At 47.5% G+C, this 142587-nt stretch overlaps 2 protein-coding genes, 1 long non-coding RNA gene and 1 pseudogene across 3 annotated transcripts; 1 reads left to right on the top strand and 3 right to left on the bottom strand.

The window, feature by feature from the left end:
* Positions 1-77303: 77303 nt before the first annotated feature.
* Positions 77304-136261, bottom strand: LOC133271923 (G-protein coupled receptor 35-like). The gene is made up of 3 exons (XM_061458443.1): positions 136047-136261; positions 123315-123337; positions 77304-78025 (listed from the first exon to the last, which is right to left on the bottom strand). Exons 1-3 carry the CDS (start codon positions 136259-136261, stop codon positions 77343-77345), a joined length of 921 nt encoding a protein of 306 aa, XP_061314427.1. The 3' UTR covers positions 77304-77342.
* LOC133271925 (uncharacterized) lies at positions 117399-119098 on the bottom strand. Its single transcript, XR_009744293.1, has 3 exons — positions 119062-119098; positions 118176-118485; positions 117399-117478 (listed from the first exon to the last, which is right to left on the bottom strand). It is a non-coding gene; the product is annotated as an uncharacterized LOC133271925 (long non-coding RNA).
* On the top strand, positions 121709-122999 carry LOC133271924 (G-protein coupled receptor 35-like; annotated as a pseudogene).
* Positions 136262-140905: 4644 nt separating the features above from the next.
* LOC133271933 (glutathione peroxidase 1-like) lies at positions 140906-141789 on the bottom strand. Its single transcript, XM_061458447.1, is given in 4 exon segments — positions 140906-141243; positions 141245-141449; positions 141532-141684; positions 141687-141789. Coding segments are annotated over 4 exon segments (570 nt in total). The 5' UTR covers positions 141751-141789; the 3' UTR covers positions 140906-141095.
* Positions 141790-142587: the final 798 nt, after the last annotated feature.

Here is a 142587-nt window from a genome sequence, read left to right as displayed (position 1 = left end):
TCTATATCAGTTTGATCCAGCCAAGCCCACGTTAACCCAGTCCAGCTCAGTTTGATCCAGCCCAGCCCCATTTAGTTCACTCTAGCACAGTTTAACCCTGTCCAGCCCAGTTTAATCCAGTCCATCTCTCTTCAATCCAGCCCAGCCCAGTTTAACCCAGTCAAGCCCACTTTAAACACAGTCCAGCTCAGTTTGATCCAGGCCAGCCCTGTTTAAACTAGTCCAGCCCACTTCAATGCCTTCCAGCCCGGTTTAATCCATTCCAGCTCAGTTACATCCAGTCCAGCGCATTTTAAACCAGTCCAGCTCAGTTTAATGCAGTCCAGCCCAATATAATCCAGTCCAGCTAAATTTAATCAAGTGCAGCCCAGTTTAATCCAGAGCAGATAAATTTAATCCAGCCCAAGACAGTTTAACCCAGTCCAGCACAGTTTAACAGAGTCTAGCCTAATTTAACAGAGTCCAACCCAGTTTAATCCAGTCCATCTCAGTTTAATTCAGCCCAGTTTAGTTCACTCAAGACCACTCTAATCCAGTCTGTCTCAGTTTAACCCAGTCTAGCCCAGTTTAACCCAGTCCAGCTCAGTTTAATCCAGACAAGGCCAGTTTAACCCTGTCCAGTCCGTTTTAATCCAGTCTAGCTCAGTTAGATCTAGCCCAGCGTAGTTCAGTTCACTGTAGCACAGATTAACACTATCCAGCCCAGTTCAATCCAGTCCAGCCCAGTTTAGTTCACTCCAGCACAGTTTAATCCAGTCCAGCCCAGTTTAATCTAGCCCAGCCAAATTTAACCCAGTCTGGCTGTTGCAGATTAGTGTATTTTAGGGATAAGGATTAGGGAGACTTCTTTGGTGAGGGTAGTGTTAGGGAGTTAGGTTTAGGATTAGGTTTATGGTTAGGATTAGGGTAAAATTTAGGGTCAGATTTTTCTAAACCGGATTAAGCCGGGCCGGATTAAGCCGGGCCGGATTAAGCCGGGCCGGATTAAGCCGGGCCGGATTAAGCCGGGCCAGATTAAGCCGGGCCAGATTATCCCGGGCCAGATTAAGCCGGGCCAGATAATCCCGGGCCAGATAATCCCGGGCCAGATAATCCCGGGTCAGATTATCCCGGGTCAGATTATCCCGGGTCAGATTATCCCGGGTCAGATTATCCCGGGTCAGATTATCCCGGGTCAGATTATCCCGGGTCAGATTATCCCGGGTCAGATTAGCTTAGCCGGCCTTAGATTATCCTGGGTTAGACGCCATTGAAACGCTAAATTCTCCATTAAGACACTACATTCTCCATTGAAACGCCAAGTTCTCCAGTGAAACGCTAAGTTCTTCAGTGAAACGTTAAATTCAGAAATGAAACAAGAAATTATCTATTGAAACACTCAGTATTTGTATTGAAATGGTAATTTATCCATCGAAACGCTGAGTTCTGCACCGAAATACTAAGTTCTGCATTCAAATGCGAAGTTCCGCATTCAAACGCCAAGATCTGCATTGAAATGCTATGTTCTGCTTTGAAACGCTATGTTCTCCATTGAAACTATAACTTGTCCATTGAAATGCTACCTTCTCCAAGCACACACAAAGTTCTCCAGTTAGACACAAGGTTCTGCAATTAGACACAAGGATCACCAAATAGACACAAGGATCTCCACTTAGACACCAGGATCACCAATTAGACACTACAGTCACCATTTAGACACTAAGTTCTCCTTTGAGACAGTACGTTCTCCAATTAGACACTAATTTCTAAAAACTTTTAAGTTGTAAAAGCATCCAAGTTCTAAAAACATTTTAAATTGACAACCCACGTTCGATGCAAAGACAAAAGCCCAAAGCCTAGAACTGCCCACACACGCTTGCACGCATCTATATACGCTCACACACATACCAAACGCATTCCCCTGCCGCCGGCCTCACTGCTCCAAAACCCACCTCTGCTCTTCCCTTCCGATGCCTACCCCTGCCTCGCTGAGAATAAATACACGGGCACCGCGCTCCTGGGAACATCCTGAAAACCCTGCCTGCCAAAACACCGTCCCTGCACCCAACATTGCTCAAACAGAAGCGTTGACAAATGTCGCCTCGCAGACCAGCCGGGACTGGGGAAAAAATCCCCTGCCGGTAGAGGGAGAAAAACAACACCCCCCATCTGCGACTTTTTGTTTCTAAATATCTCAAAATCTAAAAAGGGAAAACATTGTAAATCGACAACCCACATCCCACCCATACACACAAGCCCTAAACAGACAACAACCCACAAACTAACACTGACATGCGTTCTAAAACTACCACCACCATTCAGAGACTAAGACCGGCATTCTAACCCTAAGTCATGCATTGTAAGACTGATACGCACCCTAAGACTAACACCAGCACTCTAAGACGAACACTAGAATTCTGTGACTAAGACATCCATTTTAAGACTAACACCAACATTCTAGCACTAAGACATCCATTTTAAGACTAGCACCAGCATTTTAAGGTGAGCACCAGCTTTCCAAGCCTAACACCGGCATTCGAAGTCTAACACCAGCATTCCAAGGCCAATACCAGTAACATTTACTAATTAACCAATTTCATGGAAGGTCACATCATACATTTCATTTAAAGGCATTTACATACATAAATGACATCATTCACATTTTACAATGCATCCTCAGAAATCCAACAACGCTTTACTACTTACACAAGATGCTCGACAGGTAGCATGCTTTGTCACATAACCATCATCAGACGTCCTTTACACACGGCAATGCAGCCTTCCATTTGACACCGACAGCTTTCCTGCCTCTGGAATCTTCTACATGCTGCCAATCGCCATCCAGAAACAGAAGGAGCTCCTCTGCAATCTACAGGTCCTCTACACACTAACCTGCAGACAAAAATACATTTCTCTCAGTATCATTACAATATGACCTCTAAACATCCTCCCCTCGCTTTATTTTTCTCTCTGTCTGCAAAGCTAACTACGTGCACCCAACAGACAACACTCACTGCACCGAAACATACTTAACCACCACCTCCACCCCTATATGAGACAGCGACTTAAGGGCTGCCGCACCAACTCTCACATTTTCTTTCCTAATACAAAACACCCCCCAGCCTGGCATCAGGAATTCTCAGCAACTAAATCACCTGAAGCCTCAAAATTACCCTGCCTGAAAACCTCGTACCTGCACCGACCGCCGCTCAACCGTAAGCAGTGACGAACGTCACGTCGCAGACTGGCTGGAAGCACCAAAAAAACCCAACTTGGGGAGGAAAACAAAAAAAAAAAAAAATCCCATGGCTGCCATTTGAGTTTCTAAACATATAAAGACCTGGAAAAGAAAAATATTTCAAGTCTACATCCCACGTCCCACGCACACACACAAGCCCTAAACCTAGAAATGCCCACACACGCTTCCACTGATCTACATGTGCTCAGACACATGCCAAATGTAACACCCTGATGCCCTTCACATAGGCCCAAACTCGGCCTCCACTCGTCCCTGCCAAGCCTACCTCTGCCTCCCTGGAATAAATCACCGGGAACTGTCTTCCCAGGAGAATCCTAAACACCCGTGGCTGCCAAATGTACGGCCCTGCACGGACTGTTGCTCAAACATAAGCAATGAGAAATGTTATCAGTCACACACATGATCCAAGGTAGAAAACTACACTATGATTACAAAAAACCACCACAGATGTTCAAAAGTTCAAAAATTCCAGGTGACAGAAAAGCAGAGACAAACATAGAACTCTCCACAAGCTTAATAATATCAGAAACGATGGAACTAGTAAAGGATACAGTAAAGGACATTTCTCATGTTCTCTTATCTTACCAAGCCCAAGGACCCTGGGAAGACCATCAGCAAACGGGCTCCAACAATCCTCATGGCAGGGCGAGGAGGCAGGCTCAACCTTAGCGGGCGTCCACCAGTTGCTGCTTCACTCTGCCAAGCAGAACTCACCGAGTCCAGGACAGCTCTGGGGCACCCAGCTCGCTTCGCACCTCCAAATTCAAAACACACAGCAACTCATAATCCCACCAGGAGAATAAACTGGAATTTGCTTCTGACACCACAGATTGACTCACCTGGTTCCATCACTCGGCTCAACCCTCCTCCATCAGCCTTTCACACGTGGCTAACCAGCTCACCATCTGCAAGAGCAACCAGGCCTTATTCACAGCAATGCCAAGCAAAAGCTTATTCTGCCTCCAAGTCTCAGCCCAAGCTCACACTGACCCTTAGGTTGACAGGCATACACAGGCTCTGATTCAGACAGTCTCAACCCAGACCCTCACACCCTCTGGCTCAGACACTAACTCTACGTAGACTATCCCACCCACTCCCAAGCAGGCTCTCTGGGCCTGCGTCATTAATTACAAGCTTATTCTCAGACCTCTCCTCTCCATTCACACAGCTCATCAAGAGGAGAGAGCTGCACTGTGATTATAAAACCCCACCACATACGTTCCACAGTTCAAGAAATCTACGTGACAGAAAACCAGAGACAAGCAGAAAACTCACAGCTAGCTTATTAAGACAAAAAAAAAACTATAGAGATAGCAAAGCATGCTTCTCATGGTTCCTTATCTTACCAACCCCAAGGACCCTGGGAAGACCATCAGCAAACCAGCTCCGACAATCGTCATGGCAGTGCGAGGTGGCAGGCCCAACCTTAGCGGGCGTCCCCGCGCAGGCAACCTTCACCTGGCTGGCATGAGCTTCTGCCTCCCTCACACAGCATGAGGCTCGGGCTTTCATACTCACAAAAACGCACGCTCGTTGCTACGCAGGGGGCCAGCCCACGGCGCAAGAAGCGGCCAACCGTATCTAGGAAGGTCTCCCAGGGTCAGGACTTCTCCAGGCACTTCTAAAGCACAACTCTCGGGCTAGGAACCAAAGCTGGACCTCGCCTGAAGCAGCCACAGCACAACTCTCGGCGAGGAGCCAAAGGCAACAAACACTACTTTCCCACCCTTGCCTGCTTCACCAAGGACCCTTACCTACTGTCCCAGACACGACACCCCAGACTTAAGCCCCACAAATGGCACCTTTTCATCCTGGTATTTAACTCCCAGGCACTACCTTCACTAAAACTGACCATTCCCCTCCCAGCCACCTCCAAGCGTCTTCTCAGACATTCTGGATCAAACACTACATTGGAATGATACATCTCAAACGCCTTCCTGCCATTCTGACGCTGTCTCCCACCCCCTTGCCTCCTAAAGCGATCCCTCTACTTAGCTTGCATAGTTCCATGCGTCTCGAAGCAACCTCACTGCTCAGAACTCCCACGGCAGACGCCAGCCATGCTGCAGACGCTGACAAGTTCCTCTTCATCATCTGCAGAAACAAACCAAAAACAGGGAACAGCCTGTGGTGGCCCTCATCTCCACCACCCCAGCCATCCCGCCCGGCCTGTTCCTTACCAAACCTCGGCCTCCTCCAAAGCTCCTCAACGCTGCGCTTGCCTGTCCCAAAGCCGTTCCACAGAGTGACCTGGGGTCTCTCCTGCCCTCCGTGCTCTAGGAGTGCAACAGAAGACAATGACCACGGTTCTTGCAAAAGTGACCGACCCCACAATCCTTCTTCTTACCTCCCTCACTCAACTCGAGCACTCATCCTACTCCAAAGATCCAGGGCAAGACCTGCAATACCAAACACAAATACTAAAAGCACTGAACATGTTCTTCTCGATTCTAAGCTACCGCACACACACGCAAACCCCTTACCTCCTCACAGCCCTCCAACATTGGCACCTTTACCTCGCCTGAGTTGTCTGCAGCACCTGAAACACCAAGGCAAACAGATAAACCCTGAGAGAAGGTTCAAAGTAACACCCTCCCCTCACCAAGTCCCCACTGCCTCTCCCATCACTCTGCTACTCCTCCGCTGGACTTTGCACGCCTTCCCTTCTCTTCTTTGAGCCCGGGCACCGCCTGCAGAACACAACAGGAAGAGCTGGTTTTCATTTCACTAAAACCATAAGACGCTCCACCAATTGCTGCTTCACTCTGCCAAGCGGAACTCACTGAGTCCAGGACAGCTCTGGGGCACCCAGCTCGCTTCGCACCTCCAAATTCAAAACACACAGCAACTCATAATCCCACCAGGAGAATAAACTGGAATTTGCTTCTGACACCACAGATTGACTCACCTGGTTCCATCACTCGGCTCAACCCTCCTCCATCAGCCTTTCACACGTGGCTAACCAGCTCACCATCTGCAAGAGCAACCAGGCCTTATTCACAGCAATGCCAAGCAAAAGCTTATTCTGCCTCCAAGTCTCAGCCCAAGCTCACACTGACCCTTAGGTTGACAGGCATACACAGGCTCTGATTCAGACAGTCTCAACCCAGACCCTCACACCCTCTGGCTCAGACACTAACTCTACGTAGACTATCCCACCCACTCCCAAGCAGGCTCTCTGGGCCTGCGTCATTAATTACAAGCTTATTCTCAGACCTCTCCTCTCCATTCACACAGCTCATCAAGAGGAGAGAGCTGCACTGTGATTATAAAACCCCACCACATACGTTCCACAGTTCAAGAAATCTACGTGACAGAAAACCAGAGACAAGCAGAAAACTCACAGCTAGCTTATTAAGACAAAAAAAAACTATAGAGATAGCAAAGCATGCTTCTCATGGTTCCTTATCTTACCAACCCCAAGGACCCTGGGAAGACCATCAGCAAACCAGCTCCGACAATCGTCATGGCAGTGCGAGGTGGCAGGCCCAACCTTAGCGGGCGTCCCCGCGCAGGCAACCTTCACCTGGCTGGCATGAGCTTCTGCCTCCCTCACACAGCATGAGGCTCGGGCTTTCATACTCACAAAAACGCACGCTCGTTGCTACGCAGGGGGCCAGCCCACGGCGCAAGAAGCGGCCAACCGTATCTAGGAAGGTCTCCCAGGGTCAGGACTTCTCCAGGCACTTCTAAAGCACAACTCTCGGGCTAGGAACCAAAGCTGGACCTCGCCTGAAGCAGCCACAGCACAACTCTCGGCGAGGAGCCAAAGGCAACAAACACTACTTTCCCACCCTTGCCTGCTTCACCAAGGACCCTTACCTACTGTCCCAGACACGACACCCCAGACTTAAGCCCCACAAATGGCACCTTTTCATCCTGGTATTTAACTCCCAGGCACTACCTTCACTAAAACTGACCATTCCCCTCCCAGCCACCTCCAAGCGTCTTCTCAGACATTCTGGATCAAACACTACATTGGAATGATACATCTCAAACGCCTTCCTGCCATTCTGACGCTGTCTCCCACCCCCTTGCCTCCTAAAGCGATCCCTCTACTTAGCTTGCATAGTTCCATGCGTCTCGAAGCAACCTCACTGCTCAGAACTCCCACGGCAGACGCCAGCCATGCTGCAGACGCTGACAAGTTCCTCTTCATCATCTGCAGAAACAAACCAAAAACAGGGAACAGCCTGTGGTGGCCCTCATCTCCACCACCCCAGCCATCCCGCCCGGCCTGTTCCTTACCAAACCTCGGCCTCCTCCAAAGCTCCTCAACGCTGCGCTTGCCTGTCCCAAAGCCGTTCCACAGAGTGACCTGGGGTCTCTCCTGCCCTCCGTGCTCTAGGAGTGCAACAGAAGACAATGACCACGGTTCTTGCAAAAGTGACCGACCCCACAATCCTTCTTCTTACCTCCCTCACTCAACTCGAGCACTCATCCTACTCCAAAGATCCAGGGCAAGACCTGCAATACCAAACACAAATACTAAAAGCACTGAACATGTTCTTCTCGATTCTAAGCTACCGCACACACACGCAAACCCCTTACCTCCTCACAGCCCTCCAACATTGGCACCTTTACCTCGCCTGAGTTGTCTGCAGCACCTGAAACACCAAGGCAAACAGATAAACCCTGAGAGAAGGTTCAAAGTAACACCCTCCCCTCACCAAGTCCCCACTGCCTCTCCCATCACTCTGCTACTCCTCCGCTGGACTTTGCACGCCTTCCCTTCTCTTCTTTGAGCCCGGGCACCGCCTGCAGAACACAACAGGAAGAGCTGGTTTTCATTTCACTAAAACCATAAGACGCTCCACCAATTGCTGCTTCACTCTGCCAAGCGGAACTCACCGAGTCCAGGACAGCTCTGGGGCACCCAGCTCGCTTCGCACCTCCAAATTCAAAACACACAGCAAGTCATAATCCCACCAGGAGAATAAACTGGAATTTGCTTCTGACACCACAGATTGACTCACCTGGTTCCATCACTCGGCTCAACCCTCCTCCATCAGCCTCTCACACGTGGCTAACCAGCTCACCATCTGCAAGAGCAACCAGGCCTTATTCACAGCAATGCCAAGCAAAAGCTTATTCTGCCTCTAAGTCTCAGCCCAAGCTCACACTGACCCTTAGGTTGACAGGCATACACAGGCTCTGATTCAGACAGTCTCAACCCAGACCCTCACACCCTCTGGCTCAGACACTAACTCTACGTAGACTATCCCACCCACTCCCAAGCAGGCTCTCTGGGCCTGCGTCATTAATTACAAGCTTATTCTCAGACCTCTCCTCTCCATTCACACAGCTCATCAAGAGGAGAGAGCTGCACTGTGATTATAAAACCCCACCACATACGTTCCACAGTTCAAGAAATCTACGTGACAGAAAACCAGAGACAAGCAGAAAACTCACAGCTAGCTTATTAAGACAAAAAAAAAACTATAGAGATAGCAAAGCATGCTTCTCATGGTTCCTTATCTTACCAACCCCAAGGACCCTGGGAAGACCATCAGCAAACCAGCTCCGACAATCGTCATGGCAGTGCGAGGTGGCAGGCCCAACCTTAGCGGGCGTCCCCGCGCAGGCAACCTTCACCTGGCTGGCATGAGCTTCTGCCTCCCTCACACAGCATGAGGCTCGGGCTTTCATACTCACAAAAACGCACGCTCGTTGCTACGCAGGGGGCCAGCCCACGGCGCAAGAAGCGGCCAACCGTATCTAGGAAGGTCTCCCAGGGTCAGGACTTCTCCAGGCACTTCTAAAGCACAACTCTCGGGCTAGGAACCAAAGCTGGACCTCGCCTGAAGCAGCCACAGCACAACTCTCGGCGAGGAGCCAAAGGCAACAAACACTACTTTCCCACCCTTGCCTGCTTCACCAAGGACCCTTACCTACTGTCCCAGACACGACACCCCAGACTTAAGCCCCACAAATGGCACCTTTTCATCCTGGTATTTAACTCCCAGGCACTACCTTCACTAAAACTGACCATTCCCCTCCCAGCCACCTCCAAGCGTCTTCTCAGACATTCTGGATCAAACACTACATTGGAATGATACATCTCAAACGCCTTCCTGCCATTCTGACGCTGTCTCCCACCCCCTTGCCTCCTAAAGCGATCCCTCTACTTAGCTTGCATAGTTCCATGCGTCTCGAAGCAACCTCACTGCTCAGAACTCCCACGGCAGACGCCAGCCATGCTGCAGACGCTGACAAGTTCCTCTTCATCATCTGCAGAAACAAACCAAAAACAGGGAACAGCCTGTGGTGGCCCTCATCTCCACCACCCCAGCCATCCCGCCCGGCCTGTTCCTTACCAAACCTCGGCCTCCTCCAAAGCTCCTCAACGCTGCGCTTGCCTGTCCCAAAGCCGTTCCACAGAGTGACCTGGGGTCTCTCCTGCCCTCCGTGCTCTAGGAGTGCAACAGAAGACAATGACCACGGTTCTTGCAAAAGTGACCGACCCCACAATCCTTCTTCTTACCTCCCTCACTCAACTCGAGCACTCATCCTACTCCAAAGATCCAGGGCAAGACCTGCAATACCAAACACAAATACTAAAAGCACTGAACATGTTCTTCTCGATTCTAAGCTACCGCACACACACGCAAACCCCTTACCTCCTCACAGCCCTCCAACATTGGCACCTTTACCTCGCCTGAGTTGTCTGCAGCACCTGAAACACCAAGGCAAACAGATAAACCCTGAGAGAAGGTTCAAAGTAACACCCTCCCCTCACCAAGTCCCCACTGCCTCTCCCATCACTCTGCTACTCCTCCGCTGGACTTTGCACGCCTTCCCTTCTCTTCTTTGAGCCCGGGCACCGCCTGCAGAACACAACAGGAAGAGCTGGTTTTCATTTCACTAAAACCATAAGACGCTCCACCAATTGCTGCTTCACTCTGCCAAGCGGAACTCACCGAGTCCAGGACAGCTCTGGGGCACCCAGCTCGCTTCGCACCTCCAAATTCAAAACACACAGCAACTCATAATCCCACCAGGAGAATAAACTGGAATTTGCTTCTGACACCACAGATTGACTCACCTGGTTCCATCACTCGGCTCAACCCTCCTCCATCAGCCTCTCACACGTGGCTAACCAGCTCACCATCTGCAAGAGCAACCAGGCCTTATTCACAGCAATGCCAAGCAAAAGCTTATTCTGCCTCTAAGTCTCAGCCCAAGCTCACACTGACCCTTAGGTTGACAGGCATACACAGGCTCTGATTCAGACAGTCTCAACCCAGACCCTCACACCCTCTGGCTCAGACACTAACTCTACGTAGACTATCCCACCCACTCCCAAGCAGGCTCTCTGGGCCTGCGTCATTAATTACAAGCTTATTCTCAGACCTCTCCTCTCCATTCACACAGCTCATCAAGAGGAGAGAGCTGCACTGTGATTATAAAACCCCACCACATACGTTCCACAGTTCAAGAAATCTACGTGACAGAAAACCAGAGACAAGCAGAAAACTCACAGCTAGCTTATTAAGACAAAAAAAAAACTATAGAGATAGCAAAGCATGCTTCTCATGGTTCCTTATCTTACCAACCCCAAGGACCCTGGGAAGACCATCAGCAAACCAGCTCCGACAATCGTCATGGCAGTGCGAGGTGGCAGGCCCAACCTTAGCGGGCGTCCCCGCGCAGGCAACCTTCACCTGGCTGGCATGAGCTTCTGCCTCCCTCACACAGCATGAGGCTCGGGCTTTCATACTCACAAAAACGCATGCTCGTTGCTACGCAGGGGGCCAGCCCACGGCGCAAGAAGCGGCCAACCGTATCTAGGAAGGTCTCCCAGGGTCAGGACTTCTCCAGGCACTTCTAAAGCACAACTCTCGGGCTAGGAACCAAAGCTGGACCTCGCCTGAAGCAGCCACAGCACAACTCTCGGCGAGGAGCCAAAGGCAACAAACACTACTTTCCCACCCTTGCCTGCTTCACCAAGGACCCTTACCTACTGTCCCAGACACGACACCCCAGACTTAAGCCCCACAAATGGCACCTTTTCATCCTGGTATTTAACTCCCAGGCACTACCTTCACTAAAACTGACCATTCCCCTCCCAGCCACCTCCAAGCGTCTTCTCAGACATTCTGGATCAAACACTACATTGGAATGATACATCTCAAACGCCTTCCTGCCATTCTGACGCTGTCTCCCACCCCCTTGCCTCCTAAAGCGATCCCTCTACTTAGCTTGCATAGTTCCATGCGTCTCGAAGCAACCTCACTGCTCAGAACTCCCACGGCAGACGCCAGCCATGCTGCAGACGCTGACAAGTTCCTCTTCATCATCTGCAGAAACAAACCAAAAACAGGGAACAGCCTGTGGTGGCCCTCATCTCCACCACCCCAGCCATCCCGCCCGGCCTGTTCCTTACCAAACCTCGGCCTCCTCCAAAGCTCCTCAACGCTGCGCTTGCCTGTCCCAAAGCCGTTCCACAGAGTGACCTGGGGTCTCTCCTGCCCTCCGTGCTCTAGGAGTGCAACAGAAGACAATGACCACGGTTCTTGCAAAAGTGACCGACCCCACAATCCTTCTTCTTACCTCCCTCACTCAACTCGAGCACTCATCCTACTCCAAAGATCCAGGGCAAGACCTGCAATACCAAACACAAATACTAAAAGCACTGAACATGTTCTTCTCGATTCTAAGCTACCGCACACACACGCAAACCCCTTACCTCCTCACAGCCCTCCAACATTGGCACCTTTACCTCGCCTGAGTTGTCTGCAGCACCTGAAACACCAAGGCAAACAGATAAACCCTGAGAGAAGGTTCAAAGTAACACCCTCCCCTCACCAAGTCCCCACTGCCTCTCCCATCACTCTGCTACTCCTCCGCTGGACTTTGCACGCCTTCCCTTCTCTTCTTTGAGCCCGGGCACCGCCTGCAGAACACAACAGGAAGAGCTGGTTTTCATTTCACAAAAACCATAAGACGCTCCACCAATTGCTGCTTCACTCTGCCAAGCGGAACTCACCGAGTCCAGGACAGCTCTGGGGCACCCAGCTCGCTTCGCACCTCCAAATTCAAAACACACAGCAACTCATAATCCCACCAGGAGAATAAACTGGAATTTGCTTCTGACACCACAGATTGACTCACCTGGTTCCATCACTCGGCTCAACCCTCCTCCATCAGCCTCTCACACGTGGCTAACCAGCTCACCATCTGCAAGAGCAACCAGGCCTTATTCACAGCAATGCCAAGCAAAAGCTTATTCTGCCTCTAAGTCTCAGCCCAAGCTCACACTGACCCTTAGGTTGACAGGCATACACAGGCTCTGATTCAGACAGTCTCAACCCAGACCCTCACACCCTCTGGCTCAGACACTAACTCTACGTAGACTATCCCACCCACTCCCAAGCAGGCTCTCTGGGCCTGCGTCATTAATTACAAGCTTATTCTCAGACCTCTCCTCTCCATTCACACAGCTCATCAAGAGGAGAGAGCTGCACTGTGATTATAAAACCCCACCACATACGTTCCACAGTTCAAGAAATCTACGTGACAGAAAACCAGAGACAAGCAGAAAACTCACAGCTAGCTTATTAAGACAAAAAAAAAACTATAGAGATAGCAAAGCATGCTTCTCATGGTTCCTTATCTTACCAACCCCAAGGACCCTGGGAAGACCATCAGCAAACCAGCTCCGACAATCGTCATGGCAGTGCGAGGTGGCAGGCCCAACCTTAGCGGGCGTCCCCGCGCAGGCAACCTTCACCTGGCTGGCATGAGCTTCTGCCTCCCTCACACAGCATGAGGCTCGGGCTTTCATACTCACAAAAACGCACGCTCGTTGCTACGCAGGGGGCCAGCCCACGGCGCAAGAAGCGGCCAACCGTATCTAGGAAGGTCTCCCAGGGTCAGGACTTCTCCAGGCACTTCTAAAGCACAACTCTCGGGCTAGGAACCAAAGCTGGACCTCGCCTGAAGCAGCCACAGCACAACTCTCGGCGAGGAGCCAAAGGCAACAAACACTACTTTCCCACCCTTGCCTGCTTCACCAAGGACCCTTACCTACTGTCCCAGACACGACACCCCAGACTTAAGCCCCACAAATGGCACCTTTTCATCCTGGTATTTAACTCCCAGGCACTACCTTCACTAAAACTGACCATTCCCCTCCCAGCCACCTCCAAGCGTCTTCTCAGACATTCTGGATCAAACACTACATTGGAATGATACATCTCAAACGCCTTCCTGCCATTCTGACGCTGTCTCCCACCCCCTTGCCTCCTAAAGCGATCCCTCTACTTAGCTTGCATAGTTCCATGCGTCTCGAAGCAACCTCACTGCTCAGAACTCCCACGGCAGATGCCAGCCATGCTGCAGACGCTGACAAGTTCCTCTTCATCATCTGCAGAAACAAACCAAAAACAGGGAACAGCCTGTGGTGGCCCTCATCTCCACCACCCCAGCCATCCCGCCCGGCCTGTTCCTTACCAAACCTCGGCCTCCTCCAAAGCTCCTCAACGCTGCGCTTGCCTGTCCCAAAGCCATTCCACAGTCTGATTCCAAGCGTCTCCTGCTCTCCATGCCCTAGAAGAGCAAAAAAATCCAATGACCATGGTTCTTGCAAAACTGACCCAGCCTACAATCCTTCTCCTTACTTCCGTGACTCACCACAAGCTCTCATCTGACTCCAAAGGTCCAGGGCCAGACCTGCAATACCAAACCCAAAACTGAACCCCTTTGCTGTGTTCTTCTAAACACTGAGACAACACGCTCCAAAATAAACCCTCACCTTTTCACAACTGGAAAAGGAAACTGGAGCAGTGCCCCAGAAGACTATTGCTGAGGTGTCTGAAACAAAGTATGTTCTTTCCTGAACTATTACAAGTACTGAAAACAAATACTTAGCCCACTTTTAAATAACCAATGTAATCAGTCAGAATAGAAAGAACGCGTCCAAACAACAGGCTTACCACCTTTAGTTTTAGCAGTGATGTGGAAGCGCCAACACAGATCACAATCAAATGCACTCATTGAAACAGTCAAGCTGTATTACTTTGCCCACTGTGAGATGGTGCTATAAAACAGCCTATTTCGGTTTTGTCATCTTTATGGCACATTTCAGACCTATTCCTGCTCTTCTGATGCTGTTCCCCACCCCTCTTCTGCCAAAAAGTAGTCTTCCTGCTTTGTTTTTATAGTGACTTAAGTCTCAAATAATACTTATTGCTCAGGTGTCTCATACTAGACACCTGGGTGTTAAAAGCATCCACCCAATTCATTTCTCTCATCTGCAATAACAATAGGAAAAAAAACCAAACAAAAAAGTAGGCATATAACATTTTAAAGGCAAACAATTAAAAAGAAATGCTCTGAAATCTTAACTACATGCAGAGTGTAAAGAACCAGCGTCTCCTATACTTTAGACTTTTAACATAATAAATGAGCTAACTAAAAAACATTCTTAGACCTTTCTCTGCCAAATACCACCATTGCTTTAACAGCCTCATCCCAAAACAATAATAATATTTCCTTTTGGTCTTCTGTAAACCTAAGCATCCAACTTAGATTTTGTAATACCACAGACCCAAAAGCACTCTTACAAAAGCTCTTAGCCACATAACCTGTATGTTTGTTCAATAACCACAGCCATGACCACTATACACAAAAAAGAACAGAAACAAAATCCCATTAACAAGAACATAAACCAAAAACAACTTCTGCCATTACTTCTGTGGCTGAAAACAACAAAAGAAAAACACTTAGCTTAGTACCAGCAATAACAATAACACCTCAAAGAAAATCACAGCACAAAAGACTTCAGTGGCACATGGACACATAAACATTCTGGCAACTTAAAACTTAGACCTAAAGAAAAAAAATTTTTAAAAATTACAAAAACAAAACAAAACATTAAAAACACAAAACACCCCAGAGACCTTACCTTGGAAAGAGCCAAACTTTAAAGAAGCTCCTTTGTTTTGAAGCTCTGCCTTATATACCCCAGGCCCTACCCACAACCCCTCCCTCAATTCCCTGGCTCAGGGGTGGGGCAAATCACCAGCTAGGATAAAAACAGCCTGACAAGGTACAGCTGGGTCTTTTTTATCTGGGTTTGGTTTCTTGGTTGCTTTCTGGCTTGAACTTTTTTGCTTTCTTTTTTTGCTTTAGATTTGCATTCAAAATTCACAGACTACACAGCTTCGCTTTTATTCAGTTAGATTTTGAACTATATTTGGTTTCAGAGCACATAGAGTTTTTGTGTCTCAGATTCTGGGGCTCAGACTCACATGGGTTTCTTTCCACACAGGCTGGTTCAGTCTCATGTATTTAAACTGCACAGACACTCCAGCTCAGACTTAGGCTCAACCTGGCATTCACTGACTCACACATCCACACAAATCATACATTGAGGCTAACACAGACTTCCTGGCTCAGACTTGCTTTCCCATTTTAAGTGAAAAAAGACATTCAGGTTATTTAGCCAAGGTGAGCCATGCTTAGAACACCCAAGTAACAACTTATTTCATGGCCTTGTCATTTTCATAAAACTGTATTTTTTCTTTCTTGTTAGTGTTTTCCAAGGGGTGTACATGTTAGAATAAAGGGATGGAAAACCTTTGAAGTTTAGTGGATGAGTAGTGAAATAACAGGAGAGAGAAATGGTAGTTGCTGAGGCAAGGGTGCAGCTTCTATATCTCTTTGTGTGTCCTTGTTTCCATTTCTTTGTTTCCATTTCTTTTGTAGGTGTTGCAGGTAACTCCAGAGAGGTGAAGCTGCAAATTGAGGAGGGCCGTGAGAAGGTAAGGGGGTTGTCTGGGTGTGTTTGGTGGTTTAGATTTGAGAAAAGCATGGCAAAGGGGTTCAATATTTGTATTTGGTGTTGCAGGGGCTGCCTTCTTCCATTCGAGTCAGATGAGTGCTTGAGGTGAGTTGGGGAGGCAAGGAGAAGGGTTGTGAGGTTGGGCACTTTTTCTAAGTACTGTGGTCATTTGTCTCTATTGCACTCCTAGGACCTGGAGAGAAGGAGAGGTTCAGTGTTGGACTCTACTATGGGTTTGGAACAGGAAAACATAATGTTGAGGAGCTTTGAAGGAGGAAGAGGGCTGTTACAGACTAGGTCAGTATTGGTGGGTGGGGTGGTGGTGATGATGATGGCCAGCACATGGTGTTCCTCTTGGTTCCTTTGTTGCAGGTTAGACAGAGTAACTTGGTAGCTGTGGCAAGATCCCAAGACTTTGATGTGGGTGTCCTGAACATCCATGAGACCCATGGCACTATGGAAGTTAAGTAGAAGGATTGCTGGTTGGGACTGGAGGGTGAGAGACAAGGCCAGGAGGGCAGGAAGGGGTTTGAAGTGTAGCATGGGGCTGAGGGGAAGACAGGGGGTTACTTTGCAGCATGAGCTTATGTGGGTAGGGCAGCTACAGCTTGACTGTGTTATAGAGTGAGGGTGTCCCCCACAACCCTTCCCTCAGTGCCCTGGGTTAGGGGTGGGGCAAACCCCCAGCTGGGATAAAAACACCCTAACAATCCACAGCTGGGTCTTATTTTACCTGCCTCTGGTTCATTGGCTGCTCCCCAGCTTTCATTTTCTGGCTTTCTTTCTGTGGTTTAATTCACATTCAAGACTCCCTAGACCATGCAGGTTCCTTCTCACACAGACTGGTTCACGCTCATTCTTGCGTTTAAATTGCACAGACACTCTCTGCCTCAGATTTTGCCTCACACTCACTTAGGCTTAGTCTGACACTGACTGGCTCATACATCCACATAAATCTCTTACTGAGTGTATCACAGAAGTTCTGGTTCAAACTACTTGGATAAGGCTCCCTGGCTCAAACTCACTCTCGCTGTCTAGCTGAAAACTACCATTCAGAGGACTCAGTCAAGGTGAACTATGCTTGAAACACCCAAGTAGTAACTTATTTCAGGGTCGGCTGCAGCTTCTATTTTTCTATCTGTGTGTGCCTGTTTCAATTTTGTTTTTAGGTGCCACAAGTAACTCGAGAGAGGTCAAGCTGCCAACTGCGGAGGGCTGGGAGAAGGTAGAAGGCTTGTCTGCGTGAGTGGTGCCTCAGAGCTGAGAATAACATGGCACAGGGTTCAGTACTTATGTTTGTTATTGCAGGTCCTCCCTTCTATCTCTGAAGTCAGATGACTGTTTGAGGTGAGGCAGAGAGGTAACAATAGTGGTTTTGGGGGTCCGTCACTTTTTGCAGGCACCATGGTCGATTCTCTCTATTGTACTTCTAGGTCCTGGAGGAGAGGAGAAGCCCAGCATCGTATTTTGCAATAGATTAGTACAAGGTGAACGTAATACTAAGAAGGCAGAGTTACAGAAGAGGCTGGCATCGATGGCTGGAGTGGTGGAGATGACGGCCTGCGCAGCATGTTACCCTTTATTTCTTTGTTTCTGGCAGATGATGAAGAGGAACTTGTCAGCGTCTGCAGCATGGCTGGCGTCTGCCGTGGGAGTTCTGAGCAGTGAGGTTGCTTCGAGACGCATGGAACTATGCAAGCTAAGTAGAGGGATCGCTTTAGGAGGCAAGGGGGTGGGAGACAGCGTCAGAATGGCAGGAAGGCGTTTGAGATGTATCATTCCAATGTAGTATTTGAGCCAGAATGTCTGAGAAGACGCTTGGAGGTGCCTGGGAGGAGAATGGTCAGTTTTAGCATAGGTAGTGCCTGAGAGTTACATGCCACGATGAAAAGGTGCCATTTGTGGGGCTCAAGTCTGGGGTGTCGTGTCAGGGACTATAGGTAATGGTCCTTGATGAAACACTCAAAGATAGAAAGTACTGTTTGTCCTCTTTGGCTCCTTCTTGCAGTGTTCTGCTTTGGCTGCTCCCCAAAAATTCCAGCTTTGGTTCCTAGCCCGAGAGTTGTGCTTTAGAAGTGCCTGGAGAAGTCCTGACCCTGGGAGACCTTCCTAGATACGGTTGGCCGCTTCTTGCGCCGTGGGCTGGCCCCCTGCGTAGCAACGAGCGTGCGTTTTTGTGAGTATGAAAGCCCGAGCCTCATGCTGTGTGAGGGAGGCAGAAGCTCATGCCAGCCAGGTGAAGGTTGCCTGCGCGGGGACGCCCGCTAAGGTTGGGCCTGCCACCTGGCATTGCCATGACGATTGTCGGAGCTGGTTTGCTGATGGTCTTCCTAGGGTCCTTGGGGTTGGTAAGATAAGGAACCATGAGAAGCATGCTTTGCTATCTGTACAGTTTTCTGCAATAATGAACTAGTTAAGTGTTCTCCATTTGTCTCTAGTTATCCCTCACCTGGAATTCTTGAACTCTGGAACATGTGTAGTGAGTTTTTATAATCACAGTGTAGCTCTCTATCTTGATAATTCCTGTCAGTGGGCAGAAGAGCTCTGGGAATGAGCTTGTAATTAATGTGTCAGGGCCAGAGAGTCTACTTGGGAGTGGGTATGATAGTATATCTGGAGTTTTAATGTCTGAGCCAGAGGGTGTGAGGGTCTGTGTTGAGATTGTCTGAATGTCAGTCTGTGTATGCATATTAACCTAAGTGTCGGTGTGAATCTGGCCTGAGACATAGAGGCAGAATTATCTTTTGCTTGGCATTGTGGTGACTAATGCCAGGTTGTTCTTGGAAATGGCGAGATGGTTAGCCACGTGTGAGAGGCTGATGGAGGAGGGTTGTGCAGAGTTGAAGGTACCAGGTGGGTAAACTTGTTGTGTCAGAAGGAAGTTATGCCTTATTCTCCTGGGGGGCTATTGACTTGCTGTGTATTTTTAATTTGGAGGTGCAGAACAAGGACCTAAGTGAGACCTGTGACCTAGAGCTGACTTGAGCAAGGTGAGCTATATTTTGCAGACTGAATCAGCAACTGAGTGTCTTATAATTTTTATGAAATTAAAACATCCCTTGCTGTTGTTTTCTGTAGGCAGTGCTCAGGCTTGAAGAAGACCTGCAGACCTGCGAATGTCAGTGCATGAGCAGTAAAGTGACCGGAGAGGGAGATGGGACTTGGGGAGGCATGGCTGCAGTTTGGAACCTTATCTGTGTGCTTCTACATGTTTTTCAGGTGCTGCAGCCAACTCGGGAGAGGTGAAGACCTAAACCAAGGAGGGCTGTGAGAAGATAAAAGGGTTGTGTGTGGGGGTGGCTGCTCAAAGTTGAGAATATCATGGCAGAGGGGTTTAGTATTTGTGTTTGGTATTGCAGGTTCTGCCTTCTAAATCTGGAGTCACGTGAGTGTGTGAGGTGAGGCATGGTGGTAACAATAGGGGTTGTGGGTTAGCATGCAAGCACCATGGTAATTTGTCTCTCTCGTACTCCTAGGTTGTGGAAGGCAAGAGAAAGCCCGGCATCAGACTCTGCAATCAATTTGGAGCATGAGAGCACAATGTTGAGGAGCATAGGAGGAGGAAGAGGGTTGTTATGGAACAGGCTGGTGGTGTTGGCTGGGATGGGGCTACTGACAGCCAGCGTGGTGTGTTCCCATTTGTTTGTTGTTGCAGATGTTGAAGAGAAACTCGGCAACTCTGGCAAGATCTCAGGACTTCGATGTGCGAGTTTGCAACATTGGGCCTGTCTGGAGACCACGGCACTATGGAAACTAAGTAGAGGAACTCTTGTTTGGGATAAGAAGATTGAGGTACACTGTCAAGATAGTAGGAAGGGGTTTGAAATGTGGCATGGGCCCGAGGGAAAGGCAGTGGGCTACTCAGCAGTATAACTGTGGGCAGGGCAGCTCCAGCTTGACTGTTAAATAGTACAAGAGGTCTGTGTTCTGTATCAGCACCTCTTCAGGTCTTGATATACTCATTGCTCATTGAGCACAAGGTGCTCAGGGCATTCCTCTGGCACTGTTGTTTGGATCCTGACCCCTTGCATCAGTCAACTAAGTGACGGCTAGAAAATTCCTTTCCAGTTTTACAAGCATAAAGCACAGTAGGGCTTGTACCTGGTATCATCAATTGGTTAACAGTAGTGAAGGTAGTGCCTGAGAGTTAAATGCCAGGATGAAAAGGTGCCATTTGTGGGGCTCAAGTGTGGGGTTTCATGTCAGGAACAATAGGTAATGGTCCGTGGTGAAACACAGAAAGACAGGCAAGCACTGTTTTTTGTCTTTGGCTCCTTCCTGGAGTGCTCTGCTTCAGATTTTCCAGAAAAGTCTAGCTTTGGTTCCTACCCAGAAATTTCTGCTTTAGAACTGCCTGGAAAAGTTCAGACCCTTCAAGACCTTTCTAAATAGTGCTCACTACTTCTTCTGACATAGGCTGGCCCCCTGTGTCAGAATGAGCGTGCATTTTTGTGAGTATGAAAGCCCGAGTCTCATGCTATGTGAGGGAGGCAGAAGCTCATCCCAACCAGGTGAACGTTGCCTGCGCGGGGACGCCCGCTGAGGTTGGGCCTGCCACCTCGCACTGCCATGATGATTGTCGGAGCTGGTTTGCTGATGGTCTTCCCAGGGTCCTTGGGGTTGGTAAGATAAGCAACCATGAGAAGTATCCTTTAGTGTATGCTTCACTATCTCTGTAGCTTCCTATGTTAATGGACTAGTTAAGAGTTCTCTGTTGGTCTGTGGTTTTCTCTTATCTGGAGTTCTTGAACTCTGTAACATATGTAATGGGTTTTCCTCCTGACAGTGTAGTTCTCTCCTCTTGATGATCTGTGTGAATGGACAGAAGAGCTCTGGGAATAAGCTTGTAATTAATGAGACAGGCCCAGAGAGTCTGCTTGGGAGTGGGTGTGATAGTATATGTAGAGTTAGTGTCTGAGTCAGAGTGTCTGAGTGTCTCCAGACTGCTTTTGTGTCTCTGTTCTCTTGGCATCCCATTTCCCTGGTTAGGACATTGTGTGTGTATTTTCATGTTTGTAGGTCTTGAAGCTGGGCTTTTTGCATGTCCATCCTGTCAGGTTTTGTGGTTGATTTTGGAATTACGTGGACATTTCGGGCCCTGTTCTCGGGCTCCTGAGGATCCCCGTTGAGTTGCTCGTGGGGCTGTGCTGGTGATCTGGGCATATGCTGTGTTCCTTCTGGGAGGCAGTCTGCCTCTCTAGTTTTTTCTCTATTTTCCGTGTCACGGATTCTGTAGCGTTCTTTGTGTGTGTGCGGGGGTGTGTGTGTGTTTGCCTTGGGGTTGCTCTGCTCATGCCCTGTAGCTGGGCCAGCTGGAGTATCTATAATGCAAGTCTATGTGTACTATGATTAGAGGTACAGCTTGTGCGTTTTCTTGGGATGGAGGTTACAAGTTCTGCGCTCATCAATTGTCTTTAGAGATATAAAGTTGCGTGGGTATTAACTGAGTTGGTTTTTAGCAATTCAGTGACAATTTTGCAGTTGTTTTTTCAGATATCCCTTATGAAGCAGTTGTCAACGTGATGGAAGTAGCCTTGCATCAAGGAGCCGTGGCAGAGATGGGCAGCAGTCGGCAGACGCTCATAGAGACCCCCCAGTGATCCCGTAACGATCACACTATGATGGGCTGGGGGGGGCGGTGTGGCGCCGGCGCTCTCGCTGCTGCCATCCTGTGTCCAGAGCTGGGTACTGCAGCCCGGGCTCCGCGCATGAGCCGTGCTGCTCCCTTTGTCCCCGCAGCTGTCCCCGGAAGTGGGCTGTGTCACGTGGTGGCTGCTGGTTTCCGGTGAGCAATGGCCGGCAGGGCCGCAGGTTGGGGTGCTCGTGGCCGCAGCCCGGTGTTCGCGCGCCGGCTCCGGTCCCCCCGGCGCCGTGTCGGTGCCGCATGCGCAGCGCCCGGGAGCAGCATGGCGGCGGGCAGGGTCCGGTCCCGGCAGCGGCGGCAGCGGGTGAGATCCGAGCCCACCGGGGGTCCGGGGCGAGCGGGGAGGCCTTGGGCGGGCGCAGAGGGACGTCTCCTGCCCGCTGGGAGCCCGGCGCGGGAAGCCTCACAGCGCCCGGTGCTCGGTGCCGGGGGGAGTAAAGACATGGGGTGGGGGGCGTGATTCACACTGTGCCTTCATGAGTGGGGAAAGGGGCGAAGAGAGAAATACCCGTTTAGAAAGTAGCCAAGGAATTGCCTGTTTATTTCCTCTGATCTAAAGTTGCCGTTGTTTTGGAAATGAGGCTGTTCAACGTAGCTTTAAGGTGCTGAAACACCTGGAGCCTGCGGTCCTCTCTCCACGAAATGAGTGAGGTGTGCAGCAGGGCAAGGCTCATTGCTCTCCTTTTGTTCTGCTAATAGACCTTGCCGCGTTGTGCTCTAGGGGAGCCCACCCAGCTCATCACAGCCTTCCTGTTGAGTCGGTCAGCGAGGACATCGGTTGCTGCTGCTCCCCTGGTTTCCTCCTGTTTGGATACCGGCCTTGCTCCAGTAAATGCATCAGGTTTCTTCATAACTGCTTGGTGTTCTAGACGCAGAGACAGCATTGTGAGGGAGCTGATCCTGATCCCGATCTGTGTTGCAGGGTGCTTGTAACAGGAGGTGCATCGAGTTACCAGAGTGGGTATCTTAAGGGCTTCTCTGTTTATGCTAAATGATTTCAAGTCTCAACCTGTTGAGAACAGGCAGAATCCTTATGTGCTCTGCTGCTATTTCTGAACAATTGCTGGTCAGTCTTATTTTTGCCCATTTCTTACCAGTTTTAAGACTGTTTTGGCTGTTTCTAACCCATTTTTCCTATTGCTAACCCATTTTAAGTCTTTTTTTGTCTATTTCTAAAAAATTGATGGCCACCTCCATCTTATTTTTCCCCGTTTCTCACTAGCTTTAAGACTCTTGGCTGTTTCGAACCCATTTTTCCCATTGCTAACCTATTTTTATTCTTTTTTTTTGGCTGTTTTTAAACAATTGATTGTCCTTTCTATCTTCTTTTGCCTGTTTCTGATTAGTTGTAAGCCATTTTGCTCTATTTCTGCACAGTTCCTTGCCATTTCTAGCCTATTTTAAGCTTTTCTTAGCTATTTCTAAACTGTAATGGCCTATTTCCAACCCTTTCTTTGCCCAGTTCTAAGTCTTTTTAAGCCACTTTGGCCATTCCCAAAACATTTCCGTCCAGTGCTTGCCACTTCTAACCCATTTTTGCCCTCTCCTGACTACCTTTGAAACATTTGTATCCCTTTCTAACCCATTTTATCTCGGTTGTGCTATTTCTAAACAATTGCTGATCATTCCTATCTTATTTTGGCCTATTTCTTGCCAGGCTTAAGCCATTCTGGGCTATTTCTGAACAGTTCCATGCCATTTCTAGCCTGTTTTCAGCTTCTCTTACCTATTTCTAAACTGGCTTGGCCTATTTCCACCCCCTTTTGCTCAATTCTAAGTCTTTTTCAGCCTTTATGGCCAATTTTATACTATTTTTGTCCTGTTCTTACCAATCTCTTGCCATTTCTAACCCCTTTTTGCCCTTTCCCGACTTGGTTTAAACCATTTTTGGCCCTTTCTACCCATTTGAAGTCTTTTGGCTATTTCTGAACAATTGCTGGTCATTCCTATCTTATTTTCTCCCATTTCTTACCGGTTTTAAGACTCTTTTGGCTGTTTTTAACCCATTTTTTCCCATTGCTAACCCATTTTAAGTCTTTTTTTTTTGGCTATTTCTAAACAATTGATGGCCTGTTCGATCTTCTTTTTGTCCAGTTCTTATTAGTTGTAAGCCACTTTGCTGTATTTCTGAACAGTTCCTTGCCATTTCTAGCCTATTTTAAGTTTTTCTTAGCTATTTCTAAACTGTCTTGAGCTATTTCCAACCCTTTTTTTGCCCAGTTCTATGTCTTTTTAAGCCACTTTGGCCATTCCCAAACCATTTCCGTCCAGTTCTTGCCACTTCTAACCCAGTTTTGCCCTCTCCTGACTACCTTTGAAACATATGTATCCCTTTCTAACCCATTTTATCTCGGTTGTGCTATTTCTAAACAATTGCTGATCATTCCTATCTTATTTTGGCCTATTTCTTGCCAGGCTTAAGCCATTCTGGGCTATTTCTGAACAGTTCCATGCCATTTCTAGCCTGTTTTCAGCTTCTCTTACCTATTTCTAAACTGGCTTGGCCTATTTCCAACCCCTTTTGCTCAACTCTAAGTCTTTTTCAGCCTTTATGGCCAATTTTATACCATTTTTGTCCTGTTCTTACCAATCTCTTGCCATTTCTAACCCCTTTTTGCCCTTTCCCCACTTGGTTTAAACCATTTTTGTCCCTTTCTACCCATTTGAAGTCTTTTGGTTATTTCTGAACAATTGCTGGTCAGTCCTATCTTACTTTTGCCCATTTCTTACCGGTTTTAAGACTCTTTTAGCTGTTTTTAACCCATTTTTTCCCATTGCTAACCCATTTTAAGTTTTTTCTTTTGGCTATTTCTAAACAATTGATGGCCTGTTCGATCTTATTTTTGTCCAGTTCTTATTAGTGTTAAGCCACTTTGCTGTATTTCTGAACAGTTCCTTGCCATTTCTAGCCTGTTTTAAGCTTTTCTTAGCTCTTTCTAAACTGGCTTGGCCTATTTCTAACTCTTTTTTGCCCAATTCTAACTTTTTTTAAGCCGTTTTGGCCTTTTCCAAACCTTTTTTGTCCTGTTCTTACCAATCTCTTGCCATTTCTAACCCGTTTTTGCCCTTGCCTATGTGGACCGGCTCCTGGCCGTGTGCTGTCTGTGCAGGTGTCCAGCAGGCCCCTTCCTCTTCTTGCTTTAATTATGTCTTTTTAGGGTTCGATTTCAGAACTCTCTGGTAGGCACATGGTACCCCAACTTACTGTTTTAACTACAGCAGCAGTTTGCAGCGGCTTAGTTTCATAGGTTCTACAAAGGTAGGGAAGCAGTTGTGCAAGCCTGGTGTTAACAGTCCTCGCAAGGTCTCTATGTATCAGGAGGTGATGGAATGCTTCCATGTGGTTGTGGTATTGTGGCAAGTATCCTTTAGGACTTAAGTACTCCACAGCAGTAGAGGGGAGTGTCTCAAACCAGTTCTTAAGGCTCCTGAGTTACATGCTTAATGAGTTATATGCTGAGTTAGGTACTGCTTAATTTGGGGCACGGAAAGTAAGTGATTACATGAGTTAGATGCTGTAGTTGGGAGAACTAGTGCCTGGGTTTAGACCCAGTTAAGGGAGAAGGACTTAAATGGCAGCGAAATTTAGTAAGAATCCAGCTGTGCTGAAACTTGGCACCACATGTAGCACCCTGAACTATCCAATCACGGTGTGCTTAGTCCGCATGCACTTGTACCGATCTTGCTTCTCTATAGATGTGATGTTGTAGCTGACTAGTCTGGCAGTAATGCGTGTTTGGGTTTTGCTTACCTGACGTGCTGAGGGCAAAACGCTTCACTCGTCAAGGTTTCAAACAACCCCAGCATGGTCTTTGCACTCTTCAGAAGCACTCATTGGAGCTTGACTGTTTCTTAACAGGCGTGTGGCATTGTTACGAGCATCTCGAAGGAATACCTTGGGTCTGACCTCACTGTTTCTGATGCTGGATTCCAGAGAGACTTCAGAGTGTACCTGCAGCCGAGGCAAACGTGGGTCGCAGTGAGTAAGTGCCCTTTCAACTTGGTATCTGTTAATAGATATTCAGGAGGTTCAGTCGCTGTCTTGCTCCAGTTTCTGCCTTGGTAAATCTCCTCCTCTGCATATGCTGCTCACAGAAGGAAGCACAATTCTCTTTATGCTTTTTCTGCAAGGCTGCCAGTGTCTGTGTAAGGGGCCATAATGCGGTCGCAGTAGTGATGAGAGTGAAAAAGGCTGGTGTTACTAGCAATCTGCTTGCTCTGTAGCAATTTCTTGCTATTTCTAACCCATTTTTGCCTTTTCCTAACTTGGTTTAACCCATTTTTGGCAATTTCTAACCCTTTTTTGCCCATTTCTAACCAATTTCAAGGGTTTTTTTTGGCTATTTCTAAACAACTCATGAACATTTCTATTTCATATTTGCCCTTTTCTTACCGGTTTTAAGCCTCTTTTTGCTATTGATAAAAATTGGGAATTTCGAACCCATTTTATGTCTTTTTATTTTGCTATTTCTAAACAGTTGATGGCCACTTATATCTTACTTTTGATCGCTTCTTACCCTTTTTAAGTCTTTTTTTTGGCTATTTCTGAACAGTTCCTTGCCATTTCTAGCCTCTTTTAAGCTTTGCTTAGCTCTTTCTAAACTGCCTTGGCCTATTTCTAACTGTTTTTTTGCCCAATTCTAAGTCTTTTTAAGCCACTTTGGCCATTCCCAAACCATTTCCGTCCAGTTCTTGCCACTTCTAATCCTTTGTTGCCCTATCCTGCTTACCTTTGAAACATTTTTATCCATTTCTAACCCATTTTATCTGCTTTGTGCTCTTTCTAAACAATTGTTGGTCATTCCTATCTTTTTTTTGCCCATTTCTTACCAGGCTTAAGCCATTTTGGGCTATTACTGAACAGTTCCTTGCCATTTCTAGCCGCTTTTAAGCTTTTCTTAGCTCTTTCTAAGCTGGTTTGGCCCATTTCTAACCCGTTTTTGCCCAATTCTAAGTCTTTTTAAGCCCTTTTGGCCGTTTCCAAACCGGTTTTGTCCTGTTCTTACCAATCTCTTTCCGTTTCTAACCCCTTTTTGCCCTTTCCCAACTTGGTTTAAACCATTTTTGTCCTTTTCTCACCCATTTGAAGTCTTTTGGCTATTTCTGAACAATTGCTGGTCAGTCCTATCTTATTTTTGCCCATTTCTTACCAGTTTTAAGACTCTTTTGGCTGTTTTTAACCCATTTTTTCCCATTGCTAACACATTTTAAGTCTTTTTTTTGGCTATTTCTAAACAATTGATGGCCTGTTCGATCTTCTTTTTGTCCAGTTCTTATTAGTTGTAAGCCACTTTGCTGTATTTCTGAACAGTTCCTTGCCATTTCTAGCCTATTTTAAGTTTTTCTTAGCTATTTCTAAACTGGCTTGAGCTATTTCCAACCCTTTTTTTGCCCAGTTCTAAGTCTTTTTAAGCCACTTTGGCCATTCCCAAACCATTTCCGTCCAGTTCTTGCCACTTCTAACCCATTTTTGCCCTCTCCTGACTACCTTTGAAACATATGTATCCCTTTCTAACCCATTTTATCTCGGTTGTGCTATTTCTAAACAATTGCTGATCATTCCTATCTTATTTTGGCCTATTTCTTGCCAGGCTTAAGCCATTCTGGGCTATTTCTGAACAGTTCCATGCCATTTCTAGCCTGTTTTCAGCTTCTCTTACCTATTTCTAAACTGGCTTGGCCTATTTCCAACCCCTTTTGCTCAATTCTAAGTCTTTTTCAGCCTTTATGGCCAATTTTATACCATTTTTGTCCTGTTCTTACCAATCTCTTGCCATTTCTAACCCCTTTTTGCCCTTTCCCGACTTGGTTTAAACCATTTTTGGCCCTTTCTACCCATTTGAAGTCTTTTGGCTATTTCTGAACAATTGCTGGTCATTCCTATCTTATTTTCTCCCATTTCTTACTGGTTTTAAGACTCTTTTGGCTGTTTTTAACCCATTTTTTCCCATTGCTAACCCATTTTAAGTCTTTTTTTTTTTGGCTATTTCTAAACAATTGATGGCCTGTTCGATCTTATTTTTGTCCAGTTCTTATTAGTTGTAAGCCACTTTGCTGTATTTCTGAACAGTTCCTTGCCATTTCCAGCCTGTTTTAAGCTTTTCTTAGCTCTTTCTAAACTGGCGTGGCCTGCTTCTAACCCTTTTTTGCCCAATTCGAAGTCTTTTTAAGCCCTTTTGGCCGTTTCCAAACCGGTTTTGTCCAGTTCTTACCAATCTCTTGCCGTTTCTAACCCCTTTTTGCCCTTTCCCAACTTGGTTTAAACCATTTTTGGCCCTTTCTCACCCATTTGAAGTCTTTTGGCTATTTCTGAACAATTGCTGGTCAGTCCTATCTTATTTTTGCCCATTTCTTACCAGTTTTAAGACTCTTTTGGCTGTTTCAAACCCATTTTTCCCATTGCTAACCCGTTTTAAGTCTTTTTTTTTGGCTGTTTTTAAACAATTGATTGTCCTTTCTATCTTCTTTTGCCTGTTTCTGATTAGTTGTAAGCCATTTTGCTCTATTTCTGAACAGTTCCTTGCCATTTCTAGCCCATTTTAAGATTTTTCTTAGCTATTTCTAAACTGGCTTGAGCTATTTCCAACCCTTTTTTTGCCCAGTTCTAAGTCTTTTTAAGCCACTTTGGCCATTCCCAAACCATTTCCGTCCAGTTCTTGCCACTTCTAACCCATTTTTGCCCTCTCCTGACTACCTTTGAAACATATGTATCCCTTTCTAACCCATTTTATCTCGGTTGTGCTATTTCTAAACAATTGCTGATCATTCCTATCTTATTTTGGCCTATTTCTTGCCAGGCTTAAGCCATTCTGGGCTATTTCTGAACAGTTCCATGCCATTTCTAGCCTGTTTTCAGCTTCTCTTACCTATTTCTAAACTGGCTTGGCCTATTTCCAACCCCTTTTGCTCAATTCTAAGTCTTTTTCAGCCTTTATGGCCAATTTTATACCATTTTTGTCCTGTTCTTACCAATCTCTTGCCATTTCTAACCCCTTTTTGCCCTTTCCCGACTTGGTTTAAACCATTTTTGGCCCTTTCTACCCATTTGAAGTCTTTTGGCTATTTCTGAACAATTGCTGGTCATTCCTATCTTATTTTCTCCCATTTCTTACCGGTTTTAAGACTCTTTTGGCTGTTTTTAACCCATTTTTTCCCATTGCTAACCCATTTTAAGTCTTTTTTTTTTTGGCTATTTCTAAACAATTGATGGCCTGTTCGATCTTCTTTTTGTCCAGTTCTTATTAGTTGTAAGCCACTTTGCTGTATTTCTGAACAGTTCCTTGCCATTTCTAGCCTATTTTAAGTTTTTCTTAGCTATTTCTAAACTGGCTTGAGCTATTTCCAACCCTTTTTTTGCCCAGTTCTAAGTCTTTTTAAGCCACTTTGGCCATTCCCAAACCATTTCCGTCCAGTTCTTGCCACTTCTAACCCATTTTTGCCCTCTCCTGACTACCTTTGAAACATATGTATCCCTTTCTAACCCATTTTATCTCGGTTGTGCTATTTCTAAACAATTGCTGATCATTCCTATCTTATTTTGGCCTATTTCTTGCCAGGCTTAAGCCATTCTGGGCTATTTCTGAACAGTTCCATGCCATTTCTAGCCTGTTTTCAGCTTCTCTTACCTATTTCTAAACTGGCTTGGCCTATTTCCAACCCCTTTTGCTCAATTCTAAGTCTTTTTCAGCCTTTATGGCCAATTTTATACCATTTTTGTCCTGTTCTTACCAATCTCTTGCCATTTCTAACCCCTTTTTGCCCTTTCCCGACTTGGTTTAAACCATTTTTGGCCCTTTCTACCCATTTGAAGTCTTTTGGCTATTTCTGAACAATTGCTGGTCAGTCCTATCTTATTTTCTCCCATTTCTTACCGGTTTTAAGACTCTTTTGGCTGTTTTTAACCCATTTTTTCCCATTGCTAACCCATTTTAAGTCTTTTTTTTTTTGGCTATTTCTAAACAATTGATGGCCTGTTCGATCTTATTTTTGTCCAGTTCTTATTAGTTGTAAGCCACTTTGCTGTATTTCTGAACAGTTCCTTGCCATTTCCAGCCTGTTTTAAGCTTTTCTTAGCTCTTTCTAAACTGGCGTGGCCTGCTTCTAACCCTTTTTTGCCCAATTCGAAGTCTTTTTAAGCCCTTTTGGCCGTTTCCAAACCGGTTTTGTCCAGTTCTTACCAATCTCTTGCCGTTTCTAACCCCTTTTTGCCCTTTCCCAACTTGGTTTAAACCATTTTTGGCCCTTTCTCACCCATTTGAAGTCTTTTGGCTATTTCTGAACAATTGCTGGTCAGTCCTATCTTATTTTTGCCCATTTCTTACCAGTTTTAAGACTCTTTTGGCTGTTTCAAACCCATTTTTCCCATTGCTAACCCGTTTTAAGTCTTTTTTTTTGGCTGTTTTTAAACAATTGATTGTCCTTTCTATCTTCTTTTGCCTGTTTCTGATTAGTTGTAAGCCATTTTGCTCTATTTCTGAACAGTTCCTTGCCATTTCTAGCCCATTTTAAGATTTTTCTTAGCTATTTCTAAACTGGCTTGAGCTATTTCCAACCCTTTTTTTGCCCAGTTCTAAGTCTTTTTAAGCCACTTTGGCCATTCCCAAACCATTTCTGTCCAGTTCTTGCCACTTCTAACCCATTTTTGCCCTCTCCTGACTACCTTTGAAACATATGTATCCCTTTCTAACCCATTTTATCTCGGTTGTGCTATTTCTAAACAATTGCTGATCATTCCTATCTTATTTTGGCCTATTTCTTGCCAGGCTTAAGCCATTCTGGGCTATTTCTGAACAGTTCCATGCCATTTCTAGCCTGTTTTCAGCTTCTCTTACCTATTTCTAAACTGGCTTGGCCTATTTCCAACCCCTTTTGCTCAATTCTAAGTCTTTTTCAGCCTTTATGGCCAATTTTATACCATTTTTGTCCTGTTCTTACCAATCTCTTGCCATTTCTAACCCCTTTTTGCCCTTTCCCGACTTGGTTTAAACCATTTTTGGCCCTTTCTACCCATTTGAAGTCTTTTGGCTATTTCTGAACAATTGCTGGTCATTCCTATCTTATTTTCTCCCATTTCTTACCGGTTTTAAGACTCTTTTGGCTGTTTTTAACCCATTTTTTCCCATTGCTAACCCATTTTAAGTCTTTTTTTTTTTTGCTATTTCTAAACAATAGATGGCCTGTTCGATCTTATTTTTGTCCAGTTCTTATTAGTTGTAAGCCACTTTGCTGTATTTCTGAACAGTTCCTTGCCATTTCCAGCCTGTTTTAAGCTTTTCTTAGCTCTTTCTAAACTGGCGTGGCCTGCTTCTAACCCTTTTTTGCCCAATTCGAAGTCTTTTTAAGCCCTTTTGGCCGTTTCCAAACCGGTTTTGTCCAGTTCTTACCAATCTCTTGCCGTTTCTAACCCCTTTTTGCCCTTTCCCAACTTGGTTTAAACCATTTTTGGCCCTTTCTCACCCATTTGAAGTCTTTTGGCTATTTCTGAACAATTGCTGGTCAGTCCTATCTTATTTTTGCCCATTTCTTACCAGTTTTAAGACTCTTTTGGCTGTTTCAAACCCATTTTTCCCATTGCTAACCCGTTTTAAGTCTTTTTTTTTGGCTGTTTTTAAACAATTGATTGTCCTTTCTATCTTCTTTTGCCTGTTTCTGATTAGTTGTAAGCCATTTTGCTCTATTTCTGAACAGTTCCTTGCCATTTCTAGCCCATTTTAAGATTTTTCTTAGCTATTTCTAAACTGGCTTGAGCTATTTCCAACCCTTTTTTTGCCCAGTTCTAAGTCTTTTTAAGCCACTTTGGCCATTCCCAAACCATTTCCGTCCAGTTCTTGCCACTTCTAACCCATTTTTGCCCTCTCCTGACTACCTTTGAAACATATGTATCCCTTTCTAACCCATTTTATCTCGGTTGTGCTATTTCTAAACAATTGCTGATCATTCCTATCTTATTTTGGCCTATTTCTTGCCAGGCTTAAGCCATTCTGGGCTATTTCTGAACAGTTCCATGCCATTTCTAGCCTGTTTTCAGCTTCTCTTACCTATTTCTAAACTGGCTTGGCCTATTTCCAACCCCTTTTGCTCAATTCTAAGTCTTTTTCAGCCTTTATGGCCAATTTTATACCATTTTTGTCCTGTTCTTACCAATCTCTTGCCATTTCTAACCCCTTTTTGCCCTTTCCCGACTTGGTTTAAACCATTTTTGGCCCTTTCTACCCATTTGAAGTCTTTTGGCTATTTCTGAACAATTGCTGGTCATTCCTATCTTATTTTCTCCCATTTCTTACCGGTTTTAAGACTCTTTTGGCTGTTTTTAACCCATTTTTTCCCATTGCTAACCCATTTTAAGTCTTTTTTTTTTTGGCTATTTCTAAACAATTGATGGCCTGTTCGATCTTATTTTTGTCCAGTTCTTATTAGTTGTAAGCCACTTTGCTGTATTTCTGAACAGTTCCTTGCCATTTCCAGCCTGTTTTAAGCTTTTCTTAGCTCTTTCTAAACTGGCGTGGCCTGCTTCTAACCCTTTTTTGCCCAATTCGAAGTCTTTTTAAGCCCTTTTGGCCGTTTCCAAACCGGTTTTGTCCAGTTCTTACCAATCTCTTGCCGTTTCTAACCCCTTTTTGCCCTTTCCCAACTTGGTTTAAACCATTTTTGGCCCTTTCTCACCCATTTGAAGTCTTTTGGCTATTTCTGAACAATTGCTGGTCAGTCCTATCTTATTTTTGCCCATTTCTTACCAGTTTTAAGACTCTTTTGGCTGTTTCAAACCCATTTTTCCCATTGCTAACCCGTTTTAAGTCTTTTTTTTTGGCTGTTTTTAAACAATTGATTGTCCTTTCTATCTTCTTTTGCCTGTTTCTGATTAGTTGTAAGCCATTTTGCTCTATTTCTGAACAGTTCCTTGCCATTTCTAGCCCATTTTAAGATTTTTCTTAGCTATTTCTAAACTGGCTTGAGCTATTTCCAACCCTTTTTTTTCCCAGTTCTAAGTCTTTTTAAGCCACTTTGGCCATTCCCAAACCATTTCCGTCCAGTTCTTGCCACTTCTAACCCATTTTTGCCCTCTCCTGACTACCTTTGAAACATATGTATCCCTTTCTAACCCATTTTATCTCGGTTGTGCTATTTCTAAACAATTGCTGATCATTCCTATCTTATTTTGGCCTATTTCTTGCCAGGCTTAAGCCATTCTGGGCTATTTCTGAACAGTTCCATGCCATTTCTAGCCTGTTTTCAGCTTCTCTTACCTATTTCTAAACTGGCTTGGCCTATTTCCAACCCCTTTTGCTCAATTCTAAGTCTTTTTCAGCCTTTATGGCCAATTTTATACCATTTTTGTCCTGTTCTTACCAATCTCTTGCCATTTCTAACCCCTTTTTGCCCTTTCCCGACTTGGTTTAAACCATTTTTGGCCCTTTCTACCCATTTGAAGTCTTCTGGCTATTTCTGAACAATTGCTGGTCAGTCCTATCTTATTTTCTCCCATTTCTTACCGGTTTTAAGACTCTTTTGGCTGTTTTTAACCCATTTTTTCCCATTGCTAACCCATTTTAAGTCTTTTTTTTTTTGGCTATTTCTAAACAATTGATGGCCTGTTCGATCTTATTTTTGTCCAGTTCTTATTAGTTGTAAGCCACTTTGCTGTATTTCTGAACAGTTCCTTGCCATTTCCAGCCTGTTTTAAGCTTTTCTTAGCTCTTTCTAAACTGGCGTGGCCTGCTTCTAACCCTTTTTTGCCCAATTCGAAGTCTTTTTAAGCCCTTTTGGCCGTTTCCAAACCGGTTTTGTCCAGTTCTTACCAATCTCTTGCCGTTTCTAACCCCTTTTTGCCCTTTCCCAACTTGGTTTAAACCATTTTTGGCCCTTTCTCACCCATTTGAAGTCTTTTGGCTATTTCTGAACAATTGCTGGTCAGTCCTATCTTATTTTTGCCCATTTCTTACCAGTTTTAAGACTCTTTTGGCTGTTTCAAACCCATTTTTCCCATTGCTAACCCGTTTTAAGTCTTTTTTTTTGGCTGTTTTTAAACAATTGATTGTCCTTTCTATCTTCTTTTGCCTGTTTCTGATTAGTTGTAAGCCATTTTGCTCTATTTCTGAACAGTTCCTTGCCATTTCTACCCCATTTTAAGATTTTTCTTAGCTATTTCTAAACTGGCTTGAGCTATTTCCAACCCTTTTTTTGCCCAGTTCTAAGTCTTTTTAAGCCACTTTGGCCATTCCCAAACCATTTCTGTCCAGTGCTTGCCACTTCTAACCCATTTTTGCCCTCTCCTGACTACCTTTGAAACATATGTATCCCTTTCTAACCCATTTTATCTCGGTTGTGCTATTTCTAAACAATTGCTGATCATTCCTATCTTATTTTGGCCTATTTCTTGCCAGGCTTAAGCCATTCTGCGCTATTTCTGAACAGTTCCATGCCATTTCTAGCCTGTTTTCAGCTTCTCTTACCTATTTCTAAACTGGCTTGGCCTATTTCCAACCCCTTTTGCTCAATTCTAAGTCTTTTTCAGCCTTTATGGCCAATTTTATACCATTTTTGTCCTGTTCTTACCAATCTCTTGCCATTTCTAACCCCTTTTTGCCCTTTCCCGACTTGGTTTAAACCATTTTTGGCCCTTTCTACCCATTTGAAGTCTTTTGGCTATTTCTGAACAATTGCTGGTCATTCCTATCTTATTCTCTCCCATTTCTTACCGGTTTTAAGACTCTTTTGGCTGTTTTTAACCCATTTTTTCCCATTGCTAACCCATTTTAAGTCTTTTTTTTTTTTGGCTATTTCTAAACAATTGATGGCCTGTTCGATCTTATTTTTGTCCAGTTCTTATTAGTTGTAAGCCACTTTGCTGTATTTCTGAACAGTTCCTTGCCATTTCCAGCCTGTTTTAAGCTTTTCTTAGCTCTTTCTAAACTGGCGTGGCCTGCTTCTAACCCTTTTTTGCCCAATTCGAAGTCTTTTTAAGCCCTTTTGGCCGTTTCCAAACCGGTTTTGTCCAGTTCTTACCAATCTCTTGCCGTTTCTAACCCCTTTTTGCCCTTTCCCAACTTGGTTTAAACCATTTTTGGCCCTTTCTCACCCATTTGAAGTCTTTTGGCTATTTCTGAACAATTGCTGGTCAGTCCTATCTTATTTTTGCCCATTTCTTACCAGTTTTAAGACTCTTTTGGCTGTTTCAAACCCATTTTTCCCATTGCTAACCCGTTTTAAGTCTTTTTTTTTGGCTGTTTTTAAACAATTGATTGTCCTTTCTATCTTCTTTTGCCTGTTTCTGATTAGTTGTAAGCCATTTTGCTCTATTTCTGAACAGTTCCTTGCCATTTCTAGCCCATTTTAAGATTTTTCTTAGCTATTTCTAAACTGGCTTGAGCTATTTCCAACCCTTTTTTTGCCCAGTTCTAAGTCTTTTTAAGCCACTTTGGCCATTCCCAAACCATTTCTGTCCAGTTCTTGCCACTTCTAACCCATTTTTGCCCTCTCCTGACTACCTTTGAAACATATGTATCCCTTTCTAACCCATTTTATCTCGGTTGTGCTATTTCTAAACAATTGCTGATCATTCCTATCTTATTTTGGCCTATTTCTTGCCAGGCTTAAGCCATTCTGGGCTATTTCTGAACAGTTCCAAGCCATTTCTAGCCTGTTTTCAGCTTCTCTTACCTATTTCTAAACTGGCTTGGCCTATTTCCAACCCCTTTTGCTCAATTCTAAGTCTTTTTCAGCCTTTATGGCCAATTTTATACCATTTTTGTCCTGTTCTTACCAATCTCTTGCCATTTCTAACCCCTTTTTGCCCTTTCCCCACTTGGTTTAAACCATTTTTGGCCCTTTCTACCCATTTGAAGTCTTTTGGTTATTTCTGAACAATTGCTGGTCAGTCCTATCTTACTTTTGCCCATTTCTTACCGGTTTTAAGACTCTTTTGGCTGTTTTTAACCCATTTTTTCCCATTGCCAACCCATTTTAAGTTTTTTTCTTTTGGCTATTTCTAAACAATTGATGGCCTGCTCGATCTTATTTTTGTCCAGTTCTTATTAGTGTTAAGCCACTTTGCTGTATTTCTGAACAGTTCCTTGCCATTTCTAGCCTGTTTTAAGCTTTTCTTAGCTCTTTCTAAACTGGCTTGGCCTATTTCTAACTCTTTTTTGCCCAATTCTAACTTTTTTTAAGCCGTTTTGGCCTTTTCCAAACCTTTTTTGTCCTGTTCTTACCACTCTCTTGGCCATTTCTAACCCGTTTTTGCCCTTGCCTATGTGGACCGGCTCCTGGCCGTGTGTTGTCTGTGCAGGTGTCCAGCAGGCCCCTTCCTCTTCTTGCTTTACTTATGTCTTTTTAGGGTTCGATTTCAGAACTCTCTGGTAGGTACATGCTACCCCGACTTACTGTGTAACTACAGCAGCAGTTTGCAGCGGCTTAGTTTCTAACGCATTTTTGCCTTTTCCTAACTTGGTTTAACCCATTTTTCGCCATTTCTAACCCTTTTTTGCCCATTTCTAACCCATTTCAAGGTTTTTTTTTTGGCTATTTCTAAACAACTCATGAACATTTCTATTTCATATTTGACCTTTTCTTACCGGTTTTAAGCCTCTTTTTGCTATTGATAAAAATTGGGAATTTCGAACCCATTTTATGTCTTTTTATTTTGCTATTTCTAAACAGTTGATGGCCACTTATATCTTACTTTTGATCGCTTCTTACCCTTTTTAAGTCTTTTTTTGGCTATTTCTGAACAGTTCCTTGCCATTTCTAGCCTATTTTAAGCTTTGCTTAGCTCTTTCTAAACTGCCTTAAGCCTATTTCTAACTGGTTTTTTTGCCCAATTCTAAGTCTTTTTAAGCCACTTTGGCCATTCCCAAACCATTTCCGTCCAGTTCTTGCCACTTCTAATCCTTTGTTGCCCTAGCCTGCTTACCTTTGAAACATTTTTATCCATTTCTAACCCATTTTATCTGCTTTGTGCTCTTTCTAAACAATTGTTGGTCATTCCTGTCTTTCTTTTGCCCATTTCTTACCAGGCTTAAGCCATTTTGGGCTATTTCTGAACAGTTCCTTGCCATTTCTATCCTCTTTTAAGCTTTTCTTAGCTCTTTCTAAGCTGGTTTGGCCCATTTCTGACCCTTTTTTGCCCAATTCTAAGTCTTTTTAAGCCCTTTTGGCCGTTTTCAAGCCGGTTTTGACCTGTTCTTACCAATCTCTTGCCATTTCTAACCCCTTTTTGCCCTTTCCCAACTTGGTTTAAACCATTTTTGTCCTTTTCTCACCCATTTGAAGTCTTTTGGCTATTTCTGAACAATTGCTGGTCAGTCCTATCTTATTTTTGCCCATTTCTTACCAGTTTTAAGACTGTTTTGGCTATTTTTTAACCCATTTTTTCCCATTGCTAACCCATTTTAAGTCTTTTTTTTTTGGCTATTTCTAAACAGTTGATGGCCAGTTCAATCTTATTTTTGTCCAGTTCTTATTAGTTGTAAGCCACTTTGCTGCATTTCTGAACAGTTCCTTGCCATTTCTAGCCTATTTTAAGCTTTTCTTAGCTATTTCTAAACTGTCTTGAGCTATTTCCAACCCTTTTTTTGCCCAGTTCTAAGTCTTTTTAAGCCACTTTGGCCATTCTCAAACCATTTCCGTCCAGTTCTTGCCACTTCTAACCCATTTTTGCCCTATCCTGACTACCTTTGAAACATTTGTATCCATTTCTAACCCATTTTATCTGAGTTGTGCTATTTCTAAACAATTGCTGATCATTCCTATCTTATTTTGGCCTATTTCTTGCCAGGCTTAAGCCATTCTGGGCTATTTCTGAACAGTTCCATGCCATTTCTAGCCTCTTTTAAGCTACTCTTACCTATTTCTAAACTGGCTTGGCCTATTTCCAACCCTTTTTGCTCAATTCTAAGTCTTTTTCAGCCTTTATGGCCAATTTTATACCATTTTTGTCCTGTTCTTAACAATCTCTTGCCGTTTCTAACCCCTTTTTGCCCTTTCCCCACTTGGTTTAAACCATTTTTGGCCCTTTCTCACCCATTTGAAGTCTTTTGGCTATTTCTGAACAATTGCTGGTCAGTCCTATCTTATTTTTGCCCATTTCTTACCGGTTTTAAGACTCTTTTGGCTGTTTTTAACCCATTTTTTCCCATTGCTAACCCATTTTAAGTCTTTTTTTTTTTGGCTATTTCTAAACAATTGATGGCCTGTTCGATCTTATTTTTGTCCAGTTCTTATTAGTTGTAAGCCACTTTGCTGTATTTCTGAACAGTTCCTTGCCATTTCTAGCCTGTTTTAAGCTTTTCTTAGCTCTTTCTAAACTGCCTTGGCCTATTTCCAACCCTTTCTTTGCCCAGTTCTAAGTCTTTTTAAGCCCTTTTGGCCATTTCCAAACCTTTTTTGTCCTGTTGTTACCAATATCTTGACGTTTCTAACCCCTTTTTGCCACTTCCCGACTTGGTTTAAACCATTTTTGTCCCTTTCTCACCCATTTGAAGTCTTTTGGCTATTTCTGAACAATTGCTGGTCAGTCCTATCTTATTTTCTCCCATTTCTTACCAGTTTTAAGACTCTTGGCTGTTTCGAACCCATTTTTCCCATTGCTAACCCGTTTTAATTCTTTTTTTTTGGCTGTTTTTAAACAATTGATTGTCCTTTCTATCTTCTTTTGCCTGTTTCTGATTAGTTGTAAGCCATTTTGCTCTATTTCTGAACAGTTCCTTGCCATTTCTAGCCTGTTTTCAGCTTTTCTTACCTATTTCTAAACTGGCTTGGCCTATTTCCAACCCTTTTTGCTCAATTCTAAGTCTTTTTCAGCCTTTATGGCCAATTTTATACCATTTTTGTCCTGTTCTTACCAATCTCTTGCCGTTTCTAACCCCTTTTTGCCCTTTCCCAACTTGGTTTAAACCATTTTTGGCCCTTTCTCACCCATTTGAAGTCTTTTGGCTATTTCTGAACAATTGCTGGTCAGTCCTATCTTATTTTTGCCCATTTCTTACCAGTTTTAAGACTCTTTTGGCTGTTTCAAACCCATTTTTCCCATTGCTAACCCGTTTTAAGTCTTTTTTTTTGGCTGTTTTTAAACAATTGATTGTCCTTTCTATCTTCTTTTGCCTGTTTCTGATTAGTTGTAAGCCATTTTGCTCTATTTCTGAACAGTTCCTTGCCATTTCTAGCCCATTTTAAGATTTTTCTTAGCTATTTCTAAACTGGCTTGAGCTATTTCCAACCCTTTTTTTTCCCAGTTCTAAGTCTTTTTAAGCCACTTTGGCCATTCCCAAACCATTTCCGTCCAGTTCTTGCCACTTCTAACCCATTTTTGCCCTCTCCTGACTACCTTTGAAACATATGTATCCCTTTCTAACCCATTTTATCTCGGTTGTGCTATTTCTAAACAATTGCTGATCATTCCTATCTTATTTTGGCCTATTTCTTGCCAGGCTTAAGCCATTCTGGGCTATTTCTGAACAGTTCCATGCCATTTCTAGCCTGTTTTCAGCTTCTCTTACCTATTTCTAAACTGGCTTGGCCTATTTCCAACCCCTTTTGCTCAATTCTAAGTCTTTTTCAGCCTTTATGGCCAATTTTATACCATTTTTGTCCTGTTCTTACCAATCTCTTGCCATTTCTAACCCCTTTTTGCCCTTTCCCGACTTGGTTTAAACCATTTTTGGCCCTTTCTACCCATTTGAAGTCTTTTGGCTATTTCTGAACAATTGCTGGTCATTCCTATCTTATTCTCTCCCATTTCTTACCGGTTTTAAGACTCTTTTGGCTGTTTTTAACCCATTTTTTCCCATTGCTAACCCATTTTAAGTCTTTTTTTTTTTTGGCTATTTCTAAACAATTGATGGCCTGTTCGATCTTATTTTTGTCCAGTTCTTATTAGTTGTAAGCCACTTTGCTGTATTTCTGAACAGTTCCTTGCCATTTCCAGCCTGTTTTAAGCTTTTCTTAGCTCTTTCTAAACTGGCGTGGCCTGCTTCTAACCCTTTTTTGCCCAATTCGAAGTCTTTTTAAGCCCTTTTGGCCGTTTCCAAACCGGTTTTGTCCAGTTCTTACCAATCTCTTGCCGTTTCTAACCCCTTTTTGCCCTTTCCCAACTTGGTTTAAACCATTTTTGGCCCTTTCTCACCCATTTGAAGTCTTTTGGCTATTTCTGAACAATTGCTGGTCAGTCCTATCTTATTTTTGCCCATTTCTTACCAGTTTTAAGACTCTTTTGGCTGTTTCAAACCCATTTTTCCCATTGCTAACCCGTTTTAAGTCTTTTTTTTTGGCTGTTTTTAAACAATTGATTGTCCTTTCTATCTTCTTTTGCCTGTTTCTGATTAGTTGTAAGCCATTTTGCTCTATTTCTGAACAGTTCCTTGCCATTTCTAGCCCATTTTAAGATTTTTCTTAGCTATTTCTAAACTGGCTTGAGCTATTTCCAACCCTTTTTTTGCCCAGTTCTAAGTCTTTTTAAGCCACTTTGGCCATTCCCAAACCATTTCTGTCCAGTTCTTGCCACTTCTAACCCATTTTTGCCCTCTCCTGACTACCTTTGAAACATATGTATCCCTTTCTAACCCATTTTATCTCGGTTGTGCTATTTCTAAACAATTGCTGATCATTCCTATCTTATTTTGGCCTATTTCTTGCCAGGCTTAAGCCATTCTGGGCTATTTCTGAACAGTTCCAAGCCATTTCTAGCCTGTTTTCAGCTTCTCTTACCTATTTCTAAACTGGCTTGGCCTATTTCCAACCCCTTTTGCTCAATTCTAAGTCTTTTTCAGCCTTTATGGCCAATTTTATACCATTTTTGTCCTGTTCTTACCAATCTCTTGCCATTTCTAACCCCTTTTTGCCCTTTCCCCACTTGGTTTAAACCATTTTTGGCCCTTTCTACCCATTTGAAGTCTTTTGGTTATTTCTGAACAATTGCTGGTCAGTCCTATCTTACTTTTGCCCATTTCTTACCGGTTTTAAGACTCTTTTGGCTGTTTTTAACCCATTTTTTCCCATTGCCAACCCATTTTAAGTTTTTTTCTTTTGGCTATTTCTAAACAATTGATGGCCTGCTCGATCTTATTTTTGTCCAGTTCTTATTAGTGTTAAGCCACTTTGCTGTATTTCTGAACAGTTCCTTGCCATTTCTAGCCTGTTTTAAGCTTTTCTTAGCTCTTTCTAAACTGGCTTGGCCTATTTCTAACTCTTTTTTGCCCAATTCTAACTTTTTTTAAGCCGTTTTGGCCTTTTCCAAACCTTTTTTGTCCTGTTCTTACCACTCTCTTGGCCATTTCTAACCCGTTTTTGCCCTTGCCTATGTGGACCGGCTCCTGGCCGTGTGTTGTCTGTGCAGGTGTCCAGCAGGCCCCTTCCTCTTCTTGCTTTACTTATGTCTTTTTAGGGTTCGATTTCAGAACTCTCTGGTAGGTACATGCTACCCCGACTTACTGTGTAACTACAGCAGCAGTTTGCAGCGGCTTAGTTTCTAACGCATTTTTGCCTTTTCCTAACTTGGTTTAACCCATTTTTCGCCATTTCTAACCCTTTTTTGCCCATTTCTAACCCATTTCAAGGTTTTTTTTTTGGCTATTTCTAAACAACTCATGAACATTTCTATTTCATATTTGACCTTTTCTTACCGGTTTTAAGCCTCTTTTTGCTATTGATAAAAATTGGGAATTTCGAACCCATTTTATGTCTTTTTATTTTGCTATTTCTAAACAGTTGATGGCCACTTATATCTTACTTTTGATCGCTTCTTACCCTTTTTAAGTCTTTTTTTGGCTATTTCTGAACAGTTCCTTGCCATTTCTAGCCTATTTTAAGCTTTGCTTAGCTCTTTCTAAACTGCCTTAAGCCTATTTCTAACTGGTTTTTTTGCCCAATTCTAAGTCTTTTTAAGCCACTTTGGCCATTCCCAAACCATTTCCGTCCAGTTCTTGCCACTTCTAATCCTTTGTTGCCCTAGCCTGCTTACCTTTGAAACATTTTTATCCATTTCTAACCCATTTTATCTGCTTTGTGCTCTTTCTAAACAATTGTTGGTCATTCCTGTCTTTCTTTTGCCCATTTCTTACCAGGCTTAAGCCATTTTGGGCTATTTCTGAACAGTTCCTTGCCATTTCTATCCTCTTTTAAGCTTTTCTTAGCTCTTTCTAAGCTGGTTTGGCCCATTTCTGACCCTTTTTTGCCCAATTCTAAGTCTTTTTAAGCCCTTTTGGCCGTTTTCAAGCCGGTTTTGACCTGTTCTTACCAATCTCTTGCCATTTCTAACCCCTTTTTGCCCTTTCCCAACTTGGTTTAAACCATTTTTGTCCTTTTCTCACCCATTTGAAGTCTTTTGGCTATTTCTGAACAATTGCTGGTCAGTCCTATCTTATTTTTGCCCATTTCTTACCAGTTTTAAGACTGTTTTGGCTATTTTTTAACCCATTTTTTCCCATTGCTAACCCATTTTAAGTCTTTTTTTTTTGGCTATTTCTAAACAGTTGATGGCCAGTTCAATCTTATTTTTGTCCAGTTCTTATTAGTTGTAAGCCACTTTGCTGCATTTCTGAACAGTTCCTTGCCATTTCTAGCCTATTTTAAGCTTTTCTTAGCTATTTCTAAACTGTCTTGAGCTATTTCCAACCCTTTTTTTGCCCAGTTCTAAGTCTTTTTAAGCCACTTTGGCCATTCTCAAACCATTTCCGTCCAGTTCTTGCCACTTCTAACCCATTTTTGCCCTATCCTGACTACCTTTGAAACATTTGTATCCATTTCTAACCCATTTTATCTGAGTTGTGCTATTTCTAAACAATTGCTGATCATTCCTATCTTATTTTGGCCTATTTCTTGCCAGGCTTAAGCCATTCTGGGCTATTTCTGAACAGTTCCATGCCATTTCTAGCCTCTTTTAAGCTACTCTTACCTATTTCTAAACTGGCTTGGCCTATTTCCAACCCTTTTTGCTCAATTCTAAGTCTTTTTCAGCCTTTATGGCCAATTTTATACCATTTTTGTCCTGTTCTTAACAATCTCTTGCCGTTTCTAACCCCTTTTTGCCCTTTCCCCACTTGGTTTAAACCATTTTTGGCCCTTTCTCACCCATTTGAAGTCTTTTGGCTATTTCTGAACAATTGCTGGTCAGTCCTATCTTATTTTTGCCCATTTCTTACCGGTTTTAAGACTCTTTTGGCTGTTTTTAACCCATTTTTTCCCATTGCTAACCCATTTTAAGTCTTTTTTTTTTTGGCTATTTCTAAACAATTGATGGCCTGTTCGATCTTATTTTTGTCCAGTTCTTATTAGTTGTAAGCCACTTTGCTGTATTTCTGAACAGTTCCTTGCCATTTCTAGCCTGTTTTAAGCTTTTCTTAGCTCTTTCTAAACTGCCTTGGCCTATTTCCAACCCTTTCTTTGCCCAGTTCTAAGTCTTTTTAAGCCCTTTTGGCCATTTCCAAACCTTTTTTGTCCTGTTGTTACCAATATCTTGACGTTTCTAACCCCTTTTTGCCACTTCCCGACTTGGTTTAAACCATTTTTGTCCCTTTCTCACCCATTTGAAGTCTTTTGGCTATTTCTGAACAATTGCTGGTCAGTCCTATCTTATTTTCTCCCATTTCTTACCAGTTTTAAGACTCTTGGCTGTTTCGAACCCATTTTTCCCATTGCTAACCCGTTTTAATTCTTTTTTTTTGGCTGTTTTTAAACAATTGATTGTCCTTTCTATCTTCTTTTGCCTGTTTCTGATTAGTTGTAAGCCATTTTGCTCTATTTCTGAACAGTTCCTTGCCATTTCTAGCCTGTTTTCAGCTTTTCTTACCTATTTCTAAACTGGCTTGGCCTATTTCCAACCCTTTTTGCTCAATTCTAAGTCTTTTTCAGCCTTTATGGCCAATTTTATACCATTTTTGTCCTGTTCTTACCAATCTCTTGCCGTTTCTAACCCCTTTTTGCCCTTTCCCAACTTGGTTTAAACCATTTTTGGCCCTTTCTCACCCATTTGAAGTCTTTTGGCTATTTCTGAACAATTGCTGGTCAGTCCTATCTTATTTTTGCCCATTTCTTACCAGTTTTAAGACTCTTTTGGCTGTTTCAAACCCATTTTTCCCATTGCTAACCCGTTTTAAGTCTTTTTTTTTTGGCTGTTTTTAAACAATTGATTGTCCTTTCTATCTTCTTTTGCCTGTTTCTGATTAGTTGTAAGCCATTTTGCTCTATTTCTGAACAGTTCCTTGCCATTTCTAGCCCATTTTAAGATTTTTCTTAGCTATTTCTAAACTGGCTTGAGCTATTTCCAACCCTTTTTTTTCCCAGTTCTAAGTCTTTTTAAGCCACTTTGGCCATTCCCAAACCATTTCCGTCCAGTTCTTGCCACTTCTAACCCATTTTTGCCCTCTCCTGACTACCTTTGAAACATATGTATCCCTTTCTAACCCATTTTATCTCGGTTGTGCTATTTCTAAACAATTGCTGATCATTCCTATCTTATTTTGGCCTATTTCTTGCCAGGCTTAAGCCATTCTGGGCTATTTCTGAACAGTTCCATGCCATTTCTAGCCTGTTTTCAGCTTCTCTTACCTATTTCTAAACTGGCTTGGCCTATTTCCAACCCCTTTTGCTCAATTCTAAGTCTTTTTCAGCCTTTATGGCCAATTTTATACCATTTTTGTCCTGTTCTTACCAATCTCTTGCCATTTCTAACCCCTTTTTGCCCTTTCCCGACTTGGTTTAAACCATTTTTGGCCCTTTCTACCCATTTGAAGTCTTTTGGCTATTTCTGAACAATTGCTGGTCATTCCTATCTTATTTTCTCCCATTTCTTACCGGTTTTAAGACTCTTTTGGCTGTTTTTAACCCATTTTTTCCCATTGCTAACCCATTTTAAGTCTTTTTTTTTTTGGCTATTTCTAAACAATTGATGGCCTGTTCGATCTTATTTTTGTCCAGTTCTTATTAGTTGTAAGCCACTTTGCTGTATTTCTGAACAGTTCCTTGCCATTTCCAGCCTGTTTTAAGCTTTTCTTAGCTCTTTCTAAACTGGCGTGGCCTGCTTCTAACCCTTTTTTGCCCAATTCGAAGTCTTTTTAAGCCCTTTTGGCCGTTTCCAAACCGGTTTTGTCCAGTTCTTACCAATCTCTTGCCGTTTCTAACCCCTTTTTGCCCTTTCCCAACTTGGTTTAAACCATTTTTGGCCCTTTCTCACCCATTTGAAGTCTTTTGGCTATTTCTGAACAATTGCTGGTCAGTCCTATCTTATTTTTGCCCATTTCTTACCAGTTTTAAGACTCTTTTGGCTGTTTCAAACCCATTTTTCCCATTGCTAACCCGTTTTAAGTCTTTTTTTTTGGCTGTTTTTAAACAATTGATTGTCCTTTCTATCTTCTTTTGCCTGTTTCTGATTAGTTGTAAGCCATATTGCTCTATTTCTGAACAGTTCCTTGCCATTTCTAGCCCATTTTAAGATTTTTCTTAGCTATTTCTAAACTGGCTTGAGCTATTTCCAACCCTTTTTTTGCCCAGTTCTAAGTCTTTTTAAGCCACTTTGGCCATTCCCAAACCATTTCCGTCCAGTTCTTGCCACTTCTAACCCATTTTTGCCCTCTCCTGACTACCTTTGAAACATATGTATCCCTTTCTAACCCATTTTGTCTCGGTTGTGCTATTTCTAAACAATTGCTGATCATTCCTATCTTATTTTGGCCTATTTCTTGCCAGGCTTAAGCCATTCTGGGCTATTTCTGAACAGTTCCATGCCATTTCTAGCCTGTTTTCAGCTTCTCTTACCTATTTCTAAACTGGCTTGGCCTATTTCCAACCCCTTTTGCTCAATTCTAAGTCTTTTTCAGCCTTTATGGCCAATTTTATACCATTTTTGTCCTGTTCTTACCAATCTCTTGCCATTTCTAACCCCTTTTTGCCCTTTCCCGACTTGGTTTAAACCATTTTTGGCCCTTTCTACCCATTTGAAGTCTTTTGGCTATTTCTGAACAATTGCTGGTCATTCCTATCTTATTTTCTCCCATTTCTTACTGGTTTTAAGACTCTTTTGGCTGTTTTTAACCCATTTTTTCCCATTGCTAACCCATTTTAAGTCTTTTTTTTTTTGGCTATTTCTAAACAATTGATGGCCTGTTCGATCTTCTTTTTGTCCAGTTCTTATTAGTTGTAAGCCACTTTGCTGTATTTCTGAACAGTTCCTTGCCATTTCCAGCCTGTTTTAAGCTTTTCTTAGCTCTGTCTAAACTGGCGTGGCCTGCTTCTAACCCTTTTTTGCCCAATTCGAAGTCTTTTTAAGCCCTTTTGGCCGTTTCCAAACCGGTTTTGTCCTGTTCTTACCAATCTCTTGCCGTTTCTAACCGCTTTTTGCCCTTTCCCTACTTGGTTTAAACCATTTTTGGCCCTTTCTCACCCATTTGAAGTCTTTTGGCTATTTCTGAACAATTGCTGGTCTGTCCTATCTTATTTTTGCCCATTTCTTACCAGTTTTAAGACTCTTGGCTGTTTCGAACCCATTTTTCCCATTGCTAACCTATTTTAATTCTTTTTTTTTGGCTGTTTTTAAACAATTGATTGTCCTTTCTATCTTCTTTTGCCTGTTTCTGATTAGTTGTAAGCCATTTTGCTGTATTTCTGCACAGTTCCTTGCCATTTCTAGCCTATTTTAAGCTTTTCTTAGCTATTTCTAAACTGTCTTGAGCTATTTCCAACCCTTTTTTTGCCCAGTTCTAAGTCTTTTTAAGCCACTTTGGCCATTCCCAAACCATTTCCGTCCAGTTCTTGCCACTTCTAACCCATTTTTGCCCTATCCTGACTACCTTTGAAACATATGTATCCCTTTCTAACCCATTTTATCTCGGTTGTGCTATTTCTAAACAATTGCTGATCATTCCTATCTTATTTTGGCCTATTTCTTGCCAGGCTTAAGCCATTCTGGGCTATTTCTGAACAGTTCCAAGCCATTTCTAGCCTGTTTTCAGCTTCTCTTACCTATTTCTAAACTGGCTTGGCCTATTTCCAACCCCTTTTGCTCAATTCTAAGTCTTTTTCAGCCTTTATGGCCAATTTTATACCATTTTTGTCCTGTTCTTACCAATCTCTTGCCATTTCTAACCCCTTTTTGCCCTTTCCCCACTTGGTTTAAACCATTTTTGGCCCTTTCTACCCATTTGAAGTCTTTTGGTTATTTCTGAACAATTGCTGGTCAGTCCTATCTTACTTTTGCCCATTTCTTACCGGTTTTAAGACTCTTTTGGCTGTTTTTAACCCATTTTTTCCCATTGCCAACCCATTTTAAGTTTTTTTCTTTTGGCTATTTCTAAACAATTGATGGCCTGCTCGATCTTATTTTTGTCCAGTTCTTATTAGTGTTAAGCCACTTTGCTGTATTTCTGAACAGTTCCTTGCCATTTCTAGCCTGTTTTAAGCTTTTCTTAGCTCTTTCTAAACTGGCTTGGCCTATTTCTAACTCTTTTTTGCCCAATTCTAACTTTTTTTAAGCCGTTTTGGCCTTTTCCAAACCTTTTTTGTCCTGTTCTTACCACTCTCTTGGCCATTTCTAACCCGTTTTTGCCCTTGCCTATGTGGACCGGCTCCTGGCCGTGTGTTGTCTGTGCAGGTGTCCAGCAGGCCCCTTCCTCTTCTTGCTTTACTTATGTCTTTTTAGGGTTCGATTTCAGAACTCTCTGGTAGGTACATGCTACCCCGACTTACTGTGTAACTACAGCAGCAGTTTGCAGCGGCTTAGTTTCTAACGCATTTTTGCCTTTTCCTAACTTGGTTTAACCCATTTTTCGCCATTTCTAACCCTTTTTTGCCCATTTCTAACCCATTTCAAGGTTTTTTTTTTGGCTATTTCTAAACAACTCATGAACATTTCTATTTCATATTTGACCTTTTCTTACCGGTTTTAAGCCTCTTTTTGCTATTGATAAAAATTGGGAATTTCGAACCCATTTTATGTCTTTTTATTTTGCTATTTCTAAACAGTTGATGGCCACTTATATCTTACTTTTGATCGCTTCTTACCCTTTTTAAGTCTTTTTTTGGCTATTTCTGAACAGTTCCTTGCCATTTCTAGCCTATTTTAAGCTTTGCTTAGCTCTTTCTAAACTGCCTTAAGCCTATTTCTAACTGGTTTTTTTGCCCAATTCTAAGTCTTTTTAAGCCACTTTGGCCATTCCCAAACCATTTCCGTCCAGTTCTTGCCACTTCTAATCGTTTGTTGCCCTAGCCTGCTTACCTTTGAAACATTTTTATCCATTTCTAACCCATTTTATCTGCTTTGTGCTCTTTCTAAACAATTGTTGGTCATTCCTGTCTTTCTTTTGCCCATTTCTTACCAGGCTTAAGCAATTTTGGGCTATTTCTGAACAGTTCCTTGCCATTTCTATCCTCTTTTAAGCTTTTCTTAGCTCTTTCTAAGCTGGTTTGGCCCATTTCTGACCCTTTTTTGCCCAATTCTAAGTCTTTTTAAGCCCTTTTGGCCGTTTTCAAGCCGGTTTTGACCTGTTCTTACCAATCTCTTGCCATTTCTAACCCCTTTTTGCCCTTTCCCAACTTGGTTTAAACCATTTTTGTCCTTTTCTCACCCATTTGAAGTCTTTTGGCTATTTCTGAACAATTGCTGGTCAGTCCTATCTTATTTTTGCCCATTTCTTACCAGTTTTAAGACTGTTTTGGCTATTTTTTAACCCATTTTTTCCCATTGCTAACCCATTTTAAGTCTTTTTTTTTTGGCTATTTCTAAACAGTTGATGGCCAGTTCAATCTTATTTTTGTCCAGTTCTTATTAGTTGTAAGCCACTTTGCTGCATTTCTGAACAGTTCCTTGCCATTTCTAGCCTATTTTAAGCTTTTCTTAGCTATTTCTAAACTGTCTTGAGCTATTTCCAACCCTTTTTTTGCCCAGTTCTAAGTCTTTTTAAGCCACTTTGGCCATTCTCAAACCATTTCCGTCCAGTTCTTGCCACTTCTAACCCATTTTTGCCCTATCCTGACTACCTTTGAAACATTTGTATCCATTTCTAACCCATTTTATCTGAGTTGTGCTATTTCTAAACAATTGCTGATCATTCCTATCTTATTTTGGCCTATTTCTTGCCAGGCTTAAGCCATTCTGGGCTATTTCTGAACAGTTCCATGCCATTTCTAGCCTCTTTTAAGCTACTCTTACCTATTTCTAAACTGGCTTGGCCTATTTCCAACCCTTTTTGCTCAATTCTAAGTCTTTTTCAGCCTTTATGGCCAATTTTATACCATTTTTGTCCTGTTCTTAACAATCTCTTGCCGTTTCTAACCCCTTTTTGCCCTTTCCCCACTTGGTTTAAACCATTTTTGGCCCTTTCTACCCATTTGAAGTCTTTTGGCTATTTCTGAACAATTGCTGGTCAGTCCTATCTTATTTTTGCCCATTTCTTACCAGTTTTAAGACTCTTTTGGCTGTTTTTAACCCATTTTTTCCCATTGCTAACCCATTTTAACTCTTTTTTTTTTGGCTATTTCTAAACAATTGATGGCCAGTTCAATCTTATTTTTGTCCAGTACTTATTAGTTGTAAGCCACTTTGCTGTATTTCTGAACAGTTCCTTGCCATTTCTAGCCTGTTTTAAGCTTTTCTTAGCTCTTTCTAAACTGCCTTGGCCTATTTCCAACCCTTTCTTTGCCCAGTTCTAAGTCTTTTTAAGCCCTTTTGGCCATTTCCAAACCTTTTTTGTCCTGTTGTTACCAATATCTTGACGTTTCTAACCCCTTTTTGCCACTTCCCGACTTGGTTTAAACCATTTTTGTCCCTTTCTCACCCATTTGAAGTCTTTTGGCTATTTCTGAACAATTGCTGGTCAGTCCTATGTTATTTTCTCCCATTTCTTACCTGTTTTAAGACTCTTGGCTGTTTCGAACCCATTTTTCCCATTGCTAACCTGTTTTAATTCTTTTTTTTTGGCTGTTTTTAAACAATTGATTGTCCTTTCTATCTTCTTTTGCCTGTTTCTGATTAGTTGTAAGCCATATTGCTCTATTTCTGAACAGTTCCTTGCCATTTCTAGCCCATTTTAAGATTTTTCTTAGCTATTTCTAAACTGGCTTGAGCTATTTCCAACCCTTTTTTTGCCCAGTTCTAAGTCTTTTTAAGCCACTTTGGCCATTCCCAAACCATTTCCGTCCAGTTCTTGCCACTTCTAACCCATTTTTGCCCTCTCCTGACTACCTTTGAAACATATGTATCCCTTTCTAACCCATTTTGTCTCGGTTGTGCTATTTCTAAACAATTGCTGATCATTCCTATCTTATTTTGGCCTATTTCTTGCCAGGCTTAAGCCATTCTGGGCTATTTCTGAACAGTTCCATGCCATTTCTAGCCTGTTTTCAGCTTCTCTTACCTATTTCTAAACTGGCTTGGCCTATTTCCAACCCCTTTTGCTCAATTCTAAGTCTTTTTCAGCCTTTATGGCCAATTTTATACCATTTTTGTCCTGTTCTTACCAATCTCTTGCCATTTCTAACCCCTTTTTGCCCTTTCCCGACTTGGTTTAAACCATTTTTGGCCCTTTCTACCCATTTGAAGTCTTTTGGCTATTTCTGAACAATTGCTGGTCATTCCTATCTTATTTTCTCCCATTTCTTACTGGTTTTAAGACTCTTTTGGCTGTTTTTAACCCATTTTTTCCCATTGCTAACCCATTTTAAGTCTTTTTTTTTTTGGCTATTTCTAAACAATTGATGGCCTGTTCGATCTTCTTTTTGTCCAGTTCTTATTAGTTGTAAGCCACTTTGCTGTATTTCTGAACAGTTCCTTGCCATTTCCAGCCTGTTTTAAGCTTTTCTTAGCTCTGTCTAAACTGGCGTGGCCTGCTTCTAACCCTTTTTTGCCCAATTCGAAGTCTTTTTAAGCCCTTTTGGCCGTTTCCAAACCGGTTTTGTCCTGTTCTTACCAATCTCTTGCCGTTTCTAACCGCTTTTTGCCCTTTCCCTACTTGGTTTAAACCATTTTTGGCCCTTTCTCACCCATTTGAAGTCTTTTGGCTATTTCTGAACAATTGCTGGTCTGTCCTATCTTATTTTTGCCCATTTCTTACCAGTTTTAAGACTCTTGGCTGTTTCGAACCCATTTTTCCCATTGCTAACCTATTTTAATTCTTTTTTTTTGGCTGTTTTTAAACAATTGATTGTCCTTTCTATCTTCTTTTGCCTGTTTCTGATTAGTTGTAAGCCATTTTGCTGTATTTCTGCACAGTTCCTTGCCATTTCTAGCCTATTTTAAGCTTTTCTTAGCTATTTCTAAACTGTCTTGAGCTATTTCCAACCCTTTTTTTGCCCAGTTCTAAGTCTTTTTAAGCCACTTTGGCCATTCCCAAACCATTTCCGTCCAGTTCTTGCCACTTCTAACCCATTTTTGCCCTATCCTGACTACCTTTGAAACATATGTATCCCTTTCTAACCCATTTTATCTCGGTTGTGCTATTTCTAAACAATTGCTGATCATTCCTATCTTATTTTGGCCTATTTCTTGCCAGGCTTAAGCCATTCTGGGCTATTTCTGAACAGTTCCAAGCCATTTCTAGCCTGTTTTCAGCTTCTCTTACCTATTTCTAAACTGGCTTGGCCTATTTCCAACCCCTTTTGCTCAATTCTAAGTCTTTTTCAGCCTTTATGGCCAATTTTATACCATTTTTGTCCTGTTCTTACCAATCTCTTGCCATTTCTAACCCCTTTTTGCCCTTTCCCCACTTGGTTTAAACCATTTTTGGCCCTTTCTACCCATTTGAAGTCTTTTGGTTATTTCTGAACAATTGCTGGTCAGTCCTATCTTACTTTTGCCCATTTCTTACCGGTTTTAAGACTCTTTTGGCTGTTTTTAACCCATTTTTTCCCATTGCCAACCCATTTTAAGTTTTTTTCTTTTGGCTATTTCTAAACAATTGATGGCCTGCTCGATCTTATTTTTGTCCAGTTCTTATTAGTGTTAAGCCACTTTGCTGTATTTCTGAACAGTTCCTTGCCATTTCTAGCCTGTTTTAAGCTTTTCTTAGCTCTTTCTAAACTGGCTTGGCCTATTTCTAACTCTTTTTTGCCCAATTCTAACTTTTTTTAAGCCGTTTTGGCCTTTTCCAAACCTTTTTTGTCCTGTTCTTACCACTCTCTTGGCCATTTCTAACCCGTTTTTGCCCTTGCCTATGTGGACCGGCTCCTGGCCGTGTGTTGTCTGTGCAGGTGTCCAGCAGGCCCCTTCCTCTTCTTGCTTTACTTATGTCTTTTTAGGGTTCGATTTCAGAACTCTCTGGTAGGTACATGCTACCCCGACTTACTGTGTAACTACAGCAGCAGTTTGCAGCGGCTTAGTTTCTAACGCATTTTTGCCTTTTCCTAACTTGGTTTAACCCATTTTTCGCCATTTCTAACCCTTTTTTGCCCATTTCTAACCCATTTCAAGGTTTTTTTTTTGGCTATTTCTAAACAACTCATGAACATTTCTATTTCATATTTGACCTTTTCTTACCGGTTTTAAGCCTCTTTTTGCTATTGATAAAAATTGGGAATTTCGAACCCATTTTATGTCTTTTTATTTTGCTATTTCTAAACAGTTGATGGCCACTTATATCTTACTTTTGATCGCTTCTTACCCTTTTTAAGTCTTTTTTTGGCTATTTCTGAACAGTTCCTTGCCATTTCTAGCCTATTTTAAGCTTTGCTTAGCTCTTTCTAAACTGCCTTAAGCCTATTTCTAACTGGTTTTTTTGCCCAATTCTAAGTCTTTTTAAGCCACTTTGGCCATTCCCAAACCATTTCCGTCCAGTTCTTGCCACTTCTAATCCTTTGTTGCCCTAGCCTGCTTACCTTTGAAACATTTTTATCCATTTCTAACCCATTTTATCTGCTTTGTGCTCTTTCTAAACAATTGTTGGTCATTCCTGTCTTTCTTTTGCCCATTTCTTACCAGGCTTAAGCAATTTTGGGCTATTTCTGAACAGTTCCTTGCCATTTCTATCCTCTTTTAAGCTTTTCTTAGCTCTTTCTAAGCTGGTTTGGCCCATTTCTGACCCTTTTTTGCCCAATTCTAAGTCTTTTTAAGCCCTTTTGGCCGTTTTCAAGCCGGTTTTGACCTGTTCTTACCAATCTCTTGCCATTTCTAACCCCTTTTTGCCCTTTCCCAACTTGGTTTAAACCATTTTTGTCCTTTTCTCACCCATTTGAAGTCTTTTGGCTATTTCTGAACAATTGCTGGTCAGTCCTATCTTATTTTTGCCCATTTCTTACCAGTTTTAAGACTGTTTTGGCTATTTTTTAACCCATTTTTTCCCATTGCTAACCCATTTTAAGTCTTTTTTTTTTGGCTATTTCTAAACAGTTGATGGCCAGTTCAATCTTATTTTTGTCCAGTTCTTATTAGTTGTAAGCCACTTTGCTGCATTTCTGAACAGTTCCTTGCCATTTCTAGCCTATTTTAAGCTTTTCTTAGCTATTTCTAAACTGTCTTGAGCTATTTCCAACCCTTTTTTTGCCCAGTTCTAAGTCTTTTTAAGCCACTTTGGCCATTCTCAAACCATTTCCGTCCAGTTCTTGCCACTTCTAACCCATTTTTGCGCTATCCTGACTACCTTTGAAACATTTGTATCCATTTCTAACCCATTTTATCTGAGTTGTGCTATTTCTAAACAATTGCTGATCATTCCTATCTTATTTTGGCCTATTTCTTGCCAGGCTTAAGCCATTCTGGGCTATTTCTGAACAGTTCCATGCCATTTCTAGCCTCTTTTAAGCTACTCTTACCTATTTTCTAAACTGGCTTGGCCTATTTCCAACCCTTTTTGCTCAATTCTAAGTCTTTTTCAGCCTTTATGGCCAATTTTATACCATTTTTGTCCTGTTCTTAACAATCTCTTGCCGTTTCTAACCCCTTTTTGCCCTTTCCCCACTTGGTTTAAACCATTTTTGGCCCTTTCTACCCATTTGAAGTCTTTTGGCTATTTCTGAACAATTGCTGGTCAGTCCTATCTTATTTTTGCCCATTTCTTACCAGTTTTAAGACTCTTTTGGCTGTTTTTAACCCATTTTTTCCCATTGCTAACCCATTTTAACTCTTTTTTTTTTGGCTATTTCTAAACAATTGATGGCCAGTTCAATCTTATTTTTGTCCAGTACTTATTAGTTGTAAGCCACTTTGCTGTATTTCTGAACAGTTCCTTGCCATTTCTAGCCTGTTTTAAGCTTTTCTTAGCTCTTTCTAAACTGCCTTGGCCTATTTCCAACCCTTTCTTTGCCCAGTTCTAAGTCTTTTTAAGCCCTTTTGGCCATTTCCAAACCTTTTTTGTCCTGTTGTTACCAATATCTTGACGTTTCTAACCCCTTTTTGCCACTTCCCGACTTGGTTTAAACCATTTTTGTCCCTTTCTCACCCATTTGAAGTCTTTTGGCTATTTCTGAACAATTGCTGGTCAGTCCTATGTTATTTTCTCCCATTTCTTACCTGTTTTAAGACTCTTGGCTGTTTCGAACCCATTTTTCCCATTGCTAACCTGTTTTAATTCTTTTTTTTTGGCTGTTTTTAAACAATTGATTGTCCTTTCTATCTTCTTTTGCCTGTTTCTGATTAGTTGTAAGCCATTTTGCTCTATTTCTGAACAGTTCCTTGCCATTTCTAGCCTGTTTTCAGCTTCTCTTACCTATTTCTAAACTGGCTTGGCCTATTTCCAACCCTTTTTGCTCAATTCTAAGTCTTTTTCAGCCTTTATGGCCAATTTTATACCATTTTTGTCCTGTTCTTACCAATCTCTTGCCATTTCTAACCCCTTTTTGCCCTTTCCCGACTTGGTTTAAACCATTTTTGTCCTTTTCTCACCCATTTGAAGTCTTTTGGCTATTTCTGAACAATTGCTGGTCAGTCCTATCTTATTTTTGCCCATTTCTTACCAGTTTTAAGACTCTTTTGGCTGTTTTTAACCCATTTTTCCCCATTGCTAACCTATTTTAATTCTTTTTTTTTTTGCTATTTCTAAACAATTGATGGCCTGTTCAATCTTCTTTTTGTCCAGTTCTTATTAGTTGTAAGCCACTTTGCTGTATTTCTGAACAGTTCCTTGCCATTTCTAGCCTATTTTAAGCTTTTCTTAGCTATTTCTAAACTGTCTTGAGCTATTTCCAACCCTTTTTTTGCCCAGTTCTAAGTCTTTTTAAGCCACTTTGGCCATTCCCAAACCATTTCCGTCCAGTTCTTGCCACTTCTAACCCATTTTTGCCCTATCCTGACTACCTTTGAAACTTTTTCATCCCTTTCTAACCCATTTTATCTCGGTTGTGCTCTTTCTAAACAATTGTTGGTCATTCCTATCTTATTTTGGCCTATTTCTTGCCAGGCTTAAGCCATTCTGGGCTATTTCTGAATAGTTCCATGCCATTTCTAGCCTGTTTTCAGCTTCTCTTACTTATTTCTAAACTGGCTTGGCCTATTTCCAACCCCTTTTGCTCAATTCTAAGTCTTTTTCAGCCTTTATGGCCAATTTTATACCATTTTTGTCCTGTTCTTACCAATCTCTTGCCATTTCTAACCCCTTTTTGCCCTTTCCCGACTTGGTTTAAACCATTTTTGTCCCTTTCTCGCCCATTTGAAGTCTTTTGGCTATTTCTGAACAATTGCTGGTCAGTCCTATCTTATTTTTGCCCATTTCTTACCAGTTTTAAGACTCTTTTGGCTGTTTCAAACCCATTTTTCCCATTGCTAACCCGTTTTAAGTCTTTTTTTTTTGGCTGTTTTTAAACAATTGTCCTTTCTATCTTCTTTTGCCTGTTTCTGATTAGTTGTAAGCCATTTTGCTCTATTTCTGAACAGTTCCTTGCCATTTCTAGCCCATTTTAAGATTTTTCTTAGCTATTTCTAAACTGGCTTGAGCTATTTCCAACCCTTTTTTTGCCCAGTTCTAAGTCTTTTTAAGCCACTTTGGCCATTCCCAAACCATTTCCGTCCAGTTCTTGCCACTTCTAACCCATTTTTGCCCTATCCTGACTACCTTTGAAACATTTGTATCCATTTCTAACCCATTTTATCTGAGTTGTGCTATTTCTAAACAATTGCTGATCATTCCTATCTTATTTTGGCCTATTTCTTGCCAGGCTTAAGCCATTCTGGGCTATTTCTGAACAGTTCCGTGCCATTTCTAGCCTGTTTTCAGCTTCTCTTACCTATTTCTAAACTGGCTTGGCCTATTTCCAACCCCTTTTGCTCAATTCCAAGTCTTTTTCAGCCTTTATGGCCAATTTTATACCATTTTTGTCCTGTTCTTACCAATCTCTTGCCATTTCTAACCCCTTTTTGCCCTTTCCCCACTTGGTTTAAACCATTTTTGGCCCTTTCTACCCATTTGAAGTCTTTTGGCTATTTCTGAACAATTGCTGGTCAGTCCTATCTTATTTTCTCCCATTTCTTACCGGTTTTAAGACTCTTTTGGCTGTTTTTAACCCATTTTTTCCCATTGCTAACCCATTTTAAGTCTTTTTTTTTTTGGCTATTTCTAAACAATTGATGGCCTGTTCGATCTTCTTTTTGTCCAGTTCTTATTAGTGTTAAGCCACTTTGCTGTATTTCTGAACAGTTCCTTGCCATTTCTAGCCTGTTTTAAGCTTTTCTTAGCTCTTTCTAAACTGGCTTGGCCTATTTCTAACTCTTTTTTGCCCAATTCTAACTTTTTTTAAGCCGTTTTGGCCTTTTCCAAACCTTTTTTGTCCTGTTCTTACCAATCTCTTGCCATTTCTAACCCGTTTTTGCCCTTGCCTATGTGGACCGGCTCCTGGCCGTGTGCTGTCTGTGCAGGTGTCCAGCAGGCCCCTTCCTCTTCTTGCTTTACTTATGTCTTTTTAGGGTTCGATTTCAGAACTCTCTGGTAGGCACATGGTACCCCAACTTACTGTTTTAACTACAGCAGCAGTTTGCAGCAGCTTAGTTTCATAGGTTCTACAAAGGTAGGGAAGCAGTTGTGCAAGCCTGGTGTTAACAGTCCTCGCAAGGTCTCTATGTATCAGGAGGTGATGGAATGCTTCCATGTGGTTGTGGTATTGTGGCAAGTATCCTTTAGGACTTAAGTACTCCACAGCAGTAGAGGGGAGTGTCTCAAACCAGTTCTTAAGGCTCCTGAGTTACGTGCTTAATGAGTTATGTGCTGAGTTAGGTACTGCTTAATTTGGGGCACGGAAAGTAAGTGATTACATGAGTTAGATGCTGTAGTTGGGAGAACTAGTGCCTGGGTTTAGACCCAGTTAAGGGAGAAGGACTTAAATGGCAGCGAAATTTAGTAAGAATCCAGCTGTGCTGAAACTTGGCACCACATGTAGCACCCTGAACTATCCAATCACGGTGTGCTTAGTCCGCATGCACTTGTACCGATCTTGCTTCTCTATAGATGTGATGTTGTAGCTGACTAGTCTGGCAGTAATGCGTGTTTGGGTTTCGCTTACCTGACGTGCTGAGGGCAAAACGCTTCACTCGTCAAGGTTTCAAACAACCCCAGCATGGTCTTTGCACTCTTCAGAAGCACTCATTGGAGCTTGACTGTTTCTTAACAGGCGTGTGGCGTTGTTACGAGCATCTCGAAGGAATACCTTGGGTCTGACCTCACTGTTTCTGATGCTGGATTCCAGAGAGACTTCAGAGTGTACCTGCAGCCGAGGCAAACGTGGGTCGCAGTGAGTAAGTGCCCTTTCAACTTGGTATCTGTTAATAGATATTCAGGAGGTTCAGTCGCTGTCTTGCTCCAGTTTCTGCCTTGGTAAATCTCCTCCTCTGCATATGCTGCTCACAGAAGGAAGCACAATTCTCTTTATGCTTTTTCTGCAAGGCTGCCAGTGTCTGTGTAAGGGGCCATAATGCGGTCGCAGTAGTGATGAGAGTGAAAAAGGCTGGTGTTACTAGCAATCTGCTTGCTCTGTAGATATAGCAAGAAATTGCTAACCCATTTTTGCCTTTTCCTAACTTGGTTTAACCCATTTTTGGCCATTTCTAACCCTTTTTTGCCCATTTCTAACCCATTTCAAGGGGTTTTTTTATTTTGCTATTTCTAAACAGTTGATGGCCACTTATATCTTACTTTTGATCGCTTCTTACCCTTTTTAAGTCTTTTTTTGGCTATTTCTGAACAGTTCCTTGCCATTTCTAGCCTCTTTTAAGCTTTGCTTAGCTCTTTCTAAACTGCCTTGGCCTATTTCTAACTGTTTTTTTGCCCAATTCTAAGTCTTTTTAAGCCACTTTGGCCATTCCCAAACCATTTCCATCCAGTTCTTGCCACTTCTAATCCTTTGTTGCCCTATCCTGCTTAACTTTGAAACATTTTTATCCATTTCTAACCCATTTTATCTCCTTTGTGCTCTTTCTAAACAATTGTTGGTCATTCCTATCTTCTTACCAGGCTTAAGCCATTTTGGGCTATTTCTGAACTGTTCTGTGCCATTTCTAGCCTGTTTTAAGCTTTTCTTAGCTATTTCTAAACTGCCTTGAGCTATTATTTATGTTTTTTTTGCCCAATTCTAAGTCTTTTTAAGCCTTTTGGCCATTTCCAAAGCTGTTTTGTCCTGTTCTTACCAATTTCTTGCCGTTTCTAACCCCTTTTTGCCTTTCCCAACTTGGTTTAAGCCATTTTTGGCCCTTTCTAATATATTTGAAGTCTTTTCTGGCTATTTCTGAACAATTGCTGGTCATTCCTATCTTATTTTCTCCCTTTTCTTACCAGTTTTAAGACTCTTTTGGCTGTTTCTAACCCTTTTTTCCCATTGCTAACCCATTTTAAGTCTTGTTTGCCAATTTTAAACAATTGATGGCCACTTGTATCTTACTTTTGCCCACTTTTTACCTTTTTTAAGTGTTTTTTGGCTATTTTTGAACAGTTCCTTGCTATTTCTAACCTGTTTTAAGGTTTTCTCAGCTGTTTCTAAAATGGCTTGACCTATTTCTAACCCTTTTTTAGCAAGTTCTAAGTCTTTTTAGGATGTTTTGCTCATTTCCAAACCCTTTTCATCCTGTTCTTAGCAATTTCTTGCCATTTCTGACCCATTTTTGCGCTTTCCTAACTTGGTTCAAACCATTTTTGGCCATTCTTAACCCTATTTTGTCCATTTCTAACCCATTTTAAGTCTTTTTTTGTTATTTTTAAGAAAATTATCACCACTTCTATTTTTGCCTATTTCCCGCCAGTTTTAAGCCAGTTTGGGCTATTTCTTATGTATTCTTGCCCATGTGTACCCCATTTGTACCGTGCCGATTCATGCTGTGCTGTGCCAAGCAGTGCAGTAAAAATTCTGGCTCTGCCCATGGGAGGGTGCTTGAAAGTGCATGAGCCTAAGGTGCTTTCCAACCCTAACTCTTCTGTGATTCTGTGGTTCTAATACAGGGCAGTGGCGAAATGGTGGGGCAATGGGGGGGTAATAGGGGGTAATGGGAGGCATGTGGTCGCGCACCAGTTCTGGTCCCTCCGCCGCCGCCCTCTTCTCCTTCATCCCTGACTGTCGCCGTCACTCCCTCACACCGAGGGACACCGCTAATTGGCCGCCGGTCGCTAGGCGAGAAAGCGTCCCCTCAGGTGCGCGCTGTCGCTAAGGGAGAGGCGTCCAGGGATTGGACGACGGTGACCCTCCGTCTCCAGGTCCCGCCCTCGCTGTGAGGCGGACGGCGCCGTGATTGGCTGGGAGGCGGGAGAGGGCGAGGTTATAAAAGGGGGGGGGGGGGTGGCAGCCATTTTTTCGTCAGCAGTGGCAGGGGTGTGGGAAACGGCGGCAGCGGCGGCGACGGACGAGGTAGTAAAAGGCGGGGCGGGAGCGGCGCTGGGAAGCCTGTAGGGGCGGGAGCGGCGCGGGGGAGTTTCGGGAGGCGGCGGCAGGAACGGTGGGGAAGGGCCGGTGGCAGCGCCGGAAGGGGCAGTTGCGGCGGCCGTGGCGAGGGAGTAAAAGAGCGGCGGGAGTAGCCGAGGGGGGGGGGTGTCGCTCAGCGGCGGCGGTTGCCGGAGCTGTGGTAGCAGGAGCGGCAAGGGAGGAGGGCGGCCGGAGCGGCAGCGGCTGTAGGAGCGGCGGGAGGGGGGGGGGGGGGGAAGGAACTAGGTGACTTCGGGATCATCAGTGCATTTAACCACATTTTACTTATTTCATGTTTATATACAATTGTATAAATTTCTTTGAGTTTTAGTCGCGGTTTTGACACTTTTGCTGACTTTTATTCCCTTACTCAGTTTTTTATTGAGTTATATTCACTTAATACTGACTTTTAGCCACTTTAAACTTTTTCCCTTTTTATTCACTTTATATTCCCTTTTTAGTCACACTTCCCAGGTTTTGTTTCTGTGTTTTCCAGTTATTAATCACTTCTGTTTGTATTTTTTTACTTTTTATTGAGGCATGTTCACTTTTGCTCAATTTTTCTCAGTTTTTTGTTCTGTTCTATTTACTTTTAATCACTCTTTATTCAGCTTTGTTGGGAAAACCTGCTTTTGATAACAGCTCGTGTGTCAGAGTGAAGTTTAAAGCTTTATTTGGATAAAGTGAAATAGAATAGAATCATGGAATAGTTTGGGTTGGAAAGGACCTTAAGATCATCCGGTTCCAACCCCCCTGCCGTGGGCAGGGACACCTCCCACTAAACCATGTCACCCAAGGCTTTGTCCAACCTGGCCTTGAACACCGCCAGGGATGGAGCATTCACAACCTCCCTGGGCAACCCATTCCAGTGTGCCTCACCACCCAAACAGGAAAGAATTTCTTCCTTATATCCAATCTAAACTTCCCCCATTTAAGTTTTAACCTGTTACTCCTTGTCCTGTCAATACAGTCCCTAATGAAGAATCTCTCCCTAGCACCACACAGCTTTTCTCCACAGCTTTATTCAGGCTTTTTATTCACTTGTATTTAGCTTTGAACTCATGTGTGTTAGCTTTTGATTCACTTTTAATTCACCTTTATGCAGTTTTATTCAGATTTATTTGCTTTTTAGTTACTTTGAGTGGTCTTCAGTTCACTTCTATTCGCTTTTCTTGGAGATTTATTCAGGCTTATTCCCTTTTGTTCTTTTTCATTGACATTTAATTCACTTTTATTGACTCTCATTGGTGTTTATTGACTCTCATTGGTGTTTATTGACTCTCATTGGTGTTTATTGACTCTCATTGGTGTTTATTGACTCTCATTGGTGTTTATTCACTTTTCAGCTTGATTCCTGTTTCATTTAACTGCAGTCCAGTTTAATCGAGCTGGAGCGACTGCACCAGGCCCAGCCTTAGGATCGAACTGAGCCCCCCGCAGAGGTGAGACCCACAGTGACCCCCACACTGCCTCATGGTGCCCCAGTGACATCCAATGGGTACCCTACAGCGACCGGTAGACACCCCAACACCAGCCCCATAGTGCCCTATAGACCCACAACACGTGTCCCTCAGCTTTTATTGACTCCTGGCGTCATGATGTCACCAGCACCATGACGACATCATCAGCATCAACAATGAGATATAGTGTCTTGTAGGGCCCCCAAGTGCCCCATAGGGCCCGAGCTGCTCTCCTCCGCAACCCAGAAGTACCCCAGCACCAGCTGATTTTTTTTTATTCCCTTTCTTTCATTCATTTTTTCTTTTTCACTCTCATTCACTTTTAACCGGATTTTACTCAGGTTTGCTTGCTTTTGGTTTTTCTTTTATGTTCATAGACACCCCATAGCCATCCTCAGCACGCCACGGACATTCAAAGAAAACCTGTATAGCCCCATAGACTGGCCCCTCAGTTCCCCAGTAGGGCCCCCCTCAGCCTGATAGACAGCCTATAGACATCCCATAGAGACCCACAGCGACTGACGTGGGTCTTTTTTAAAGATTCTGGAGTTTTTCTGCGTCCTCAGTAGGTTGTGTACTTTTGGCAAGGCCACAGCTTTTGTCCACAAACTTTATGCAGGTTTCTTCAGGCTTTTTATTCACCTTTATTCACTTTGGAACTCACATGTACTTTCCTTTGATTTGCTTTTAATTCACTTTTATGTGGTTTTATTCAGATTTATTTGCTTTTTAGTTACTTCGGGTGGTCTTCAGTTTACTTCTAGTCACTTTTCTTGGAGATTTATTCAGGTTCATTCCGTTTGATTCTTTTTAATTCACGTTTATTTCACTTTTATTGAGTTTTATTCAGGTTGATTTTCATTGATGTTTATTCCCTTTTCAGCTTTATTCCTGTTTTAACTGCAGTCCAGTTCAATAGAGACATATGCGACCTATTGATACTTCACAACCACCCTATAGGGAGCTCTGAAAGCCCCATAGTGAGCCACGACCCCCATAAACACCCCACAGAAATCTACTGCAACTGCTTCATACCTATTGACCTACACATGGCCCCATGACAATACATAGAGCCGTGCAGACACTCTGCACTGCCACCTAGCACCCCACAGGCCCCCTCCCCACTGCCCCATAGTTCCTTATAGATGCATAACACACGCCCCATGGCTTTTATTGACCAAAAGTGTCGTAATTTCACCTGGACGGTGATGACATCATCGGTGACATGGTCCCCTGTAGGAAGCCCCATGGAAGGTCCCTAAGTGCCCCAAAGTGTTTTTCAGTTATCTTTAAATTGGATTTAGTCACTTACATTAACTTTTTTTTCCTTTTTAGGATATCCCATACCAGCGCAGAGCAATCCCTGGATGCCCCATAGAGCCCCATAGACTGCAGTAGATCCTGTACGGACCCCCCAGCCTTGGAGATTCCCTGTAGACATCCTATAGGAGCCCAGAGAGTCCCATGGACACTCCAGAGCAAATGTGAGCAAACCATGGACACACCGTAGTGACCCCCAGACAGGTGTTCTGACATCACCAGGACTGCAAGGACACCATCATCAGCCACTGTGGTACCGCATAGGCCCTTTACTGCCCCGTTGTGCCCCTTTAGTACCTCAGGAACGATTTTTTTGATTGACATTCACTTTTTTCTTAATGAACTTTCTTTCACTGTTATTTGCAATTTGTTCAGTCTTGTTCACTTTTATTCCTTTTTATTTGCTTTGTAATCACGTTATTCTTTTTTGTTGTCTTTACTCAGTTTTATTTATTTGATTTCTTACTAATCTTTTTTCTTCTACTGTCTTTGCTTTTCATCTACCTTTAGTAACATTCTTGGGGTTTAAATGCCCTTACGGACCTAGAGGAAGTTATAGAGCCCCCCAGCCCCTATAACCCCGCAGCAGGGGTACGCAGCAGTTGCTAGAGACTCCTAGGGCCCCTATGGTCATCACGTCACGATGACATGATGATGACGGTGGGCTGGTTCTGGGGTTAATAAAGTCCTAACCGTGTGGTCTTTGATGTGGGCGGGGCTAATGGGGGATTGTGCAGGGTTGGGGGGGGCAAGAGGGGATGAGGCCTCTGTTGGGGTGGATGGAGGTGGGAGAAGGGGTGTGGATTCTGGTGCAGGTGTGCTCCAGGCTGGGCGTGGCCGTGGTGAGGGGTGGAGGTGTGGTCAACACAGGGGGCGCAGGTCTAAAGCCTGTGTGGGGTTTGTACTGCTGCGGTCTTGGGGTTGGGTTCGGGGGGGGGGGGGGGGGGGGGGGGTGTGTGTCCGGGGGGTGTTCCACCTCAGACCTAGGAGCAGCCAATGGCACGCCCCCTGCGGTGACGCCAGCCTCAGCTGCAGGTAGGTTCCGCCCACCCTCTCATGTGACCATGCAAACCCCAGCCCAAGGGGCTGGTGACCCCCACCCTGGCCACGCCCCCAGCCGCACACTAGCCCCACTTATATGCCTTGGTATCGCTGACCGTGGCCACGCCCTTACTATGGACACACCCACGGCCTTTTACTAGCCCCGCCCAGACCCTGGCCACGCCCCTAACCAAGCCACACCTCCCCATCCCACCCAGCACCATCGGCCATCCTGCCCCAAGCTGAGACCCCATGCGCATGCACCCCCCTACTCCAAAGGAACCCCCCCCCACACACCCCTATATAGGCTAACAGCAGCCCGCACACGACCCCCGCACGCACCCCCACACTCACACACCCACCTCCACACACACGCGTGCATGCACACTCCCAAGGCCCCCTACTCATGCACCCCCACCTCCCCACACACACTCTTCACAAAGAAGCCCCCTCTCGCACACACCCCCAAACACCCCCTCACACACACCCCCCCCACTCATATGCACATTCTCCCCCCCACACACCCCCCCACTTGCACTCCTCCACACAAACACCAACCCCGACTCACCCCACACACATGAACACACATGCCCCGCACATGCACGCCCCCATTCATCACCATGCACATACGCGCGCACACACACACAACCTGCACAAACACCCCCCCACACATACACACCCCGAGCACATGCTTTCCACTCACTCTCCCCACACACGCACACACCCCACTCACACAAATACATATACACACACTCCACATGCAAATGCACTACACACCCAAACACCCCCACACACCATACACTTGTACACACACCCCCGCTCAAATACACGCAAAAATGCCAGACACAACCCCCTACACACACCCCCACCAACACCCCCCTACACACCATACGCACACAAACTCCCACACACCCACGCCCCTGCCACACACACCTCGCCTACGCACCTTTCCCTCACACCCCTCCACACACAAGCACGCACACACACACCCCTACAACCACCCTCAAATGCACAACCCCGACTAACATGCACCCACCACAGAGATGCCCCCACACACTGCCCCACTCTCACAACACCCACAAACACCCCCCCCGAAACAGATGCCTCCCCACTCACACAGCCCTCACAGAACCCCTACAACACGCCCCCCTACCCCACATACAAACATGCACCCACACCCCACACGCACGCCCCCTGAACACACAGCCTCCATTGACACATGCTCCATACGCATGCACTCACGCATGCACCCGCATACAAACACACACCCCCCCCACACACACTTTCCCACGCACACCCCTGTAAACAGACATATCCCCCTACTCACACCCTACACCCCTGCCACGCACACCCCCCAGGCAGAACATGCACACTCAACTCAGACCACCCCCCAGACACAGCCCCATGCATACCCCCTTTTACCACAATCCACACACTGCCCCCCACTCACACAACCCCCACAAACACACACTCACACGCACCCCCACAAGCATACACCCCACCCCCCCATGCACACACAAGCAGATGCACCCACCACAAACGCACACACACACCCCCTACACACACCCTGCCCACACACACCCCAATCACACAATCTCCCAAAACCAGCCCCTAACTCACACCCCCGAGAAACACCCCACACACACCAATCGCACACAAACTGCACACCCACACCCCTGCCACACATCTCACCCACGCACACCATTCTCTCACACCCCTCCACACACAAACGCACACACACCCCCTACAAACAACCCCCAAATGCACAATCCCCACTCACAAACACGCGCACTGCCCCACTCTCACAACACCCACAAACACCCCCCAACTCACGACCCCACCCCCTACACAAACACCCCGCCAAGAAACACCCCCCATACACACATGCACACACACCCCCTCCGAAACAGAGGCGCCCCCCCCACTCACACAGCCCTCAGACACACAACCCCTAGAAACAACCCCCAACCCCACATACACACAAACATGCACATGCGCCCCCACACACCCCACCCCCCAAACACGCACACCCCCTTAACACACAGCCCCCACTCACACATGCCCCATACACACATGCACCCCCACTCACAATTCCCACAAACCCCCCCGCACTCACACCCTTACACGCACACCACCCCCTGCACATGCAAACACATCCCCAGACCATACATGCACACCGCCCACTCACGCAAATACACGCACACACTCTCCATGCACACACTGCCCCACACACATCCCTCTGCACACAAACACTCCCCCAAACATAGTCCCGCCCCCCCCACATACCATACAAACTCCACATGCAGACCCCTGCTACACACACCCCACCCATGCATACTCCCACATGCACATCCTCACATGCCATACACGCGAACAGCCACCCACATACACACAAATATGCATTCAGACCCCCCACACAAACACACCCCCCCATCACATACACAATCTGCACAACCCCCCAGTCACACTCCCCACACACACAGCACACAAACGGCACACGCACACAGCCCTGTCACACACCCCCCCATAAACAATTCCCACCCGCCCACCCCCCCCACTCACTAACACCCCGCACCCACGCAGCCCCTCTTACACACTCCTCCCACCTGCCCCACCAACACACCCACACCCACCCGAAACACAGACGCCCCCACACACACTCTCCATACACAAAAACACGTACACACAACTCCCACTCACACATGCCCCATACATGCATGCACACACGCACTTCCACACACCCCTCACATGCATCCCGACACACACTCTTCCATGCCCACACACACCTCCCCCACAGACAACCCCCCCAACACCCCCCCCACCCCTAGACACACCCCATAGACACAAACATGCACAGCCCACTCCCCCCCTCCGCTCAACCCCCCCGGCACAGCCTCACACACAGCCCCCACTCACACCCCTCCACGCATGCACACCCCCGGACACAACCCCCTGAGGCATTCCCCGAACACACACACCACCCCACACACGCATTCACTCAAACACCCCACACCCCCAAACGCGCACACACACACCCCACTCCAACGTCTCCCCAAACACACCCCCCCCCATAGACAGAAACGTGAACACACCGCTCAGACACAACCTTCTGCACAACACCCCCAGACACAGCCCCACACACACACACCCCCCTCCACACACGAACATGCACACCACCCCCTAGACACACACCCCCACCCCTCACCCCTCTACACACATCCCCCAGTCAGACACACCCCGACACACACCCCATACTCACCCACAAGCAGACGCACCCCCTAAAAACTAACACACCCCCCATAGACACAAACATGCACACCAGCCAGACACAACCTCCTCCACACCCCCCCCCAGACAGAGCCCCAAGCACACAGCCTTCTACACCACACATGCAAAGAAACCCCCACACACACATCCCCCCAGACACACCACCTGACACACACCCCACACTCACCCCCCAAACACACAAACGCCCTCTACATACACCCCCCCGTCACACACCCCTCCCCACTCAGTCACCCCCCACACACACGCGTGCACACCACCACTCACATGTCCCATACAAACACCCACACAAACATCCCCCCACACACACTTGCACCCCGACACACACATACCCTGCTCACACACCCCACTCACACACACAAACATGCACGCACACACATCCCCACTCACAGACCCCCCTATACACACACATGCACACCCCCACCCCCACTCAAAATAAACTCACACACACCCCGACACCCCCCCTCCCATTCACCCTACTCTCTCCCTACCCACACCCCGTGGACACGTCACCAGCACAGCCCCCACCCGCTTTTTATGCAATTCATTAATTTTGCTGAAAGAATAAATTTTCTCAGTGAAAAAAACATTTCCTGCTCCTGTGTGTGTGTACGTTGGAAAAAAACGAAAACTTTTAAAGTCGGAAAACGCTTTTTAGGTGAGGGGCATCATCATTTTGCTGCATTCATTACTGAGGGTCAGTGACTACTGAGTGTTTTGTTCTCTTCAGTGATTATTTTAATTGAATTGTTTATGCAATCAGTGATTTGGGGGCAGGAGTTTGGGCTGCGTGGGCAGGGCCGGGCAGAGGGGGCCTGGGGGAGGGGCTTGGGCTGGGGGCGTGACCAAGAAACAAAAGAATGTAGGTGAAAACAAAAGATTTTGGCTAATTAGCATAATCAGTAGCTCATTCATTGGCTTAATTAGGTGAACTGATAATGAGCTTTACTAATCAAGTTATTCATTTAATTTGTTTGCTTAACCAATTAAATAACAGAATTATTTTGAGCTAACAAGATTTTTCTCAAGAAAAAAAAAAATTTTCCTGGTCCTGCGGGCACACCAGCAAAAAACGGAAAAAAAAAAAAGAAATTAAAACTATTTTTTTACAATTATAATTATTTTGCTTAATATATAATTAGGTTCATTGACATTGTACTATTTTGTTTCCTTAGTTGATTATTTTAAATAGATTTTTATTCTAATTAACCTTTTGGGGGGAGGGGGTGGAGCCGAAAAACAAACAAAAAAAGCTAATTAGCATAATAAATAGGTCATTTAATGGATGGATGAGGTGAATTAATGAGCTTAATCAATTTATCAGTTTGCTTAACTGAGTAACAGAATTTTTGAGCTAATTAGTTTTTTTCAGGAAAAAAAAAATTATCCTGGTCTTGCAGGCATGGCAGGAAAAACCTAAAAAGTATTTTTTTTTTTAAATAAAAAAAATTTTAGGCAATTAGCATTATTTTGCTTAATTAATTAGGGTCATTGATGCTCATCTGAAGTCATTATTTTGTTTACTTAGACCATTATTTTAAATATTTTTTAATCTTTTTTTTTTTTTTTCTGGAGGAGGCCTTTATTAACCCCACACCTCCCACAGCTCCCCCACAGCACAGACAACACTTCCAGGCCTTTATTAACCCCACACCTCCCACAGCTCCCCCACAGCACAGACAACACCCCGAGGCCTTTATTAACCCCACACCTCCTACACCACAGACAACACCTCCAGGACTTGCATTCTCCCCCCCCCCGGCCCCATATCCAGCCCAGACCAATCATATCACTAAAAACAGAATAAAAAGGCAAGCAACCTGAATACAACTTGTATAAAAGTCAGCAAAAAGTGACTAAAAACTAAATACAAAGTGAATTAAACTGAAGAAATTCAAAGAAAAGTGAGTAAAAGTGATTACACCTTATGAAAAGGGGGGAAAAAAAGAACAAAAGAGAATAAAAAACTTTATGGGTCGTGAGTTGTGGGTCTATAGGACATCACGGGGAAGTGGAGGCTGCCCATGGGGTGCTACAGGCAGCCATGGGGCAGTGGGGGGGGTCACTCTGGGGTCTCTTTGTGTCACTGGGGGTTGTTTCAGGCATCCCTGGGTCACAAGGTCCATATGGGTCTCTGTGAAGGGTCCATGGATTGCTGTTGGGTGTCTATTGGTTGCCATACATGCCCATGGGATGCCTATAGGGTGTATGGGGCTCTATGCAGCGTCCATGGGTTTCTCTGTGGCGCTATGGGGCATCTAAAAAAAAAAAAAACACCCAAAACCCAACACCGAGTTACTAAAAAGGACTACAAAGTAAATAAATCTGGAGAACAAAAATGAACACACAGCAAATAAAGCTGACTAAAACTGCATAAAGTCAGTAAAAAGCAAAGTGAATAAAGTGATTATAAAAAGTAAACACAAAGGAATAGAAGTGAATAAGCCTGAATGAATGTCAAATAGAAGTGAATGAAATTTCATAAAAATGAATGCACATGAAAACCCTGGGGTACATATGGGGGGCACGTGGGGAGCGGGGGCCCTGTGGGGTGCCATGGGGGTTGATGATGATGTCATCCCAGTCCTAGTGACATCACGACACCGTAAGTCACAACGGCAGTCATGGGGCCATATGCGGGTGGCTATGGGCTCTGTAAGGGTTGCTCTGGGTGTCTACAGGTCACTATGTGGTGCCTGGGGGTCACTGTAGGGCACTGTGACATGTCCACGGTGTGCTAAGAGTTGCTGTGGCGTGTCTATGGGTCGCTCTGGGACCCTATGGGATGTCTGCAGGGAGTCTCTGAGGTCGCTATAGGGGATCTACTGGGGTCTACGGGATGTCCACGGGTTGCTCCGGGTTAACTGGAAAAAAAAGTTACTGAAAGTGACTAAATCAGAAGAAAACTGAATCAAAACTGAAAGAAAACTGAAGAAAAAAGTCAATAAAATGTCAATAAAGCGATTAAAAAGTAAAAAAAAAAAGAATAAAACTGAATAAACCTGAATGAAATGCAAATCAAATGAAATAAAAATGAAAGTGCATCAAAGAGTCAACTGGTGTTGGGGTACTTATGGGCTGTGGGGGCCCTAGGGGGTACTTCGGGGTCCCTACGTGGCTCGCTGTGTTGGGTGGGCCGCCTGTCCCCTGGGGAGTATGGGCTGCTGGGCATGGAGGGCCAGGAATACTGGGAATGTCGCTGGGATCAGCACCGGCAGCCGCTGCCTCAGGTGCTGCTGCAGCCTCTGGACCTCACTGGCACTGTGGGGCGGCTGCTGCTGGGCTGCACCCCAGGGTGCTACCGGCCATCACCCACTGAGAGATTTCCTGCGCCTCCGGGATGAATCCGGGATGATGGCAATGACGACAGGAACGCTGGAGGTTCGCTGCTGAGCACCACACACCTTGGGGCTGCCACTGCAGCGCAGGGAGCTGGTGCCCGCCTTCGATGCGCAGAGGTTTCGGCAGGGTGAAGGTTAATCTATCTTCATCCTGACCCACGGGCTCTTCCTCATCATCCTCCTCATCATCTCCACCCCCACAGAGGTGCAGCAGCACCGGGTGACGCCGGCGCTGAAGCAGGAGCTGGGGCTCCACGATGGAGCCCACAACAGCAGTCTGGTCCTGCAAGTACAAGTGTCCAACATCACCACCTGGTGGCCACCACCCGATATTCCATATTAGAGGGATGGAGTCTGGGACGTGGCGACGGAGAACATGTCCTCACCCACCGTGTGCTGCACCACCCCATTCCTCATCTTGTCCCCCTATGCGCCGTCTGCTTTTCCCCACCGTCGACATTTTGTTTCACCCACCACCACCATTCCCCTCCCTTCTTCTATCCCGTATCCCACTACCCACCCCTTTCTCATCATCTATCCCATTTAACTGCCATTATCCCCCCCCCCTTCACACCATCTCTCCCCCCTAACAGCCATTCTCCCCCCTTCTCCATCATCTCTCCCATTTAAACCACTTTCCTCCCTCATCACCCCCATCTTCCCGCCCACCAAAGCCGGAACAAACCTTCGCCCAGCAACTCCTGGACGTTCCCCCCGCCGACCTAAACCCCGCTAATCTTCATAACCGCGCATATAGAGAAAAGAAAACCGCGTTTCAGCCCTCGCTGCCTTCTCCTCCTTCCTTCCCGGCTCCCGCCATCGCTCCCTCACACGAAAGGACACCGCTGATTGGCCGCCGGTCTCTAGGCGGGAAAGCGGCCCCTCAGCAGCGGGCTGTAGCTAACGGAGAGGCGGACAAGAACTGGCCGACGCTGACCCTCCGACCCCTTCGGAAGGCTTCGGCTCCGTCCCCTTCGGAAGGCTTCGGCGGCTCCGCTCGGCTCCGCCCCCTTCGGGAAGCTTCGGCTCCGCTCGGCTCCGTCCCCTTCGGGAGGCTTCGTCTCCGCTCGCCTCCCTTCGGGCAGAAGCGGGTATTCCCTCACTTTTGCCTTAGGATGTGCTGGGAAAAAGGGAATTCCGTCACTTTTACCTCACGAAGCAATGGAAAAGAGGGAATTCCATCACTTTTACCGCATAAAGCATTTGGGGGGTGTGTAACGTTTGAACGGCCCACCGTGCCTCCGACGTCGCCATTTTTCGTCCCAAGATGGCGCTGGCGAGCGTGGTGCGGGCGGATGCTCTGCTCCGTCCCGTTCCCTTCTTCCGGGGCTCGCAGCGCCTCGGGACCCGGCCGGGCACCTCCCGCTCTGGCATCGCCGCCCCCCTCCTCCGGGAGCTGCTGCACAGACGCGGCATCTACCTCCTGCCTCCACCACCCTGGCCTTCGAGGTACGGAGATGGGGGGGGGAGACGGACACTGGGGGGTGCTGCTGATGCGCGGATTGACTCCACAACTCGTTAAAAGTTGTAAAGTAGGTATGCTTTTTATTCAGCGCTGAGACGCACGGGGATAATTCCTCAAAGTCATGCGTACCTCAGTGTTGTTTCCCTCTACATTTATTCTCTAAAGTTATATATATTCATAAGGTTGCACAATACGCCTATACATATTCATGTCCTATCCCCGCTTCCTATTATAATGAGCCAGAAGGTCCTCTGCGCCTGCGCAGTGCCCCCTCTGGTCATGGGCAGGGGTCTCAAGATGAAGTAAATGAGTCTTCCTCCTCTGGGTAGGGGTCTTCAAGATGAAGTAAATGAGTCTTCCTCTTCTTGCACTTTTCATCTTTTTTAGTCTTTACGTGTGGCCTTAGAGTTTGGTCAGTGTCCCAGCCGTAAATCCTCTACTTCTCCCCTTTATCAATAGAGTTTGATCAGTGTCCCAGCCGTAAATCCTCTGCTTCTCCCCTTTATCAGTAGATTCAGGCGTCTGCTTATTAACAGGACCGGAGGTCTCTGTTCTGCTTAGCAGGCATTTACAACAGATAGTCCTTTTGTTTAAACAAATTCCTCTAACCCGCTTGTACAACCCCCCTGTACAACCCCCTTGTACAACCCCCCTGTACTACCCCCCTGTACAACCCCCCTGTACAATGGTCAACCCTCTGTATCACTGCGACCCATGGAGAGCCCATAGAAACAGGTTGCCAGGCCCTCCCACAGCTATTTGATGTTTTTTTTCTGTGTGCAGGATCTTTCTCCTCACACCCCAAAGCTTTTCCAGCAGTCAAACACATCGGTTTCCCTCTCTTCCCCCAACAAAGGGGAAGTTTGTGGCCGGTTGCAGTGATAGCACATGGAGAGGTGCTCCCCTGAAACAGGATGAAATGGCTGCATCCTCCCAGGAGGCTGTCTCCGAAAGGAGATGTCGTGGTTTAAACCCAGTCAGGTAATTCGTTCACTCACTTCCCCCCCTTTTGTGCCCTCCCCCTGCTCCCGGAGGGACGGAGAGGAGAATCAAAAAGAATGCAACTCCCACGGGTTGAGATAAGAACAGTTTAGTAACTAAGGTATAACACAGATCACTACTGCTACCATCAATGATAATAATGATAAAGGAAATAACAAGGGAAGAGAATACAACACCTCAGCACCAGCTGACCGATCACTCGCCCCCCAAGCCCGACCAAGCTCCGACCGATACCTCCTCCAACCCTGCAGTCCCCCAGCCCTTCTGGTTAACTCCCAGTTACCTCCTGGGCATGACGTGCTGTGGTATGGAATACCTCTTTGGTCAGTTTGGGTCAGGTGTCCTGTCTCTGCTTCCTCCTGGCTTCCCCTCCTCCCTGGCAGAGCATGAGGCTCACAAAGTCCTTGGCCAAACCAAAACATCCTTGTTATCAGCTCTGTTCCCGAGCTGAAAGTCAAAACACTGCACTGCACCAGCTACCAAGAAGGAGAAAAAATGACTGCTACTGCTGAACCCAGGACAGGAGAATTGCCCCGTGAGCTGGAGAGCTGCCCCTGCAGTGAGTGCCCACCCCCAGAGAGGGAGGGGGAGCTGGGGACTTAGCACCTTCCTGCCTATCACCGGGGATGGAAAAATGTCCTGATCTGAAATGGTTTGGGTTGGGAGGGGCCTTAAAGCTCATCCAGGTCCAACCCCCTGCCTCAGGCAGGGACACCTTTCAGTAGAGCAGCTTGCTCCAAGCCCCTGTGTCCAACCTGGCCTTGAGCACTGCCAGGGATGGGGCAGCCACAGCTTCTCTGGGCACCCTGTGCCAGCGCCTCAGCACCCTCACAGGGAAGAATTTCTTCTAATCTCAGTCTCTCCTCGGCTGGCTTAAAGCCATTCCCCTTGTTCTATCCCTACAGGCCCTTGTCCAAAGCCCCTCTCCAGGTTTCCTGGAGCCCCTTTAGGCACTGGAGCTGCTCTAAGGTCTCCCCTTCAGGAGCCTTCTCTTCTCCAGGCTGACCCAGCCCATCTCTCTCTCTGTCTGGCTCCAGAGCAGAGCTGCTCCAGCCCTCACACCACCACCATGTCTGTGAGAATTGTTCTTCTGAGCCCTCTGCAGCTGAATGGGAATTCCACTGAAAAAAAGACATTTCTTGTTTAAATAAGTCCCTGCTTCCTGTCCTGCTGCCACGGAAGTGACCAGAGTGCGAACATGAGTACTAGTTATTTCAGTGGAGCTGAAGGCATTTCAAAAGTACCAGAACTGACACTCATGCTTAGTTTGCCTCACTCCTGTTTCTTTCCTCCCTCCCTTTCATTTAACCCCAGTTTGTGTTTCCTTCCTCCTCCATCCCCCTTGTTTGGCTTCGAGTTGAGCTCAGGTCCGGTTTCACTCTAGTGCTTTGGCATGTTCTGTGCAGCCCTGAAGTGGAGCAGAGCTGGGGCCTTTTGAGGTTCCAGAGCAATCTCAACAGCAGGGGAAAATGCTCGGGCCTCTGTTTTGAGCCAGACTCAGATCCTGCAGCTAGGAGTTACGTGAGCTGTTACAACCAGGTGATAATGGAAAAGGGATGCCTAAACCCAGCTCTTATCCTTTCCCCTTATAGTGGTGCTCAGGAGAAGGCAGCCAGCATCCTTGCAGCTCAGAATGCTTTTGGAGATACGCCTCAAAAGGACACCTGTCCTCTTCTTCATTCCTGAGCTGTCTCCGCATCATTTCTCATGAGTGATCAGAGCGATCATTAGTACATCTCTTACTAGTTTCAGCTGCCACTGAATGATGCCCTTGGTGGTAGCATTTAGTGGTCCGCAGCAAGAACCAGAGTCAGGGGTCTGCATGTTGCCTTTCAAGGATTGAGAAAGCTGGTTTGTGTCTCAGCAGCGTTACGGCTTCTGCCACAGTTCCAGGCTCAGCGATGCCGTGGCAGGAAATGGGATCAGCAGCCATGTGAAATAAAGAGGAGAGCTGTGTCCAGTCTAGGGAGTGATTTGATCGCCCTGGCGCTAAGGTCAGTGTTGCTGTTTGCCCTCCTGTTTTGGAGGAGTTAATGCAGAAGTATATTCCAGGTGCAATTGTTCATGGACAGAAAAGACCTGGGAGGTTTGAGGTGTCTTGTTTTTTCCCTGCAAGGGGAGCATGACTCCATGGGTGCAGGTTCCTGAGGCTCGAAAGCATCCTGAGCAAGCAAACCCTAGGACAGTGCTTGCAGCATCTGTGTGCATCTGCAGGTCTTGGCTAGCTTTGAAAACAATGCTGCTGCAGGAATCATGCCAGGAGACCTCTTCAGAGGTGAGGGAATGTGCTGCAGCCAATACCTGTGGCAGCTCTGTGATTTGGACACAAGGAGGAAGTTAAGAGCCCAGAAGATACAATAATCAACCACAACAGACAACAGGGAGAACTGGCAAAGGCTGGGACAAGCCTTAAGTGTACAAAACATGCCTAATGGGGCCAGTATGAAAATGAGCCTTTGAAAATACACCAGCTCCAGCCCTCTCTGTTTCTCCACCACAGCTGGGGAGAGGGAGTTTGTCTTGGGCAATCTTATTTCCCCTTCCCGCTTTCCAGGTTGTCTTAAAGTAGCTTCAGAAGTGATTCTGCATTGTCTGTCTGTGCGTTACAAACCAGCCTTTGAGATTAATTCCTTGTTATTAGAGTATACTCAGCATAGAGCTTGGTTTCAATGCTTCTCTTGCATTTCCAGGGACTGATTTTGCTTTTCTTAGGCTGCTTGTTGGTGGAAGCTCACTGGAAATAGGACAAGGTGCCCCACGTCAACAGGCAGAAACCAGGAACGTGACAGGGGTTGCAGAACAAGTAAGTCGTTTGCTTTCTGAGTTAACAGTAGGAGAGCAGGTTGATACGGCTCAACCTTCATCTCTCTACAAAGGAATGAACATTTTCGTGGTCATCTGTTTGGGACAGGCATTCATTGTAACCAATGAGATGCAGAAGCCCAGAAGGGGATCCTACAGGAAAGAGCATTTTTGAAGGCTCTCTGTGCTGTTTGTGAAAGCAGAAGATGCCTTCCTTGCTGACCACCTCTTGCCTGGACACGTAAGTGTTGCCTGTCGTGAGCATTGACAGCACACCATAAAGGAGAACGGGCTAAGAGGGACCCTAAGCCTTTTGCTTTCCAAGGGTAGTTAATAGCAGTGTGTTTGCTGACAGCTACGAGGGTGACAACACTCACGCACCGCCTTAAGCAATGGATGATTTTTAAGTTCAGGCCCAATTTGTGTCTGGTTTCTTTCGCTCTCTTTGAAAAGAGACTTTAAAAGGCAGAATGAGGACCAAGCAGTGTGTGCTGTGATTAAGTTGGTGACGTGTGCTCTGCTTGCAGTGAAAGACCATTAATGTCAGAGCGTTGGATAACCCATCGAAGAAAACTGGGACAGAAATGATCAACCGAGTGACCTGAATGGTTTCATCCGTTTCTCTGCTGAGCTTCCATCATACTGGGTCCTGTGCCAAGGTATTGACACAAAGCAGTCAGATCTAATGTTCGGGTGAGGAGTGTTTTCTGTGATGGGAGTGGTTGTTTCCTATGTTGTTTGGCTGGTGTCTTCAGCCAGTGTCTTCAGCGTGTGACCTGCAGACACTAGAAGGTGACAGGGCACTTTTAGGGGAACTGTTTGTAAGCTGTCACCAAGAAACTTAGTTGTCTGTAGGTTTAAATGAGCACAATATGGATTTGCATTCCCTGGAAGAATGTTTTAGGTGTTGACAAGTCAGAAGAGGCTCAGAGTCAAGGCCCATGAAGCCAAAGGAGATACAGCTATCACATGCATTTCAACAACTCTCTAATGTTTCCCATGCTGACTCTGGGGGGCACTTCCTTCTAGTGCCCAAGATTTCCATTTGTGGCTTAACTGTTTTGAGCTGCTCTGTTGTCACTTCCCTGTGGGGTTGGAGGATATGTGGTGCATAGTCAGCAAGCACAGGTATTAGAGGGGAGATTTGTAGTCGGAAAGCCAGCCGTGTACATCGATGCGTGGTCCGGGATCCATCTGCAGGAATATCGGATCTGCCCAGATTTATGTCTGATAGGCAGAACGAAAAATTCTGTTCTGGGGTCTACAGTGCTTTGCCGGGCTCTGTTTTTCCATGCAGTAATGGCTTTATTTATACCCACAATGGTTTTAGTCTCACAAATGCCAGGGTGTTGCCACAAGCCGGTACAAATGTTAATGGGCAGGAATGGGGCAATAATCTCAGGCCACTGTCTTTACTCCATGCACAGCAATAGCTGTGTCCTGGTAATAGCTGCAGGCTTTGAAATGATACAGGCTGGCAGGAAGCTCCCAGTGTATAGTTTGGTGTGAGCAGCACGGATGCATTAGGTTTGGCATTGTAGTACATGTTTTTTTTTCTTGGTTTTAAGTGACCCTCTGTATAGCAGCACCAGAAGTGGATTTGTGTACTGCTGTGTGGGTGCTCAGTTTCCTGTGTTTAATTGCATGTTATGTACCAATAAGTGCATGGTGGAAACAGTGGCCTTAGCATCTGTTTTCCATCCCACATGGCTCTTCCTCTCGAAACTGCGATACAATGATCTAAGACCATAGTCAAAGCTGGAGTCAAGTCACTGAGGACAGAAGGACAAAATTCAAGTTAATATCAGACCCTTTGGAGAGGGTTGCCCCTTTTTAGCAGGTACGCCTGCACCTACGATCATTGCAAGTACTGTAGAAGGTTCCATTTCCTCTGCCTCAAAACTTCAGCAGCGCTGGTGGCTCTTAACACCTACACTGTGCAACACCTTGTTTATGTTGTGACTTGATCTGGTGGCTGGGATGGGGGGCTAGATGAGCTTTGTAGGCCCTTTCCAACCCAGGCTATTCTCTGACTGTGTGGTCTCTCCAGAGAGAAAGAGCGACAGTTAGCCCAGTAACACTGAAGATGTCTTATCCTGATGTTGCAGAGATGTTTTTTTTGCGGGGGTTGCTGTTTTTCATCCCTCTTGCCTCCCTCCTTCCACCCCACTCTTTCCTTTAGCAAGTGTGTGTCTGCAAGGGATGGAGTTGATCTGTTTTTTCACTGCTGGTTTTGGAGGGTAGAAGGGCTTCATGGAACTCCTTGGTCACAAAGTAGTGGCAGACACTATCCAGGCAGCAGTTAGATGTGGCAACACACCTTGTCATGGGGGAGATGTTCTTCATAACATGGAGCATGAAACAGGTAGCTCCAATGCTATCCGTTACGAACCTGGCAAGTAACCCAAAGAAGACTGGCAGAAAACAGACTAGAAATACAATCAGGTTTGCATAAAGAATGTGAACAGCTTTCTGGATTGGTTTCTCCTCTGGTGAATTGGTGTTCAGGCATCTCTTAAGGCTCCTGATCGCTTCTGTGGAGCAAAAAGTCAAGGTTGCTAATGGAAGAATAAAAATGAAGAACATGGAAAGCAGGCTCAGAGCAGCAGGCACGGTGGTATCCTTCTGGAAGCACAGGGTGGACTGGCTCTGCCGAATCTGTGCAGTGGCACCGATTATCCCAGAAACCCACAGAAGCCCACAGAGAAGGGCTGCCTTTGATGGAGACCCGAAGGCCCTGGCTTTCAAGGGGTGTTTTATGGCAATGTATCGGTCAGTGGAGATAAATGTAATTATGTAGGTACTCACTGACATGTTGATGAAATACATTGTCTCTGTAAACTGGCAGAGTACATCCCGGGCTGACTTATTCCAGAGCAAATAAGCCCTGAAAGGCAAGGTGCAGATGGCAAAGCAGTCTGCAAAGACTAAGTTGATTACATACACCCTCGTTTCTGTCCACTCCTTTATCTTGCAAAATAACACCCAGAGGGCAAGGACATTAAATAGAGCTCCAATAAAGAAAAGGACCTTATACAGAGCAAGTTCAAAGAGACAGACACGGTGATAAAGTTCTGGACTTCTGATACTGCAGTTGCTGGACACATTCATTGTCCTGTTGTGCAGAAGTTGTGTGATGTTCTGAGACCTGAAATAGGAAAAGACACAGTAAGACTTTCCTCCTACCTCTTGATAGATGCATATCCCGTAGAAAATAAGGTATTTAAGTACCTATTTACTTTGCCCATCACAAATGTGCATTTGAGTCTACAAAGCTGGCCGCCTCAGCCTCTAACTGGATGCATCCTCTGTCAAGCTTTGTGTACATTTACTCAGTTTAGGAGTAAATATCTCCAAGTACACTTCCAATAGGACACGGCAGGCAGTCTGTATTAAATAGTGGCATCTCGAATGGAGGGGTGGAATAGCAGTGAGAAGAGCCCCCATAGACAGTGAGGGCATCCTGTGACAATGGGATTCCTTAGGCCAGACTGTGCAAATGAGGTAAGGTTACCCTTAGCTTGGTTATGAGCTAGGCAGGGATTGCAGCAACCAAACCTAAAGCCCAGCACAACCCATGAGCAAAAGCTCTTCTAGCAGGTCTGCTGGCTTGGGAGACAGAGGAGCGGTGTGAAGGCCTGGAGGGGCATAGCAGATGTCACTTGGTGGACATGCTCGTGCTCTGGCTCTAACTGGGCAGGTTTCTGAGCCTTCGGGCTGCCTTGCAAACCTGGAGCTCCTGCTCAAAGCTGAGGAAGAGAGATGAATCCGAGTTCCTGCATCCCAAAGGCATGCTTGAAACCCTAAGTGAGTGAGTGAGGCATGTAGCCGTCCACTCCTTGTGAGGGCAATGAGGGGGTGCAAGGATTAACCTGTTTGTAAGCCCCTGCATTCCAGGAGAGAGTTCCATTCTGTGGATGTAAAGCAGACACTCATGCCTGAAAGAGGGAACACCAGTGCAAAACAAGGAACTTGCCATTAAGGGCTGCGTGAGATGGCTCCTGCTCAAGGCAGGCATTCTGTCACCCTGCCAAGTCTGTCAGATGTAAGTAGTAGCTACTGAGTCTGTGTCACACTGGCTGCAGGATGTTCTGCAAGAAAACTGGTTATGTGAAGAGTGTGAGTTCATGGGCTGATGGAAATCAGCTTTTGTCAGAGCCCATCCTGTGCACAGTGGCTCTATGTGGCCTGCAGAAGGAACAGTTCTCTGAACTGGTGATTCTGTGTGTACGTCACTGAATTTCTGCTTGCACCTAAATGCACTTTGGAAGGAATTTAACTTCTGAATTTGAAGTATGTGTTTTTTTGCCATTCCTACAGGAAACTGCAATGGTGAAACCCTACAGCTTTCAGAGATATAGGGAGGAACACCATGACTGAACAGGCTTGGTTAAGCAGTTGTTTGCCTCTCCAAGCAACTCGGACCTCCTTGTGGTCATTTGCTGAGAGCACTTGCTGCAAAATCAGACTTCAGTGACTGATAAACACACAAATAACTCAACTGCTGGGCGATATGTAAGTGTCTTAGGCACTCACAGGCACTAACGTGGGTCGTGCACAGAGCTCTCTCCAGTTCTTGTGTGCTCAGCCCTGGGTTTCCCAACAGGGGCTTGCTGCTCGCTGCCTGCACCCTGGAAGGAAGCTGTTTGCTGTCACCTGAGGAAAACCTCTCTGCACTACAGTAAGTAGCAGTAGGGAAATAGCTTACATCAAAGGCTGAAGCTGCCGCATTGTTATGCTCGTTAACTGCATCAGGCAGACGTCTTTGCTGGCATGGCTGATGCCCAGATGGCTTTCATCAGCTCTGGTCTGCAATGCCAGCAGCAGCCTCTGTGCTGGAGTACAAGGCAGGCAAACCGGGCTGGTGTGCTCTGCTGCATGAAAGGGCTGTGGCTGACACCACCCTTAGAGCTGGAGATGTGGCCCGAATGCAGTTCCCAGCATTGGGGCTCAGAAGTGCTCCAGGCAGATCAGAGACTGGTGGGAGGAGGGAGGAAATGAGCAGAGAGTTTAAAGCAGGCCATGTAGCACAGATGGGGTATGGCTGAGCACAAAATATCTTTAAAAAGATGCAGTCTGACAAGCTAGCATATCCTGTGGCTGCTGGAAATGCTTTACGGTGGGGTAGATAAGGTGGCTGCAGCATCAGAGGAGCTAGGCAGCAGCGTGCAGCTGTGAGAAAAGGATGGAGATGGCTGTATAACAGCATCTTGCTGCTGCTGGAGGACCAGGAACAGTCTGGGCCTCAACGTATGAGGTCAGCAGTACTGTGTCCTGTGTCCTGCTTTCCCCCATCATAGACTGGGGAGAACTGGGCAGTTGCCATCCCCCTCCATGGAAGGCCAATTTTTGCCCATTTCTATCCCATTTTAAGTCTTTTTTGGCTATTTCTAAAATATTTATGGCCCTTTCTATTCTATTTTTGCCAAGTTCTTACCAGTTTTAAGCCTTTGTTGTCTATTTCTAATCCATTCTTGCCCATTGGTACCCCATTTTAAGCATTTTTTACTCTTTCTAAACAATTTATGACCATTTCTATCTTATTTTTGTCCATTTCTTACAAGTTTTAAGCCATTTTTGGCTATTTCTGAACTATTTGTGGCCATTTCTAGCTTGTTTAAAGCTTTTCTTAGCTATTTCTAAACTGGTTTGAGCTATTTCTAACCCTTTTTTGCCCAATTCTAACAGTTTTTAAGCCATTTTGGCTGACTCCGAACCACTTTTGTCCAGTTCTTACCAATTTCTTGCCATTTCTAACTCATCTTTGCCCTTTCCAACTCATGTTTTCCCTTTCCTACCTTGGTTTAACTCATTTTTGCCCATTGATAACGTATTTTCTGCTGTTGCTAACCCTTTGCAAGTCTTTTTTGGCTATTTCTAAACAATTTATGGCCGATTCTGTCTTATTTTTGCCCATTTCTTACCTGTTTTAAGCCTTTTTTGCCATCTTTGCCCTTTGGTAACCCATTTTAACTCCTGTGTGCCTCTTGCTAAAAAAATTTATGGCCGTTTCTAGCCTGTTTCATGTTTTTCTTAGCTGTTTCTAAATTGGTTTGGGCTATTTCTAACCCTTTTTTGCCCAGTTCTAATTATTTTAAAACCATTTTGGCCATTTCCAAACCCTTTTTGTCCAGTTCTTCCCAATTTCTTGCCATTTCTAACCCATTTTTGCCTTTTCCTGTCTTGGTTGCTGTTTTTCATCCCTCTTGCCTACCTCCTTCCACCCCGCTCTTTTCCTTTAGCAAGTTTGGGTCTGCAAGGGATGGATTTATCCACCCTCTGCTTTCACCAGCTGGTCTGTAATTTGTCTGTAGTTATCCTCCCCATTTCTGCATTTTATAGAATCATGGAACGGTTCATGTTGGAAGGGACCTTAAAGCTCATCCACGTCCAACCCCTGCCACGGGCGGGCGGAGACAACATCACACTAGAGCAGCTTGCTCCAAGCCCCTGTGTCCCACCTGGCCTTGAACACTGCCAGGGATGGGGCAGCCACAGCATCTCTGGGCACCCTGTGCCAGCGCCTCAGCATCCTCGCAGGGAAGAGCTTCCGACTGAGAGCTCGTCTCAGTCCCCCCTCTGTCAGGTTAAAGCCATTCCCCATTGGCCTGTCCCTACAGGCCCTTGTCCAAAGAGCCCCTCTCCAGGTTTCTTGTAGCCCCTTTAGGCACTGGAGCTGCTCTAAGGTCTCCCCTTAAGGAGCCTTCTCTTCTCCAGGCTGAACAAGCCCACCTCTCTCTGCCTGGCTCCACATCCACATCCCTCTTGAGTTGGGGCTCAAGATCTGGATGCAGGACTTTGTTTCCTCTTACGCTGGCATGCATGCGGAGTGACACTTTAACAGCTGGACAGATCTAGATCCTCCCGTAGAAATACCCGGGGCCAGTAAATCAGAGCAGAAGCACATCCTCTGCTTGATCAAGGAAGAGGTTGTTTTGTTCAACTTGTTTACGTGCTTAATTCAAGAAGTTTTTTCCCTTCCAGTCAATTACATTCGTGGGATCGAAAACGTTGTCACAGGAAATCTCAGCTTGATTTGCCTTCCTGGGTTGAGATCATTGCGTTGCTTTTTCCTAAACAGCAATTGCTTTGCTTGCAGGCTGTTTTGCAGCAGCTCTAGGGGGAATTCCCACTATTTTTCTAATCGTGCTGTTGGATGTTGTAACGATGCAGGTCCCCGGTTTCCTCTTGACATTTGGGTACTACCAGCAGAGTTTAAGGCTCTTGGTGTTGTCTTTGTTGAATTAGTACCCATGCAGTCTCTCCAACCCAATGGGAGTCCACCACAGAACTCACAGTGTGTTGTCCTTGTTAACGATGCCTTCTGTCTAGGCGACGTAGGCGACTTGACAAAGCTTTGCCGTCATCACCTGCACACACAGAGCTCCTGCCCTCGCTTGGCTGCCTAGAACTCCGTCTGTGCACAGCCTCTCTGGTGCCCGCTCCCCAGCATCAGTAAGTGTTTCTGTAAGGCTTTCTTTTCGGAGGTGTTATATTTATAGGAATGGTTTAGGTTCCCTAAGGTTCCTTCTTGGTCCGGTTTGCCATTTTTGTCATTGGGTTCTGAACGTTTCCTTTCCTGGAAGCAGAGTTTTGAGGTTGCTTTTTACCTCTTGTGTGCTGTGTTGGGTTGTCAGTTGAAATCTTCACTGCTGGGAGACCCAAAGCAGAGCAGTGAGGAGGAGGGGGAAGCAGGAGTCGTGTTTTAAATGTCAGTAGCTCGGTGAAGGGAGCAGCATGCCTGGTGGTTGTTGCCCATCACCTCCAGCTGGGGATCTCGTGAGCGGTTCCACCAACACAGCATTCCGGCCACGCTTTCCCTTCTGGCTTTTTTCAGTGCCCTTGTGAGAAGACATCCTCAGGCACTTTGCTGTTTCAGAACGAAAAACTTACATGTCCAAATAGGATCACATTGCACAGAGCCCCCCCCCATCCCCTCCCTCCCTCTCCCTCCTCTCACCCCCCCACCCCCCCCGCCCCTCCCTCCCGCCCAAGAGAGAAAAGGGCCCTTCCCTAGAGCAGACCCGAGGGTGCTTTCTGCAGGAGCACATCCCCAGCCCTGGATGCTGGCGAGCGGGCACCGGAGCGGCCGCGGGCAGACGGAGTTTTAGGCGGCCAAGCTGGGGCAGGAGCTCCGTGTGTGCAGGTGGTGCCTGCGGGGGAAACGCTGTTGGGTTTGCGCATTCAGGAAGAGGCTCTGCAGTACTGGGGCTGGGCTAAGTTGCAAAGGGAACTCTTATTGGAGGTTCTTCCAGGCTTGTTCGCTTTTCTCGCTTTGCGTTTGCTTTGTAGCAGTTTATAATCACATCCTGCTCTTGCGCTTTTTATTCTCTTTACGCATTTTTATTTATCTGCGATGATTCCGCAGAGGAGCAGGTGAGTAGAGGACTGAGGGGGTCCTCTGAAGAAAGGGGGTCACAGCTGGATTTGGGGCTGAATCCCTCACAAAGACCTTTCCATGACACGCCCGAAACTCGGTGCAGCGGGGAAGGGGGGAGTGGGGGGGCGGTGTGGCGCCGGCGCTCTCGCTGCTGCCATCCTGTGTCCAGAGCTGGGTACTGCAGCCCGGGCTCCGCGCATGAGCCGTGCTGCTCTCTTTGTCCCCGCAGCTGTCCCCGGAAGTGGCCGGTGTCACGTGGTGGCTGCTGGCTTCCGGTGAGCAATGGCCGGCGGGGCCGCGCGTTGGGGTGCTCGTGGCCGCAGCCCGGTGTTCGCGCGCCGGCTTCGGTCCCCCCGGCGCCGTGTCGGTGCCGCATGCGCAGCGCCCGGGAGCAGCATGGCGGCGGGCAGGGTCCGGGTCCCGGCAGCGGCGGCAGCGGGTGAGATCCGAGCCCACCGGGGGTCCGGGGCGAGCGGGGAGGCCTTGGGCGGGCGCAGAGGGACGTCTCCTGCCCGCTGGGAGCCCGGCGCGGGAAGCCTCACAGCGCCCGGTGCGGTCCGGTTGCGGTCTGCCGGGGACGAGCCGGCTCAGCAGCCCCCAGTGCGCTTCATTCTGCCTTCATCTCCCTTGGTGAATCTCAGGCGCCTCGGAGGCTCCTGGCCCGGCATCCTGCGCCTTGCCACTGCTTATTTGAGGGTGAACTGAAAATGTCTCGGGGCTTGTTTCTGGGGAAGTCTCCCGTTTCTCGACTGTCCTGGTGCTCTGTGGACAGGCTCCTGGCTGTGTGCTGTCGGTGCAGGTGTCCAGCAGGAGCCTTCCTCTTCTTTACTTACATCCTTTTAGGGTTCAATTTCAGAACTTTCTGGCAGGCACATGGTACCCCAACTTACTGTTTAACTATGGCGGCTTAGTTTTATAGGTTGTACAAAGGTAGCATTCTTTTTAACCACAGAGCGTGTCTGTCTGCCCTGGGTTCAGCAGTAGCAGTCATTTTTCTCCTTCTTGGTAGTGGTGCAGTGCTGACTTTCTGACTTTCAGCTTGGGAACAGCACTGATAACACCGATGTTTTTAGTTACTGCTCAAATGTTTGGTCTGACCAAGGACTTTGTGAGCCTCATGCTCTGCCAGGGAGGAGGGGAAGCCGGGAGGAAGCAGAGACAGGACACCTGACCCAAACTGACCAAAGAGGTATTCCATACCACAGCACGTCATGCCCAGCGTGCAGCTGAGAGTTACCTGGAAGGGCTAGTTCACTGCGGGGTTGGACTGGGTATTGGTTGGTGCTAGGGCGGGCAGGGTGGGGTGAGTCAGTGGGTGGTGAGGTGTTGTATTCTCTTCCTTATTTCCTTTATCATTGTTATAGGTGGTAGCAGCAGTGGTTTGTGTTATACCTTAGTTAATAAACTGTTGTTATCTCAACCCATGAGAGTTACATGCTTTCTATTCTTCTTCCCATCCCTCTGGGAGCAGGGGGAACAAAAGGGGGGCAGTGAGAGAGAGTCTGCATGGCTGATTTATGTCTGACTGGGTCTAAACCACAACACTGTCACCCAAAGATGACATTGTCTTTAAGCACAGAGTGTGCTTGTTGAAGTGAGGGTATTTCAAACCCTTCTTTTCTTGCAGCTTTCTGTCTCAAAAAGCCCGGGCAGATTTGTGACCTACACTGATGTTCAGGCTTCCTACAGATAGAGAGCAAATCAGTGGAATTACTTCAAACAGTTGTGCAAGCCTGGTGTTAACAGTCCTCGCAAGGTCTGTATGTATCAGGAGGTGATGGAATGCTTCCATGTGGTTGTGGTATTGTGGCAAGTATCCTTTAGGACTTAAGTACTCCACAGCAGTAGAGGGGAGTGTCTCAAACCAGTTCTTAAGGCTCCTGAGTTACGTGCTTAATGAGTTACGTGCTGAGTTAGGTACTGCTTAATTTGGGGCACGGAAAGTAAGTGATTACATGAGTTAGATGCTGTAGCTGGGAGAACTAGTGCCTGGGTTTAGACCCAGTTAAGGGAGAAGGACTTAAATGGCAGCGAAATTTAGTAAGAATCCAGCTGTGCTGAAACTTGGCACCACATGTAGCACCCTGAACTATCCAATCAGGGTGTGCTTAGTCCGCATGCACTTGTACCGATCTTGCTTTTCTATAGATGTGATGTTGTAGCTGCCTAGTCTGGCAGTAATGCGTGTTTGGGTTTCGCTTACCTGAGGTGCTGAGGGCAAAACGCTTCACTCGTCAAGGTTTCAAACAACCCCAGCATGGTCTTTGCACTCTTCAGAAGCACTCATTGGAGCTTGACTGTTTCTTAACAGGCGTGTGGCGTTGTTACGAGCATCTCGAAGGAATACCTTGGGTCTGACCTCACTGTTTCTGATGCTGGATTCCAGAGAGACTTCAGAGTGTACCTGCAGCCGAGGCAAACGTGGGTCGCAGTGAGTAAGTGCCCTTTCAACTTGGTATCTGTTAATAGATATTCAGGAGGTTCAGTCGCTGTCTTGCTCCAGTTTCTGCCTTGGTAAATCTCCTCCTCTGCATATGCTGCTCACAGAAGGAAGCACAATTCTCTTTATGCTTTTTCTGCAAGGCTACCAGTGTCTGTGTAAGGGGCCATAATGCGGTCGCAGTAGTGATGAGAGTGAAAAAGGCTGGTGTTACTAGCAATCTGCTTGCTCTGTAGCAATTTCTTGCTATTTCTAACCCATTTTTGCCTTTTCCTAACTTGGTTTAATCCGTTTTTGGCCATTTCTAACCCTTTTTTGCCAATTTCTAACCCATTTTAAGGGTTTTTTTTTGGCTATTTCTAAACAATTGATGGCCACTCCCCCCCCCCCCGCTTCTTACCCTTTTTAAGTCTTTTTTGGCTTTTCCTGAACATTTCCTTGCCATTTCTAGCCTGTTTTAAGATTTTCTTAGCTATTTCCAAACTGGCGTAGCCTGTTTCTAACCCTTTTTTGCCCAATTCTAAGTCTTTTTAAGCCCTTTTGGCCATTTTCAAACCGTTTTTTTTTTCCCTGTTCCTATCAATCTCTTGCCGTTTCTAACCTCTTTTTGGCCTTTCCCAATTTGTTTTAAACCATTTTTGGCCCTTTCTAATCTATTTGAAGTCTTTTGGCTATTTCTGAACAGTTGCTGGTCGTTCCTACCTTCTTTTTCCCCATTTCTTACCAGTTTTAAGACTCTTGGCTGTTTCTAACCCATTTTTCCCATTGATAACTCATTTTATATATTTTTGGCTATTTCTAAGCAATGGCCACTTCTGTCTTATTTTTGCCCACTTGTTACGCTTTTAAGTCTTTTTTGGCTATTTCTGAACAAGTGATGGCCATTTCTAGCCTGTTTTAAGCTTTTCTTAACTCTTTCTAAACTGGCTTGAGCTGTTTTTAACCCTTTTCTGCCCAATTCTAACTTTTTTTTAAGCCCTTTTGGCCGTTTCCAAACCATTTTTGTCCTGTTCTTACCAATCTCTTGCCATTTCTAACCCGTTTTTGCCCTTGCCTCTGTGGACAGCTATTTCTAAACTGGCTTGGCCTATTTCTAACCCTTTTTTAGCAAGTTTTAAGTCTTTTTAAGCCACTTTGGCCATTCCCAAACCGTTTCTCTGCTGTTCTTGCCACTTCTAACCCATTTTTGCCCTATCCTGACTACCTTTGAAACATTTTTATCCATTTCTAACCCCTTTTATCTCCTTTGTTCTATTTCTAAAAAAATTGCCTGTCATTCCTATCTTATTTTGGCCCGTTTCTAGCCTGTTTTAAGCTTTTCTTAGCTCTTTCTAAAGTGGCTTGGCCGACTTCTAAGCCTTTTTTACCAAGTTCTAAGTCTTTTTAAGCCCTTTTGGCCGTTTCCAAACTGGTTTTGTCCTGTTCTTACCAATTTTTTGCCATTTCTAACCCCTTTTTTTTCCCTTTCCCAACTTGGTTTAAACCATTTTGGGCCCTTTCTAACCCATTTCAAGTCTTTTTTGGCTATTTCTGAACAATTGCTGCTCATTCCTATCTTATTTTTTCTTACCAGTTTTAAGACTATTTGGCTGTTTTGAACCCATTTTTCCCATTGATAACCCATTTCAAGTCTTTTTTGGCTGCTTCTAAACAATTGATGGCCACTTCTATCTTATTTTTGCCCACTTCTTACCCTTTTTAGGTCTTTTTTGGCTATTTCTGAACAATTGATGGCCATTTCTAGCCTGTTTTAAGTTTTTCTTAGCTATTTCTAAACTGGCTTGAGCTATTTCTAACCCTTTTTAGGCGTGTTCTATTTCTTTTTAAGCCATTTTGGCCATTCCCAAACCATTTTGGCTAGTTCTTGCCCCTTCTAACCCAACCCATTTTTGCCCTATCTTGACTACCTTTGAAACATTGTTATTCATTTCTAACCCAGTTTAACTCCTTTGTGCTATTTCTATACAGTTTACAGTCATCTCTATCTTATTTTTGCCCATTTATTAGCTAATGGGCTACTTTTTTTTTTGCTACTTCTGAACAGTTTTTTGCTACTTCTGAACAGTTCCTTGCCATTTCTAGCCTGTTTTAAGCTTTTCTTAGCTCTTTCTAAACTGGCTTGGCCTATTTCTAACCCTTTTTTGCCAAGTTCTAAGTCTTTTTAAGCCCTTTTGGCCATTTTCAAACCCTTTTTGTCCTGTTCCTACCAACTTCTTGCCATTTCTAACCTGGTTTTGCCCTTTCCCATCTTCATTTAAACCATTTTTATCCCTTTCTAACCCATTTTAAGTCTTTTTTTTTTTTTTGCTATTTCTGAACAATTGCTGGTCAGTCCTATCTTATTTTCTCCCATTTTTTACCAGTTTTAAGACTGTTTTGGCTATTTCTAACCCATTTTTCCCATTGCTAACCCTTTTTAAGTCTTTTTTGGCTGCTTCTAAACAATTGATGATCCTTTCTATCTTCTTTTGCCTGTTTCTTATTAGTTTTAAGCCATTTTGCTGTATTTCTGCACAGTTCCTTGCCATTTCTAGCCCGTTTTAAGCTTTTCTTAGCTCTTTCTAAACTGGCTTGGCCTATTTCTAACACTTTTCTGCCCAGTTCTAACTCTTTTTAAGCCCTTTTGTCCGATTCCAAAGTGGTTTTGTCCTGTTCTGACCAATCGCTTGTTGTTTCTAACCCCTTTTTGCCCTTTCCCTACTTGGTTTAAACCATTTTTGGCCCTTTCTAACCCATTTCAAGTCTTTTTTGGCTATTTCTGAACAATTGCTGCTCATTCCCATCTTATTTTCTCCCATTTCTTACCAGTTTTAAGACTCTTTTGGCTGTTTTTAACCCATTTTTCCCATTGATAACCCATTTCAAGTCTTTTTTGGCTGCTTCTAAACAATTGATGGCCACTTCTGTCTTATTTTTGCCTGCTTGTTACGCTTTTTAAGTCTTTTTTGGCTATTTCTGAACAATTGATGGCCATTTCTATCCTGTTTTAAGCTTTAAGCTGTGTTCAGCCTTCACAGTGGGGAAGCAGAAGGCAATAACTAAGTCCTGATGAAGATAAGGAGGGGCATTTTTCTCTCTCAGTCTGTGTATGCCCCCTCCTTGAGGGCCCCAGAACTGAGATGAAAAACTCTGTGCATCTTTTGTAGACGTGTTTACATTCAGGTCACTGAATTTTCTTGGATGCTGACCTGAGGCTGTGGAACGAACCGTCACAAATGTCATCACTTGTGGTTTTCACAAGTGCTTCACTGCTTTCTCTTACAAGGGCAGCGTGTTTAAAACAATCCGACTGGCACAAGGCAGCGTAAGCGTCATCCCTGACGATCTGGGTCTGGATTCTGAGGCTGTGTCAGATCTGTGGGACCTGAAGCCAGTTCCCCTGTCCCTGTGCAAACCTCCCAACACCCCACGGCTGAGGGAAACCTCTGCCTCTGCTTCTGCCTCTGCACAGCTTCTTGGTTTCAGATGGAGGAGACAGGGCCTGCTGCGTGTAACCGTGCACCACTGTTGGGCTGGTTTAAATGTTGTCTAACCCTCTGAGGCACCCGCAACGAAGGGATGTGTCTCGGGGTCAGAGGAGGTGTGCTTCAGGCGTTTAAGAGTCTGTCTTCTGGAGGTGGAGTCCAGAGAATTCTTTTACTTCCATTGCAGCGGTAGGATTTGAAGTGACACCGATAGAAATCAGACAGAAGCCTGGGTTATGAATTAAACACTGCTCACAGCTAAGAGAGGAAATGTTCCGGGATACGGTGCTCTCATCTCTCTAACCTTGGAGCAAGTTTATGTGATTCCAGCAGCACAAGTGGAAGGTGAAAACGGATTGAGAAACTTCAGTCAGCTTCAGTTTAATCATCAGCTCATTTCTGAACTGTTTTACTTAATACTATAGCACATACAGTTACTAGGCTAGGATTTGTAGGTGGAAAAGTGCTCATTTTCTGCCTTTGAGCACTTGGTTTATTCATTTCTGTAGTTTCCCCTCATTTCCTTCTGCTGATTGTGTTGGTTTTTTGTACAAGAAAAATACTTTCAAATATACTGTGTTCATTTAATGGGGGCGGGGGTGGTGGCCGTGGCGGTGAAAAAGCAGATTACTCCCTGCCTAATTGAGCCCAGGTTTGTTCCCTGATCTCAGCAGTGGCTACAGCTGGTTGAAAGTCAGGAGTCCTCCCATAAATCATTGCTCTCTATAAAAAGAAACCCAGCAACAGAAAGTAGCAAGAACATGTGGCTGGGGAGAAAAATAGAGTAAAGGGTTTGAAAAATAATGTTATTTTCTTCAGATGTTTTTTTTTTCTCTCTGTTATCTGTAGGCAAGAGTAAGCTTCCCTGAAGCAGTCCCTTCTGGGTTATTGTCTGGAAGTTGAGGTAAGGGAGGTTGTATCTTATTTTACGTTACATATTTCAGGGCCTGGCTAAAGAGTGTTCTGAATTTCACTGCTAATTCTGATGTTACAAAATAGCCATTACCCTGGAGCTTTGTCTAGCACAAGAAGGTAGGTCATTGTATGTAATGTTGTATCATAGAATCATAGAGGAGCATTTGGCTAAACAATGGCTAAAATACATAATTCCGCCAAAATCACGAGTGCTGCATAAAGAAAAGGGTAGAGATATGATCCAGCTGCAGTTGGCGTAGGTGACAGACCTGGAGCTTACTGCTCATTGTTGACTGTTCCAGTTGGTTATTTTATCTAGCATGGAAAATACTCAAGTAAACCTGTACAAGCAGGATACCTGCTTAACAGTAAAAGTAATGATGTGTTTTTACTGCTAAAGAGAATCACTTATGACAAACACTCTGAGATTCTGCTCTGTCACACTGAAATTTAACGAGGAGAGCTTGCCGCGGTGTGCTCATTGGTGCATTCCAAGAAAGTTAACGGTGGTCAGAGCACTAGTTTTAAGTATTACTTAAAGAGCATTCCTTGTAAGTGTTGTCCCTTCATCTGGTGTTTCTAGCATTTGAGCAGCATCTTCAGTGCACCCTCGGACCTAGACAACGTGAGGGAGTGTTGAGAGGCACGAGAGCTCCTAGGCTGATGTGGGTGGGAGCCAGGTTTAGAGCTGGGGTGAGTGTTTGTGCAGAGAAAGGTGCAGCAGCAGAGGCTGCATTGGTGGTGGCAGCATGTGAATCCACGCATTAACCCAGCTTGCTGCAGTGGTTTTGGCTGAGGAGAGCAGCCAGGATAAAATACTACCTTCACAGTCTTTATCTGCAGTAACTGCAGTGTTCCGGGTATGTCAGCCTGTATAGCCCAAATGACTGACAGTAAAAGCAAGGTGCAGTTTCTGCGAAGCTCTCACACCCCAAAGCTTTTCCAGCAGTCAAACACATCGGTTTCCCTCTCTTCCCCCAACAGAGGGGAAGTTTGTGGCCGGTTGCAGTGATAGCACATGGAGAGGTGTTGCCCTGAAACAGGATGAAACGGCTGCATCCTTCCAGGAGGCTGTCTCCGAAAGGAGAATTGCCCCCTTGAGCTGGAGAGCTGCCCCTGCAGTGAGTGCCCACCCCCAGAGAGGGAGGGGGAGCTGGGGACTTAGCACCTTCCTGCCTATCACCGGGGATGGAAAAATGTCCTGATCTGAAATGGTTTGGGTTGGGAGGGGCCTTAAAGCTCATCCACGTCCAACCCCCTGCCTCAGGCAGGGACACCTTTCAGTAGAGCAGCTTGCTCCAAGCCCCTGTGTCCAACCTGGCCTTGAGCACTGCCAGGGATGGGGCAGCCACAGCTTCTCTGGGCACCCTGTGCCAGCGCCTCAGCACCCTCACAGGGAAGAGCTTCTGCCTGAGAGCTCCTCTCAGTCTCCCCTCTGTCAGGTTAAAGCCATTCCCCTTGGCCTGTCCCTACAGGCCCTTGTCCAAAGCCCCTCTCCAGGTTTCCTGGAGCCCCTTTAGGCACTGGAGCTGCTCTAAGGTCTCCCCTTCAGGAGCCTTCTCTTCTCCAGGCTGACCCAGCCCATCTCTCTCTGCCTGGCTCCACAGCAGAGGTGCTCCAGCCCTCGCAGCATCTCCATGGTTTCCTCTGGCTCACTCGAGCAGCTCCACGTCCCTCTTGAGTTGGGGCTCAAGAGCTGTCAGCAAAGATGTCATATGTATGCTGCACAGGTATGAGACTAGACTTGGGCAGGGCAGCACTTCACAGGGGTGTTAATGCAACCGTGGGCACTGCTGGGCAGGCCCTGGGCAGCCAGCTGACCTGGGAGGGAAGCACAGCCAGAAAGAATGAGGGGACACACTCACTGCTTCTGGGGCAGAAGAGCTCTAGGTGAGGGCCACAGCGCTTAGGTGAGGGGCTTTTCCTCCCCGTTTCCAGACAGCATAAAGAAATCTGGAAACTGCCTGCTCTGACCTTGCTGCTGTTGCTCACAGCTCTCAAATACAATGCCCTAAGGCACGACGCTTTGTTCTTTTCTTGAAACTTGTGTTCTTTCAGGCTCATCTGTCCCTGCATCCCTTGAAAGCAGTCGTGTCATCAGCCTAAGCACGGAGCTGCTTCAAGAGACCCTGGGAGTGGATGCAAGGGTTCATTGGATCAAAAAAGGGAAGTTTTTTGAATCGCTTGTTTCCCGTGTTAGAATGGATTTAGCTTCCGATCCCCAGCTCCTGTTAGGAAATAATGTGCTGTGATCTTCCAGGTAAAGTGCCCAGGGAATACCCTGGAGTAAGAACAGAAACGGAAAGAGCTGACGACCTGCTGCGTGGAGGTCTGCATCGCAGGGGCTGCGCTGCCGCATAGAAACCAGGTACCTGATGCTCCTCTGCCTCCCTCCAGCCCCGGCAGGACCCTGAGCAGCAGCCCGCAGAGAGCAAGAGAGAATGAGCCCCAAGTGGGATTCCCTGTAGGTTTAGGGCCACAGAATCAGCAGCGGGTGTCAGCAGAGGCAGGACACGGGGGGGCTGTGCAGCCACGCATCCTGGCCAGGAGGAGCAGGGCCAGCCTGTGGGGCTGCAGGATGGGCACAGGCTACACGTACAGGGCTGGTGCCCAGCACCAACAGCTCGCTGTACTTAAGGGTTTCTCTGGCACCTCCTCCTCCTGCATAGGGGATGTTATCCCCGTTTGGCCTTCGGTGTCGATCTTCTGGCTAAATAAACGGTGGCAGAACTTTCCACTGAGGTCTAGCATCTCATCACTCAGCGCTTCCTCGGCCAGTGTGTTTGGTGGCTAGCAGCGGTGCTCAGCAGCTGTGCCGAAACCTAAGCTAAGCAAGGTGGCAGATGTGATATCTGTGTTAGACACACCAGCCTATCAGCCTCATCAGTGCTGATGCTGCGGACTCGCATCAGTGGTTTCTTGAGCTGAAGAAAAACCCGGTTCTTGTTCTTAGGTAAATATAAGAACCCTTCTGTTTCAGAGCAGCGTGCGCTCGTGTGGACATGGTGTGTGCCAGAACAGACCCTTTCGAGAGCTCCACAAGATTTTCTAACCTCTTTCTTTCAGCTGCAAGACCAAAAAGAAAAGAAAGGTTTCCGGTAATGGGAAGCAACAGAGGAGAGCAGAGGCATGTCTGGGAATTGTAGCACATGCTGCTCTGACCTTGCCAGGAGAGGAAATGCGTTTACCCTCGGCTTTCACCAGCTGGTCTGTAATTTGCCTGTAGTTATCCTCCCCATTTCTGCATTTTATAGAATCATGGAACGGTTCATGTTGGAAGGGACCTTAAAGCTCATCCACGTCCAATCCCTGCCACGGGCGGGCGGACACAACATCACGCTAGAGCAGCTTGCTCCAAGCCCCTGTGTCCCACCTGGCCTTGAACACTGCCAGGGATGGGGCAGCCACAGCCTCTCTGGGCACCCTGTGCCAGCGCCTCAGCATCCTCGCAGGGAAGAGCTTCCGACTGAGAGCTCGTCTCAGTCCCCCCTCTGTCAGGTTAAAGCCATTCCCCATTGGCCTGTCCCTACAGGCCCTTGTCCAAAGAGCCCCTCTCCAGGTTTCTTGTAGCCCCTTTAGGCACTGGAGCTGCTCTAAGGTCTCCCCTTCAGGAGCCTTCTCTTCTCCAGGCTGAACAAGCCCACCTCTCTCTGCCTGCCTCCACATCCACATCCCTCTTGAGTTGGGGCTCAAGATCTGGATGCAGGACTTTGTTTCCTCTTACGCTGGCATGCATGCGGAGTGACACTTTAACAGCTGGACAGATCTAGGTCCTCCCGTAGAAATACCCGGGGCCAGTAAATCAGAGCAGAAGCACATCCTCTGCTTGATCAAGGAAGAGGTGGTTTTGTTCAACTTGTTTACGTGCTTAATTCAAGAAGTTTTTTCCCTTCCAGTCAATTACATTCGTGGGATCGAAAACGTTGTCACAGGAAATCTCAGCTTGATTTGCTTTCCTGGTTTGAGATCATTGCGTTGCTTTTTCCTAAACAGCAATTGCTTTGCTTGCAGGCTGTTTTGCAGCAGCTCTAGGGGGAATTCCCACTATTTTTCTAATCGTGCTGTTGGATGTAGTAACGATGCAGGTCCCCGGTTTCCTCTTGACATTTGGGTACTACCAGCAGAGTTTACGGCTCTTGGTGTTGTCTTTGTTGAATTAGTACCCATGCAGTCTCTCCAACCCAATGGGAGTCCACCACAGAACTCACAGTGTGTTGTCCTTGTTTACGATGCCTTCTGTCTAGGCGACGTAGGCGACTTGACAAAGCTTTGCCGTCCTGATCTGCTGGTGTGGGCAGAGACTCGTGGGGCAGTTTCAGGGCTAAGAGCTGATTTTCCTGAGAGGGATCCCAGCTCTGCAGCAGAGGAGCTGCACTGCTGAGGAGAAGGCGAGGGCTGGAGGGAGGACCAGGAACTGCAGGTCAGCCCCGTTATTTTTCTGTAATGAGGGGGGTAAAGGACTGGCACAGGTTGCCCGGAGAGGTGGTGGGTGCACCATCCCTGGAGACACTCAAGGCCAGGCTGGATGTGGTTCTGAGCACCCTGATCTAGTTGAAGATGTCCCTGCTCATTGCAGGGGAGGCTGGACTGGAAGACCTTTAAAGGTTCCTTCCAACCAAAACCGTTCTGTGATCCTATGGTTAGAACCCCAGGGAATGCAGGCCTTTCCCTACAGCTGCTGGGGGTCTCTTCCAAACCCCAAAGCCACAGTTATCCTTCTTTCTTACGGAAGGGCTGCTCGTCCTCGCACTCTTTGGTGTGTCCGGTGGGACTGTGCCCTTGCTGAAGCTCCTCTTTGGTACCTTGAGCTAAAGTGCTTTGCTGCCACGAGGTTAAATTCATCTGGGGGAACATATTTTAATGCAGCCAGGGAGGGGGAAACTGGCTTATTTGAAATGCTGAGCATGTCTGTTCAGCATGTGGTTCACAGTAAACGTTTGCTACCGCCAGTACCAGTACCAACGCGAGTAACACCAAGCTCTGGGCATATTCACTGTTATTTCAGCCTGTTTGACCTGGTCACTTACCAGCGTAGCAAGTATCGCATCTTGAAAGCAAAGCTCCTCTGGTGCAGCTGATGGACCCCTGAGCCCAGCAGGAGGCCTGAGGCTGCTTTTCCCTTTACCGACAAGAACAGTGGCACTTGAACCACAGCAGGATGTAGAGCTTTCGTGTGCATAACCCCAAATGTATCTACCTTTCCTAGCCTGCCAGGCATGCGGCGTTAGTGCAAGTTTCTAGTTCACTAAGGGGTATTACCTGGTAAACGTTTGACAGTGACAAGACATCAGCTGTACCATAGCGATGGGGGGGCTTACAGACGAGAACGCACACAGCCTGTTCCACGGATGGGCTTTCCCGGCAGCCCCGGGCCCCACTCTCAGGGACAGAGATGTGTATTTAGCCCCTGATCTGAAGAGGATGCCATGACGGGGCGGTGCCTGCAGGCAGACAGCACATTTCCGAGGGACCCCTCTCTACCGCTGCCTTTGCGGCAGCCTGGTGATCACAGAGCCGTGCAGGTGATGCATGCTGCCCAGCACGCAGAGTGCTGCTGAGCCCAGCCGTGCAGCGGCAAGGTCCTTGGATGCTGCAGTGAAGCACGGCAAAGTGGCACGGGAGGAAGAGGTAAGGCCACCGGGGACGTGAATGGAAAACTCTGTAATCGCTACTTGGCGCGCACCCAGCAAGCGCGTCGGGAACGTGCCTCTGCCTTCCGTGCACAGGGCAGCGTCCCCTCCTGTTCGGTGCCTGCTGCCAGAGCTTATCTGCTCTGTTGGTGGCATTCGTGTGGCTGCACAGGTGACACCGATGGGTGGCTGTAACGGATCTCTGCTCGGCTGCTTGCGCTGGAGAAAGGATTCCCTCTGTGCAGCTGCCTCTCACAGCTTGATGACTGCTGCAGGGGCTCAGAACTCCGTGATAGACAAGACTCTGTATATTTAAAGATTCCTGCTTTTAATGAAACTAAATAGTTGTCCTGAAAAAATAAAGATGTTACCAGGCCAGGAGCACGTTTCTTCTGTCTTGTCTTCCCTAATACTCTCTTACAGTCTCTTCCCTTCCTGTCTCTTGTACTCTTTTCTCCTATATTCCCTTAGTCTCTTCCATTTTCTTCCTGTCTCTTCCCTTCCCTTCTCGTTCTGTTTTCTTAGATTCCTTTATATTCTCTTTCCATATATTCTCTTAGTCTTTTCTAATCTCTGTTCTCTTCTACTCCCTTCTCTTCTGTCCCTTTGCATGTTCTTATATTCCCTTCTCTTTACTCTCTTCTATTGTCCTATATTCTCTTAGTCTCTTCTAGTCCCTTCCCTTATGTTCTCTAATATTCTCTTCTGTTCCCTTCTCTTTTCTCTTCCCTTACGCTCTCTTCCCTTATCTTAGACTCTCTTGCAGTCTCTCATCATACGTTCCTTTCTCTTATATTCCCTTCCCTTCTGCTCTCTGAGAGTCTCTTCCCTCTTTTATATTCTCTTCCCTTTTTTTATAGTCCTACATTTTCTTATTTTCTCTTCTATTGTCTTACCCTGTATAGTGTTTTCGCTTACTCCCGTCTCTCTTCTATATTTGCTTACATATTCTTCGCTTAGATTCCCTTCTACTTTATTTGCTTGTATACTCTTACAGTCTCTTCCGTTTCTTAGATTCTCTAAATTTCTCTTCCCTTTTCCTGTATGCTCTTCAGTTTTTCTCTCTTGGCTTCTCTTAGGTTCTCTTCTCTACTCTTCTAGTCTTAGATTCTCTTCTATTCCGTGATATTCTCTCCCCTGTATTGTCTTCTTAGATGCTCTTCAATTCTCTAATCTTACGATGTTAGATTCTGTTAGATCTCTTATGTTCCCTGTTATTCTTTTCCCCTAGATGCTCTTCTCTAGTAATCTCTTAGATTCTCTTCCCTTCTGTTCTCTTCCCCGCATTCAATTGTCCCCTTACCTTCTCTTGCATTAGATCGCCTCAGAACCTCTGCTCTTGTGTTCACTCTCCTGGAGGAAGGGAGGGAAAGAAAGGAGGAAGGGAAGGAAAAAGGAAGGATTGAAGGAAGGAGGGAAAGAAGGAGCCATTTATGGCCATTTCTGTCCCATTTTTGCCCATTTCTTACCAGTTTGAGCTATTTTTTGGCTATTTCTAACCCATTTAAAAGCTTTTTTTCCCATTTCTAATTTGGCCCATTTGGCCAATTTCTAACCCAATTTTGGCCATTTCTAACCATTTTTTGACCATTTCTAACCTAGTTTAAGCCATTTTTGGTAATTTCTAACCCATTTTAAGCCATTTTGGCTTTTTGTTTTTTTTTTTTTTTTTACACATTTTTCCCTTTTTTAGCCTATTTTAATGTGTTTTTGGGTTTCGGTTTTTTTTTTTTTTTTTGTATTTCTAAACTGCTTTTGGCCATTTCCAACCCATTTTTTGCCAAATTGTAAGCCATTTTTTACCCGTCTTTGGCTATTTCTAGCGCATTTATGCCCACTTCTAAACCGTTGTAAGCTTTTATTTGCTATTTCTAAACTCTTTTTGCCGCTTCTGACCTGATTTTGTCCACTTCTATCCCATTTAAAGCCTTTTTTTCTAATTTCCACCTCTTTTTGGCCCATTTCTAACTCAGTTTAACCCACTTTTTTCTTTTTCTAACCCATTTTTGCCCATTTGTTCCCAGTTTTAAGCCATTTTTGACCATTTCTAACCCATTTTTGGCCACTTGCAACCCGATTCATGCTAATTTTAGCCGTTTGTAACCCCTTTATGTCCAGTTCTAATCTGTTTTAAGCCATTTTGGCCATTTCTAAACTTTTTTTTCTTCATTTCTAACCCAATTTTTGGCACTTGAAGCACATTTTTGCCCATTTCTTATCCGTTTGAAGCCATTTTTTTTTTCTGTTTCTAAGCCATTTCCCCCATTTCTAACCTATTTTAAGCCATTTTCGTCTATTTCTGAACAATTTATGGCCAATTCTATCCCATTTTTGGCCCATTTATTACCAGTTTTAAGCCATTTTTGGATATTTCTAACCCATCTTTCCCATTTGTAACCCGTTTGAAGCTTTTTTTTTTTTTGGCTGTTTCTGAACAATTTATGGCCATTTCTGTCCCTTATTTGCCCACTTCTAACCCGTTTTAAGCCATTTTTTCCCATTTCTAAACGGTTTTTACCCACTTCTTAATTGTTTTAATCCATTTTGGGCCATTTCCATACCTTCTTTGGACATTTGTAACGTGTTTTAAACCGTTTTGTTTTCCTTTTCTAACCCATTTTTGCCCGTTTAGGTACGGGACGCCTAGAAGAAAGAAAGTGACTTTGGTACCGAAAAGTCCGCGTGTGCTGCCACCACGTGTCCAAACCTCGGTACTGCGGGGGGGGGGGGGGGAATGGCGTGGCGCAGGACACGGCTCGCTGCTGCCATCACGTGCCCAAGAGGAGGTACTGCAGTTAATGGACCTTGGGGGGGGCGCAAAGAGGTGGCTCAGTGCAACGCTAGCTGCTGCCATCCTGTGGTCGAAACTCGGTACTGCAGGGGAGGAGCCGCAGAGCGGCAAGGAGAACCGATTTCAGGCAACCCGCGGGCGCCATTGGCCAAGGAACCAATCACAGTGAATCAGCCAATCAGCGCTGTGGGGGGGCGGCGGGAAAAATACCCGGATGAAGGCGGGACTAAGCGTGACTGACGGGCGCTTTAGCCAATCAGGGCAGTGGGGGGGCGGCTTGAAAAATACCCGGATGAAGGCGGGACTAAGAGTGACTGACGGGCGCTCTAGCCAATGAGCGCTGTGGGGGGGCGGTGGGCGATGGGCGGATAGGCGGGACTAAGAGTGACTGACGGGCGCTCTAGCCAATGAGCGCTGTGGGGGGGCGGCGTGAAAAATACCCGGATAAAGGCGGGACTAAGAGTGACTGACGGGCGCTCTAGCCAATGAGAGCTGTGGGGGGGCGGCTTGAAAAATACCCGGATGAAGGCGGGACTAAGCGTGACTGACGGGCGCTCTAGCCAATGAGCGCTGTGGGGGGGCGGCGGGAAAAATACCCGGATGAAGGCGGGACTAAGCGTGACTGACGGGCGCTCTAGCCAATGAGCGCTGTGGGGGGGCGGTGGGAAAATAAAGCGGAAGCTAGGCGGGTCTAAGAGTGACTGACGGGCGCTCTAGCCAATGAGCGCTGTGGGGGGGCAGTGGGAAAATAAAGCGGAAGCTAGGCGGGTCTAAGAGTGACTGACGGGCGCTCTAGCCAATCAGCGCTGTGGGGGGGGCGGCGGGAAAAATACCCGGATGAAGGCGGGACTAAGCGTGACTGACGGGCGCTTTAGCCAATCAGCGCAGTGGGGGGGCGGCTTGAAAAATACCCGGATGAAGGTGGGACTAAGAGTGACTGACGGGCGCTCTAGCCAATGAGCGCTGTGGGGGGGCGGCGGGAAAAATACCCGGATGAAGGCGGGACTAAGCGTGACTGACGGGCGCTCTAGCCAATGAGCGCTGTGGGGGGGCGGTGGGAAAATAAAGAGGAAGCTAGGCGGGTCTAAGAGTGACTGACGGGCGCTCTAGCCAATGAGCGCAGTGGGGGGGCGGCGGGAAAAATACCCGGATGAAGGCGGGACTAAGAGTGACTGATGGGCGCTTTAGCCAATCAGCGCAGTGGGGGGGCGGCTTGAAAAATACCCGGATGAAGGCGGGACTAAGAGTGACTGACGGGCGCTTTAGCCAATCAGCGCAGTGGGGGGGGCGGCTTGAAAAATACCCGGATGAAGGCGGGACTAAGAGTGACTGACGGGCGCTCTAGCCAATGAGCGCTGTGGGGGGGGCGGTGGGAAAATAAAGCGGAAGCTAGGCGGGTCTAAGAGTGACTGACGGGCGCTTTAGCCAATCAGGGCAGTGGGGGGGCGGCTTGAAAAATACCCGGATGAAGGCGGGACTAAGAGTGACTGACGGGCGCTCTAGCCAATGAGCGCTGTGGGGGGGCGGCGGGAAAAATACCCGATGAAGGCGGGACTAAGCGTGACTGACGGGCGCTCTAGCCAATGAGCGCTGTGGGGGGGCGGTGGGAAAATAAAGCGGAAGCTAGGCGGGTCTAAGAGTGACTGACGGGCGCTCTAGCCAATGAGCGCTGTGGGGGGGCGGTGGGAAAATAAAGCGGAAGCTAGGCGGGTCTAAGAGTGACTGACGGGCGCTCTAGCCAATCAGCGCTGTACGGGGGCGGCGGGAAAAATACCCGGATGAAGGCGGGACTAAGCGTGACTGACGGGCGCTCTAGCCAATGAGCGCTGTGGGGGGGCGGTAAGAAAATAAAGCGGAAGCTAGGCGGGTCTAAGAGTGACTGACGGGCGCTCTAGCCAATGAGCGCTGTGGGGGGGCGGTGGGAAAATAAAGCGGAAGCTAGGCGGGTCTAAGAGTGACTGACGGGCGCTTTAGCCAATCAGCGCTGTGGGGGGGCGGCGGGAAAAATACCCGGATGAAGGCGGGACTAAGCGTGACTGACGGGCGCTTTAGCCAATCAGCGCAGTGGGGGGGCGGCTTGAAAAATACCCGGATGAAGGCGGGACTAAGAGTGACTGACGGGCGCTCTAGCCAATCAGCGCAGTGGGGGGGGCGGCTTGAAAAATACCCGGATGAAGGCGGGACTAAGAGTGACTGACGGGCGCTCTAGCCAATGAGCGCTGTGGGGGGGCGGCGGGAAAAATACCCGGATGAAGGCGGGACTAAGCGTGACTGACGGGCGCTCTAGCCAATGAGCGCTGTGGGGGGGCGGTGGGAAAATAAAGCGGAAGCTAGGCGGGTCTAAGAGTGACTGACGGGCGCTCTAGCCAATGAGCGCTGTGGGGGGGCGGTGGGAAAATAAAGCGGAAGCTAGGCGGGTCTAAGAGTGACTGACGGGCGCTCTAGCCAATCAGCGCTGTGGGGGGGCGGCGGGAAAAATACCCGGATGAAGGCGGGACTAAGCGTGACTGACGGGCGCTTTAGCCAATCAGCGCAGTGGGGGGGCGGCTTGAAAAATACCCGGATGAAGGCGGGACTAAGAGTGACTGACGGGCGCTTTAGCCAATCAGCGCAGTGGGGGGGCGGCTTGAAAAATACCCGGATGAAGGCGGGACTAAGAGTGACTGACGGGCGCTCTAGCCAATGAGCGCTGTGGGGGGGCGGTGGGCGATGGGCGGATAGGCGGGACTAAGAGTGACTGACGGGCGCTCTAGCCAATGAGCGCTGTGGGGGGGCGGCGTGAAAAATACCCGGATAAAGGCGGGACTAAGAGTGTCTGACGGGCGCTCTAGCCAATGAGCGCTGTGGGGGGGCGGCGGGAAAAATACCCGGATGAAGGCGGGACTAAGCGTGACTGACGGGCGCTCTAGCCAATGAGCGCTGTGGGGGGGCGGTGGGAAAATAAAGCGGAAGCTAGGCGGGTCTAAGAGTGACTGACGGGCGCTCTAGCCAATCAGCGCAGTGGGGGGGCGGCTTGAAAAATACCCGGATGAAGGCGGGACTAAGAGTGACTGACGGGCGCTCTAGCCAATCAGCGCTGTGGGGGGGGCGGTGGGAAAATAAAGCGGAAGCTAGGCGGGTCTAAGAGTGACTGACGGGCGCTCTAGCCAATCAGCGCAGTGGGGGGGCGGCGGGAAAAATACCCGGATGAAGGCGGGACTAAGAGTGACTGATGGGCGCTTTAGCCAATCAGCGCAGTGGGGGGGCGGCTTGAAAAATACCCGGATGAAGGCGGGACTAAGAGTGACTGACGGGCGCTCTAGCCAATCAGGGCAGTGGGGGGGCGGCTTGGAAAAATACCCGGATGAAGGCGGGACTAAGAGTGACTGACGGGCGCTCTAGCCAATGAGCGCTGTGGGGGGGCGGCGGGAAAAATACCCGGATGAAGGCGGGACTAAGCGTGACTGACGGGCGCTCTAGCCAATGAGCGCTGTGGGGGGGCGGTGGGAAAATAAAGCGGAAGCTAGGCGGGTCTAAGAGTGACTGACGGGCGCTCTAGCCAATGAGCGCTGTGGGGGGGCGGTGGGAAAATAAAGCGGAAGCTAGGCGGGTCTAAGAGTGACTGACGGGCGCTCTAGCCAATGAGCGCTGTGGGGGGGCGGTGGGAAAATAAAGCGGAAGCTAGGCGGGTCTAAGAGTGACTGACGGGCGCTCTAGCCAATCAGCGCTGTACGGGGGCGGCGGGAAAAATACCCGGATGAAGGCGGGACTAAGCGTGACTGACGGGCGCTTTAGCCAATCAGCGCAGTGGGGGGGCGGCTTGAAAAATACCCGGATGAAGGCGGGACTAAGAGTGACTGACGGGCGCTTTAGCCAATCAGGGCAGTGGGGGGGGCGGCTTGAAAAATACCCGGATGAAGGCGGGACTAAGAGTGACTGACGGGCGCTCTAGCCAATGAGCGCTGTGGGGGGGCGGCGGGAAAAATACCCGGATGAAGGCGGGACTAAGAGTGACTGACGGGCGCTTTAGCCAATGAGAGCTGTGGGGGGGCGGTGGGAAAATAAAGCGGAAGCTAGGCGGGTCTAAGAGTGACTGACGGGCGCTCTAGCCAATGAGCGCTGTGGGGGGGGCGGTGGGAAAATAAAGCGGAAGCTAGGCGGGTCTAAGAGTGACTGACGGGCGCTCTAGCCAATCAGGGCAGTGGGGGGGCGGCTTGAAAAATACCCGGATAAAGGCGGGACTAAGAGTGACTGACGGGCGCTCTAGCCAATGAGCGCTGTGGGGGGGCGGCGGGAAAAATACCCGGATGAAGGCGGGACTAAGCGTGACTGACGGGCGCTCTAGCCAATGAGCGCTGTGGGGGGGCGGTGGGAAAATAAAGCGGAAGCTAGGCGGGTCTAAGAGTGACTGACGGGCGCTCTAGCCAATGAGCGCTGTGGGGGGGCGGTGGGAAAATAAAGCGGAAGCTAGGCGGGTCTAAGAGTGACTGACGGGCGCTCTAGCCAATCAGCGCTGTGGGGGGGCGGCGGGAAAAATACCCGGATGAAGGCGGGACTAAGCGTGACTGACGGGCGCTTTAGCCAATCAGCGCAGTGGGGGGGCGGCTTGAAAAATACCCGGATGAAGGCGGGACTAAGAGTGACTGACGGGCGCTTTAGCCAATCAGCGCAGTGGGGGGGCGGCTTGAAAAATACCCGGATGAAGGCGGGACTAAGAGTGACTGACGGGCGCTCTAGCCAATGAGCGCTGTGGGGGGGCGGCGGGAAAAATACCCGGATGAAGGCGGGACTAAGCGTGACTGACGGGCGCTTTAGCCAATCAGCGCAGTGGGGGGGCGGCTTGAAAAATACCCGGATGAAGGCGGGACTAAGAGTGACTGACGGGCGCTTTAGCCAATCAGCGCAGTGGGGGGGCGGCTTGAAAAATACCCGGATGAAGGCGGGACTAAGAGTGACTGACGGGCGCTCTAGCCAATGAGCGCTGTGGGGGGGCGGTGGGAAAATAAAGCGGAAGCTAGGCGGGTCTAAGAGTGACTGACGGGCGCTTTAGCCAATCAGCGCTGTGGGGGGGCGGCGGGAAAAATACCCGGATGAAGGCGGGTCTAAGAGTGACTGACGGGCGCTTTAGCCAATCGGCGCTGTGGGGGGGGGCGGTGGGAAAATAAAGCGGAAGCTAGGCGGGTCTAAGAGTGACTGACGGGCGCTCTAGCCAATGAGCGCTGTGGGGGGGGCGGTGGGAAAATAAAGCGGAAGCTAGGCGGGTCTAAGAGTGACTGACGGGCGCTTTAGCCAATCAGCGCAGTGGGGGGGCGGCTTGAAAAATACCCGGATGAAGGCGGGACTAAGAGTGACTGACGGGCGCTCTAGCCAATGAGCGCTGTGGGGGGGCGGCTTGAAAAATACCCGGATGAAGGCGGGACTAAGAGTGACTGACGGGCGCTCTAGCCAATGAGCGCTGTGGGGGGGGCGGTGGGAAAATAAAGCGGAAGCTAGGCGGGTCTAAGAGTGACTGACGGGCGCTCTAGCCAATGAGCGCTGTGGGGGGGCGGTGGGAAAATAAAGCGGAAGCTAGGCGGGTCTAAGAGTGACTGACGGGCGCTCTAGCCAATGAGCGCTGTGGGGGGGCGGTGGGAAAATAAAGCGGAAGCTAGGCGGGTCTAAGAGTGACTGACGGGCGCTCTAGCCAATCAGCGCTGTGGGGGGGCGGCGGGAAAAATACCCGGATGAAGGCGGGACTAAGCGTGACTGACGGGCGCTTTAGCCAATCAGCGCAGTGGGGGGGCGGCTTGAAAAATACCCGGATGAAGGCGGGACTAAGAGTGACTGACGGGCGCTTTAGCCAATCAGCGCAGTGGGGGGGCGGCTTGAAAAATACCCGGATGAAGGCGGGACTAAGAGTGACTGACGGGCGCTCTAGCCAATGAGCGCTGTGGGGGGGGCGGCGGGAAAAATACCCGGATGAAGGCGGGACTAAGCGTGACTGACGGGCGCTTTAGCCAATCAGCGCAGTGGGGGGGCGGCTTGAAAAATACCCGGATGAAGGCGGGACTAAGAGTGACTGACGGGCGCTTTAGCCAATCAGCGCAGTGGGGGGGCGGCTTGAAAAATACCCGGATGAAGGCGGGACTAAGCGTCCACAGCGCTGATTGGCTAAAGCGCCCGTCAGTCACTCTTAGTCCCGCCTTCATCCGGGTATTTTTCCCGCCGCCCCCCCACAGCGCTGATTGGCTAAAGCGCCCGTCAGTCACTCTTAGTCCCGCCTTCATCCGGGTACTTTTCAAGCCTCCCCCCCACTGCGCTGATTGGCTAGAGCGCCCGTCAGTCACTCTTAGACCCGCCTAGCTTCCGCTTTCTTTTCCCACCGCCACCCCACAGCGCTCATTGGCTAAAGCGCCCGTCAGTCACTCTTAGTCCCGCCTTCATCCGGGTATTTTTCCCGCCGCCCCTCCACAGCGCTCATTGGCTAAAGCGCCCGTCAGTCACTCTTAGTCCCGCCTTCATCCGGGTATTTTTCAAGCCGCCCCCCCCTACGCTGATTGGCTAAAGCGCCCGTCAGTCACTCTTAGTCCCGCCTTCATCCGGGTATTTTTCCCGCCGCCCCCCCACAGCGCTGATTGGCTAAAGCGCCCGTCAGTCACTCTTAGTCCCGCCTTCATCCGGGTACTTTTCAAGCCGCCCCCCCACAGCTCTCATTGGCTAGAGCGCCCGTCAGTCACTCTTAGTCCCGCCTTCATCCGGGTATTTTTCCCGCCGCCCCCCCACAGCGCTGATTGGCTAGAGCGCCCGTCAGTCACTCTTAGACCCGCCTAGCTTCCGCTTTATTTTCCCACCGCCCCCCCCACAGCTCTCATTGGCTAGAGCGCCCGTCAGTCACTCTTAGTCCCGCCTTCATCCGGGTATTTTTCAAGCCGCCCCCCCACAGCGCTGATTGGCTAGAGCGCCCGTCAGTCACTCTTAGACCCGCCTAGCTTCCGCTTTATTTTCTCACCGCCCCCCCACAGCTCTCATTGGCTAGAGCGCCCGTCAGTCACTCTTAGTCCCGCCTTCATCCGGGTATTTTTCCCGCCGCCCCCCCACAGCGCTGATTGGCTAAAGCGCCCGTCAGTCACTCTTAGTCCCGCCTTCATCCGGGTATTTTTCAAGCCGCCCCCCCACTGCGCTGATTGGCTAAAGCGCCCGTCAGTCACTCTTAGTCCCGCCTTCATCCGGGTATTTTTCCCGCCGCCCCCCCACATCGCTGATTGGCTAAAGCGCCCGTCAGTCACTCTTAGACCCTCCTAGCTTCCGCTTTATTTTCCCACCGCCCCCCCAAACCGCTCATTGGCTAGAGCGCCCGTCAGTCACTCTTAGTCCCGCCTTCATCCGGGTATTTTTCAAGCCGCCCCCCCACAGCTCTCATTGGCTAGAGCGCCCGTCAGTCACTCTTAGTCCCGCCTTCATCCGGGTATTTTTCAAGCCGCCCCCCCACTGCGCTGATTGGCTAAAGCGCCCGTCAGTCACTCTTAGACCCGCCTAGCTTCCGCTTTATTTTCCCACCGCCCCCCCACTGCGCTGATTGGCTAAAGCGCCCGTCAGTCACTCTTAGTCCCGCCTTTATCCGGGTACTTTTCAAGCCGCCCCCCCACAGCTCTCATTGGCTAGAGCGCCCGTCAGTCACTCTTAGTCCCGCCTTCATCCGGGTATTTTTCCCGCCGCCCCCCCACAGCGCTGAATGGCTAAAGCGCCCGTCAGTCACTCTTAGACCCGCCTAGCTTCCGCTTTATTTTCCCACCGCCCCCCCACAGCGCTGATTGGCTAAAGCGCCCGTCAGTCACTCTTAGTCCCGCCTTCATCCGGGTATTTTTCCCGCCGCCCCCCCACAGCGCTGATTGGCTAAAGCGCCCGTCAGTCACTCTTAGTCCCGCCTTCATCCGGGTATTTTTCCCGCCGCCCCCCCACAGCGCTGATTGGCTAGAGCGCCCGTCAGTCACTCTTAGTCCCGCCTTCATCCGGGTATTTTTCACGCCGCCCCCCCACAGCGCTGATTGGCTAAAGCGCCCGTCAGTCACTCTTAGTCCCGCCTTCATCCGGGTATTTTTCCCGCCGCCCCCCCACAGCGCTGATTGGCTAGAGCGCCCGTCAGTCACTCTTAGACCCGCCTTCATCCGGGTATTTTTCCCGCCGCCCCCCCACAGCGCTGATTGGCTAGAGCGCCCGTCAGTCACTCTTAGTCCCGCCTTCATCCGGGTATTTTTCCCGCCGCCCCCCCACAGCGCTGATTGGCTAGATCGCCCGTCAGTCACTCTTAGACCCGCCTAGCTTCCGCTTTATTTTCCCACCGCCCCCCCACAGCGCTGATTGGCTAAAGCGCCCGTCAGTCACTCTTAGTCCCGCCTTCATCCGGGTTCTTTTTAAACCGCCCCCCCACAGCGCTCATTGGCTAGAGCGCCCGTCAGTCTCTCCCGCCCTCCCGCGGCTACCATTGGCTGTGTTTCCCGTCAATCACTCTTAGCCCCGCTTTTTTCCCCTCTGTTACGCCGTTGCCTCCCTATTGCCGCCATTGCCTGAGGCGCCCGTCAATCACTCGCAGCCCGGCCCTCCCGCCGCTCTGATTGGTTCCTCATCACAAGCGCAGCCTCTTTTCTCCACCCCGTGCCGTACCGATTTCCGGCCACGTGATCGCAGCACCGGTCGTCTCCCGGCGCCGTTCCTCCGCTTCCCCACGCGCAGTGCCGCGGTTTGCACACACGGTAGCACCGGAACGCGGCCCCCAGCCGCTTTCCCCCCATCACCGCTCACTTCGGTGCTCAATTTTCGACAGGGAAGGGGCGCAGCGGGCGGTGCCCGGGGCCACAGCGCGGCCCCCCCCTCCCATCAGTACCGGGATTTCGACACAAGATGGCAGCAGCGAGCCGCGCCCGGAGCCTCTCTACCCCGGACCTCCATCACCTGCAGTACCGCCGATTGGACACACGGTGGCAGCACACGCTCTTTCGCTACCGCAGAGGCAGCGGGCTCCGAAACCGCTGCTCCCCGCCCGGTTTCCCTCCGCCGGGGAGCGGTTTCCTGGTTCTGCGAACCCAGCAGCGTTTCTCCCGCACGCATCACCTGCGCACACGGAGCTCCTGCACTCGCTTGGCCGCCTAGAACTCCGTCCGCGCACGGCCTCTCCGGTGCCCGCTCCCCAGCACCCGGGGCTGGGGATGCGCTCCTGGAGAGAGCACACTGGGGTCTGCCCTATTGAAGAGCCCTTTTCTCCCTGGGATGCCTTCCGGACCACAGACATCAGCCCAAAAGCAATGCCCTGCTCATCCCACCTCTTTTATCCCAGGTGCTGGTTTGCCCCGCCCCTGCCTCAGGGAGGGGCTGTGGGTGCTGCCTGGGGTATAAAGGCACAGTGTGGCAGGGAGGACCTCATTCAGGTCGTGGGCTTCAGGAGGGTGAGTTCTGTAGGGTTTCCTTTGTGTTTTGTGGCGCTGGGGTCTTGTGGTGCTTTGTGCTGTTGTGTTTTGGCTTTTGCTGCAATGGGATCAGGTGTGTGAAGAGCTTCAGGAGGTGTCAAGGTTTCCCCGTGTGTGCATTAACGAGCATCTCTATAAGGCTTTTTTTTTCAGAGGTGTTATATTTATGGGGGGGTTTAGGTTCCCTAAGGTCGGTTATTGGTCCGGTTTGCCTTTTTTGTTACCTCTCCTGGAAGCAGAGTTTTGAGGTTCCTTTTTATCACTCGTGTGCCGTGTTGGGCTGTCAGCTGGAGTCTTTACTGCTGGGAGACCCAAAGCAGAGCAGTGGCGAGGAGGGGGAAGCAGGAATCATCCTGGCTGCTTGGCTGTGGGAGCAGGGGCTGGACGCTGACGCGCTGGGCACCAAATGGTCCTTCTCAGCCTCGGGTTTGAGGCAGCTGCACAGGCATCGGCCGTTCTGTGTCGCAGCCAAAAGAGCGTGCTGGCTACCCCAGTGCTGCACGGGCAGTAAGCAAAGGGTTTGGAGGAAAATAAGGGGAAACAGAAAAGTCTAAAGCCATTTTTCAGGGTTTTGCTGGGCTGACGTTGTCAATTCTTGTTTGTTTTTCCTCAGCCTTGTCGCCGCTCTTGTCTGCGTGCGATCGTCCAGAGCCAGACCAGGGGAAATCCAGGGAGGACTGCTGGGATGCCTTCTGTCTTCTCCCTGCGAGCCAGGAACTCGATCGTCCGACGGTAAGCGATCTCTGTGTGCTTTTGCGCGTCGTACGCAACCTGTGAAATGGCTTTATTTCCGAGTTACCGTCCTGCATTACCCAGAAGCAACTGAGAAATTCGGGGTTAGCTCTGCATGTAGGTACAGATGAGGAATGTGAAGCGTGTCTCTTTGTGGAAAATATCTATGTATGGATCAGAGTGAGATCTGTCTGGAGTAGACATTGTGCCTTATGCTCCTGCTGAAGTCTGTTTGGAATTGATCCCAAGCAAGGATGGCTCTGTCTAAGTAACAAGTAGTATTTGTTTGGGCCCTTCTTATTGTCTGGAGAGGCTTCTGAAGAAGCACACCGGCATACTGGGAATCTGATGGGAGGTGTAAAGGGCTTTGCTGATGTTTACCGGGGCTTGAATGCTTGTGATGGAAGGAAAAGGAGGAAGAAGTAGTCGTGTGGCTGCGTGAGCTGAAGCGAGCGAGATCGGGGCTTAGTACCTTTGAGTTCTTCCAGTCTGTTCTGAAAGCAGCGTGGTTGCTCCCCTTGGTTAAAAGACAGGTTTGTGCTGGCCTGGGAAAAGCATTTCTAAGTATTAGCTGGCAAGGCGGTGGTTTGAAGCGTGGCCCCTATCTCCCTTCCCTTCCCTAGCAGTTAGATTAACCGTTTGCTGTGGCCCAGCTTTGTCCTGGGTGATGTCCAGAGCGACGTCCAGGTTGTGACGGCAGATTGGAGCACTCGCAACCTCCCTGGGCCACCCATTCCAGTGCCTCTGCACCCTCACAGAAAAGAATTTCCTCCTTATACCCAATCTAAACTTCCCCTGTTCCAGTTTGAACCCGTTACCCCTTGTCCTGTGGCTACAGTCCCTCATGAAGAGTCCCTCCCCAGCATCCCTATAGGGCCCCTTCACACACTGCAAAGCTGCTCTGAGGTCTCCCTGCAGCCTTCTCTAATCCAGGCTGAGCAGTCCAACTTTCTCAGCCCGTCTCCATGCGGGAGGTGTTCCAGTCCCCTGAGCATCCTCGTGGCCTCCTCTGGACTTGTTCCAAATTTGCGTTTAGGGAGCTGGATTGTGATTCAGCGGAGGGTGCTTTCCAGTGAGGCTTTACCCAGAGGTAGTTTTAGGTGTTTAAGTGAGGATATCCCTGTTGGTGGCACCGTTCTGGAGGGCACCCTGTGTAGAACCTGACCAGCTATTTGCTTTTGTCCTAACACGCTAGGTTTAGGCACAGTGTCTGGACATTTACCCTTAAGGAGCTGGTTCATGGGGTGTCTGAGAGCACTGCTCTGCAGGGTCATACGCAGATAGGAGTTTTACGTGGCTAAGCAAGGGTGGATTGCCGTGTCGGTGGCACTGTGTCAGAGAGCAGCACGTGTAGCTGATGGCCAGCGCTAGCTTTCTGTCCTAACACCTCAGGCTTAGGAGCAGGATTTGGATGTTTGCATTTAGGGAGCTGGATTGTGGGTCAGCGGAGAGGGCTGTCCAGGGAGGCTTTACAGAGGTGGAGCTTTAGGTGTGTAAGTAAGTGAGAATATCCCTGTTGTTGGCATCATTCTGGAGGGCACCCTGTGTTGAACCTGACCAGCTATTTGTGTTTGTCCTAACACATTAGGTTTAGGCACGGGGGCTTAGGTGTGTCAGTAAGTGAGGATATCCCTGTCGGTGTCACCATTCTGGAGGGCACCCTGTGTAGAACCTGACCAGCACCATGTGTTTGTGCACACACATTATGTTTCAGTAGAGAGTCTGGAGCTTCTCACTTACGGTTCTGGTTTATGGAGCATCTGTGAGTGCTAGCTTGCAAGGTCATACACAAATAGGAGTTTTACAGGCTAAGCAAGGGTGGATTGCCGTGTCGGTGGCACTGTCGCAGCGAGCACCGTGTGTAGCTGATGGCCAGCACCAGGTTTCTGTCCTAACACCATAGGCCTAGCGTTGGGGTTTGGATGTTTGCATTTAGGGAGCTGGTTTGTGGGTCAGCGGGGAGGGCTGTCCAGGGAGGCTTTACAGAGATGGAGCTTTGGGTGTGTAAGTAAGTGAGGCTATCTGGATCGGTGGGACTGTTCCGGAGGGCACCCTGTGTGGGAAATGCCCAGCTCCTGATTTCTGTCCTGTCACTTGAGGCTTAGGAGCAAGGTCTCGATGTTTGCATTTAGGGGGCTGCTTTGGGGGTCAGCGGAGAGTGCTGGGGAGTGGTTGGACTTGCTGAGGTTAAAGGTCTTTTCCAACCTGGTTGGTGCTATGGTTCTGTGCTTGTGCAGTAGTTATTACAGTGTTCTTATCTCAGCCTGTGGGTGTTGCACTCTAAACATCATCGTGTGTCTTTGAACCCTTCAGGTTACCCACGGGCCGTGCAGATCGAGGGCAAGGGCTGCCCGTCTCAGAGGAGGACCATGGCAGCTACACCGGTGTGTGGCCACGAACAAGCTGGGCAACGCCAACACCAGCATCATCCTGTAGGGTAGGTGCCCTGGCTTCTTTTTGCAGCAAGGTGTCGTGAGGAGGAGGAAGAAGGAGGAGAGGAGGAGGAAGAAGAAGAACAGGAGGAGGAGGAGGACGAAGAGGAGGAGTGGCCAGCGATGGAAGGGTGTGGGTTTTATTTAGCAATGCCAACCCAGCGAGGTGCCAAATGGCACAAGCTCTGAGAGGTGAGGATACATCGGAGGATGATGACGATGAGACCTGCGTTGGCCCACGCAGGAGGGCACTGCTTGGCACTGGTTGGTGGCGGTCACCTTGGGTGTTTAGGGATGAGCAGCGGGCAGTGAAGAGATGGGACATCGTTGGAACGCAGGCCCAAGGAGGGGCCCCGTGCAGGTAAGGGCACACTCTGGGGACACAGTGTAGGGCATTTGCAGGTTGTCCTATTGGGAGGGATACAGGCAGTAGTTAAGGGGCGCAGGCAGTGGCAGGTTGGGAAGCGTAGGTGTCAAGCGGAGTAGGTGTCAAGTTGGGTACCGCGGGTGTCAGGCTGGGTGCTGTAGGTGGCAATTGAGGGAGGAAGAGTAGGTGGCAATTTGGCTAGCGTAGGTGTTAGCTGGTGTAACAGAGATGTTAGGTTGGGTAGTGTCAGTGTCACTTTGGGTATTACAGGTGTCAGGTTGGATGCTGCTGGTGGCACTTTGCGCACTATTGGTGTTAGGTCAGGTAGCCCAGGTGGCACTTTGGGACCAATAGGTGTTTGGATGTGTAGCGTGGGTGGCACTTGAGGTAGCAGAGGTGTTAGATTGGTTCTCGTAGGTGGCACTTTGGGTACTATAGGTGTTAGGTGTTGGGCTGGGTATCATAGATGGTATATTGGGTATAGCAGGTGTCAGGCTGGGTGGAGTAGGTGGCGCTTGAGGTGGCGTTAGATTGGAAATCGTAGGTGTTAGGCTGGGTGCTGTTGGTGGCACTTTGGGTAGCGTAGATGTTAGGTTGGATACCGTAGGTGGCACTTTGGGTGCTATGGGTGTTAGGCTGGGTAGAGCAGGTGTCAGGGTGGGTAGCGTAGGTGGCACTTCAGGTACTGCAGGAGTCAGTCCTGGTAGCGTAGGTGGCACCTTAGGTAGTGTTGGTGGAACTCGAGTTGGCGTTAGGTTGGCTATCATAGGTGTTAGTTGGGTAGTCTCAGTGCTACTTTGGGAACCGCAGGTGTTAAGTTAGGTATCGTAAGTGGTACTTAGGGAACAGTAGGTGTGAGGCTGGGTATCAGAGGTGGCACTTTGCATACTATAGGTGTTAGGGTGGGTATCATAGGTGGCACTTAGGGAACCATAGGTGTTAGGGTGGGTATCAGAGGTGGCACTTAGGGAACCATAGGTGTTAGGGTGGGTATCAGAGGTGGCACTTAGGGAACCATAGGTGTTAGGGCGGGTATCAGAGGTGGCACTTAGGGAACCATAGGTGTTAGGGTGGGTATCATAAGTTGTACTAAGGGAACAAAATGTGTTAGGTTGGGTATCAGAGGTGGCACTTTGCATAACATAGGTGTTAGGGTGGGTATCATAGGTGGCACTTTGGGAACCATAGGTGTTAGGGTGGGTATCAGAGGTGGCAGTTTGCATAACATAGGTGTTAGGTTGGGTATCATAGGTGGCAGTTTGCATCCTATAGGTGTTAGGTTAGGTATCAGAGGTGGCACTTAGGGAATCATAGGTGTTAGGTGGGTATCAGAGGTGGTAGTTTGCATCCTGTAAGTGTTAGGTTGGGTATCAGAGGTGGAAGTTAGGGAATCATAGGTGTTAGGGTGGGTATCATAGGCGGCACTTTGGGAACCATAGGTGTTAGGGTGGGTATCAGAGGTGGCAGTTTGCATAACATAGGTGTTAGGTTGGGTATCATAGGTGGCAGTTTGCATCCTGTATGTGTTAGGTTAGGTATCAGAGGTGGAACTTAGGGAATCATAGGTGTTAGGTTAGGTATCAAAGGTAGCTCTTAGGGAATCATAGGTGTTAGGTGGGTATCAGAGGTGGCAGTTTGCATAACATAGGTGTTAGGTTGGGTATCATAGATGGCAGTTTGCATCCTATATGTGTTAGGTTAGGTATCAGAGGTGGAACTTAGGGAATTATAGGTGTTAGGGTGGGTATCGGTGGTGGCACTTTGCATAATATGTGTTAGGGTGGATATCAGAGGTGGAAGTTAGGGAATCATAGGTGTTAGGTAGGGTATCAGAGGTGGCAGTTAGGGAATCACAGGTGTTAGGTGGGTATCAGAGGTGGCAGTTTGCATAACATAGGTGTTAGGTTGGGTATCATAGGTGGCAGTTTGCATCCTATATGTGTTAGGTTAGGTATCAGAGGTGGCATTTAGGGAATCATAGGTGTTAGGTGGGTATCGGAGGTGGTAGTTTGCATCCTGTAAGTGTTGGGTTGGGTATCAGAGGTGGAAGTTAGAGAATCATAGGTGTTAGGTAGAGTATCATGGGTTGCAGTTAGGGGCCATAGGTGTTAGGGTGGGTATCAGAGAGAGAATAGAGACAGGGAACACAGGGGTAGGGAGCACCAGCCAATGGCGACCGGGGGGGGGGGTGGACGGACGGGGACAGACCGGAAAAGGGGCGGGGGTAATCGTGATTGACGGGTGCTGTACCCAAGGGGGGGGGAGGAAGAGGGGTGGGGCTACAAGTGATTGACCGGGGCTAGGAGTGGCGTGGCTAGGAGTGATTGATGGGGGCTCTATGCAATGGTGGGCGTCGAGGGGCGTTAACAAGACAGGCAGAGAGGAGGAGCTAAAGGTGATTGAAGGGCTCTGCCGCCAACGGCAACCATGGAGGGGTGGTGACGAAACAGACCCAAAGAGGGGCAGGACTAAGGCTGATTGACGACTGGCTCAGCCAGTAGCGGCCGTGGTAAGAGACCGGAAGACACCGGGGAACTAAGGATGATTGACGATTGGCTCAACCAATGGCTTCCGTGTGGGGGCAGCGGCATAAGAGACCGGAAGAAGGACGGTCCAGCCTATATCGGCTGTAGGGAGCCGTGGGCAAAAGCAGAAGGGGGCGAGCCTAAGCGTCACTGACGGGAGCTCTAGCCCATGGCTGTCGTGGCTGGGGCAGTGGCAAATCAGACCGGAGTAGGGGTGGGGCTGTGATTAACGGGCTCTTCGGCCACTGGCGGCCGCGGGTTGTCTGAAGTCGCTCCCGTTGCCCCTCTGCGGCTCCTCCCGCTGCAGTACCGAATTTCGGCCACACGATGGCAGCAGTAGCATTGCACTGAGCCGCTCGCCCCCCCTTTCCATCTCCATCACCTGCAGTACCCGCTCTTGGGCACATGATGGCAGCAGCGAGCCGCTTCCTGCGCCACGCCATGCCTCCCCCGCAGTACCGAAGTTTGGACACGTGGTGGCAGCACACGCGGACTTTTCGGTACCAAAGGAACTTCCTTTCTTTTAGGCGTCCCGTACCTAAAATGAGAGAAGAAACGGGCAAAAATGGGTTAGAAAAGGGGAAAAAAATGGTTTAAAACACCTTAAAAATGGTCAAAGAAAGACTAGAAATGGCCCAAAATGGATTAAAACAAGTAAGAAGTGGGTAAAAACGGGTTAGAAATGGGCAAAAATGGCTTAAAATGGGTTAGAAGTGGGCAAATACGGGACAGAAATAACCATAAATTGTTCAGAAATCGAAAAAAAAAAAAAAAGCTTTAAATGGGTTAGAAATGGGAAAGATGGGTTAGAACTAGCCAAAAATGGCCTAAAACTGGTAAGAAATGGGACAGAAATGGCCATAAATTTTTTAGAAATAGACAAAAATGGCTTAAAATAGGTCAGAAATGGGGGAAAATGGCTTAGAAACAGACAAAATGGCTTCAAACGGGTAAGAAATGGGCAAAAATGTGCTTGAAATGGCAAAAAAAATGGGTTAGAAATTAAGAAAAATGGTTTAGAAATGGCCAAAATGGCTTAGAACAGGTTAGACTTGGACATAAAAGGGTTACAAATGGCTAAAAATGGTATATTGGGTTAGAAGTGGCCAAAAATGGGTTAGAAATGGTCAAACATGGCTTAAAACTGGGGACAAATGGGGAAAAAAGGCTTAGAAAAATAAAAAAGTGGGTTAAACCGAGTTAGAAATGGGCCAAAAAGAGGTGGAAATTGAAAAAAAAAAGGCTTTAAACGGGATAGAAATGGACAAAATCGGGTCAGGAACTGCAAAAAGAGTTTAGAAATAGCAAATAAAAGCTTACAATGGTTTAGAAGTGGGCATAAATGCGCTAGAACTAGCCAAAGACGGGTAAAAAATGGGTTAGAATTTGGCAAAAATGGGTTGGAAATAGCCAAAACCAGTTTAGCAACACAAAAAAAAAAAAACACAAAACCACATTAAAATGGCCTTAAAAAGGGAAAAATGTGTAAAAAAAAAAAAAGCCAAAATGGCTTCAAATGGGTTAGAAATTACCAAAAATGTCTTAAAGCAGGTTAGAAATGGTCAAAAAATGGTTAGAAGTTGCCAAAAATTGGGTTAGAAATGGCCAAAAATGGTTTAGAAATGGGAAAAAGAGGTTTAAAACGGGTTAAAAATAGCCAAAAAGTGGCTTAAACCAGTAAGAAATGGGCAAAAATGGGATAGAAATGGCCATAAATGGCTCCTTCCTTCAATCCTTCCTTTTTCCTTCCCTTCCTCCTTTAATATCCTCCCTTCCTCCTTTCCCTCCCTCCTACCTTCCTTCAGAATGAGAGTGAACACAAGAGCAGAGGTTCTGAGGCAATCTAATGGAAGAGAAGGTAAGGGTACATTTGAATATGGGGAACAGAACAGAAGGGAAGAGAATCTAAGAGATTACTAGAGAAGAACATCTAGGGGAAAAGAATACCAGGGAATGTAAGAGATTATAATAGAGTCTAACACTGTAAGCATTAGAGAAGAGAATTGAAGAGCATCTAAGAAGAGAATATAGGGGGAGAGAAGATCATGGAATAGAAGAGAATCTAAGACTAGAAGAGCAGAGAAGAGAACCTAAGAGAAGCCAAGAGAGAAAAATTGAAGAGCATACAGGAAAGAGAAATTTAGAGAATCTAAGAAAAGGAAACAGAAGAGACCGTAAGAGTATACAAGCAAATAAAACAGAAGGGAATCTAAGAGAAGAATGTGTAAGGAAATATAGAAGAGAGACAGGAGTAAGTGAAAACACTATACAGGGTAAGACAATAAAAGAGAAAATAAGAAAATGTAGGACTATAAAAAAGGGAAGAGAATATAAAAGAGGGAAAAGACTCTAAGAGAGCATAAGGGAAGGGAAGAGAATGTAAGAGAAAGGAATGTATGAGGAGAGACTGTAAGAGAATCTAAGATAAGGGAAGAGAACGTAAGAGAAGAGAAGAGAATATTAGAGAACATATTTCTATAGGAGGATCTAGATCTGCCCAGCTGTCACTCTGCATTCATGCCAGTGTAAGAGGAAACAAAGTCCTGCATCCAGATCTTGAGCCCCAACTCAAGAGGGACGTGAGCCAGAGGAAACCGTGGAGATGCTGCGAGGGCTGGAGTACCTCTGCTGTGGAGCCAGGCTGAGAGAGCTGGGCTGGGTCAGCCTGCAGAAGAGAAGGCTCCTTAAGGGTTGACCTTAGAGCAGCTCCAGTGCTTAAAGGGGCTACAAGAAACCTGGAGAGGGGCTTTGGACAAGGGCCTGTAGGGACAGGACAAGGGGGAATGGCTTTAACCTGACAGAGGGGGGACTGAGATTAGACATTAGGAAGAAATTCTTCCCTGTGAGGGTGCTGAGGCACTGGCATAGGGTGCCCAGAGGAGCTGTGGCTGCCCCATCCCTGGCAGTGTTCAAGGCCAGGTGGGACACGGGCTTGGAGCAAGCTGCTCCAGTGGAAGGGGTACCTGCCCGTGGCAGGGGTTGGAACTGGATGAGCTTTAAGGTCCCTTCCAACTTGAACCATTCCATGATTCTATAAAATGCAGAAATGGGGAGGATAACTACAGGCAAATTACAGACCAGCTGGTGAAAGCAGAGGGGAAATGCATTTCCTCTCCTGGCAAGGTCAGAGCAGCATGTGCTACAATTCCCAGACATGCCTCTGCTCTCCTCTGTTGCTTCCCATTAGCAGAAACCTTTCTTTTCTTTTTGGTCTTGCAGCTGAAAGAGGTTAAAAAAATCTTGTGGAGCTCTCAAAAGGGTCTGTTCTGGCACACACAATGTCCACACGAGTGCATGCTGCTCTGAAACAGAAGGGTTCTTATATTTACCCAAGAACAAGAACCAGGTTTTTCTTCAGCTCAGGAAATCACTGCTGAGAGTCCACAGCATCAGCACTGATGAGGCTGATAGGCTGGTGTGTCTAACACAGATATCACATCTGCCACCTTGCTTAGCTTAGGTTTCAGCACAGCTGCTGAGCACCGCTGCTAGCCACCAAACACACCGGCTGAGGAAGCTCTGAGTGATGAGATGCTAGACCTCGGTGGAAAGTTCTGGCACCATTTATTTAGTCAGCAGATCAACACTGAAGGCCAAAGGGGGATAACATCCCCTATGCAGGAGGAGGAGGTGCCAGAGAAACCCTAAAGTACCAGCGAGCTGTTGGTGCTGGGCACCAGCCCTGTACGTGTAGCCTGTGCCCATCCTGCAGCCCCACAGGCTGGCCCTGCTCCTCCTGGCCAGGATGCGTGGCTGCACAGCCCCCCCCGTGTCCTGCCTCTGCTGACACCCGCTGCTGATTCTGTGGCCCTAAACCTACAGGGAATCCCACTTGGGGCTCATTCTCTCTTGCTCTCTGCGGGCTGCTGCTCAGGGTCCTGCCGGGGCTGGAGGGAGGCAGAGGAGCATCAGGTACCTGGTTTCTACGTGGCAGCGCAGCCCCTGCGATGCAGACATCCACGCAGCAGGTCGTCAGCTCTTTCCGTTTCTGTTCTTACTCCAGGGTATTCCCTGGGCACTTTACCTGGAAGATCACAGTACATTATTTCCTAACAGGAGCTGGGGATCGGAAGCTAAATCCATTCTAACACGGGAAACAAGTGATTCAAAAAATTTCCCTTTTTTGACCCAATGAACCCTTGCATCCACTCCCAGGGTCTCTTGAAGCAGCTCCGTGCTTAGGCTGATGACACGACTGCTTTCAAGGGATGCAGTGACAGATGAGCCTGAAAGAACACAAGTTTCAAGAAAAGAACAAAGCGCCGTGCCTTAGGGCATTGTATTTGAGAGCTGTGAGCAACAGCAGCAAGGTCAGAGCAGGCAGTTTCCAGATTTCTTTATGCTGTTTGGAATCGGGGAGGAAAAGCCCCTCACCTAAGCGCTGTGGCCCTCACCTAGAGCTCTTCTGCCCCAGAGGCAGTGTGTCTGCTCACTCTTTCTGGCTGTGCTTCCCTCCCAGGTCAGCTGGCTGCTCAGGGCCTGCCCAGCAGTGCCCATGGTTGAATTAACACCCCTGTGAAGTACTGCCCTGCCCAAGTCTAGTCTCATACCTGTGCAGCATACATATGACATCTTTGCTGACAGCTACCCATCCCTTTGAGAGGAAAAACCAGGGCTGTTGCCACAGATGTGGCAGGTTTGAAGGCAGCTGATGCAGAAAATGCCATGCTGTACACTGTGCTTCCCACCCCATTTCCTTCTTCTCCCTCTGCTCAGTTCAGGTCCCTTCCCTCACCCACCACACCTCCTGTGCTGTCTTTCATCATTTCATCCACCACAGTCACCCCTCATCCCTCCGATACCTGCTCACTTCCGAGCTCCCCACAAAAGGAAGGAAGAATGAAGAGGATTTTACACGCAACGGGTCTGGCGCATTTGCTTCTTCATGGCATCCTGCTGGGAAAGCCACTGGATGTTTGCCACCACGGTGCTACTGTGGCACCCACAGTGCCTTCAGCCTCTGCTTTGCTTCTCTTCCTCCAAGCTCTGTTAAGGGTCTGGAAGAATCCTGATACTTGTTGAGCTGCTGGAGGAAACAAGCCCACCCTGGCCTTCCATGGACGGGGACGGCTACTGCCCAATTCTCCCCAGTTGTCCTGGGTTCAGCAGTAGCAGTCATGTTTTTCCTTTGTGTTAACTGCTGCAGTGCTGTGTTTTGATTTCTAGCTTGAGAACAGTGTTGGTGAAGCCGATGTTTTCGGTTGTTGCTAAGTGATGTTTACCCTGACCAAGGACTCTGTGAGGCTCATGCTCTGCCAGGGAGGAGGGGAAGCTGTGAGGAAGCAGAGACGGGGCGCCTGACCCAGGCTAGCCAGGGAGGTATTCCATACCACAGCACGTCATGCCCGGGGTGAGGGGTAACTGGGAGTTACCCGGAAGGACAGGGGCTTCCGGGTGGAACTCGCTTTCTTGGCCGGTGGTATCGTATTCTCTTCCCTTGTTATTTTCCCTTATCATTGTTTTAGCTGATAGTAGCGGTGGTGATTTGTTGCTGGACTGTTCTTGTCTCAACCCGTAGGAGTTGCACTCTCTCGATCCTCCTCCCCGTTCCTCCGGGAGCGGGGAAGGGGAGAGCCCCGGTGCGGGGGGGAGACGGACACGGACCTCGATTGTTGTCAGCTCGGCACCACTCACTGGGAGTGAGTGAACAAGTTACCAGACTGGGTTTAAACCACGACACCAATCTATGATGGGGGGAAAGCAGCAAGATGCTGTTTTACAGCTATCTCCATCCTTTTCTCACAGCTGCACGCTGCTGCCTAGCTCCTCTGATGCTGCAGCCACCTTATCTACCCCACCGTAAAGCATTTCCAGCAGCCACAGGATATGCTAGCTTATCAGACTGCATCTCTTTAAAGATATTTTGTGCTCAGCCATACCCCATCTGTGCTACATGGCCTGCTTTAAAACTCTCTGTTCATTTCCCCCCTCCTCCCACCAGTCTCTGATCTGCCTGGAGCACTTCTGAGCCCCAATGCTGGGAACTGCATTCGGGCCACATCGCCAGCTCTAAAGGTGGTGTCAGCCACAGCCCTTTCATGCAGCAGAGCACACCAGCCTGGTTTGCCTGCCTTGTACTCGAGCACAGAGGCTGCTGCTGGCACTGCAGACCAGGGCTGATGAAAGCAATCTGGGCATCAGCCATGCCAGCAAAGACGTCTGCCTGATGCAGTTAATGAGCATAACAATGCAGCAGCTTCAGCCTTTGATGTAAGCTATTTCCCTACTGCTACTTACTGTAGTGCAGAGAGGTTTTCCTCAGGTGACAGCAGCTTCCTTCCAGGGTGCAGGCAGTGAGCAGCAAGCCCCTCTTGGGAAACCCAGGGCTGAGCACACAAGAACTGGAGAGAGCTCTGTGCATGACCCACGTTAGTGCCTGTGAGTGCCTAAGACACTTACATATCGCCCAGCAGTTGAGTTATTTGTGTGTTTATCAGTCACTGAAGTCTGATTTTGCAGCAAGTGCTCTCAGCAAATGACCACAAGGAGGTCCGAGTTGCTTGGAGAGGCAAATAACTGCTTAACCAAGCCTGTTCAGTCATGGTGTTCCTCCCTGTATCTCTGAAAGCTGCAGGGTTTCACCACTGCAGTTTCCTGTAGGAATGGCAAAAAACCACATACTTCAAATTCAGAAGTTAAATTCCTTCCAAAGTGCATTTAGGTGCAAGCAGAAATTCAGTGACATACACACAGAATCACCAGTTCAGAGAACTGTTCCTTCTGCAGGCCACATAGAGCCACTGTGCACAGGATGGGCTCTGACAAAAGCTGATTTCCATCAGCCCATGAACTCACACTCTTCACATAACCAGTTTTCTTGCAGAACATCCTGCAGCCAGTGTGACACAGACTCAGTAGCTACTACTTACATCTGACAGACTTGGCAGGGTGGCAGAATGCCTGCCTTGAGCAGGAGCCATCTCATGCAGCCCTTAATGGCAAGTTCCTTGTTTTGCACTGGTGTTCCCTCTTTCAGGCATGAGTGTCTGCTTTACATCCACAGAATGGAACTCTCTCCTGGAATGCAGGGGCTTACAAACAGGTTAATCCTTGCACCCCCTCACTGCCCTCACAAGGAGTGGATGGCTACATGCCTCACTCACTCACTTAGGGTTTCAAGCATGCCTTTGGGATGCAGGAACTCAGATTCATCTCTCTTCCTCAGCTTTGAGCAGGAGCTCCAGGTTTGCAAGGCAGCCCAAAGGCTCAGAAACCTGCCCAGTTAGAGCCAGAGCACGAGCATGTCCACATAGTGACATCTGCTATGCCCCTCCAGGCCTTCACACCGCTCCTCTGTCTCCCAAGCCAGCAGACCTGTTAGAAGAGCTTTTGTTCATGGGTTGTGCTGGGCTTTAGGTTTGGTTGCTGCAATCCCTGCCTAGCTCATAACCAAGCTAAGGGTAACCTTACCCCATTTGCCCAGCCTGGCTTAAGGAATCCCACTGTCACAGGATGCCCTCACTGTCTATAGGGGCTCTTCTCACTGCTATTCCACCCCTCCATTCAAGATGCCACTATTTAATACAGACTGCCTGCCGTGTCCTATTGGAAGTGTACTTGGAGATATTTACTCCTAAACTGAGTAAATGTACACAAAGCATGACAAAGGATGCATCCCAGTTAGAGGCTGACTGAGGCGGCCAGCTTTGTAGACTCAAATCCACATTTGTGATGGGCAAAGTAAATAGTTACTTAAATACCTTATTTTCTATGGGATATGCATCTATCAAGAGGTAGGAGGAAAGTCTTACCGTGTCTTTTCCTATTTCAGGTCTCAGAACATCACACAACTTCTGCGCAACAGGACAATGAATGTGTCCAGCAACTGCAGTATCACAAGTCCAGAACTTTATCACCATGTCTGTCTCTTTGAACTTGCTCTGTATAAGGTCATTTTCTTTATTGGAGCTCTATTTAATGCCCTTGGCCTCTGGGTGTTCTTCTGCAAGATAAAGAAGTGGACAGAAACAAGGGTGTATGAAATCAACTTAGTCTTTGCAGACTGCTTTGTCATCTGCACCTTCCCTTCAGGGCTTATTTGCTCTGGAATAAGTCAGCCCGGGATGAACTCTGCCAGTTTACAGAGACAACGTATTTCATCAACATGTCACTGTGTACCTACGCAATTACATTTATCTCCACTGACCGATACATTGCCATAAAACACCCCTTGAAAGCCAGGGCCTTCGGGTCTCCATCAAAGGCAGCCCTTCTCTGTGGGCTTCTGTGGGTTTCTGGGATAATCGGTGCCACTGCACAGATTCGGCAGAGCCAGTCCACCCTGTGCTTCCAGAAGGATACCACCGTGCCTGCTGCTCTGAGCCTGCTTTCCATGTTCTTCATTTTTATTCTTCCATTAGCAACCTCGACTTTTTGCTCCACAGAAGCGATCAGGAGCCTTAAGAGATGCCTGAACACCAATTCACCAGAAGAGAAACCAATCCAGAAAGCTGTTCACATTATTTATGCAAACCTGATTGTATTTCTAGTCTGTTTTCTGCCAGCCTTCTTTGGGTTACTTGCCAGGTTCCTAACGGATAGCGTTGCAGCTACCTGTTTCACATTCCACGTGATGAAGAACATCTCCCCCGTGACAAGGTGTGTTGCCACATCTAACTGCTGCCTGGATAGTGTCTGCCACTACTGTGTGACTAAGGAGTTCCATGAAGCCCTTCTACCGTCCAAAACCAGCAGTGAAAAAACAGATCAACTCCATCCCTTCCAGACACACACTTGCTAAAGGAAAGAGCGGGGTAGAAGGAGGGAGGCAAGAGAGATGAAAAACAGCAATCCCCGCAAAAAAAACATCTCTGCAACATCAGGATAAGACATCTTCAGTGTTACTGGGCTAACTGTCGCTCTTTCTCTCTGGAGAGACCACACAGTCAGAGAATAGCCTGGGTTGGAAAGGGCCTACAAAGCTCATCTAGCCCCCCATCCCAGCCACCAGATCAAGTCACGACATAAACAAGGTGTTGCACAGTGTAGGTGTTAAGAGCCACCAGCGCTGCTGAAGTTTTGAGGCAGAGGAAATGGGACCTTCTACAGTACTTGCAATGATCGTAGGTGCAGGCGTACCTGCTAAAAAGGGGCAACCCTCTCCAAAGGGTCTGATATTAACTTGAATTTTGTCCTTCTGTCCTCAGTGACTTGACTCCAACTTTGACTATGGTCTTAGATCACTGTATCACAGCTTCGAGAGGGAGAGCCATGTGGGATGGAGAACAGATGCTAAGGCCACTGCTTCCACCATGCACTTATTGGTACATAACATGCAATTAAACACAGGAAACCGAGCACCCACACAGCAGTACACAAATCCACTTCTGGTGCTGCTATACAGAGGGTCACTTAAAACCAAGAAAAAAAACTTGTGCTACAATGCCAAACCTAATACATCTGTGCTGCTCACACCAAACCATACACTGGGAGCTTCCTGCCAGCCTGTATCATTTCAAAGCTTGCAGCTATTACCAGGACACAGCTATTGTTGTGCATGGAGTAAAGACAGTGGCCTGAGATTATTGCCCCATTCCTGCCCATTAACACTTGTACCAGCTTGTGGCAACACCCTGGCATTTGTGAGACTAAAACCATTGTGGGTATAAATAAAGCCATTACTGCATGGAAAAACAGAGCCCGGCAAAGCACTGTAGACCCCAGAACAGAATTTTTCATTGTGCCTATCAGACCTAAATCTGGGCAGATGGGATCTTCCTAGCTGGATCCCGGACCACGCATCGATGTACATGGCTGGCTTTCCGACTACAAATCTCCCCTCTAATACCTGTGCTTGCTGACTATGCACCATGTATCCTCCAACCCCACAGGGAAGTGACAGCAGAGCAGCTCAAAACAGTTAAGCCACAAATGGAAATCTTGGGCACTAAAAGGAAGTGCCCCACAGCGTCAGCATGGGAAACATTAGAGAGTTGTTGAAATGCATGTGATAGCTGTATCTCCTTTGGCTTCGTGGGCCTTGACTCTGAGCCTCTTCTGACTTGTCAACACCTAAAACATTCCTCCAGGGAATGCAAATCCATATTGTGCTCATTTAAACCTACAGACAACTAACTTTCTTGGTGACAGCTTACAAACAGTTCCCCTAAAAGTGTCCTGTCGCCTTCTAGTGTCTGCAGGCCACATGCTGAAGCCACCAGCCAAACAACACAGGAAACAACCATTCCCATCACAGAAAACACTCCTAACCCGAACATTAGATCTGACTGCTTTGTGTCAATACCTTGGCACAGGACCCAGCATGATGGAAGCTCAGCAGAGAAATGGATGAAACCATTCAGGTCACTCGGTTGATCATTTCTGTCCCAGTTTTCTTCGATGGGTTATCCAACGCTCTGACATTAATGGTCTTTCACTGCAAGCAGAGCGCACGTCACCAACTTAATCACAGCACACACTGCTTGGTCCTCATTCTGCCTTTTTAAAGGGAGCGAAAGAAACCAGACACAAATTGGGCTTGAACTTAAAAATCATCCATTGCTTAAGGCGGTGCGTGAGTGTTGTCACCCTCGTAGCTGTCGGCAAACACACGGCTATTAACCACCCTTGGAAAGCAAAAGGCTTAGGGTGCCTCTTAGCCCGTTCTCCTTTATGGTGTGCTGTCAATGCTCACGACAAGCAACACTTACATGTCCAGGCAAGAGGTGGTCAGCAAGGAAGGCATCTTCTGCTTTCACAAACAGCACAGAGGGCCTTCAAAAACGCTCCTTCCTGTAGGATCCCCTTCTGGGCTTCTGCATCTCATTGGTTACAATGAATGCCTGTCCCAAACAGATGACCAGGAAAATGTTCATTCCTCTGAAGAGAGATGAAGGTTGAGCCGTATCAACCTGGTCTACTACTGTTAACCCAGAAAGCAAACGACTTACTTGTTCTGCAACCCCCCTGTCACGTTCCTGGTTTCTGCCTGTTGACGTGGGGCACGTTGTCCAATTTCCAGTGAGCTTCTACCAACAAGCAGCCAAAGAAAGGCAAAATCAGTCCCTGGAAACGCAAGAGAAGCATTGAAACCAAGCTCTGTGCTGAGTATACTCTAATAACAAGGAATTAATCTCAAAGGCTGGTTTGTAACGCACAGACAGACAATGCAGAATTACTTCTGAAGCTGCTTTAAGACAACCTGGAAAGTGGAAAGGGGAAATGCACTTGCCCAAGACAAACTGCTTCTCCCCAGCTGTGGTGGAGAAACAGAGAGGGCTGTAGCTGGTGTATTTTCAAAGGCTCATTTTCATACTGGCCCCATTAGGCATGTTTTGTACACTTAAGGCTTGTCCCAGCCTTTGCCAGTTCTCCCTGTTGTCTGTTGTGGTCGATTATTGTATCTTCTGGGCTCTTAACTTCCTCCTTGTGTCCAAATCACAGAGCTGCCACAGGTATTGGCTGCAGCACATTCCCTCACCTCTGAAGAGGTCTCCTGGCATGATTCCTGCAGCAGCATTGTTTTCAAAGCTAGCCAAGACCTGCAGATGCACCTAGATGCTGCAAGCACTGTCCAATGGTTTGCTTGCTCGGGATGCTTTCGAGCCTCAGGAACCTGCACCCAAGGAGCCATGTTCCTCTTGCAGGGGAAAACCAAAGACATCTCAGACCTCCCAGGTCTTTTCTGTCCATGAACAATTGCACCTGGAATATACTTCTGCATTAACTCCTCCAAAACAGGAGGGCAAACAGCAACACTGACCTTAGCGCCAGGGCAATCAAATCACTCCCTAGACCGGACACAGCTCTCCTCTTTATTTCACATGGCTGCTGATCCCATTTCCTGCCACGGCATCGCTGAGCCTGCAACTGTGGCAGAAGCTGTAACGCTGCTGAGACACAAACCAGCTTTCTCAATCCTTGAAAGGCAACATGCAGACCCCTGACTCTGGTTCTTGCTGCAGACCACTAAATGCTACCACCAAGGGCATCATTCAGTGGCAGCTGAAACTAGTAAGAGATGTACTAATGATCGCTCTGATCACTCATGAGAAATGATGCGGAGACAGCTCAGGAATGAAGAAGAGGACAGGTGTCCTTTTGAGGCGTATCTCCAAAAGCATTCTGAGCTGCAAGGATGCTGGCTGCCTTCTCCTGAGCACCACTATAAGGGGAAAGGATAAGAGCTGGGTTTAGGCATCCCTTTTCCATTATCACCTGGTTGTAACAGCTCACGTAACTCCTAGCTGCAGGATCTGAGTCTGGCTCAAAACAGAGGCCCGAGCATTTTCCCCTGCTGTTGAGATTGCTCTGGAACCTCAAAAGGCCCCAGCTCTGCTCCACTTCAGGGCTGCACAGAACATGCCAAAGCACTAGAGTGAAACCGGACCCGAGCTCAACTCGAAGCCAAACAAGGGGGATGGAGGAGGAAGGAAACACAAACTGGGGTTAAATGAAAGGGAGGGAGGAAAGAAACAGGAGTGAGGCAAACTAAGCATGAGTGTCAGTTCTGGTACTTTTGAAATGCCTTCAGCTCCACTGAAATAGCTAGTACTCATGTTCTGACTCTGGTCACTTCCATGGGGGCAGGACAGGAAGCAGGGACTTATTTAAACAAGAAATGTCTTTTTTTTTCAGTGGAATTCCCATTCAGCTGCAGAGGGCTCATAAGAACAATTCTCACAGACATGGTGATGCTGCAAGGGCTGGAGCAGCTCTGCTCTGGAGCCAGGCTGAGAGAGCTGAGCTGGGTCAGCCTGGAGAAGACAGGGCTTCTTAAGGGGAGACCTTAGAGCAGCTCCAGTGCCTAAAGGGGCTGCAGGAAACCTGAAGAGGGGCTTTGGACAAGGGGAATGGCTTTAATCTGACAGAGGGGGGACTGAGATTAGACATTAGGAAGAAATTCTTCCCTGTGAGGGTGCTGAGGCACTGGCACAGGGTGCCCAGAGAAGCTGTGGCTGCCCCATCCCTGGCAGTGTTCAAGGCCAGGTTGGACACAGGGGCTTGGAGCAAGCTGCTCTAGTGGAAGGTGTCCCTGCCCGTGGGAGGGGGCTGGAACTGGATGAGCTTTAAGCCCCCTCCCAACCCAAACCATTTCATATCACCACATTTTTCCATCCACAGGAAAGCGCTAAGTCCCCAGCTCCCCATCCCTCTCTGGGGGTGGGCACTCACTGCAGGGGCAGCTCTCCAGGTCACAGGGCAATTCTCCTTTCGGAGACAGCCTCCTGGAAGGATGCAGCCATTTCATCCTGTTTCAGGGCAACACCTCTCCATGTGCTATCACTGCAACCGGCCACAAACTTCCCCTTTGTTGGGGGAAGAGAGGGAAACCGATGCGTTTGACTGCTGGAAAAGCTTTGGGGTGTGAGGAGAAACATCCTGCACACAGAAAAAAAAAATCATCAAGTAGTTTTGGGAGGGCCTGGCAAACTGTTTCTATGGCCTCTCCATGGGTCGCAGCACCCCCCAGGGTCTCTCTATGGGTCCCTCTCTGTTTCTCCCCCCCCCCCCATGTCCGTACCTCAAAGGCCAGGGTGGTGGCGCCGGGCAGGAGGTGGATGCCGGGTTCGTGCAGCAGCTCCCGGAGGAGGGGGGCGGCGATGCCGGGGCGGGAGGTGCCCGGCCGGGTCCCGAGGCGCTGCGAGTCCCGGGAAGAGGGAACGGGACGGAGCGGAGCCTCCGCCCGCACCACGTTCGCCAGCGCCATCTTGGGACGAAAAATGGCGGCGGCGGAGGCACTGTGCGGCCGTTACGACGATATAACCCGCCCCCCCCCCTCCCAGTGCTTTATGCGGTAAAAGTGATGGAATTCCCTCTTTTCCATTGCTTCGTGAGGTAAAAGTGATGGAATTACCTCTTTCCCAGTACTTTGTAAGGCAAAAGTGAAGAAATACCGACTTCTGCCCGAAGGTAGCCGGGCGGAGCAGAAGCCGCCCAAAAGGGGCGGAGCCGAGGCCACGCGGTAGGACGGAGCCGCCCGTAGGTACCCGAGCGGCTCCGAGATGAGATGATGCCTCCCATTACCCCCCTATTAACCCCCGTTACCCCCCTATTAACCCCCTTTACCCCCCACTGTCCTGTATTAGAGCCATAGAATCACAGAATAGTTAGGGTTGGAAAGGACCTTAAGATCATACACTTTCAAGCCCCCTGCCACGCGCGGGGACAGAATTTTTACCACACTGCTCGGCTCGGCGGAGAACCGAGGAACCGGGGCACTGAGGGGGGCTGGGGCAGCCCGGCAGCGGGAGGATGTGAGTCGCGGCGGGGCGGGGCTGCTGTCCCGGCATGCAGCGGGGACCGTGCCCCCCTTCCCATCCCTCGAGGCGGAGGTACTCGCGTGCCCCGCGGCCTCTCAGTGTCACGGTCTCCAACGGCAAGAGGAGCCCGTGCCCTGGCTGCTGAGTACCAGCACCCAGCAGAGCCGGGCGCTCCTCTTAGCAACTCCCGGACCCATCGCAGCAGCATCCCTGGGAGAGGATTTTGTATTTAATGGAGTTCAGGCTTTGGATGGCCACTTTAGCACTGTTAAGCCCAATTTAGCCCAGTCCAACCCAGTTTAGCCCAACACAGCCCAGCCCATCACAGTTCAGCCCACTTTAGGCTTTCCCAGGCCAACATAGCACACTTAGGACAGCTCAGCCCAGTCTAGCTTAGCTTATCCCAGCCCAATTTAACCCAGTTCAGCCCAGTTTACAGCCCAGCCAACTCCAGCTCAGCCCAGACAACTTGAGCCCAATTAGGCCCAGTTTAACACAATTCAGCCCGGTTTAGCTCACCGCAGCCCAGCCAAGACCTGATCAGCCAATTCAAGCCCAGTTTAGCCCACTTCAGCACAGCCCAGCAAAATTTACTCCAGCCCAGGCCAGACCCATTTAGACAAGCTCAGATCTGTCCAGACCAGTGAGGCCCACTTCAGCCACTCCAGCCCAGTTCACTCAGCACAGTTTACCCCACTTCAGGAGAGTTTAGACCAGTTTGGCCCACTTCAGCCCAATTCAGCACCGTTTAGATTTGTCCAGCCCAGTATAGCCCAGCCCAGCCTCATTTACCCCAGTTAAGCCTAGTTTGGCTCAATTCAGAGCTGTCCAATTTAGCACAGTTCAGATGGCTTTAGCCTAATTCAGACCAGTCCAGCACACCTTAGCCTTCTTGAGCCCATACATATATGAAAATAACAGTGGTTGGGGATCAACAAGCCGAGCGTACTAAGTCAGTAACTAATTGATAAGCTTCCACCAAACAATACACTGGGAGCTTCCTGCCAGCTTATATCATTTCAAAGCTTGCAGCTATTACCAGGACACAGCTAATGGTGTGCATGGAGTAAAGACAGTAGCCCGAGACTCCTGAACTTTAACACTTGTATCAGCTTTGACTCCTGGAAAAGCTTTGGGGTGCGATGAGAAACATCCTGCACACAGAAAAAAATAATCAAGTAGTTTTGAGAAGGCCTGGAAAACTGCTGGACTTCAAGAAGAGCTTCACAGAAACTGCACTTTGCTGTTACTGTCAATCATTTGGGCTATACAGGCTGTCATACCTGGAACACTGCAGTTACTGCAGATAAAGACTGTGAAGGTACCATTTTATCCTGGCTGCTCTCCTCAGCCAAAACCACTGCAGCAAGCTGGGTTAATGCGTGGATTCACATGCTGCCACCACCAATGCAGCCTCTGCTGCTGCACCTTTCTCTGCACACTCACCCCAGCTCTAAACCTGGCTCCCACCCACATCAGCCTAGGAGCTCTTGTGCCTCTCAACACTCCCTCAGGTTGTCTAGGTCCGAGGGTGCATTGAAGATGCTGCTCAAATGCTAGAAACACCAGATGAAGGGACAACACTTACAAGGAATGCTCTTTAAGTAATACTTAAAACTAGTGCTCTGACCACCGTTAACTTTCTTGGAATGCACCAATGAGCACACTGCGGCAAGCTCTCTTCATTAAATTTCAGTGTGACAGAGCAGAATCTCAGAGCGTTTGTCATAAGTGATTCTCTTTAGCAGTAAAAACACATCATTACTTTTACTGTTAAGCAGGTATCCTGCTTGTACAGGTTTACTTGATTATTTTCCATGCTAGATAAAATAACCAACTGGAACAGTCAACAATGAGCAGTAAGCTCCAGGTCTGTCACCTACGCCAACTGCAGCTGGATCATATCTCTACCCTTTTCTTTATGCAGAACTCATGATTTCGTCAGAATAATGTGTTTTAAAACATTTAGACATTGTTTAGCCAAATGCTCCTCTATGATTCTATGATACAACCTTAGATACAATGACCTACCTTCTTGTGCTAGACAAAGCTCCAGGGTAACGGCTATTTTGTAACATCAGAATTAGCAGTGAAATTCAGAACTCTTTAGCCAGTCCCTGAAATATTTAACGTAAAATAAGATGCAACCTCCCCTACCTCAACTTCCAGACAATAACCCAGAAGGGACTGCTTCAGGGAAGATTACCCTTGCCTACAGATAACAGAGAGCAAGAAAAGCATCTGAAGAAAAGAACATTATTTTTCAAACCCTTTACTCTATTTTTCTCCCCAACCACATGTTCTTGCTACTTTCTGTTGCTGGGTTTCTTTTTATAGAGAGCAATGATTTATGGGAGGACTCCTGACTTTCAACCAGCTGTAGCCACTGCTGAGATCAGGCAACAAACCTGGCCTCAATTAGTCATGGAGTAATCCGCTATTTCTCCACCCCCACCACCCCTCCCGCCCCCATTAAATGAACACAGTATATTTGAAAGTATTTTTCTTGTATGGAAAACCAACACAATCAGCAGAAGGAAATGAGGGGAAACTATAAAAATTAATAAAACAAGTGCTCAAAGGTAGAAAATGTGCACTTTTCTACCTACAAATCCTAGTCTAGTAACTGTATGTGCTATAGTATTAAGTAAAACAGTTCAGAAATGAGTTGATGATTAAACTGAAGCTGACTGAAGTTTCTCAATCTATTTTCACCTTCCACTTGTGCTGCTGGAATCACACAAACTTGCTCTAAGGTTAGAGAGCTGAGAGCACCGTGTCCCAGAACATTTCCTCTCTTAGTTGTGAGCAGTGTTTGATTCAACCAGTCCAGCCCAGTTCAGCACTGTTTAGCCTTGTCTAGCCCAGCTTGACCAGCCCAGCCTCATTTACCCCAGTTCAGCCTAGTTTGGCCCAATTCAGAGCTGTCCAGACCAATTTAGCACAGTTCAGCTGGCTTTAGCCCAATTCAGACCAGTCCAGCACACTTTAGCCCTCTTGAGCCCATACATACATGAAAATAACAGTGGTTGGGGATCAACGAGCTGGGTATACTAAGTCAGTAACTAATTGATAAGCTTCCACCAAACCATACACTGGGAGCTTCCTGCCAGTCTGTATCATTTCAAAGCTTGCAGCTATTACAAGAATATTATGATATTAACTTGAATTTTGTCCTTCTGTCCTCAGTGACTTGACTCCAGCTTTGACCATGGTCTTAGATCATTGTATCCCGCAGTCTCCAGCAGTGAACCCCCTTATCTACAGCCTGAGGAACCAGGAGCTCAAGAATGCTCTGAGGAAGCTGGTGACTGGATGTGTTTCAGCAGTCATACACTGCCTGCTGTCCTTGGCAAAGGGCTCCAAGCGTAGGTCATGCCAGGCCAAGTCTGTCTTTTCTGCTTTCCAGTTGATTTTCTTTTTCCACTTGTGATGTTGTTGTCTTCAAAGACATATCAGTTTTCATCCCCTGCTACTTCAGTATCTGCCCCCCTTGTCTGACCTATAGACTTTGTGTCAATGGAGGTCTTTCATTCCATTTAAGCACAATAAACCATCCTGCAGCAACTTCTTCTCTTGTGATGTGTCCTCACATGGCAGGAATGAAGGGGAATGAAATCAGCTTTCTGGCTGCTCCAGCTCTGGGATGCCTGCTCCATGCCAGGAGCAGGAAGAGCTCTTGAGAAACCCAAGGGCAGGGGCTGTTGTGCTGGTGTGGGGAGATGGGATGGCATGGGGGGGCTGCAGACCTCTCAGGGTGTCCTGGGCAGGAGAGCAGGGGACACAGGGGACCCTGCAGGGGACTGCCCTGCAGTGGCACAGGCTGGGGCTGCCTGGCTGAGAACAGCCCATGGGAAAGGTCTGGGTGTGCAGGAGCTGGACAGGAGGCAACGTGTGCCTTGGCAGCAAGGGAGGACAGCAGCATTGCGGGCTGTATGACCAGGAGCATGGCAGGAGAACAAGGGAAGGGATGATCTGGAATGCTCCATCCAGGTTTCAGATCTCCAATTCAGGAACGCTATTGGCAAGCAAGAGTGAGTTTATCGATGGGCCCTCAAGACAGGCAGGGACTGGATCACGGTGCCTGTGGGGAGAGGCTGCGGGAGCTGGGCTTGTCCAGCCCAGAGAAGGGAAGGCTGATGGAGACCTGAGATCTTGGGAGGAGAAGGCTGTCAGGGACTGGCTGCCTGTAGCGGCAAGGACGACACGGAGAATACAGAGCCAGGCTCCTCACCATGGTGCCTGGTGGGAGGACAAAAGGCAATGGGGGAAAGTGACAGAGGAGAGGTTCAGCCAGGAGAGAAGGAAACCTTGTTTCCATAGGCTCAGGCAAGTGCTGCATCAGGTCACCCAGAGAGGCTGTGCAGTCTCTGGCCTTGGGGATTTCCAGCTCAGATTGAATCAAGTCTTGAACCACTTGCTCTGACCCTGTTCCTGATGACCTGCTGGAGTCCCTTCCAGCCTCTATTCTCTTATGATCCTACAATGATGGGCTTACAAAGGGTCACAAAGATGCTCTAAGGCCTGGAGCATATCTGGTGAAGAAAGGCTGAGAGAGCTGGGGATGCTCAGCCTGCAGAAGAGAAGGCTCCAGGGAGGCCTTACTAGGCCGTTACCTAACAGGGCCTACAATAAATCTAGAGAGGGGCCTGGGACAAGGGATGTAGGGACAGGGCAAGGGGAATGGCTTTAACCTGACAGGGGGGAGACTAAGGTGAGCTCTTAGGCAGAAGCTCTTCCCTGTGAGGGTGCTGAGGCGCTGGCACAGGGTGCCCAGAGAAGCTGTGGCTGCCCCATCCCTGGCAGTGTTCAAGGCCAGGTTGGACACAGGGGCTTGGAGAAAGCTGCTCTAGTGGAAGGGGTCCCTGCCCGTGGCAGGGCTTGGAGCTGGACGAGCTTTAAAGTCCCTTCCAACCCAACCCAGTCTGGGATTCCAGGATTCAGGAATCAATAGCATGTTGAGGAGAGGATGCCCTGGAGGGGAGGATTGAAAGGGGCCTCTCAGGCTTTCCCCGAGTACATGGAGTATTTCCCAGTCTGGAATATAGGAAACATTGGACCGAGTCCATGCAGCCAAAGGGAGGCAGAGCAGCGCTGCTGGTCTGCAGCTAAGGGGTGTCCTAGGCAGAAGTGGCAAGGGAGCAGAGAACAACACAATCTCCTTGGATAGGGGATGCCCTGCTTTGCAATAACAGCAGTGACAAAGCCACAGTCCCTGCCCACAGGGTTCCTGGATGGGAAGCCCAGGTCCCAGCATGATCATGTCACCTCAGCCAGATCAGAGCCTCTTCCCACATCCGTCCTCGCATGCAGCACCCACTGCAGTAGCCAAAATACCAGGGCAAGAGCCATGCCTAGCACTCACCTGCCAGCGAGCCCAGGGCACTGCATGCCAGCATCATGGGCTGCCACCCGGCAGCGCTGGGGACTTGAGGACGTCGCAGAAGCACGGAATGGTTTGGGTTGGGTGGAACCTCAAAGCTCATCCAGCTCCAAGCCCTGCCACAGGCAGGGACACCTTCCACTAGAGCAGCTTGCTCCAAGCCCCTGTGTCCAACCTGGCCTTGCACACTGCCAGGGATGGGGCAGCCACAGCTTCTCTGGGCACCCTGTGCCAGCGCCTCAGCACCCTCACAGGGAAGATCAGCTTCCTTATGTCTAATCTAAATCTACATGGGGAAGTAATGCCTCGTATAAACATTTAAACAAACAGATCATAGGAAGAAATTCATACACCATAGTGCAATTAGTGACAAAACAATGTCAACTATGTCTGAAAAATAACCCTAAGACTGAAAACAGGAATCAGGTAGGGACAATTGGAAAAGGGAATCATCTGGGACCACAGTGGCAAATAGATTTTTCTGAATTACCTAGAAAAGGAGGTTATCGATATTTGTTGGTATCAACAGATACTTTTTCAGGGTGGCCAGAAGCATTTCCTTGCAGGACAAATAATGCAAAACAAGTGATTAAGGTTCTATTAAGTGAAATAATACCTCGTTTTGGGGTACCAGCAACTAACTCCTCTGACCGCGGTACACATTTCAGTGCAAATTTATTACAAGAAATCAGCAAGAAATTGGAAATAGATTGACAATTACATGTTCCATACAGGCCTCAGGCCAGTGGGCAAGTGGAAAAAATAAATCACTTAATTAAACAACAGCTTGGGAAGATTTGTCAAGAGAATAAGTTGTATTTAAGAAAAAGAAACAATTTTTTTAACTTAGAACATGGACAGCGGAGGCCTCAGTTTGCTTCCTACAAGTGAAAAACACTTCATACAGCTCTATATGCAGCAAGCTTGGCTATGTGTAGAAATGCCAACTATAAATGCTTTAGCTCAGCTGTCGTACTGGTTTTGGAAACCAACAAGGAGTAAGCTATGCAGTGCTCAGCTGCTGGATGGGCTGACACCATGGAAGCTGTTTAGTTTATTTGATAGAGTGCCTTGTCTGTGATCCTTCCTGGATTTGAAAACTCTGCGCTTGGGGAAGAAGAAATTGTGCTGAAGTTCTTTGGTTATAAGCCAGTAGCAAATGGTATCTCAACAGCAGTTTTTATTTGCTATCCTGTGAGGCTTTTCCATGAGGCCATAGGCACAAAAGTGTTACTGTTTTGTATTTCAGAGCAGACAGCTTCATTGGAGCTCACTGGAAATTGGACAACGTGCCCCACATCAACAGGCAGAAACCAGGAACATGGCAGGGGCTGCAGAACAAGTAAGTCATTTGCTTTCTGGGTTAACAGTAGGAGACCAGGTTGATACGGCTCAACCTTCATCTCTCTTCAGAGGAATGAACATTTTCCTGGTCATCTGTTTGGGACAGACATTCATTGTAACCAATGAGATGCAGAAGCCCAGAAGGGGATCCTACAGGAAGGAGCGTTTTTGAAGGCCCTCTGTGCTGTTTGTGAAAGCAGAAGATGCCTTCCTTGCTGACCACCTCTTGCCTGGACACGTAAGTGTTGCCTGTTGTGAGCACTGACAGCACACCATAAAGGAGAACGGGCTAAGAGGGACCCTAAGCCTTTTGCTTTCCAAGGGTGGTTAATAGCCGTGTGTTTGCCGACAGCTACGAGGGTGACAACACTCACGCACCGCCTTAAGCAATGGATGATTTTTAAGTTCAAGCCCAATTTGTGTCTGGTTTCTTTCGCTCTCTTTAAAAAGGCAGAATGAGGACCAAGCAGTGTGTGCTGTGATTAAGTTGGTGATGTGCGCTCTGCTTGCAGTGAAAGACCATTAATGTCAGAGCGTTAAATAACCCGTCGAAGAAAACTGGGACAGAAATGATCAACCGAGTGACCTGAATGGTTTCATCCATTTTTATGCTGGATCCTGTGCCAAGGTATTGACACAAAGCAGTCAGATCTAATGTTTGGATGAGAAGTGTTTTCTGTGATGGGAATGGTCATTTCATACAGGTTTTGGCCAGTGTCTGGACAGTGGTTTCAGTATGTGACCTGCAGACACTAGAAGGTGACAGGTGACTAGTATGTGGCAGGGGGGCTGGAACTTAATGATCTTAAGGTCCTTTCCAACCCTAACTATTCTATGATTCTATGATTCATGAAAATACATCAAGAAAGGCAGGGCAAAGAGCATGCAACTGTCTGCGACTATGAGGCTGATCACGTACATCCTGGTCTCAGTCCATCTCTTGAGTTTGCAGCAGAAGAGCCGGAAGGCAATCATGTTTGGTGGGATCCCCAAAGAGAGCACTGGGATGTAGACTATAAGTTGGAACAGCGCAATGCTATTCCGCATGTCGTCGTCTTCAGTGCAGTTCTCCATGTTGGGTTGTCTCTGCAAGAAAAGGGGGCAGGCATGAGACTGACCTTGGGGCAGGTTGTCTGGGCTGGGTTCTGCTGCAGTGCCCCGCCTCTCACGGCTCTGTGGCTGCTCATGCCCCTGCGCTGCAGATGTAGCTCATCAGCACCATCTATCCCTCACCTATCAAAGCAACTCGGCAGCAGCTAACACAAAACCACAAAGGCAATTGTCTCGCAGCTATTACAGGGTTAGCCCTGCCTTGTCCTCCATCCAGTCCTAGTTTGGACAGCTTGACTAATAGCAAAGGGTGTGCAAAGCAGAATGATCTTTTCTGTGGTTCCTTATCTTTGCTGCTGCTGTATTTATCTGAGAGCCACTGGCTTTAAGGCAGCCCAAAGCAGAGCTGGGCAGCATTCCCCCTTTGTCCCCAAGGCCCTTGCTTTGTTGCTGAAGCCACCCTTTGCTCTGGGTGTTGCCAGGCTTGTGAAACTCCGAAGACTTGAGTCCTTCCAGATGTGAGGGTAGCTCAGGTGACTTTATATACTCCTGGGGTGGTGGGAATGCTGCTGCAGGCTGCTGGGTGCAGACAGGTGAATGCTGTGGGCAGGCTGTGTCCAACCATGGAAGCAGAGAATCAGCCAGGTTGGAAAAGACCTTTAGGCTCATCCAGTCCAACAGCTCCCCAGCACTGCCAAGGCCACCACTAACCCATGGCACTGAAGACCTCATCTCCACGGTGTGTGAACGCTTGCAGGGACGGTGACTGCAGCCCTGCCCTGGGCAGCCTGTTCCAATGCCTGAGCACCCTCTGGGGAAGGAATTGTTCCTCAGCTCCATCTAAACCTGCCCTGGTGCAGCTTGAGGCCGTTTCCTCTTGTCTGATCCCTTGTTCCTTGGGAGCAGAACCCAGCCCCTCCTGGCTCCTTCCTCCTGTCAGGCAGTTGTAGGGAGTGATCAGGTCCCCCCTGAGCCTGCTCTTCTCCAGACTGAACCCCCTAGGTCCCTCAGCCGTTCTCCATCACACTTGGGCTCCAGGCCCTGCACCAGCTCTGTTGCCCTTCTCTGGCCCTGCTCCAGCACCTCAATGTCTCTCTTGCAGTGAGGAGCCCAGAACTGAACTCAGGATTTGAGATGCAGCCTCACCAGTGAAGGGGTTGATCACTGCCCTGGCTCTGCTGGACACGCTATTGCTGATACAGGCCAGGATGCTGTTGCCCTTCTTGGCTGACTGGGCAAAAGCTGGCTCATATCATGCTGTCATGAACCCACTCCTCTCTCTGCAGGATACTGGGGAGGAATTGCTCAACAAAAGTACCACCAGCCCCAGCAGATAACATCTCCAAAGAGAGAAGGGAATGTGAGCACGTGTCTGATCTCAACCTTCAAAGACAGGAAACCAAAATGTTGCTGGAGCAGAAAACACAAATCCAATAATTTAGACTATCTCCTGGCATTCCTTTAGATATTCAGGGCATTCGCTCCCATCAAGAAGGCTGTGGAAGATGAATCACATTTAGTCTGCAGTTTGTAAAGGAAGTGTTTACGTCAAGGCAGGTAGAGAAAACACCCAGAATCTTACAATCTCTTACAAATACATTGCCTTATAAGTCAGCAGCTTGTAAATATCAACTTAGTAGCTAAACTGTAGTGAAAATGCCCAATTGCATGAACTAAGTGAACTGGGTTTAGTGTCGGGGACTGGGAAATGGATCTGACAACCACAGAGGAAAGCACAGCACCTGCCCTAGCACCAGAACTGATGTGTCATTACTGAACCACAGGGATACAGTAATTTTTAGGTTGGAATTTATGGAGGAACTAATACACAGCTGGTGTCCTGGCTCTTTGGGGCTTTCAGCCTCAAGGTCCTTGGCTGCATTGTGGTACCACCTACCTTGCAGCCATTCCCTGCCAGCCTACTGTGGGTATCCCACAGTGAAAAAGCCACTTTCTGCATGCAGAGCACTGTTTGAGGAGCAGCTGAGCCCTATGTGGCCCCCATCAAACCCCCTGTGCAAGCACAGAGCCAGCAGTGATTCCCAATGTTCTGTGCTGCAGCGTGCCTGGAGCTGGGTATCTCCATGTGCACAGACAGGAACTGGTGTGAAAGCAAAGCTAGGGATGAAGACCCCCCTGAATGACACAGGCGTCTGCAAAGCGGGAGGACACCGAAGCACCTGTGTGCAGGCGAGGACTGAATTAGAATGGTTTGGGTTGGAGGGGACATTAAATCTCACTCAGCTCCAACCCCCTGCCATGGACAGGGACACCTTCCTCTAGACCAGGTTGCTCCAAGCCCCGTCCAGCCTGGATTTAAACACTGCCAGGCATGGGGCAGCCACAGCTTCTCTGGGCATCCCTGTGCCAGGGCCTCAGCACCTTCACAGGGAAGAACTTCTGCATAATGTCTAACCTAAATCTCTCCTCTGTCAGGTGAAAGCCATTCCCGGCTTGTCCTGTCACTACAGGCCCTTGTCAAAAGCCCCTCTCCCGATTTTTTGTAGGTACTAGAAAGCTGCTCTAAGGTTTCCCTGAAGCCTTCTCTTCTCCAGGCTGATTCTCTCAGCCTGTCTTCATAGAAGAGGTTTGTTACAATAATCTTTGGTCTCCTGTATGTATGTTAACAATCAGGCTAGCGCTTCTACTATGAGGTGAGAAAGCACACCCAAGTATGTATTGAGCAGAGCACACACCGGTGTGGGAAGAAGTAAAAGCCATTACCTGCTTGTGGGGTGGTCAGGGTGGTTTAATCCTCTGGAAGGTTGCAGCGAGGACACAGGCATTGTGGCAGGAGAGAGGATGTGCCAGGGCCGTGGGTACCAGTGCGGTATGCTACTCCATGCAGGGCACAACTGCCTCAGAGCCTGCTGCTGGCAGCTGAAACACAGCAATGAGCTCTTGGTCCCCAAAAGCAGTTCATTTATCACCTACTTTCTGGGACAGTTGAGTCTTTGGTGCTCTCTGTTGTTCTGCTAGCATCAGCTGGATGCTTCACCATCATCCTTACCCACCCAGCCTGTGCTCTCCAACTTGCCTCACACAAACCCCAGCAATTAAAATTTAATGTTTTCAGTAGTGGGAAAACAAATAATTTCTGAACTAAAACACATAATGGTTGTAAATTGCCCTTCTGGCAGCAAAAGGGGGCACAGCAGGGCTGGGCAGCGTCCGGTGTGGTTGCAGAGTGTCTGCAGTGGGGGACTGACAGTCTTTCTGAGGGGACACGTCGGTGCTTGTGCACCCTGTGATAGTGAGCCCAGGGTGAGAGGTCCCAGCATGCTTCTATTCAGTGTCTTTACAAGAAGGGTGACAGTCGTTATGGGCTGGGTGAAGCTCTGTGAAGCAGTCAGGTGTCTAACACTGCCCATCAGCATCACTGCAAAGCCCAGGCTGGTAATGACAGTCGCTGGTCAGAGATACTGGTGAGGCAGTGAGCACGCTACTGGGACCTTTAGAAACTTGTTTAAGAGCATGCCCCAGTGGGACTTTACAGTCATTTTGATTGGTTTTGCTGTCTGTTGGCTGCAGCAGTTGCAGGCCTATCTGTGACAGCCAGGTTCTAGCTTCCTCAGCATTTGTGCCATTAGTTCGTGTCTTCTGAACACACAGTTCCATAGGTGACAATAGCAGATTGAGCAACAGCCATGGGCTCCCTGAAGGCAGATGCAGATCACAGGCATGGGTGACAAAGGTCTAGACAGAGTTGAAAGGGCTTCCTCAGGGGTGTGAGCAGTAGCCTGCGGGGGAGGTGTCTGTGCCAGGGCTCAGCCTTGATACCTCCTGGACTTTGTGCCTTTATGGCACTGGGTAAGTCCTGCTTTCATCCTTCATGTCTATATGATGCATTGACTTGAAGACGAAGGGCAGTCACCAGAGTCTAGGCTGTTTTGCAGAGCCATGCACTTAATAATATGCTGTTACTGCCTGAACCCTCCTCGCTGCGCTCCAAAGGAATATGAAAGAAATAAACTGTATTATTTTAGTAATACAAACAACCTGAAACACACGATGAGGTAGAACACGATACATTCTTTTTGTATGCATTGACAATAAGGATCAATAGACTTTAGCTGAAAAATGAACTAAAACGGGGCGACATACATGGGTCTCTTGTAAGAGTAACTTCTTGTTAGAAGTAAGAGTAATTCTTGTAAGGCTGAAAGAAAAAAAGATTCCTGAAAATTATAAAGTCTGGCACAATCCTATCCTAAGAGTCAATTTATCTTGTCTTTTCTCTACAGAGAGTTTGCAGATTTTGGCAAAGATCCGGTTTCCAGTAATAAAAGTCCCCAAGGACTTCTGGTGCCTAACACCTTCTCTTCCTGGATCCTGAGCACATTGCTGTGATTAAACTGTCTGTTACAGACAATATTGTTACTATTTGTGTTTATTATTGCAAGAGGAAAAGAGCACAAAAATGTTTGCATATTAAACGCTGGATAATATTGCCACTGATGGGTCTGAAGTGACTCTGCAGAGAGAAGTGCCCATCTCTCTCTATGAAACACCCAATAGGTTAGCAAATGTATGGGCTGTAGGAAGGGGACGGTCCCTGAGCTTATCTATTTAGCAAACAAGTCTCCTAACCACCAGGTTTCCACATTTATAAAATAAAATAATAAAAAAACCAACAACGTTACATTACATTATGTAACGTAACTTTCCCCAGCATAGTTTCCCAAACATCCACATGCAGCTTTTAAAAACATCAGGTACACTTCAAGAATTCGGAAGATGCACCATCAAACACAAAATCTGCACGAGACACTGAGATTTCTGCCAGAGCAGCAGCCCCCTGTGAGAAGCACAGGCAGGCGTGCAACAAGCTAAGCAGCGGGCGCTGCGGTGCTCCGCTTTACTTGGCAACCCTCTCCAGAAGCAATTCAGTATCATCCTGGATCTTGATGGTTTCGAAGTGCCGGCTGTAGCGTTTGAAGGGCACGCCGTCCGGGCCGATGAGGAACTTCTCGAAGTTCCAGGAGATGTCGTTGCGGCACACGGGACCAGATGATGTACTGCGGGTTGGTCATCAGTGAGAAGGGGTCGTCGTGCGGGAAGGGTAGCGCCTCTTTCAGGAAGGTGAAGAGAGGGTGCGCGTCCTTCCCGTTAACCTCGCACTCCTCGAACGTGACGAAGTTGGGCTTGTACCCCTTCCCAGGACGGACATGCTCTAGCGACAACAGTATCTCCTCGTTCGTCGCATTTTCCTAGGGAAAACACAAGCAAAAGCGCCCCGAGCGAAGCCCGTGAGAGCCCCGCCGGACGGGCGGCTCCTCCCGCTCCCCAGCCCCGCCGCCCGAACTGGTTGTAGGGGAAGGTGAGGACCTGCAGCCCGCGAGACCCGTACCGCTGCTGCAGGTCCCCGAGCTGAAGGAAGTCGTGGGTGGTGGTGCCCCAAAGCGACGCCACGTTGACCACCAGCAACACCTTTCCCTGCAGGGAGCCGGCCGCGCAGACATGCCCCCGAGCCCCGCCGCGCCCGCACGCTCTCCCGCTCCTGCCGCCGCCATGGCCAGCACTGCAGGCGGGGGGGCCCTCCACCCGCTTCCTGCTCCTGGCCGCTCCGCCCCGGACCGCCCCGCGCGGGGGTACGGGCGGCTCAGTCAAGGGGACCGCCCGCCTTCAACGCACCTTCTCGGGCAGGCTGGGAGCTGTGCTCGTCGGGTCGCAGCTCGAATCGGCGGTTCCGACATCCCCGGGCACTACAGAAGGAAGTGGGAAAGTTCTTCAGAAACTGTGGGAAATCAGCCCAAAACATCGCTCCCGGGAGCTCCCCCCTTGGCGGGACAAAACCTCCGGCATGAAGGCGGCACCGCGGAGCTCCAGGGGCCTCCCTCCATGCGCCAAGAGGAGGAGGAAGAGGGGGAACAAAGAGAGGCCATGAATTCTCTTCCGCGAATTTTCCTTCACCCCTCTGAGGCTGGTGAAGCTTCCCTTTGCTGCAGTGGCTGCTTTACCCCATGCCTGGCTATTCTATTTCTTGCTGAAATAGATTTATTAGGCTGAAATAGATTTAGGCTACTTTAGGGAATTTTAAATCCCACAGTAGCAACTGCTCTTTTCCTCGGGCGGGTGGTTCCCAGCAGCCCCAGGTGAATGGTGCAGAGTGTCGGAGTACCCACACAGGACACACAGCCCCCTGTACCTGCATGGGACTGTGTGCCAAAACAAAATCCTGCTCCACAGCCCACTGGGAAGAGGCAGGCCTCAGGGTGACATCCATGGTGGCACCAGCAGGGTCTGTGTGGCAGCAGGGACCAGGGCCCTCATCTTCAGCCCAGCTCCCACAGGGACAGGGAGTGTCCCGCCAGTGTTCGTGCCAGGTAAGCTCCATGCACAACAACAGT

Source organism: Pezoporus flaviventris, unplaced genomic scaffold, assembly GCF_033815535.1.
Source record: "Pezoporus flaviventris isolate CSIRO_AGI_PZ_B2104156 unplaced genomic scaffold, CSIRO_AGI_Pfla_v1 ptg000026l, whole genome shotgun sequence".
In the NCBI taxonomy this organism is placed as follows: Eukaryota; Metazoa; Chordata; class Aves; order Psittaciformes; family Psittacidae; genus Pezoporus; species Pezoporus flaviventris.
The sequence above is the reverse complement of the archived record's forward strand: the minus strand, read 5'-3'. Positions and strand labels throughout refer to the sequence as shown.

Bases quoted from the DNA above. Each gene is read 5' to 3' on its own strand.
- LOC133271923 (XM_061458443.1), bottom strand. From the start codon at position 136,261: ATGGAGAACTGCACTGAAGACGACGACATGCGGAATAGCATTGCGCTG. The intron at 123,338-136,046 runs GTATTTTCATGA...CCTTTTTAGCAG, and splicing joins TTTGCCCTGCCTTTCTTGAT to GTACGCCTGCACCTACGATC. The intron at 78,026-123,314 runs GCAAGTACTGTA...GGAATAAGTCAG, and splicing joins CGCCTGCACCTACGATCATT to CCCGGGATGTACTCTGCCAG.